This window comes from Bombina bombina, chromosome 6, assembly GCF_027579735.1.
Source record: "Bombina bombina isolate aBomBom1 chromosome 6, aBomBom1.pri, whole genome shotgun sequence".
NCBI lineage: Eukaryota > Metazoa > Chordata > Amphibia > Anura > Bombinatoridae > Bombina > Bombina bombina.
This window is the reverse complement of record NC_069504.1, coordinates 673,961,402-674,105,580: the sequence shown is the minus strand read 5'-3', so window position 1 is coordinate 674,105,580 and position 144,179 is coordinate 673,961,402.

Below are 144,179 nucleotides of genomic sequence, written 5' to 3'. Positions count from 1 at the left end.
TTAAATAAATTATTCCTATTTAAAGCTAAATACTTACCTGTAAAATAAATCCTAATATAGCTACAATATAAATTATAATATAGCTATTTTAGGATTAATATTTATTTTACAGGTAACTTTGTATTTATTTTAACCAGGTACAATAGCTATTAAATAGTTAAGAAATATTTAATAGCTAAAATAGTTAAAATAATTACAAAATTACCTGTAAAATAAATCCTAACCTAAATTACAATTAAACCTAACACTACACTATCAATAAATAAATTAAATAAAATACCTACAATTACCTACAATTAAACCTAACACTACACTATCAATAAATTAATTAAATACAATATCTACAAATAAATACAATTAAATAAACTAACTAAAGTACAGCCAATAGAATGCGAGCTCAATCTGATTGGCTGATCGGATCAGCCAATCGGATTGAACTTGATTCTGATTGGCTGATTCCATCAGCCAATCAGAATTTTCCTACCTTATTTCCGATTGGCTGATAAAATCCTATCAGTCAATCGGAATTCGAGGGACGCCATCTTGGATGACGTCCCTTAAAGGAACCGTCATTCGTCGGGAAGTCGTCGTCGGAAGAAGATGGGTCCGCGGTGGAGGTCTTCAAGATGGAGCCGGTCCTCATCGGATGAAGATAGAAGATGCCGCTTGGAAGATGATGGTTGCCGGTCCGGATCTACTCTTCTTCTCGGATAGTATGAAGACTTTGGAGCCTCTTCTGGACTTCTTCAGCCGTCGGATGATGGATGTCTAGCCCCCGCTTGGGCTTAGATGAAGATTTTTGAGCCAGGACGCATCGGTGATACCCGGTGAGGTGAAGACAAGGTAGGAAGATCTTCAGGGGCTTAGTGTTAGGTTTATTTAAGGGGGGTTTGGGTTAGATTAGGGGTATGTGGGTGGTGGGTTGTAATGTTGGGGGGGGTATTGTATGTTTTTTTTTACAGGCAAAAGAGCTGAATTCTTTGGGGCATGCCCCGCAAAGGGCCCTGTTCAGGGCTGGTAAGGTAAAAGAGCTTTGAACTTTTGTAATTTAGAATAGGGTAGGGCATTTTTTTATTTTTTCGGGGTCTTTGTTATTTTATTAGGGGGCTTAGAGTAGGTGTAATTAGTTTAAAATTGTTGTAATATTTTTCTGATGTTTGTAAATATTTTTTTATTTTTTGTAACTTAGTTCTTTTTTATTTTTTGTACTTTAGTTAGTTTATTTCATTGTAGTTATTTGTAGGTATTGCATGTAATTAATTTATTGATAGTGTAGTGTTAGGTTTAATTGTAGGTAATTGTAGGTATTTTATTTAATTTATTTATTGATCGTGTAGTGTTAGGTTTAATTGTAACTTAGGTTAGGATTTATTTTACAGGTAATTTTGAAATTATTTTAACTATTATAGCTATTAAATAGTTTTTAACTATTTAATAGCTATTGTACCTGGTTAAAATAAATACAAAGTTACCTGTAAAATAAATATAAATCCTAAAATAGCTATAATATAATTATGATTTATATTGTAGCTATATTAGGGTTTATTTTACAGGTAAGTATTTAGTTTTAAATAGGAATAATTTATTTAATAAGAGTTCATTAATTTCGTTAGATTTAAATTATATTTAACTTAGGGGGGTGTTAGTGTTAGGGTTAGACTTAGCTTTAGGGGTTAATACATTTATTAGAATAGCGGCGAGATTCGGTCGGCAGATTAGGGGTTAATAATTGAAGTTAGGTGTCGGCGATGTTAGGGAGGGCAGATTAGGGGTTAATAAATATAATATAGGGGTCGGCTGTGTTAGGGGCAGCAGATTAGGGGTACATAGCTATAATGTAGGTGGCGGCTCTTTGCGGTCGGCAGATTAGGGGTTAATTATTGTAGGTAGGTGGCAGCGACGTTGTGGGGGGCAGGTTAGGGGTTAATAAATATAATATAGAGGTCGGCGATGTTAGGGCAGCAGATTAGGGGTACATAGTTATAATGTAGCTGGCGGCGGCATGCGGATGGCAGATTAGGGGTTAATAAGTGTAGGTAGCTGGCGGCGACATTGTGGGGGGCAGATTAGGGGTTAATAAATATAATATAGGGGTCGGCGGTGTTAGGGGCAGCAGATTAGGGGTACATAAGGATAACGTAGGTGGCGGTCGGCAGATTAGGGGTTATAAAAATGTAATTGAGTGTCGGCGATGTGGGGGGGCCTCGGTTTAGGGGTACATAGGTAGTTTATGGGTGTTAGTGTACTTTAGGGCACAGTAGTTAAGAGCTTTATGAACCGGCGTTAGCCCAGAAAGCTCTTAACTATTGACTTTTTTCTGCGGCTGGAGTTTTGTCGTTAGAATTCTAACGCTCACTTCAGCCACGACTCTAAATACCGGAGTTAGAAAGATCCCATTGAAAAGATAGGATACGCAATTGACATAAGGGGATCTGCGGTATGGAAAAGTCGCAGCTGAAAAGTGAGCATTAGACCCTTTTTTGACTGACTCCAAATACCGGCGGTAGCCTAAAACCAGCGTTAGGAGCCTCTAACGCTGGTTTTCACGGCTACCGCCAAACTCCAAATCTAGGCCAAAGTAAATAATATGCATGTAATGTATGTTGTGTAGAAGTGATATTTTTGTGTAGCCATATAGTATCTGTAATGCCTATATGTCACTTTCTATGAATATATATTGTGCTTGGTATTATGCTTGCATATATATATATATATATATATATATATATATATATATATATATATATCTAGACAAGCATAATATATATACAGGTGTATATGCATAACTACAACGAATAATAACACCACATGTAACATGGCATATTGCTATAAGTTAACATAAACACATAAGTGTTATGCACACCACTTCCTACAACTACAAGCATTGCATCCTGATATACAATTACACATCGTAGTAAATACTTTCACCTACATATGTATTATATACAATCATGTTTACATCAGGAAGAGGCTGTGGTGCTGAGCGGCCGAATCTTGGGTGAGGGTTGAAACCGGGTGGGAGACGAGTACATGGGTAAGTGGACAGCCGCAGGGAGGGAGGGACACAAGTACACAGACAGAACTACACATCCACGACTAGGGACGCAGGCAATGATGACCAGTACTGAGCTGAGAGCGGGTCTTCTCTGGAGTAATGACGTCACGAGTTGGTCCGGCCCACAGGCAGAAGACTCTGCAGCCAGTGCAGTAATAAGTTACGGGGGTTACGGCAGGCAGCGCAGAGAGAGGCCCTGACTCAACTCCAGCTCCGCACGCTGCTGTCAGGATCTGAAAGATGATGATCCGATCAGCTGAGCAGAGCCAGAGTTCAGAGACACACAGGCAGCTATTGCTAAACAGGGGCTGGACTTGTTGTGTTGGGTAACGGCCAGTAAAGCAGCTAGCAGCCAGGCATAAAAAAATTGTAAAGAAAACTGCAAAGGCTATGTCCGTTTTTTTTTAATATAAAATTACCGGGCAGTAGCCTGAAATACCGGACAGTCCGGTCTAATAACGGACACCTGGCAACCCTAGATGAGTATAAGATGACCCAATTAGTAGCACAAGGACATCCTTGAAAAAGCCAAGCGACTATTCGGTGTACACGATCATTGGATTCGAGCATGTGATGTCACTTTGTGGGCGGAGACCAACCATCTGAACTCATAGACATTGTTTACAATATACAGTCTGTGTAATATATGGATGTGCTAGCTGTGGTTGTTCTCTGTAAACCCCTGTGATTTTAACACATGTTTTAATAAACTGTTAAACATTCATCTGAGTTCACTTCTATCTGCTCCTGCTGGAGTCTCCCATAGCTTTTATATCTAGAGCTTGATGTGAAGCTCTGCAATATGTGAGTATACAACTTACATGTGAATTAACCGTGTAGTCTCACAGGACTTCACCATTGGCAGCATTAATCTGTTTTATTTGAGGTTAACCCCTTGAGTTCGACTGCAGCATTCATTTCCACTGAGAATTATCCCTGGGATCACTTATGCACATTTGGAGTTGGGATTTAGTCTCCAATTGACTTTTTTGGACATATCCTTTTTTCACTAACACATTGTTTTTTGTTTGATTTACTATTGTTTGTGTTTTAACTGGTTAATAATTTTCTTTTTGTGTAATTATTTTTGGTCATGGTGAGAGATGGAGGAGAGATGGTAAGCCTCTCTGAATAGGTATGTGTTCAAGGAGAGTCTGAAGCTAGACAAGGTTGGAGACAGTCTTATGGAGCAGGGTAGAGAGTTCCAGAGGACAGGATCAGCATGTGAGAAGTCTTGGAGACGGAGTGGGCTGTAGAGATAACAGGAGAAGATCTCAGGTTAATTTTATAAATAAGCCCTAAAATACATCTAGATTTAAAAAAAAAAAAAAAAAAAAAATAGCAGCATCTTTATTTTTTAATAAAATTACTGCACTAGGCAGTATTTAGGGGCTAAAGTTGGTGGGAGTGGGGTGTTATAATAAAAACGGAACTGAAAAGTGCCTATACATTGCAGTCTATGGGAACTGTGTGTTCCCAGTAAATATATATGTATATGCTTATATACATATACATATTTATGTGTTAATATGTGTATGTACACATATTAACACATACATGTATATGTATATAATATATATTATTTGCATAATTGCTGCCATCACTGCGCTACTTACCCCATTTGCTGCACTTAGGTTCTGATGCTGTCTCTGACGGCATCAGAACGAGGCTCCCACAGGAGCCTATGTAAGCATGCTCTCATGAGCGTAATGCTTCTTAGCAATGAGAACGCAAGGTCACGTTTGAATTGTTGTTAACTTGCAATACCAGCGCATATTAACGTGCACTGGTATTACACAGTGGAGCGCAAATATCGCTTTCATGAAAGCAATATTTAGCACTCCACTTGTAATCTGGCATTTAGTATTTTATTTTTCAAGATTGGGTTCAGGGCCATTCATCTTCCCTTCTGGTAAGGTGAGGATATTTCCAATATAGAGCTAGTTCACAAGTGGAGTCCAACTGATAGCACAGGGTGTGTGTTATCCCTAGTGCAACCCTGCAGTAAGAATAGCGCACAATCTGGTATTGCAAGTGAATGGTACATAAATTGTTTATCAGAGAATCTCAATGCAACTGACATTTTTTAGCACATCCTATACTTTGAAGGAATTGCGTGGGGTGGGCTATTATCACTCATATAAGGGTGAGATTAGTGTTGTGCTTGAGTGCAACACAAAATAGCGCTGGAAAAGATAGCACTTGTGAAAAAAAGCATGGTGCAATATTTGAGGTAAATTTACTCTTTCCTCTATATGTATCTTAAAGGGACACTCAAGTCAAAATAAACTTTTATGATTCAGGTAGAGCATGCTGTTTTAAGACACTTTCCAATTTACTTACATGGTCAAATTTTGCACAGTCTTTTGATATACACACTTTCTAGGGAGCACGATTCTACTGAGCATGTGCACAAGCTCACAGGGTATATGTATACTAGTCTGTGATTGGCTAATGTCTGTCGCATGTTCCCAGTAAGTATATATGTGTATGCTTAAATACATACTTTGGCCTCTATTTATCAAAGTCTGGTGGACCTGATCCGACAGTGCGGATCAGGTCCGCCAGACCTCGCTGAATACGGAGAGCAATGCGCTCTCCGTATTCAGCATTGAACCAGCAGCTCACAAGAGCTGCTGGTGCAACGTCGCCCCCTGCAGAATTGCGGCCAATCAGCCGCCAGCAGGGGGTGTCAATCAACCCGATCGTACTTGATCAGGTTGAATTGTGGCAATGTCTGTATGCCTGCTCAGAACAGGCAAACAGGTTATGGAGCAGCGGACTCTATACGGAGCTTGATAGATATGCCCCAGTATATAGTTATGTGTTAATATGTGTAATATATACAGTATGTATATAATCATATACATAAATATTTAAAATTGCTGCCATCGCGGCATTACTTTCCCCATTCGCTGCACTTAGGTTCTGATGCTGTCTCTGATGGCATCAGAACAAGGCTCCCATAGGAGCTTATGGAAACGTGCTCTGGTGAGCGCAATTCTTCCCAGCTACTTTTGAAGACCAGAAGTAAAGTGTTGATGCTTGAATATATGCATTATAAACACATGTATAATATATTAAACTACAAAAAGATTTTTAGTAAAGCTCTCCTAAATAAAGATAATAAAATCTATAGTGCAACCTAGAAAAACATATTTTGAAAAGGCAGAAAAAGAAAGAAGATTCCACAAATAAGTGCAATCTCAAAGTCTAGGATACAAAGCACATATAGAGACAAGACCAGTAAATTCAATGCAAAAACAATAAATCTTTATATATATATAGTGAACCTTGAAATGTACAATTCAATACATACAATTAACCATCCATACAAACACATTCATACTCATTAAAAGGGGTACCCCAATTTAGCAGCAAGAAATTCTTAACTTATTATCATGGTGCACCACATGAGTCCAGAGACTGAAACTCCCAAATAACACTAGATGTTAGAGCCAAGCTTTGAATACATGCAGTTAGTTGCGTAAGCCAGATGTCATAAAGCAGGAATTACAACATTATTGCAAAAGTTCTTCATGCAACGTTGGTTAGTATGTTAGACTCATGAGACAAAGTCCCATCCAAACATCCAGATGTCCTGTGCAAACAGTAGCGTTAATGTCATGCAATAAAGCAAAGTTCATTAAGATTCCTTTAAATATGGCAGCAATAGTAAAGCACAATCTCTGTCAAAAGCACTGTGTTGCAGTAAATAGATATAAATAATGTACACGTCTCATTGGTGCATTTTCTCTTAATGAACAAAAAGCCACAGCCTGTGTAAAGTCACTTGCAGTCCGCAAATAAATGCTTAATAAGCACATCACAACTCATCATAGACAGGTAATCACATACCAGCCGCATTGAGCGGCATACTTAGTTTTGAAGACAGCGTGATCCTCATCCGTCTGTCTGTATGCAGGCATTAGTGGCAAAGCGTCCAAATATAGTGATTCTTGGTTCTTGCTTTCAAACGGGGTAACTCTCCCCTATAGCGGGTAGCGACCTAACACTTCAAGCCCGCTATAGGGGAGAGTTACCCCGTTTGAAAGCAAGAACCAAGAATCACTATATTTGGACGCTTTGCCACTAATGCCTGCATACACACAGACGGATGAGGATCACGCTGTCTTCAAAACTAAGTATGCCGCTCGATGCGGCTGGTATGTGATTACCTGTCTATGATGAGTTGTGATGTGCTTATTAAGCATTTATTTGCGGACTGCAAGTGACTTTACACAGGCTGTGGCTTTTTGTTCATTAAGAGAAAATGCACCAATGAGACGTGTACATTATTTATATCTATTTACTGCAACACAGTGCTTTTGACAGAGATTGTGCTTTACTATTGCTGCCATATTTAAAGGAATCTTAATGAACTTTGCTTTATTGCATGACATTAACGCTACTGTTTGCACAGGACATCTGGATGTTTGGATGGGACTTTGTCTCATGAGTCTAACATACTAACCAACGTTGCATGAAGAACTTTTGCAATAATGTTGTAATTCCTGCTTTATGACATCTGGCTTACGCAACTAACTGCATGTATTCAAAGCTTGGCTCTAACATCTAGTGTTATTTGGGAGTTTCAGTCTCTGGACTCATGTGGTGCACCATGATAATAAGTTAAGAATTTCTTGCTGCTAAATTGGGGTACCCCTTTTAATGAGTATGAATGTGTTTGTATGGATGGTTAATTGTATGTATTGAATTGTACATTTCAAGGTTCACTATATATATATAAAGATTTATTGTTTTTGCATTGAATTTACTGGTCTTGTCTCTATATGTGCTTTGTATCCTAGACTTTGAGATTGCATCATTATAATATATTAAATTCGGTATTATAATCTTATTTTTGTGTATGCCACCAAGTCTTGCTGTAGGTCTTTTGCAGTCATGCAATTGTTTTTCTCAACCTGCCTTCTCAGAAATCTGGTTGCAGCCATTGATAGCTTCCCTTTTCTGCCCCACCCAGAACTTGCGAACTATGCATCCAAAGTTGTCTCTAGGAATATTCAGTGCCTTTGCTATCTTTTTGTATCTTTTTGATCTCTTCTCTTAACTTTTTGGACAATTTTTTTTACTTAGCCATATTTCTAACATGCAGTCAAACGAGACACTCATCAAATCCCTAACCAGTTCAGGTATTTTCATGTGCTCTAACTCAAGCACACCTGGTGCAACTAATGGAACCCTTGATTAGTTGCATCAGGTGCGCTTTAGACAACACCTGTTTTGCATATTTGTGCTGTTGTGAGGGATTCTATTCAGGGAGTTGAACAATTTTAATAATGCAGAATTAATTAAAAGCTGCATTGTCAGTTGAATTTAGGGAAACCACTTGAAGCATTCGTTGTGTTGAACTATTTCAATTGCTTTTGTTTTATTTGCTTTTTATTGCAAACAGCTGAAAGTTTATAAATTTCGACAATAAACCTGATTGCAATGGGGGTTGAATAATTTTGATTACAACTCTAGCAGAATATGTTCTTTGCATTTTTAAATAGATATTTCTATATTTATCTTTATATATGTATACCTATGTATAATCATATATATATATATATACATATCATGATAAGGAATCCCCCAAAGGAGAAAAACGAGGCCAGTCTGGAGAGCAGGAACCAGGTTGAAAAAGTTGATTTATTAAGCAAAGTTGCAGGTGCACAGGTAGGTAGCAAGATTAACAACTGACGCGTTTCGCACATGCGCTTCATCAGAGTATATATATATATATATATATATATATATAAACATCAGATATATGTAGAAATATGTGTTTATGAATACATATATATATATATATATATATAATATTCTGCTATGAGAAGAACATTGTAAAGTGAAATATTCATATTTTCATGTCGGGTTAGCGCACTTGAGAATATGCAATCAGGTTTATGCGCGATTAGGGTGCTAGCCTCTCTAAAGTGCTAGGTGACTCTCGACTTCAACAATTTGTATATGATTATGCCCCACCAAGAGGGACTTAGGACAGTGAGGGAATATCTCATTGGAAATCAAGAATACCTGTGCCCACCAGTGGAATACTTACTGTCACTTATCAAATTTTACCTTAATAAGAATTACTTTAGGTTTGAGGAAAAGTTTTATGTACAAACTTTGGGAACAGCGATGGGGTCAAATATGGCCCCTACTTATGCAAATGTATTCATTTCCTCCTTTTAGAATGCATATCTGCGGAATAAGAATGACCAGTCTATAGTCTTCTATAGAAGTTATATCGACAATATTTTTCTCATTTCTAGAGGTGGGCGTGATAAACTTGACCAATGGTTCAGTATCTTAAATAATACTAATACCACCGTCAGATTTAAACTTAATGTAGAGGAACACAGTATACAGATCCTATATTTATCCATCTTTATTACAAACAATTCTCTAGGAACATCACTGTACACTAAGCCCTCAGACCGCAATTTCCTACTGAGGGCAGATAGTTGCCATCCGCCCTCTTTAGGGGCATCATAAAATCCCAAATGATAAGAGCCCTTAGAAATAATTCTTAGGTGGACCTAGGGGTCTCTAAGTTACGTGAAGTCAAGCACAAGTTTCTCCAGAGGGGATACAAAATACAACTGGTGGAATCGGTTATGAGAGAAATACAAGGGTTAAAACAAATTGAACTGATCAATAAAATTAATGACAGAACTGTGGATGACAATAAATTAATTATGGTCACAACCTTTGCATCTAATACCACAAACACAGGAACCATATGTTTATTTTGCACAGTATAAAAGTGTGATATTTGTACACAATATTTATTCTGATGAAGGGGATATTGTAGTCTCCAAAACGTCAACAAATTTAGACATTGGTGATATCCTAAATTCCTGTGAGTGCAGTTGATTTGTTTACGTATCTGAACCATAATTGCACCCAGGTGGTTGAAACTGGTGGTTGGAATCATTCTATAACTGATTATATATATGTATATATATATATATATATATATATATATATATATAGAGAGAGAGAGAGAGAGAGAGAGAGAGAGAGAGAGAGAAAATAACTCCTTGTGTAAACTATTTACAAATCTAGACAAGTCAGAAGACTTGCTTTTCCCACAAAAATTCTCTGCTTGGTAAAGTTGATTTCTTTAATCAACTTTACCAAGCAGTGATTCAACCTACTCCCAGCTGATGAGTGGCAATAACCACGAAACAGCTGTCCTGGGATTGGTCTGAATCACTGTACTAACCCTAGCTAAGCTTAAAAGCTGTGTAATGCAGCGATGCTATGGCGTAAAGGGAAGTCTGCCTTAAAAAGCAGGCTAAAAGTAAAAAGATGAGTCATTGTGAACCTCATTTGCATAGCTCACCCATGATCCTTTGCTGCATTGGAAACAATGTAATCAGAGAGTTTCTGTGGGAAAAGCAAGTCTTCTGGCTTATCTAGATTTGTAAATAGTTTACACAATGAGTTATATTCTCTACAATTTGTATGTAGTGGAAGATTTTAAACTCACTTTTTGTCTCCCCATAATTTTGTAAACCAGACATAGCTGCCTGTATCTTTAAAGAGTATGTGTTAATAGTCCCCAAAACACAAACACTCAAATCAAGAAAACATATAAACCAAGTGCAAAGAAGGTGCTTTCAAATGGTATGCAGATGTTTAACAAGACATATGTTCTCCTATGTTAATAGTGAATTTACAGATATTTGCAATAAAAGTCCATGTACAATTCATTCAATATTGGAGTTTTCAAATGATTCCCAGCTTCATATACAAGCCTACTCAAATGAAAATTAAAATGTTGAAGAAGTACCCTTTCAGGGTTTCTACTTACAAACGTCTACCTCAATCCTATGAGGTAAGTGCCACACAGTTCAAGAAGAGGCTTCACTTCCGCCACCCTGTGTTTTTGTTTCTGTCCTTTCCTGGGTTATGGTAGAATTCTCATGATGTCACACCGAGGGAAATAAATAAATTAAACCAAATAGTGCAATACTGTATGTAAAACGGTTTTAATCTTAAAATCTAATATTACACTTTATGTTAAAAGCTGCTCACATTTTCCAACCTCAATTACTTATAAGATATCAATTGCGCTTCATAAAACATATATAGGTGCATGTAGTATTCTTGGAAACAATGTCACACAGATACACGTAATACCCTTCTAAAAATATCACCCAGATAGGGATCCTGAATGCCAGCGTCTCTTTCGGTATCCTTACGCGTTTCGAAGGTTATAACTGTAATATTCCTTCTTCGTCAAAGTATTCATCATGAATTCACTTTTAAAGCGACAGTCAACACCAGAAATGTTTTTGTTTTAAAAGATAGATAATCCCTTTATTACCCATTCCTCAGTTTTGCATAACCAACATGGTTATATTAATAAACTTTTTACCTCTGCGATTACATTATATCTAAGCATCTTCTGACAGCCCCCTGATCACATGACATTTTATGTCTTATATATTGACTTTCATTTTAGCCAATTAATGCAGTGTCTGCCACAACCCACGGGCATGATCATAATGTTATCTATATGGTTTACATGAACTAGCTCTCCCCTGTTGTGAAAAGCAAAAAAAAAAGCATGTGATAAGAGACGGCCTTCAAGGTCTTCGAATTTATTATATGAGCCTTTCTAGGTTTAGCTTTCAACTAAGAATACCAAGAGAACAAAGCACAATTGGTGATAAAAGCAAATTGGAAAGTTGTTTAAAATTGCATGCCCTATTTGAAACATGAAAGTTTTTTTAGACTTGACTGTCCCTTTAACATAGGTGAACATATGTCTTGTTAAACATCTGCATTCCATTTAATAGCACCTTCTTGGCACTTGGTTTATAAATATATATATATATATATATATATATATATATATATATATATATATATATATATATATATATATACCATCAGATATATGTAGAAATATGTGTTTATGAATAAATATAACATATTCTGCTATGTGAAGAACATTAGAAAGTGAAATACTCATATTTTCATGTCGTGTTAGTGCACTTAAGAATATGTGAATCGGGTTTGTGCGCGAGTAGGGTGCTAGACCCTTTTTCCACTTTTTTTGCTCCATTGTAATTTAAGCACTACCCGAAGCGCACAAAAGCTTACTTCTAGAGGAGTTTGAGCTTGAGCGGGAGGGTTAAATGCTGCTCCACTTGTAATCTGGCCCATAGTGTTTAGCACCAGCAACCCTTTCATTTTTATGTTTTTAATCTCCATAAAGGATATAAAGATACAGTTAAAGGAACATAAAACTCATATGCTCAATCACTTGAAAGTGATTCAGTATAACTGTAAAAAGGTGACATGAAAATATCCCATGAATATCTCTATATAAAAAGGGAAGATATTTAACCTCACAATTTCTTCAGCTCACCAGAGTAAGTTATTAGAGTAAGTAAGTTACTTCAGATGCTGTAAAGCAGAAGTTGGGGAAAATTAAACACAATAGCCAAACAGTATCAACAGTGCTGAGGTCATGCATTGCTTTGCTGTTATCTCATGAGATTTCACATAAACCTGGTGAGATTTCACAGTAAACTTCCTTAATCTGAATAGGAAAATAACATGACTGTGCCTGCACATGCCAGATGCACACTCCCTTGCAAGTCATGGGACTATCGTGGATACTTAGAACATTTTGAGGTAAATATCTTCCTTTTTTTACCTAGAGGTGTGCAGATGATATTTTTTAGTCAGCTTTTTACAGCTATGCGGCATCACTTTCAAATGCTTCAACATTTGGGTATCATGCTCCTTTAAAGTACCACTTTAGAGCCACAGAGCACTTCTGGTCCCAAGTGTATAGGGTTGCTGACCCAATCTCCAGTGGTAGTAGTATGACCCAGCTGGGCAACTACTGATGCTTTGCTGCTCCTGAGCAATACGTCAAATATGTTTTTAAAGATATAGGGGTCGGGGTTAAACAAATAGCATTGCAGGGTCGCTAGCGTTTTAACATTAAATGCTCTAACAAATTAGAATATGACATTTTACCACTATAACAGTTGCTTAAGTGATATTGTGTGACATGGCATTGCTATCAATAAATGTATGTTTTTAGAAAATTGTACTTAGAATTCTTAATACATTCTTGTTATATTGCAGCAGTTTTATACACATATTTTTTCTTTAGCTTTCCAATATCTTGTGAACATTCATAGCTGGCATTTGACTAAGACAGCAAAAGGCTACACTGTGAAAATGTTTTTCTTTTGACATTAAGAGTCATATTACCCAAGGGCCAAATATCCAGCCTGACATATATTTGTATGATTCCTTTTTGTGTTCTGTATTTTTTTTCTCTGTGTATCATTTGGCCTTAGCAAAGTTCAGGGAAAAGCTTATCAAACAGTGCCCCCGGTTTACTATCATAGTCACACATTCTGGTAATGCACTGCATTAAACTAGCTGCCTTAATCCTGCTCAATTCCTGAAAGCCGCTCATTCTCCGCTACATACTAAGAAAAATCAAAATCCAGGTGACCCATTCACTGCCAGTTCTCACTTACACTCATTAATAGTTGCCTTATTTCCAGTATATGCTGGTATTTTCAACATGTTGATGCACTCTGTGGGGCCAATTTACTATGCCCTGAATGGGGCCAACTCACCCTGTTTCCTTCAGGCTCGCCAGAAACAGGAGTTAAGAACTGGATGTCCTCTCACTACCTCAAACTAAATCTCTCCAAAACTGATCTCCTTATTCCCCCCCCTTCTTCAAAACTCCCCACCCCCAATCTCTCTATAACTGTCGACAACTCCATCATTACCCCTACCCCGCATGGCCGATGTCTCGGGGTCACATTTAACTCAGATCTTTCTTTCACTCCTCACATTCAGTCCTTGGCTACAGCCTGCCGCTTTCACCTTAAAAACATCTCTAAAATTGAACACTTCCTTACACAAGACACAACTAAGATTTGAATCCACTCTCTCATTCTTTCCTGCCTCGATTACTGCAACTCTGTCCTCTCTGGTCTCCCCACCTGCCGCCTAGCTCCTTTACAATCCATAATGAATGCCTCTGCCAGACTCATTTTCCTTACACGTCACTCTTCATCTGCTGCACCTCTCTGCCAATCCCTTCACTGGCTTCCTCTTGCCTCTAGGATCAAAAAAAAAATTCTCATTCTGACATTCAAAACCCTCAACTGCACTGAGCCCCCCTTATATCTCAGACCTTGTCTCCTGATACTCTTCCCCCGTCCCCTTTGCTCTGCTCATGACCTCCTACTCTCCTCCTCTCTTGTCACCTCATCACACTCCCATTTACGGGACTTCTCCAGACTGGCTCCCATCTTGTGGAACTCTTTGCCTCGCTCCAAAGGACTCTCTTCTAGTTTTAAAAGCTTCAAGTGCTCCCTAAAGACTCTACTGTTCAGGGATGCATACAACCTACACTAACCTTTCCTAATACCAGTTCCTCTCCTCCATTGCTATCCCCTGAACCTCCTTAGCATGTAAGCCTAAGAGTCCAGCTGTTTGTAGATCACCTTCTTAAGAGTTGACTACAACAGTGCAACTCTTGGCAGGGCCCTCTACCCATTTGATCCCTATAATTGTTTTGTTGTACTCCCCCTTTGTTTATTTCGCTGCGGAATCTGTTGGCGCTCTACAAATAACCAATAATAAAATAATAATATGACCGCTGCACCTTATCTGGATCCGCCGCCTCTGAGTGGCGTACAGCAATCAACCCGATCAATTTGCTGCAAATCTGCAGGGGGCGGCATTGCACAAGCAGTTCAAAAGAACTGCTTGTGCAAGGCTAAATGCCAACAGCGTATGCTGTCCGCATTCAGCAATGTCTGTCGGACATGATATGCTGCAGCATATCATGTTGGACAGATTTGTTAAATCGGCCCCCGTGTCTTAAGGTCATAGCTGGCAAATGCATGTAACCATTTAAGGGTGAATCAAGTGAACTTTAAAATGTGATACAGTGGTAGTGGTGCTCTAACGAAATTTTTCACTTGCGTGCAAAGTACAGTTATCACTGTCTAATAAAAATTATTTTAAAAAAAATATTGCACACAAAAGTTATAAGGGTTTAAAGATTACGAGATCTCGAAAACAAAAAACAAAAAAGGAATTTTACATTGACATACATACACATATATAGAGAAACATGGATATATATGTATAGGGATATGTTTAACTATGGAGTTAATGAAAATATTTCACATTACAATCTTATCCACATTAAACAATAGATTAGAAGGATTTTCAAAGAGATTCACATATAAATCTCAAGATATCTAGACATATGTATATATATGCAGTATATATATGTATATATATTCATATACAAAATCTCGCTATACATAGGTATATCAGTCCAAAAATCATCACATATATAGAGAAATATTTATTTATAAACAAATAGAACATATTCTGTTACAAATTTTTTTTTCGCAATATGAAATATTTGCATTTTGATGTACAATTTTCAAGGAGAAAACGTCAAGGGCTCTGCGCAACAGATTAAGGTTTTGGTAGGTTTTTTACTATTTGTCTTCTCCGTTGACTTCTATGGGGAATAAGTGAAAGCGCATGTGATTGGACTGTTTGGATTATGCGGCTTAACGTGCAAGCAAAATAAGTTATTTTGCAACTTGTAATTGCTGCACAACCCCAAATGCGAAAAAGCCATAACGCGTGTGGTGTTTTTGCAACTGGATCAGCAAATAGAATGAGAGCTGCTTAAATCCTTTTGGCTGATGTTCAAAGCCAATATAATTTTAGCAGACCTAATTACTATTGGCTAATTCAAAATTTTCACCCAATAGGAATGCAATGGTACCCAAAGTATAAAAGGGGTAGCTTGCATGTTAATCATCAGTGTGCGGAGGACGATCGCATGAAGAGGAACTCCATGACAGATTGATGGACCTTCCCATGGACCTCCTCCTTGGACCTCCACCTGGACCTCCGCCTTGGACTTTCGCCTGGACCTCCGCCTTGGACCTTTGCCTGGACCTCTGCCTCCGCACATCACTGCTCCGCCACTGCAGGGATAAAGAAGATGCCGGTCCCGTGATGGATGAAGATGGAGCCGCCTGGATGAAGATGCTGCCTGGATGAAGATGCCACCTGGATGAAGATGGATAGTTTAGGGTGGGCACTCTATGCCCTACAAAAGGCCCTTTTAAGGGCTAGTGGTAATTTATTATAGATTAGGGTTTTTTATTTTGGGGTGTTTTTTTTAAAATAGGTATTAGAATAGGAATAATTGTTTTTATTTTTGATAATTAATTTGTTATTTTGGGTGGTTTTTTTCATTTGGTGTGGGTTTTTCTTTTTAGAATTAATTTTTTTTTTATTTGTAATGGGCAGCAAAAGAGCTTAGGGTTTTTTATTTCGGGGTGGATTTTTTAATTTTTTTAAAAGGTTATTTGAATAGGAATTTTTTTTTATTATTTTGGATAGTTTTGTTTGTTATTTTTTGTAATGGTAGTTTTTTTATTTTTTGTAATTTTAGTGTTTGTTATGTCAGGGTACCTGTGAATGGCATTACATAAGCTACATATGTATCAAATAAATATTGATATTTTATGTCAGCTAAGATCTCCTTTGAAATGAATTGAGTGGGTTATGGCCACAACATACCCCTCTCCCACTCAATATGCTGAATTACATTTGCTCAGATCAAAATCTATGTATAATAAAAGTTATCAAGTAATGACCCCATGTGGAGATATACAGACATACTGTCTATAATGACCTCTTTGAAGCTCAGGAAGATAGTAATTAACACTTACTTGGCAATCAAATGTTAGGTCACAAACCTCTGGGAAATTCTAAATACATATTATGAACACATGTCTATACTATAACTTAGAAATTCATTTTAAGTACAACTTATGTATAATTTTCAGTTAAGGTATACCTCAGTATGGTACAAATAATGTAATTGTGGATATGAGAAAAAATGCCTAAAAGTGGCATATTAGATAAGTTTTTGCTGAATGTAATAAGTAACCATATAGTCAATTTAAAATGTCCAATTTATTTCAAAATTAATAACATTCTTTTTATGTATCAGGCATCTAATAAGTGCATATGTAATTGGTGCTGTAAATTATATCATATGTTTTTATACACTCAGCAAGAGTTATACAGATATGCAATATTTCTATTGATATTGGAAAATAATCCAATATAAATATAGATATGAAATTACAACTGGTTTCTAATATCAAGGCATGTATGTTATATTAAGATGATAACTGGGATATTAGTTAGATCCATGCTGAAGGTATTGTGATCCTTTTAAATCCTTTCATGGAAAATGTGATTTTAAATGCATTTTAAAATATTACTAGAGATATGCTCATGTTTAGTCTCTATAGATACATGCTAAATTATATTAGATGGAGCATATATGTTGACCAGATAAGTTTATTAATATCAGGAAATAGTGAGTATATTAAATATCCATTTGAAGATACATAGTAAACTGTAAAAACTGTAACAATATTGATAATGAAAGTACATTTCTAGTTGTCTGCTGCCCCCTAGTGGACTAAAACTGGTATGATCCCTGTAAACCAAGAGATGTTCAGCTCCGAAGGGCCTATCACAGAGACAAGCTTCCGTGGGGCTTATCCAAACATTCACCAATGATTACAAAACAGAAGCGGGGACTATCACTTGAAAAGCTCATGCATAGGAGAAAAAAAGGGTCTTTGCTTGCTAAAATTTTGACTGATAACCTTGCTGCCATTTGGGACACAGTCACTATAAGCGAAATTGGGCTACCTTTTCTTATCCATATTGCAAAATACCTCTCTTATTTTATGAGGTGAATTGGACTTATCTGAGAAAGCTGAAACACTCAATTGGTTTACGTAGTAACGTATGGCTGTTCTATATTTTTAATATTTTAAAAAAAAGGTATTCTAAGGCTATAGTTTAATTGCAGCTGGTAATTTTAAGAACATATTTGGTGTTTTAAGTTATATCCATAGCCCTGTGAAAATTAGAACCAGTCATATTTAGTGCTAAGTAATTTATTTGATAGACAGGGTTTTGCACTCCAGATTTATAAGTCAGTCATTATAGTAAACTCTTTCAGAACTGTACATAAATTGGTTATTGTGATTAAATCCCTGGTAGTTACTAATTAAGCATGGTTAAGCTAATAGTTTATATTCTGATATTTGGAGTGAACTAAGCTGGATAATTATAGACTGTGCTGGGATTCTCATGTGTGGTGTTTATTGTAAGTAAGGTTCATTTTAGAGCTATATTTTTATGATCTGTGGTATAGAATATTATAACGGAATAAACGTGTATAATTGATTCATAAGCTAGTCCCTACGTAAATTTAATCCAGTGTGTATATAAATTTAACTAATATAAGAATTTAGGAATAAATGTTAATTTAAATTGTTTCCTATATACAGTTTTAATTGGAGGTTATTTTAAAGAATAATAATAAATAATAATTTTATAACCTGGTATATACCAACAGTTATTTTTTGTAATGGTAGGTTTTTTTATTTTTGTAATTTTAGGTTTTAGTGTACGGCAGCTTAGGTTTTATTTCACAGGTAAGTTTGTATTTATTTTAACTAGGTAGTTAGTAAATAGTAATAACTATTTACTAATTAGTCTACCTAGTTAAAATAAATACAAACGTACCTGTGAAATAAAAATAAAACCTAAGCTAGCTACAATATAACTATTAGTTATATTGCAGCTAGCTTAGGTTTTATTTCACAGGTAAGTATGTATTTAGTTTTAAATAGGAATTATTTAGTTAATAATTGTAATTTTAATTTAGCTCTATTTTAATTATGTTAAAGTTAAGGGGTGTTAGGTTTAGGGTTAGGGTTACGGTTATATTAGGGTTAGGTTTAGGGGTTAATAGTTTAATTTAGGTTGTTGCGATGTGGGGTGCTTGTGGTTTAGGGGTTAATAGGTTTATTTAATGGTAGTGATGTGGGAGGCCAGAGGTTTAGGTGTTAATAAGTTTTTGTAATAGTGGCGGCGGTGTCGGGGAGCGGAGGAATAGGGGTTAATAGATTTATACTAGTGTGGGTGATGTTGGGGTGCAGGGGAATAGGGGTTAATAACTTTATTATAGTGGCAGCGATGTCGGGGAGCTGCAGAATAGGGGTTAATAAATTGCATTAGTGGCGGCGATGTCGGGAGTTAATGAGCTTAATATAATGTTTTGCGATGCAGGAGGGCCTTGGTTTAGGGGTTAATAGGTAGTGTATGGGTGTTTAGTGTACTTTATGACATTTTAGAGTTTTATGTAACAGTTTTGTAGCGTAAAACTCATAACTACTGTTCTTAGATGGCTAAACAGATCTTGTCGGTATAGGCTGTAATGCAAGTTTTTTTAGCATCACTGCAAAACTTGTAATACCGGAGCTATGGAAGTCCCATGAAAAACGTCACTGACGTTGCAGTACAGGCTAAAAGACTTGTGGTACAGCTATACCGACAAGATTAGTAATGGCTGCGGTGCTGTTTTAACAATGAAATTACCATTTTTTCAACATCAAAACACGAAAGCAAAACTTGTAATCTATGTGATAGTCCCTTATAATTAGAATTTTTTTAAAAAAATACTTCTGTCTCAGTAGCATGAACTAGGGAATGTTTGTTACTTCAAAAATAAATTTCAAATTAAAATTAAATTGAATATCATACTTTTATACATAAAAAAATAATAATCTGATATTAGAACATTATACAAATGTATTGATTGATTTGTTTACTATGATGTGTAGCATTTAAGTCTGGACCATTAAATTTACAGTCACAAGTCGATTATGTCATGGGAAAAGGCCCACAATAAATGCAAGCTGTAATATTGAAATCATAGGTACTAATTCATCACCGCAGGCAATGGGTATCATGGGCAATTTTATTTCATATCATTTTTTATAATTTAAGCATGAATATGCAGTCACAACTGCATATCAGTGAGCTTAATTTTTAAACTCAAAATTTTCCTACCTTGACAAACATATTGAGAAATACATTCACATATTCCAATAAAAATGTTTTAATAGCTATGTTCTTTTCAATTCCTTACTTGGTAAGTATATTCTAAAACAAGTAATATTCAATTAACAAAGAATCTCTGAGTTCTCACATACATTAGATTTATTTTTTCATGCACTAGGTGTACATTACACGAGCAGCAGTTTATACAACGCTGTCCCTGCTCTTCCATAACCAATAGTGTGAGAGTAGGGCCTGTCAATTATTAAGTACGATCAAATGCTGGGTGATTTAAATCTGTCATCATTGAAGACCGTTTTTATGTTTTATGTGTTCATAATTTGTTGATATCTGTTCCCTTCACATGCTCTGAGTGTTGTGCACATTAAAGGAGCACTGTACTGTAAAATTGGCATTTCCCTAATGCATTTCCAATTACTTGTTATGCCAGCGGCAGAGTTTAAAATGTATGAGAAATTGTTCCTTTAGGTATATTTTTGTATGTAAAATAGCTGTTTCTGCTAACTGATACCTCATTATGTTATTTGTCTAATTATTTATACAAAGTCCTCTTTATCTTCTTTATTACTGTTTACTCAAAGGCCAATACGTAGGGCTCAATGATCTAAAGGTCTCGCCAGCACAAAATGTAAGATCATCTCCCAATGGTGTGTGGTCAGAACAGTATAAACACTTTTTTTTGCTGGCAAAAGATGTGATCATCTTAGTGTTTGGCAGTGGATCAAAATATTAGACAGCAAAAAACAGAGCGCCATTGGTGCACCGTGAGTTTGTCTTGTATGTATTACACCTCAAGAAGCATTTATAGTAGTGGTATACTAAGTAAAGTCTTTGATAGCTACAAACAGGACATAGTGTTAGAATCTCACTGTAGAACCTATGAAAATGACTAAACTAACTCATCTATTCTCAAATAGAGATACAGCCAGAGGCGTAACTATAAACCACAGGGCCCAGGTGCAAGAATCTAAGAAGGCCCCCCCCCCCCCCACAAAAAAAGCTGAATTTGCTACACATCTTTTTTTTTTTTTAACATTTAACACAGAAAAAAATGTGAATCAGATTACATGTCTGCAACAGGAGGTACCCTGTGCTCACAGTCTGTGAGATGGTCTGACCCCTATTACTGTATATAGTGACACTGTTTAACCCACCAGTACTGTATATAGTGAGTTAGTGACAAACGCCTAGATTTAGAGTTCTGCGTTAGGGTTAAAATGCAGCGTTAAGGGGTCCTAACGCTGCTTTTTAACGCCCGCTGGTATTTAGAGTCAGGCAGGAAAGGGTCTACCGCTCACTTTTTTTCCGTGACTCGAGGCTACCGCAGATCCCCTTACGTCAATTGCGTATCAATTGCGTATCCTATCTTTTCTATGGGATTTGCCTAACGCTGGTCTTACGAGTCTTGGAAGAAGTGAGCAGTAGAGCCTCTACCGACAAGACTCCAACCGCAAAAAAAAGTCAGTAGTTAAGAGTTTTATAAGATAATGCGGGAACATAAAGCTCTTAACTACTGTGCTATAAAGTACACTAACACCCATAAACTACCTATGAACCCCTAAACCGAGGCCCCCCACATCGCAAACCCTATAATAAAAATTTTTTAACCCCTAATCTGCCGCTCCGGACACCGCCGCAACCTACATTATACCTACGAACCCCTAATCTGATGCCCCTAACATCATCGACACCTATATTATATTTATTACCCCCTAATCTGCCCCCCCAACATCGCCGCCACCTACCTACACTTATTAACCCCTATCTGCTGACCGGACATCGCCGCTACTATAATAAATGTATTAACCCCTAAACCACCACACTCCTGCCTCGCAAACACTATAATAAATTTTATTAACCCCTAATCTGCCCTCCCTAACATCGCCGCCACTTACCTACAATTATTAACCCCTAATCTGCCGCCCCCAACATTGCCGCTATTATAATAAATTTATTAACCTCTAACCTTAACCCTAACACCCCCCACTTAAATATAATTTTAATTAAACAAACTAAATTTACTATCATTAAATAAATTAATCCTATTTAAAACTAAATACCCATAAAATAAACCCTAATATAGCTACAATATAACTAATAGTTACATTGTAGCTATTTTAGGATTTATATTTATTTTACAGGCAACTTTGTATTTATTTTAACTAGGTACAATAGTTATTAAATAGTTAATAACTATTTAATAGCTACCTAATTAAAATAATTACAAAATTACCTGTAAAATAAATCCTAACCTAAGTTACAAATACACCTAACACTACACTATCAATAAATTAATTAAATAAATTACCTACAATTATCTAAACTAAAATACAATTAAATAAACTAAACTATAATACAAAAAACAAACACTAAATTACAAAAAATAAAAAAAAATTACAAGAAGTTTAAACTAATTATACCTAATCTAAGCCCCCTAATAAAAAAAAAATAAAAAAAAAAAAAATAAAATGCCCTACCCTATCCTAAATTAAAAAGTAATCAGCTCTTTTACCAGCCCTTAAAAGGGCTTTTTGTGGGGCATTGCCCCAAAGTAATCAGCTCTTTTACCTGTAAATAAAAATACAATACCCCCAACATTAAAACCCTCCACCCACATACCCCTACTCTAAAACCCACCCCTTAAAAAAACCTAACACTACCCCCCCTGAAGATCACCCTACCTGGAGCCGCGTTCACCCAGCCGGGCACTGATGGGCCAGAAGTGGACATCCAGAGCGGCAGAAGTCTTTATCCGATCGGGGCAGAAGAGGTCCTCCAAGTGGCAGATGTTTTCATCCAAGCGGCATCTTCAATCTTCAATCAACCGGAGCAGAGCCATCTTGAATCCATCTGACGTGGAGCCATCCTCTTCGTACGATGTCCTAAGGCCGAATGAAGGTTCCTTTAAATGACGTCATCCAAGATGGCATCCCTCGAATTCCGATTGGCTGATAGGATTCTATCAGCCAATCTGAATTAAGGTAGGAAAAATCTGATTGGCTGATGCAATCAGCCAATCAGATTGAATTTCAATCCAATTGGCTGATCCAATCAGCCAGTCGGATTGACCTTGCATTCTATTGGCTGTTTGCATTCTATTGGCTAAGGTTAGGGGTGTTTAGACTCGGGGTTCATGTTAGGGTGTTAGGTGTAGACTTAGAGAGTGTTTCCCTATAGGAAACAATAGGGCTGCGTTAGGAGCTGAATGCTGCTTTTTTGCAGGTGTTAGGTTTTTTTCAGCCAGCTCAGCCCCATTGTTTCCTATAGGGATATCGTGCATGTTTTTCCAGCTTACCGCTACCATAAGCAATGCTGGTATTGAGGGTTGAAGTGGAGCTAAATTATGCTCAACGCTCCCTTTTCTGAGGCTAACGCAGCTATTCAGACAACTCGTAATACCAGCGTTGGCTTAAGGGTGCGCTGGAAAAAAAAGCCTTGTTAGCACCGCAGGTCTTTACCGACAAAACTCTAAATCTAGGCGATAGTGACACAGTCTGTAATCTGCTGGTGAGATGGCTGGCCTGACCCTACCCTCCCCAGTACTTTATAAAGTGACCACAGTAGTCTGTGACATGGTCCAGCCCCCCCTGTACTGTTTATAGTGGTACTGTATAGTGACACTGTTTATCCCCCGCCCCCCCCATACACAAATACACACACACACACACACACATAAACACCAATGGGTAAAACAGAAACACTAACCCCTGTAGTCAGAGACAGAGACATTAGTGAAGCATCACGTCACACTCACATGATATCAGTGCAGGCAGTGGCAGGTAAACGTTTTTTATTGAAAACTTTTTTTTTAAGCTGGGCCCCCACCCTCGGGGGGCCCAGTTGCATTTTGAACCTGTGCGCCCCCTGTAGTTCCACCCCTGGATACAGCTAAAATCTGGAGCTCCTGAGGACTGGATACCCTATTTTAGCAAATAATATGAGTCAATATTAATCCATACAATTCCCATGCAGACGTGCTCTCTGGCTTAATGTTTATTTTTTATGTATGTGCACATGGGCATCTGGATGGGAAGGGGACATATGCCTCCCACTGGAATTGGGTTCTGTATATTAAAAAGCACACACTTTAATCACTTTTTTATATCAATGAGACAACTTTAGAAAAAAAACAATGTGTACAAAAGGCAAATTTATCATGCTTCATACTTTGCCATGGAAATGATTTTTAAGGGCATTTTATTGTTTTGTTTCCTCCCATTACATATTTTTTTTCTGAGAACCCATGTATGTGCATATTAATTACCATTTAGTGAATACAGAGCATCTTTAAATCCCTTTTATTAAGGATTATTGTGGTTTTCCAGGTGCAAAGAGACACATTGTAGAAACAGTGTACTGTTTTTCAGTTAATTGGTATTGATAGAATAAGACCTGTCTGAATCCCTCAACACAAACATATGCTCCTCACTAATAGAAATATAAGCCACAGCCCACATATTATTATTTCTGCATTAACAACTGTATCATCAAATGGAAAAAACTATATCATCCAATGGGATTTATAAGACATGACACATTATTAATGACCAACAAGAGAGATTCAGTTTTACCTGAAATAACTTTTCAAATTTTATCTTTGAATGTGGGGATAAATGGTGCAGGTGCACAGGCAGCAGTGTTTTGAGGAATGAGGATGATGCTGTCACTGTCAGTCAGCCTGTCCAGACTGCTGGGACCACAGCTCTAATAAGCTCACTCTGACAGTGACTGTCTGCAGTCGCCATCAACACACCTCACACTGATTGACTGAGTCACTGAGTCTGACAGAGACAGAGTCATCAGTCCTGTACAGGCACAGGAAAAAGGAACGCCTGTGAGTTTCGTAGTGAGGTTCCCGCTTTGAACTTTCTTGCTTGTTACTCGAGAATAAACAAAGATCTGCCTCCCACCCCATCCTCCTCCTCCCTTTTCCTAGCTACAGCAGCCACACATGTGAGAAGGCCCGCTCCCCCCGGCCTGACCTGACCCATCCCCCCCGACCACCAGTAAAAACTTAAAAGCTGGAAAGAAAATATATATTATTAAATTTTAATAAATAAATTTAAAAATCCTGCTGCAGTATAAGGCATGGGACTCCTAACAGATGCCGGGCCCTCACACAAGGGCCGATTTGCCCGACTTTTCAGTCTGCCCCTGGTCTCTGGGCTGGCAAGATTATTGATGAATGGTCACCAGACATTCTATTTCCCTGATGGAATTATATAAACCACTTTTTACCCTAAAACAGGGAGTCTCGCACAGGTGCATATACTGCATTTTGATATTTGAATTTTGCATTGCAGTGAGGGGCGCCTGCCTGTAGTCAGTGTATAAATGAGGGCATACATTTTAGTAAGAATTGTGCTGCCAGCTGCTTACAGAGTCGAGTGTTTCATTGGGAATATGTTACAGCAGTCCAGGGAGCCATGGATGAGAGAGGGGCAAAGATTAAAACTAAACCCCTCCCATTTTCACCAGGCATGTTTACTATTAGTTTCACTTTTATTTTATGTACTTCTGTTGCCTCCCTCACACAGCCAAGTTCCATGCTGATAACTGTGGTGCAGACACTGTTTGTTGAAGGAATGAAAGCTTCAGGACAGGTTAGGACTGTACAAGGCTTCTAATGCTGCCTAGAATGACAACATAACAAGCAGAGCATAATTTAACCCCTTGGCTACCAGAGAGGATTGCAGTGTATTCACTTGTTATGTGTTGTAGTGCATTTTGATAGCCAGGGGGTTAAATTCTGCTTCAGGATATATATTTTTGTTCTATAAAGGCATTAGAGGTGAGGAGGCTATGTGGGACTAGCTGCTCTGCTCTTTATTACAAGTTGCCGATTGTGATTTACAGCCTTTAGGGCACTTTGACAAGATGTTTGTAGACTGTAAGGCTATTGCTATAAATGAAGAGCTTGATTACTAAAGGTTAACTAGCAAAATAAAAATGTGTATGTGTATAAACCACTCACATGGCATATTTGTGAGTTTGTGTGCTGCTTGTACTCATGTGTTGATAGGCGTTTGTGATGTGCGATCATGTGCCTTTGCAAAGCAGTTGTACCTAGGTGGGTGTTGGACTTCCCACGACTCAGTTTCTTTTGGCACAGGTTGCAAATGGCATCGCTGTTGTCAGAGGCAGACACACAAAAAAATGCCACACTGCTGAGCTCTGCAATGACGGCATTCTGGTGGTGGCAACAGCATGCGTTGATTGGCGTGCTGTCTGGCTGACCCCGGGTGCCGATGCATGCGATCTGACTGTGCCACTAGCTCCTTGCGACGACCTCCCCCTGCTTCCACCTTGTCTCCTCCTCCTCTCTGTCTCCTCATCTGAGCTTTCCCCCTGTTCTTCTTCTCTTCTAGCGGGCACCCACGTGACATCCACGGATGCATCGTCATCATCAACCGCTTCACTTGTATCTGACAACTCAGCAAAGGAAGCAGCAGCGGGTACAACATCATCATCATCACACCGTACTTCCATGTGTGTAATGCTGCCTGACTGAGACATATCCCTGTTATCTACATCCTCTGGCAATAATGGTTGCGCATCACTCATTTCTTCCAACTGATGTGTAAATAACTCCTCTGACAGATCAAGTGAAGCGGCTGTGGTGCTAGTGTTGGTGGTGGCAGCAGGCGGGCGAGTGGTAACTTGAGAGGTGCCCGAAGCTAAGCTGGAGGAGAATGGTGCGTCAAGGTTCAGAGCAGAAGCTGTAGAAGATTGGGTGTCTTGTGTTAGCCAGTCAACTATGTCCTCAGAACTTTTCGAGTTCAGGGTATGTGGCCTCTGAACACTGGGCATTATTCTAGGGCCAAAGGGAATCACAGCACCACGACCACGACGGCCCCTGCAGGTGGCCTGCCTCTGCCTGTCATTTTTTTTTTTCAATTAGTGGTACTATGCATGCAAGCTACTGTGACAACAAATATGAGTGGCACTGTACACTGGCAGAAGTTGGCAGAGTAGACGCTGTAGGCCTTACACACAGGCTTGCAGACAACTAACTGCTATTCAATCTATTACAGTAAAAAAAAAAAAAAATTTTTTAAATGTACACTACTGTTACACCAGATATGAGTTGCACTGGTTTGACACTATGCCCTGGCAGGCCCTGAAACGCACATGTGTGAAGGAAACTGACTGCTATTATTTCACAGTAAAATTTCTAGTTTTTTTTTTTAATGTACACTACTGTTACACCAGATATGAGTTGCACTGGTGTGACACTGTGCCCTGGCAGGCCCTGAAACGCACACGTATGAAGGCAACTGACTGCTATTATTTCACAGTCAAATTTCTAGTTTTTTTTTAATGTACACTACTGTTACACCAGATATGAGTTGCACTGGTGTGACACTGTGCCCTGGCAGGCACTGAAATGCACATGTGTGAAGGAAACTGACTGCTATTATTTCACAGTCAAAAAAGTGTTGTTTTTTTTAAATGTACACTACTGTTACACCAGATATGAGTTGCACTGGTGTGACACTGTGCCCTGGCAAGCCCTGAAACGCACACGTGTGAAGGAAACCGACTGCTATTATTTCACAGTCAAATTTCTAGTTTTTTTTTTTAATGTACACTACTGTTACACAAGATATGAGTTGCACTGGTGTGACACTGTGCCCTGGCAGGCCCTGGAACACACACGTGTGAAGGAAACTGACTGCTATTATTTCACAGTCAAATTTCTAGTTTTTTTTTTTAATGTACACTACTGTTACACCAGATATGAGTTGCACTGGTGTGACACTGTGCCCTGGCAGGCCCTGAAACGCACACGTATGAAGGAAACTGACTGCTATTATTTCACAGTCAAATTTCTAGTTTTTTTTATGTACACTACTGTTACACCAGATATGAGTTGCACTGGTGTGACACTGTGCCCTGGCAGGCCCTGAAATGCACACGTGTGAAGGAAACTGACTGCTATTATTTCACAGTCAAATTTCTAGTTTTGTTTTTAATGTACACTACTGTTACACCAGATATGAGTTGCACTGGTGTGACACTGTGCCCTGGCAGGCCCTGAAACGCACACACGTGAAGGAAACTGACTGCTATTATTTCACAGTCAAATTTCTAGTTTTTTTTTTTTTAATGTACACTACTGTTACCCCAGATTTGAGTTGCACTGGTGTGACACTGTGCCCTGGTAGGCCTTGAAACGCACATGCGTGAAGGAAACTCACTGCTATTATTTCACAATGAAATGTCCAGAGAGTATCAGTCAGCACCTGAACCACTTGCACGCCATGTAGGGGTACCACCAAACCCTACTCACAATATAATAACAATCCAAGAAGTATGGCAGCAATCAGTGGTTTAACAAATGGTCTTTATTTGGAGCACATCAAACAAAGCAGCGACATTTCGGGAGCTTCCTCCCTTTGACAAAGGGAGGAAGCTCCCGAAACGTCGCTGCTTTGTTTGCTGTGCTCCAAATAAAGACCATTTGTTAAACCACTGATTGCTGCCATACTTCTTGGATTGCTATTATTTCACAGTCAAATTTCTATTTTTTTTTTTTTTTAATGTACACTACTGTTACACCAGATATGAGTTGCACTGGTGTGACACTGTGCCCTGGCAGGCAGGCCCTGAAACGCACACGTGTGAAGGAAACTGACTGCTATTACCGTATTGTCCCGAGTATAGGCCGCACTTTTTTCCACTAATTTAATGCTTTACATTAGGGGTGCGGCCTATAATCGGCTGCGGCCTATAATCGGGTATTTTATCATTTTTTTTTTGGCTTCCTATTGGGGCAGCTCAGCCGGGAAAGGTCTTCACACATTGGCTCCTAAATCCTGACTGCACATGTGATCAGCACGTGTAGTCAGCGACAGTGAGGTAATCTGCAGCGCGGCAGTCAGTCACAGAGAGCGGCGCCGGCTAGTGCTGTTTCCGACTGTTAAGGGAATGCAGAGCCACCTGGAGCTGCAGAGAGTATAAGGCGGTGATGCTGGTGAAAATACTGTAGTTGCTGGGTGACCCTACTCCCTGAAGTGCAATGTAACGGTAATGTACCAGTATTATGTATCATGTAGCATCTAGCACATAAGTGTGGGCAGAAACCAGCGGAGATCCACTTGCGATTAGACCACCTTATTGGTAAAGCAGTGACTTAGCTATAGCATATTTATTGACTCCACTGCTGTTAACACTAGCACTGTCCCAGCCTCTTTACTAAAAATTGCCTTGTTCACTTAGTATTCTTTGTTGAAAAAAGCTAAACCTAGGTAGGCTCATATGCTAGTTTAATGACGCAAAAAATACATTTTCTTTAAAATAGCACCAAACTTTAAGGGTGCGGCTTATAACCGGGTGCGGCCTATACTCGGCACAATACGGTATTTCACAGTCAAATTTCTAGTTTTTTTTTAACCCCTTAATGACCGAGGACGTACGCCATACATCCTCAGAAAAAATACAGTTAACGCCTGAGGACGTATGGCGTACGTCGTCGGTTTGGAAAGCAGCTGGAAGCAATCCTGATCGCTTCCAGCTGCTTTCCGGTTATTGCAGGATGCCTCGATATCGAGGCATCCTGCAATAACAAATTTTGCCCCTCCGGAGCAGAGAGAGCCACTCTGTGGCCCTCTCTGCACCGGGCATCGATGGCCGCATTCGTTGGTGGGTGGGAGCTGAAGTGGGAGGCGGGTGGGCGGCCATCGATGCAATCCTTGTCAGAGAGGGGGGCGGGATCGCCGGGGGCACGCGTGCACGGGAGGAGGTGGGCAGGCACGTGCACGGGGAGGGAGCGGGTGGGAACCGCTACACTAGGGGTGCAAAATATTTAGTACTTGGAAATCGAAGTGATCTGGGAGCGGGTGGGAGATTGGTCTGGGGGGGGGGGGAAGCTACACTACAGAAAAATGAAATAAAAATAAAAAAAAAACCATTTTATTTGCAAACTGGGTACTGGCAGACAGCTGCCAGTACCCAATATGGCCCCCAATAAGGCAGAGGGGGAGGGTTAGGAAGCTGTTTTGGGGGGGATCAGGGAGGATAAGGGCTAAGGGGGGGATCCTACACAACATCATATGTAAATATTCTAAAATATATATATATAAAAAAAAGATACCTTTTATTTTAGTACTGGCAGACTTTCTGCCAGTACTTAAGATGGCGGGGACAATTGTGGGGTGGGGGAGGGAAGAGAGCTCTTTGGGAGAGATCAGGGGGTCTGATGTTTCTGGTGGGAAGCTGATCTCTACACTAAAGCTAAAATTAACCCTGCAAGCTCCCTACAAGCTACCTAATTAACCCCTTCATGGCTGGGCATAATTCATGTGTTGTGCGCAGCGGCATTTAGTGGCCTTCTAACTACCAAAAAGCAACGCCAAAGCCATATATGTCTGCTATTTCTGAACAAAGGGGATCCCAGAGAAGCATTTACAACCATTTGTGTCATAATTGCACAAGCTGTTTGTAAATAATTTCAGTGAGAATCCTAAAGTTTGTGAAAAAGTTGACTATTTTTTTTAATTTAATCGCATTTGGCGGTGAAATGGTGGCATGACATATACCAAAATGGGCTTAGATCAATACTTGGGGTTATCTACTACACTACACTAAAGCTAAAATTAATCCTACAATCTCCCTACAAGCTCCCTAATTAACCCCTGCACTGCTGAGCATAATACACGTGTGGTGCGCAGCAGCATTTAGCGGCCTTCTAATTACCAAAAAGCAATGCCAAAGCCATATATGTCTGCTATTTCTGAAAAAAGGGGATCTCAGAGAAGCATTTACAACCATTTGTGCCATAATTGCACACAATGTTTGTAAATGATTTCAGTGAGAACCCTAAAATTTGGAAAAATGTAACGTTTTTTTTTTATTTGATCGCATTTGGCGGTGAAATGGTGGCATGAAATATACCAAAATGGGCCTAGATCAATACTTTGGGTTGTCTACTACACTACACTAAAGCTAAAATTACCCCAAAAAGCTTTCTACATTCTCCCTAATTAACCCCTTCACTGCTGGACATAATACACGTGTGGTGCGCAGTGGCATTTAGCGGCCTTCTAATTATCAAAAAGCAACGTCAAAGCCATATATGTCTGCTATTTCTGAACAAAGGGGATCCCAGAGAAAAATGTACAACCATTTATGCCATAATTGCACAAGCTATTTGTAAATAATTTCAGTGAGAAACCTAAAGTTTGTGAAAAAATTTGTGAAAAAGTGAACAATTTTTTTTATTTGATCGCATTTGGTGGTGAAATGGTGGCATGAAATAATCCAAAATGGACCTAGATCAATACTTTGGGATGTCTTCTAAAAAAAATATATACATGTCAATGGCTATTCAGCGATTCCTTACAGATATCAGTGTTCCAATGTAACTAGCGCTAATTTTGAAAAAAAAATGGTTTGGAAATAGCAAAGTGCTACCTGTATTTATGGCCCTATAACTTGCAAAAAAAGCAAAGAACATGTAAACATTGGGTATTTCTAAACTCAGGACAAAAGTTAGAAACTATTTAGCATGGGTGTTTTTTGGTGGTTATAGATGAGTAACAGATTTTGGGGGTCAAAGTTAGAAAAAGTGTGTTTTTTTCCATTTTTTCCTCATATTTTATAAAAAAATTTTATAGTAAATTATAGGATATGATGAAAATAATGGTATCTTTAGAAATTCCATTTAATGGCGAGAAAAACGGTATATAATATGTGTGGGTACAGTAAAAGAGTAAGAGGAAAATTACAGCTAAACACAAACACCACAGAAATGTAAAAATAGCCCTGGTCCCAAACGGACAGAAAATGGAAAAGTGCTGTGGTCATTAAGGGGTTAATGTACACTACTGTTACACCAGATATGAGTTGCACTGGTGTGACACTGTGCTCTGGCAGGCCCTGAAATGCACACGTGTGAAGGAAACTGACTGCTATTATTTCACAGTCAAAAAAGTGTTGTTTTTTTTAAAATGTACACTACTGTTACACCAGATATGAGTGGTGGCACTGGGCAAGTGGTCACAGTATACGCTGTGAGCCTTACACACACACTGGCAGACAGGCAACTGCAATTAGATTACACAGGGAAAAAAAAAAGCAGACTGATGTTCTAGCCCTAAAAAGGGCTTTTTGGGGTGCTGTCCTTACAGCAGAGATCAGATGAGTCCTTCAGAACTGTAGTGGACACTGAATACACTAGCCTAGCTTTCAATTTCCCTATTAAATCAGCAGCAGCTACACTGTCCCTCCTCTCACTAAGAATGCAGCTTCCGAATGAATCTAAAATGGATGCTGTCCAGGAGGTGGGAGGGTCTGGGAGGGAGGGTCTGCTGCTGATTTGCTGGAATGTGTCTGCTGACTGTGAGGTACAGGGTCAAAGTTTACTCAATGATGACGAATAGGGGGCGGACCGAACATTGCATATGTTCACCTGCTGCGACGATCGCAAACAAGCTATGTTCACCGGGAAATATTCGCCAGTGAATTATTCGGGATAACACTATTTACTATAATCTATATACAAATACACACACACTTGAATCAAATTCCTACTCTAACACATATACAAATATATTACAGCCTGAAAAATAGATTAACAGATACAGCTATGAATTTTTCACTTTGCTGCATATTTTCTGTCTTTGAATTGTAATATAGTTCTAAACAAGGAATATCATTGACTCCATGTGACACATACAAGGAATAAAACACAATTAGTTAGGCTGTGTTTGAGGGGTCAGACAAGCTGTTGTGTTTGCATACACTGTGGCTGGAAAATCTCATAGGAGTGAGTAACAGTAATCTTAACTATATGTAAGTCAGTGTGTTTTATTTGCAAATTGATCTATCTGATGCAGAATTATTTGTCCAAGGGGCCATAAAGCAGGGTGACTGAGGGGTACAAAATTTAACCCAAGAGGCTAAAAAAGTCTTGTGGAGCCTCTGTCAATAAATACACAAAATAAATTACCAGAGATATCTGCAATACATTTCATAGGTGTAAGTTCCATCCATTTTTGATATCGGTCGGTTTTAACTGTATGGCCATTTGAGTTAAGTGAATATTGATTTTTAGTGTAGCTTCCATTACAAAAAATATTGCAATTGGTGTATGTATTTGTGTATCTCCATAATAGGGAAAATGTAATTACCTTAAGCTTTAATGTATTACATCTTGGCCGCGATCCAATATAAATCGTCGCCCGCAAAAGCCGGCGACGCCAAATTTTACACTGGTTTGGTATCACATATACGGCATAACATAGAAGTTACGCTTGTATATTTCTGCCTTCGGTCGTATTTTTTTGGCCCATAGACAGGTATACCAAACCAGCGCAGTTTGGTATCCAATATACAGCGTAAGGACTTACGTGGCGAAAATGGAGAAATCTTACTCTATTTTCACCTCGCCACAAATTGCAGGTGTAGTAAGCCTTACGCTGTGTATTGGAGCCCCATAACTCCCTAAACTAGCTGCAAAATAAAACCTAACACCTAACGCATTTGCAATGTCTATCTACCTGTCAACTGCGATCCCCCTACACCGCCGCCACCTATAATAAATGTATTACCCCCTAAACTGTCCCTACCCTAAACTAAATAAAAAATAGCCCTGCAAAGGGCTTTTTGCGTGGCATTGCCCCAAAATAACCAGCTCTATTACCAGCCCTTTAAAGGGCTTTTTGTGGGGCATTGTCACAAAGTAATCAGCTCTTTTGCCTGTAATGTAATCTAAATCCTCCTACACTGCCGCCACCTATAATAAATGTATTACCCCCTAATCTAATCCCCCTTCACCGCCGCCACCTATATTAACCCCTTAATGACCGGACCATTTTTCAATTTTCTTACCCTTAATGACAATGGCTATTTTTACATTTCTGCAGTGTTTGCGTTTAGCTGTAATTTTCCTCTTACTCGTTTACTGTACCCACACATATTATATACCGTTTTTCTCGTCATTAAATGGACTTTCTAAAGATACCATTATTTTCATCATATCTTATAATTTACTAAAAAAAAAAAGATAAAATATGAGGAAAAAATGGAAAAAAACACACTTTTTCTAACTTTGACCCCCAAAATCTGTTACACATCTACAATCACCAAAAAACACCCATGCTAAATAGCTTATATATTTTGTCCTGAGTTTAGAAATACCCAATGTTTACATGATCTTTGCTTTTTTTGTAAGTTATAGTGCAATAAATACAAGTAGCACTTTGCTATTTCCAAACCACTTTTTTTCAAAATTAGCGCTAGTTACTTTGGAACCCTGATATCTGTCAGGAATACCTGAATATCCCTTGACATGTATATATTTTGTTTTAGAAGACATCCCAAAGTATTGATCTAGGCCCATTTTGGTATATTTCATGCCACCATTTCACCGCCAAATGCGATAAAAAAAAAAAAAAGTTAACTTTTTCACAAATTTTGTCACAAACTTTAGGTTTCCCACTGAAATTATTTACAAACAGCTTCTGCAATTATGGCACAAATGGTTGTAAATGCTTCTCTGGGATCCCCTTTTTCAGAAATAACAGACTTATATGGCTTTGTGGTTGCTTTTTGGTAATTATAAGGCCGCTAAATGCCGCTGCGCACCACACATGTTTTATGCCCAGGAGTGAAGGGGTTAATTAGGGAGCTTGTAGGGAGCTTGTAGGGTTAATTTTAGCTTTAGTGTAGTGTAGTAGACAACCCCAAGTATTGATCTAGGCCCATTTTGGTATATTTTATGCCACCATTTCACCGCCAAATGCGAGCAAATAAAAAAAAAAACTTTAAATTTTTCACAATTTTAGGTTTCTCACTGAAATTATTTACAAACAGCTTGTGCTATTATGGCAGAAATTGTTGTAAAAGCTTCTCTGGGATCCCCTTTGTTCAGAAATAGCAGATTTATATGGCTTTGGCGTTGCTTTTTGGTAATTAGAAGGCCGCTAAATGCTGCTGCGCACCACACGTGAATTATGCCCAGCAGTGAAGGGTTAAATTAGGTAGCTTGTAGGGTTAATTTTAGAGATCAGCCTCCCACCTGACACATCCCACCCCCTGATCCCTCCCAAACAGCTCTCTTCCCTCCCCCACCCCACAATTGTTACCGCCATCTTAAGTACTGGCAGAAAGTCTGCCAGTACTAAATAAAAGAGTTTTTTTTTTTTTTTTTTTAAATTATAAAATATTTTAGTTGTGATGGACCCCTGCCTTAGCACCAACCTCCCTGATCCCCCCCTCCAGCTCTCTAACCCTCTCTCCTACCTAATTACCGCCATCTTGTGTACTGGCAGCTGTCTGCCAGTACCCAGTTTGGCCCCACAAACCAAACTATTTTAATTTTATTTTTAACTTTTATTTGTAGGTTTAATTATTTCTGTAGTGTAGCAGCCCCCCCACAATACCCCCACCCCCTCCCCCTCCCAGATCCTTTTAAATGTAAAAAAAAAAATAAAAAAAAAAAATTTCCCCTTCCTTTTTCATTGGTGTCAGTGTGGCTAATGTGCGCATGTGCATGTGCACGTGAACGCGCGCCCACGTGCACGCGCACACATGTGCACGCGCACACCCGTGCACGTGCACGCGCGCATCGTGCACGCGCGCATCGTGCACGCGCGCGCACACGCTCCCTCCTCCCACCTCCCAAAGGCACCATCGGCACCATCACTACCGGTGCAGAGAGGGCCACAGAGTGGCTCTCTCTGCATCGGAGTCTTGTAAAGGGGTATTGCAGGATGCCTCCATATTGAGGCATCACTGCAATACCCTCAGAGCTGCTGGAAGTGATTGTGATCACTTCCAGCACTCTGTTTGACAACTGACGTACCAGGTACGTCCATTGTCATTAACTGCTTGTTAATGCATGACGTACCTGGTACGTCAGTTGTCATTAAGGGGTTAAATTTATTAACCCCTAAAATACTAAAATTTTCCTACCACTAAACCTAAGTCTAACCCTACAAATAGCCCTGAAAAGGGCCTTTTGCGTGGCATTGCCCCAAAGTAACCAGCTCTATTACCAGCCCTTAAAAGGGCCTTTTGCAGGGAATTGCCCCAAAGTAACCAGCTCTTTTACCAGCCCTTAAAAAGGGCTTTTTGCGGGGCATTGTCACAAAGTAATCAGCTCTTTTGCCTGTAATGTAATCTAATTCCCCTACACCGCCGCAACCTATATTAAATATATTAACCCCTAATGTGACCCCCCTACACCGCTGCCACCTATATTAAATATATTAACCCCTAATCTAATCCCCCTACACCGCTGCCACCTATATTAAATATATTAACCCCTAATCTGACCCCCCTACACCGCCGCCACCTATATTAACTATATTAACCCTATCTAACTCTAACACCCCTAACTTAATTATTATTAAAATCAATCTAAATAATATTAACTAAATTATTCCTATTTAAAACTAAATACTTACCTATAAAATAAACCCTAAGATAGCTACAATATAATTAATAATTACATTGTAGCTATTTTAGGGTTTATATTTATTTTACAGGTAACTTGGTATTTATTTTAACTAGGTACAATAGCTATTAAATAGTTAATAACTATTTAATACCTACCTAGTTAAAATAATTACCAATTTACCTGTAAAATAAATCCTAACCTAAGTTACAAATACACCTACACTATCAATAAATTAATTAAATAAACTACAAATATCTAAACTAAAATACAATTAAATACACTAAACTAAATTACAAAAAAAAACCCACTAAATTACAAATAATAAAAAAAATTTACAAGATTTTTAAGCTAATTACACCTATTCTAATCCCGATAATAAAATAACAAAGCCCCCAAAATAAAAAAAATTCCCTACCCTAATCTAAATTACAAAAGTAATCAGCTCTATTACCAGCCCTTAAAAGGGCCTTTTGTGGGGTAATCAGCTCTTTTGCATGTAAAAAAACCAACAATCCCCCCCATTACAACCCACCACCCACATACCCCTACTCTAACCCACCCAATCCCCCCTTAAAAAACCTAAGTCTAACCCCCAAGTGCTCCTTACCTGTCCTGAAGACCGGCGGAGAAGGTCCTATTCCATGCGGAGAAGTCTTCTTCCAGGCGGCGACATCTTCTTCTTCCAGGAACTAGCCGGCACGGAGTGGAGGAGTTGAAGACCGGTGACCGTGGAGCTGAAGACCGTCCATCTGGAACTGAAGACCGGCGATGCTGGAACTGAAGATCGGCGACGCTGGAACTGAAGACCGCTGGAATTTTTATTTTACAGGTAAATTGGTAATTATTTTAACTAGGTAGCTACTAAATAGTTATTAACTATTTAATAGCTATTGTACCTAGTTAAAATAAATACCAAGTTACCTGTAAAATAAATATAAACCCTAAAATAGCTACAATGTAATTATTAATTATATTGTAGCTATGATACGGCTAGATTTAGAGTTCTGCGGCCAAAGGGGTGCGTTAGCTACGCGTGCTTTTTTTCTCCAGCACCTTTTAAATACCGCTGGTATTTAGAGTTCACAGAATGGCTGCGTTAGGCTCCAAAAAGGGAGAATACAGGCATATTTACCGCCACTGCTGGTAACTCTAGATACCAGCGTTGCTTACGGACGCGGCCAGCTTCAAAAACGTGCTCGTGCACGATTCCCCCATAGAAAACAATGGGGCCATTTGAGCTGAAAAAAAACCTAACACCTGCAAAAAAGCAGCGTTCAGCTCCTAACGCAGCCCCATTGTTTGCTATGCGGAAACACTTCCTATGTCTGCACCTAACACCCTAACATGTACCCGGAGTCTAAACACCCCTAGCCTTACACTTTTTAACCCCTAATCTGCCGACCCCGCTATCGCTGACCCCTGCATATTATTATTAACCCCTAATCTGCCGCTCCGTACACCATCGCAAGCTACATTATAGCTATGTACCCCTAATCTGCTGCCCCTAACACCGCCGACCCCTATATTATATTTATTAACCCCTAATCTGCCCCCCTCAATGTCGCCTCCACCTGCCTACACTTATTAACCCCTAATCTGCCGCTCCGTACACCATCGCAAGCTACATTATAGCTATGTACCCCTAATCTGCTGCCCCTAACACCGCCGACCCCTATATTATATTTATTAACCCCTAATCTGCCCCCCTCAATGTCGCCTCCACCTGCCTACACTTATTAACCCCTAATCTGCCGAGCGGACCGCACCGCTACTATAATAAAGTTATTAACCCCTAATCCGCCTCACTCCCGCCTCAATAACCCTATAATAAATAGTATTAACCCCTAATCTGCCCTCCCTAACATCGTCGACACCTAACTTCAAGTATTAACCCCTAATCTGCCGATCGGAGCTCACCGCTACTCTAATAAATTTTTTAACCCCTAAAGCTAATTCTAACCCTAACCCTAACAAAATAAATTAACTCTTATTAACTAAATCATTCCTATTTAAATCTAAATACTTACCTGTAAAATAAACCCTAATATAGCTACAATATAAATTATAATTATATTATAGCTATTTTAGGATTAATATTTATTTTACAGGCAACTTTGTATTTATTTTAACCAGGTACAATAGCTATTAAATAGTTAAGAACTATTTAAAAGCTAAAATAGTTAAAATAATTACAAAATTACCTGTAAAATAAATCCTAACCTAAGTTACAATTAAACCTAACACTGCACTATCAATAAATTAATTATATAAAATACCTACAATTATCTACAATTAAACCAAACACTACACTATCAATAAATTAATTAAATACAATATCTACAAATAAATACAATGAAATAAACTAACTAAAGTACAAAAAATAAAAAAGAACTAAGTTACAAAAAATAAAAAAATATTTACAAACATTAGAAAAATATTACAACAATTTTAAACTAATTACACCTACTCTAAGCCCCCTAATAAAATAACAAAGACCCCCAAAATAAAAAAATGCCCTACCCTATTCTAAATTAAAAAAGTTCAAAGCTCTTTTACCTTACCAGCCCTGAAAAGGGCCCTTTGCGGGGCATGCCCCAAAGAATTCAGCTCTTTTGCCTGGAAAAAAAACACATACAATACTCCCCCCCAACATTACAACCCACCACCCACATACCCCTAATCTAACCCAAACCCCCCTTAAATAAACCTAACACTAAGCCCCTGAAGATCTCCCTACCTTGTCTTCACCTCACCGGGTCCCGATCTGTCCAGAAGAGCCTCCGATGTCTTGATCCAAGCCCAAGCGGGGGGCTGAAGAGTGACGTCCATCCTCGGGCTGAAGTCTGGATCCAAGCGGCGGCTGAAGAAATCCATCATCGGGCTGAAGTCGGAAGTCTATCATCGGGATGAAGTCTTCTATCAAGCCGCATCTTCAATCTTCTTTCTTCCCGAGCGGAGCGGAGCCATCTTCTTCCCAGCCGACGCGGATCCAACCTCTTCAAGCGATGCCTACTCGCCGAATGACGGTTCCTTTAAATGACGTCATCCAAGATGGCGTCCCTCGAATTCCGATTGGCTGATAGGATTCTATCAGCCAATCAGAATTAAGGTAGGAATATTCTGATTGGCTGATGGAATCAGCCAATCAGATTCAAGTTCAATCCGATTGGCTGATCCAATCAGCCAATCAGATTGAGCTCGCATTCTATTGGCTGTTCTATGCGGCTTGATAGAAGACTTCATCCCGATGATAGACTTCCGACTTCAGCCCTATGATGGATTTCTTCAGCCGCCGCTTGGATCCAGACTTCAGCCCGAGGATGGACGTCACTCTTCAGCCCCCCGCTTGGGCTTGGATCAAGACATCGGAGGCTCTTCTGGACAGATCGGGACCCGGTGAGGTGAAGACAAGGTAGGGAGATCTTCAGGGGCTTAGTGTTAGGTTTATTTAAGGGGGGGTTGGGTTAGATTAGGGGTATGTGGGTGGTGGGTTGTAATGTTGGGGGGGGTATTGTATGTGTTTTTTTTCCAGGCAAAAGAGCTGAATTCTTTGGGGCATGCCCCGCAAAGGGCCCTTTTCAGGGCTGGTAAGGTAAAAGAGCTTTGAACTTTTTTAATTTAGAATAGGCTAGGGCATTTTTTTATTTTGGGGGTCTTTGTTATTTTATTAGGGGGCTTAGAGTAGGTGTAATTAGTTTAAAATTGTTGTAATATTTTTCTAATGTTTGTAAATATTTATTTTATTTTTTGTAACTTAGTTCTTTTTTATTTTTTGTACTTTAGTTAGTTTATTTAATTGTATTTATTTGTAGGTATTGTATTTAATTAATTTATTAATAGTGTAGTGTTAGGTTTAATTGTAGATAATTGTAGGTATTTTATTTAATTAATTTATTGATGGTGTAGTGTTAGGTTTAATTGTAGATAATTGTAGGTATTTTATTTAATTTATTTATTGCTAGTGTAGTGTTAGGTTTAATTGTAACTTAGGTTAGGATTTATTTTACAGGTAATTTTGTAATTATTTTAACTAGGTAACTATTAAATAGTTATGAACTATTTAATAGCTATTGTACCTGTTTAAAATAATTACAAAGTTGCCTGTAAAATAAATATTAATCCTAAAATAGCTACAATATAATTATAATTTATATTGTAGCTATATTAGGGTTTATTTTACAGGTAAGTATTTAGTTTTAAATAGGATTAATTTATTTAATAATAGTTAATTTATTTCGTTAGATAAAAATTATATTTAATTTAGGGGGGTGTTAGGGTTAGACTTAGTATTAGGGGTTAAAAAATATATTAGAATAGCGGTGAGCTCCGGTCGGCAGATTAGGGGTTAATGTTTGAAGTTAGGTGTCGGCGATGTTAGGGAGGGCAGATTAGGGGTTAATACTATTTATTATAGGGTTATTGAGGCGGGAGTGAGGTGGATTAGGGGTTAATACATTTATTATAGTAGCGGTGCGGTTCGGTCGGCAGATTAGGGGTTAATAAGTCTAGGTAAGGTAGCGGCGACATTGGGGGGGGGCAGATTAGGGGTTAATAAATATTATGTAGGGGTCGGCGGTATTAGGGGCAGCAGATTAGGGGTACATAGGGATAATGTAGCTGGCGGCGGTGTACAGAGCGGCAGATTAGGGGTTAAAAAAATTTAATAGAGTGGCGGCGGTGTGGGGGGACCTCGGTTTAGGGGTACATAGGTAGTTTATGGGTGTTAGTGTACTTTAGGTACTGCGGTATGGAAAAGTCACGGCTGGAAAGTGAGCGTTATACCCTTTCCTGACTGCCTCCAAATACCAGAGGGCGGTAAAAACCAGCGTTAGGAGCCTCTAACACTGGTTTTCACGGCTACCGCCCAACTCTAAATCTAGCCGTTAGGGTTTATTTTATAGGTAAGTATTTAGTTTTAAATAGGAATAATTTAGTTAATATTATTAATATTATTTAGATTTATTTTAATAATAATTGTTAGGGGTGTTAGAGTTAGATAGGGTTAATATAGTTAATACATATAATATAATAACTATATTAACTATATTAACCCTAATATAATTAGGGTTAATATAGTTAATATTGGTGGCAGCGGTGTAGGGGGATTAGATTAGGGGTTAATATATTTAATATAGGTGGCGGCGGTGTAGGGGGATTAGATTAGGGGGTAATACATTTATTATAGGTGGCGGCGGTGTAGGGGGATTTAGATTACAGGCAAAAGAGCTGATTACTTTGTGACAATGCCCCGCAAAAAGCCCTTTTAAGGGCTGGTAAAAGAGCTGGTTACTTTGGGGCAATGCCCCGCAAAAGGCCCTTTTAAAGGGACATTAAACACTAAATACATGCTAGATAGAATGATGCATTCAAATAAAAAATTAGTCCATGACTAACATGTAGATGTATTTTTTAAAGTTTCATTAGTTGTTTAAAAAGTGACAAAATAAGTGTAAAGTTTTAGTGTCTATAAAAAACTGGGAGCTGCCATGTTGTAACTTGTGTTACCTTCTCTGCTGTGGCCAATTAGGGACAGTTATAAATAGATCACTAGAGTGTGCAGCCAATGGTTGTGCTGGATTTAACAGTGTTCTGCACTTTCATTTTTAACAGGAACTGAAAAGCTCACAATTTGAGAATGGAATTTCAGGCAAAGAGGACAAAATAAATAATGAAAGTATATTGCAGAGTTGTTTTATATATACAATTTATCCTTTTATATTACCATCTCAAAGTGTTTAATGTCCCTTTAAGGGCTGGTAATAGAGCTGGTTACTTTGGGGCAATGCCACGCAAAAGGCCCTTTTCAGGGCTATTTGTAGGGTTAGACTTAGGTTTAGTGGTAGGGAAATTTTAGTATTTTAGGGGTTAATAAATTTAATATAGGTGGGGGCGGTGTAAAGGGGATTAGATTAGGGGTTAATAATTTTAATATAGGTGGCGGTGGTGTAAGGGGGATTAGATTAGGGGTTAATAATTTTAATATAGGTTGCGGCGGTGTAAGGGGGTCAGATTAGGGGGTAGTACATATAATATAGGTGGCGGCGGTGTAGGGGGCTCACATTAGGGTTTAATATAGTTTAAATAGGTGGCGGCGGTGTAGGGGGATCATATTAGGGGGTAACATAGTTAATGTAGGTGGCGGCGGGGTAGGGGGCTCACATTAGGGGGTAAAACATTTAATGTAGCTAGCGGCAGTGTAGGGGGGTCAGATTATCGGGTAATATAGATAATGTAGCTGGGGGCGGGGTCCGGGAGTGGCGGTTTAGGGGTTAATATATTTATTGTTAGGAGTGAGAGGGGGGATTGCGGATAGAGGGGTATACATGTTGGGTTATGCTTGGGAGACGTGTTAGACAGTAACGGGTGATTTTATAACTTAGTCAGGTTTTTTATGCAGCGGCAGTTTCTAAAGTGCCGTAAGTCACTGGTGACTCCAGAAATTTGTACTCATGCAGATTTCTGGACATCGCTGGTTTGTCAGACTTACGGCACTTTAGCAAATGCCGGCGCCATATATGGGATAGCTCGAGTTGCGAGCTGAAACTATGGGCGGCGCAGGTTTCTACGCTTGCGCCGAAACCTGCGCCGTATATAGGATATATACTATATATATATAACTATTTTTAGTTGTCCTAAATAATAATTTTAAAAAAATTCCTCTGTTTTTTGTTCACTTTTTTTTGGGGGGGGGGGGGTTGGGGGCGCTTCAGGTTTTTGTGCCTACAGGCACTTGATATGTAAATCCAGCCCTGTACACTAGGCAAGAACAGCTATTTCAAATGAGAAAACAAAGGTGAAGGCGCTATTTGTAATTTAATATACTCCATTAAAAGGGATAAAATATTAGCGTACACTGTGCCTTTAAAAGGTCTCAGTTTTGAGGAGTGTTAATTTACCAGAAGCAACTATCACTGCCCTAACCTGGAAGCTCTAGATAACTTCTCCTTCCACAGCTTTGAAAGAAAAAAAACAATCTTACAATTGTTCCATTAAACAATTCTAGACTTCCATTTCTATGGATAAGAAAGCCTGAACTGCATTTTTTCCATCATGTTCTTGAGCCTTGTAAAAGCAAAGTTTAGCAGTATATGTTGGAGTGTAGCATTCTGAACCTTCCTTTTTTATCTTTTGATATGACTGCTGTTTTAGTGTAATTCATTTGCTATTCCCCTGCAGTCCTGCTCTCAGGATTCTATTGCTTTCTCTGTCTGTTTCTTTTTACTGACCATTCCTCTCTTACTTCTAACAGTTTGTTTAGCTATACTTCTCTCTCTGAGTCAGACTGATTTTAGCCTGTTTTTCTGAGTCTGTCATGTTTTCTGATTCTCTTTTGTCTATGCCTCTTGGATTTTCAGATTCTAATTTAGGGTTTGATTACAATTGTTTAGAAAAATGTATCAAATGATCTATCTACAAAATTCCCCATAGACTTTAATAATGTTTTTGTGTTGAAAATCATTAGTTAGGTTCCTTCTAAAGATTGTGATTTACCCCTTTAATCTATCTATGTGATAATGTTTCAGATCATTGTCGTTAAAGGGATATCAAATCCAATTTTTTTTTCTTGATTTAGATGGAACATACGATTTTAAACAACTTCCCAATCAACTTGTATTATCAAATTTGCTTGGTATCCTTTGTTGAAGGAGCAGAAAGGCCCCACTGGGAGCTAGCTGAACTAAGCAAGTGAGCCAATAACAAGAAGCAAATATGTGCAACCACCAATTAGCAACTAGCTCCCGGTAGTGCATTCCTGCTCCTGAGCCTATCTAGGTATGCTTTTGAACAGAGAATACCAAGAGAATGAAGAAAACTAGATAACAGAAGTAAATTGGAAGTTGCTTTAAATTGCATGTTCTATCTGAATCATAAAAGAATTTGGGTTTCATGCCCCTTTATTGTTTTCTCTTGCTTCTTATTGACCCTGCATTCATTTAGCACAACTAATATACAGTAGGTATATTTAATTTATGTTTAAATAGTTTTTATTGTTTTATATATTTTTTTTTTGAAGAACAAGAATACATAAATAAAAAAATATAACATTAATTGTCTTTTCTTCTGTTGTCCTCTAAATTGGGATATACATTGTTACATGCTTACAGAGTCACATAAGTTTCAGATAGCTAGTCTGTACAGGTATTAATAACAATGTATTGTCTACTGGTTACCTAAATATCTTCACTTTACAGTTTTGTCCATACATGAGCATTGATATCGTAGATTCAACAGGAGATTGTCAACATTTAAACTGTATATTGCCATTATCTTTAAACTGCATTCTCCACATTGATGGTTCTTCTTACTTCTTGTAACTATATTACTCTACATACATACATCCTGCTGAAACTTTTTTAACTAAGGGTGATCTCATGTACCCAGAGATATCCCATATCTTAAAATACATTATTTAATAAACATAGGGATGGGGAACTTGGAATTGAAAATTAAAAAGTTGAAAGGGGGACATCAGAGGTGAGGGTAGGGGGGGGATGACGACACATCCTTCCTTAGTCTATATTGTATGTATATCAATGAGTTTAGTTTGTCTGTAGTTTGATGGCCACTTAGATCTCTTTTCTCCAGCTATCTCATGGGGTTGAGGAACCTTTGCTTATCCAGTAATACCATACTGATTGGACTGTTTCTTTGTTATCTAGTGTGTGTGACGCTAACTCGTACATGGTATATGTATGATGGATTTTGTTGTATATCTCTGTCCAAGTTGGAACTCCAGTCTTCCAGTATTTGGCAATGCATATCCTTGTGATCGTGCATAGGATCCTACAGAATGTATTTATGTGTTTATTATATTTCCCGATATGTTCGTGTAATAGAGCTTGTTGAATCGTGAGACTGATTTTCTCATCTAGGATCTGGCTCAGGAAGTTAGATAGTCTGTTCCATATCCCTTGCACTTCTCTACAGTCCCACCACATGTGTCTATATGTCCCTATTTCTCCACAGCCTCTATAACATAACCTGCTGCCCTGTGGGTACATATGGGCCGTTCTTGTCGGGGTCAAGTACCACCAATAGATAGTTTTGTTAACATTTTCCTTAAGATCTACACTAATCAACCCCTTCTCAGCATTCTGGAACAGTGATTCCCATTATTTTATGTTTTTACAAATAAGTAGTTCCTGTTCCCATGTCAGCATAATCATAGTCTTGGAGGTATTGTGGTTGGCCTGTATAGACACATATAGTAAAGATATAGTATGTTTGTTACGGTTCTCCGTTTTACAGAAGATTTCTATTGGTGTGGTGGTCTCTTCTCTAGGGTGTTTTAGATATGTTTGTAAAGCTGAGTGTATCTGTAGATACATATACCAGTGTAGTTTCAGTGGGTCTATCTTTGTCTGCAATTGATTGAATGTCATTATGTTTCTTCCTGTTAGGTAGTCTGCTACTCTGTACAAGCCCTTATTTTCCCATTTTTTAAGCTGAGCCCAGAGTTCCTCTGACATTATATGTCTAAGCGGTATTGATAGGGAGTACTGTTGTAAGAGTTTATATTTTATTCTCGCTGTCTTCCAGGTCTTTATAGTGAGGTTGGTGGTGTAAGGTTTGGGTGTCTTCCCATCCCCTTGTGCCTTCCCAGGGTCCCAGATAATTGAATCTGTCTCATCCCAACCCCCTATTTTCGCTTCGAGTGTGGGCCATATAATTTCCTTCGACCTTTTCAAGAGCAGTGAGTCCTGAGCTAGTCTGGCTGCATTGTAGTAGTCCATTAGGTTTGGAGCTCCAATGCCCCCTAACGACTTATGTCTGGTTAAAACGGCCTTTGCTACCCTGTTCGTTTTATCTCCTCTAATAAATATTGAAATTTCTTTTTGCATTGTTTCTAGATCCGTTTTATTTATTTTTATAGGGAGGGTTCTAAATAAGTATAGTATTCGTGGCAAAGCATTAATTTTCACCGCCGCTATTCTCCCCAGCCATGAGAAATTAAAACTCTTCCATTTTATCAAGTCCCGTTTTATTTGTCTGAATAATGGTGTGTAATTTACTTTGTATTGTTGTGTGGAGCAAGTTGGGAGCTGTATTCCCAGGTATTTTAGTGTGTGTCTCATCCATTTAAAATTATATTGTGTTTCTAATGATGTCTGAGTCTGCTGGGATATCGCAATGGGCAAGGCTTCACATTTATCTGGATTGATTTTAAATCCCGAAATAATTGAGAAGTTCTTTATTAATTGATAGAGATTGGGTAAAGATATTGATGGGTTCGTCAAAGTCAATAAAATATCGTCAGCAAAGAGGGATAGTTTGTATTCTGATGTGTTTATCTTGACCCCTGATATATCGGTTTGTGAGCGAATCGTGACTGCTAGTGGTTCTATACAGAGTGCAAAAAGCAATGGGGATAAGGGACATCCCTGTCTAGTGCCATTACAAATAGGGAAGGGTTTTGACTTATATCCTGTTGACGAGACCTGAGCTTCTGGGCAAGAGTATATAACTTTTAAAGCTTTTATAAATGTCCCCTCAAAACCCATGTGATGTAGTACCGAAAACATATAGTTCCAGTCTATTCTGTCAAACGCCTTCTCTGCATCCAAAGATAGGAGCAGAGAAGGCGTCTGTGTCACTCTTAAGAATTGTATCAAGTTAGTAACCTTTCGGATATTGTCTGGGGCTTCCCTGTCCTTGATAAATCCCACCTGGTCTGGATGAACTAAGTGGGGAATGATGTGTTTAAGGCGGTTTGCTATTACTTTTGTAAATATTTTAAGATCCTGATTTATGAGAGATATTGGGCGGTAGTTCTGGCATTTTTTATGGTCTCTTCCTGGTTTGGGGATTACAACTATCTTAGCAGCTAATAGTTCTGGAGGGATCTCTCCTCCTTCCATCATGTAATTACAGAATTTCACCAGATGTGGGACTAGTGAGTTTTTAAATAGTTTGTAGTATTCGGCTGGGAAGCCATCTGGTCCTGCCACCTTTCCAGTTTTAAGATCTTTGATGGCCCCTAGTATTTCTATAGTGGAGATGGGTGCGTTAATTGTTTCCTTTTGTTCAGTGGTTATATTCGGTAATAGGGTTTGGGAAATGAATTTTGAGGTGAGTGTTTCTGTCTCTTTATTATGTATAGCTTTTTTCCCGTTATATAATTCTCCATAATACATTGCAAAAGTATCTACAATTTCTTGCGGGTGTGAGGTCGTAGCGTTATTTAGCGTCTCTATTAGCGGAATCGTGGAGGCCCTACATCTCTCTCTGATTTTATGTGCCATGTATCTGTCCGGTTTGTTCGCGAAAATAAAGTATTGTGCCTGGATTTTGTGAATGGCTCTAGTGGCTTGTGTGTGGAGTAGTGAAGCTAGGGCAGATCTTTTAGTTTGAAGTAGCTTTAGGTTGGCTTTATTTTTATTATGTTTGTGTCGCCTTTCTAATCCCTCAATCTCTACGTGTAGTTGTTGTACTTGTTGTCTATATTTCCGAACCTGTTTTGCTTTTTCTTTAATTAGAATCCCCCTCATGACCGCCTTATGTGCTGCCCAAGTAATCCCTGGGTTAGTTGAGGTGTCTGTGTTTATGTGCCAGTATTCAGTTAATTGTTGTAATACTTTGTCATGTATTTGGGGGTTTTTAATGTAAGATGAGTCAAAAGTCCAAGTTCTGCTTCTACCTGGGTCACTTATGCCGTTAATTTGTAGAGTGATTATGGAGTGGTCAGACCACACACAGGTGTGTATCTGAGAACTATCTAGAAGAGGTTGTAAAATCTGACTCACATATATATAATCAAGTCTGACATAGGTTTTGTGTGCTGCTGAGTAGAACGTTGTATCGTCTGTCTGACCATACAGGGTATGCCATGTCTCTATCAAAGAGTGGGGATGTAGATTGTCTTTAATTGATTTAACAATATGATTGTGTCTAGCTTGTTTATTGGTCAATGATTTGATGTTGGTGGGATTAATATGTGATATAGTGACATTGAAATCTCCAGCTAAGAATATTTTAGTATGTGACCATTGTGTGAGTAAGTATGATATGTGATGAAAAAATTTGTGTTGATTCTCATTTGGTGCGTATACATTACATAATGTAATTTCTGAATCTTGTATTCTACTTTTGACAATCAGGTATCTTCCGTCAGTGTCTGTTATTATGGTTTCTGTAGTAAAATTGAGTGATGAGTGTATCAGGATGGATGTGCCTCTTTTTTTAGATGTTGTCGTGGAGTGATAGTGGGTATTAAAGTGTTTTGCCCAATATTTGGGAATATTATCTTTAAGTAAGTGAGTTTCCTGGAGGAACAGTATGTTAGCTTTAAGGGCTGTGTATTGCGTCATCGCAATTCTTCTTTTAACGTCAGTGTTTAACCCCCTCACGTTGTGGGATAATATTTTTATTTTAGGGTTCATAGTGTTGTGTCTATGTGTGTATGTTGTAAAAGGAATTTTTTTACCTGAGGATCACTGGGCTGGATACTTAGTTGAATTACTTGCCGGAGATCAGGATTACATTTAGTGGTCTCTGATGTGTCGTCACTGGGGGAGGGAGGGGAGTCAAAAAGAGAAAACATTATTTAATACAGAATAAACAACATTTTATAGTCCTCAACAGTAGGACCTTTACTTAGTAATTTATGAAGTATCATGAAAAATAAACACAGAAAAGTCTATCATACTGGGGGAAGATCAATCTTCACCACATTATACGGCCTTTGTAAACAGAACTCTAAAAGAACTTTCAAAAAAATCGAGTCCCGTCGTGAAGTCCCCATCTAGGGATAGAGCAGGTAAAGTCTCTTCTCTATATATTCTTGAGGCGGGTTAGGCTTTCATCACTCTTTAGTTCTCCTAGTCATTCTTCTTTGCAGTTTCCCCTTGTAGGGGGAATCTAACATATATTTTTGTAGTTATGATCTTTGGTTAGGTCTTCTAGGAGGTTTTGCCTCTTGTTTCCTTGGTTTTCTGTTTCTTATGGCTGATCTTTTGCCATTCAGATAGTTCTGGCTGCCTGCCTGGATCTTTGCTTTTTGTTGGGCTTGTTGTGGAAGTTGGGATATTAGGGATTTCTAGGTCTAGAATCTTGCAGATCTCTGGAATGTCCTCTGGATCTTTTAGTGTGATCGTCTTAGAGTCTTTTAGTATGTATAGGGCAAATGGAAATCCCCATCTATATTGTATCTGATGTTTTCTAAGAATAGTGGTAAGCGGCCGCAAGGTCCCTCTCCGCTGCAGTGTTCTCACACTAAGGTCTTGGTAGAATTGAATAACATTTCCTTGATATTTGAAGGTTGGGTGCTTTCTTGCAGCTTGTAGAAGTTTATCTTTATCTGGAAAAAACGTTAATTTGGTAGGCCTGGTTTGGGTTTAGGTTTTAACGCTCTATGTGCTCTCTCAATATGAAAGACATAGTCCGCTGGAGAGTTAGTGATTTGAGTGAAGAGCTGGGTGAGGTATGCAGGGGTTTCCGTGGGAGTGATTTCTTCAGGGACTCCTTTGAGGCGGATGTTATTTCTCCTGCTCCTATTCTCCAAATCTTCCATTTTATCTTGGAAGTCCTCTAGTAGTTGTTGTTATGTAGCCATGGTTTGCTCCATTTCATCCATCTGATCCATCTGATGTCTCAATTCTGTTACCCATCTCAAACAGGTCAGATTTGATTTCAGAGAGGCTGCTAGTCACGGATGAGTGTATGGAATCAATTTTTTCCCATAATTTCTCAAAATTATCAGCAATGTCCTTTTTGGATACTAGGTTTTTGAGGTCAGCTTTTGTTAGTGGACTGTTGTCATGTGTCAACTGGTGAGAGTCAGTGTCAGATTCTTCATCTCCCTCTGTGTCTGGGGGTTGTTTACTTGCTTGGGAGGCTTTAAAAAAAGTTTACATGGCTGATGGTTTTATTGGTTTCTCCCCTTTAGCTGATCTTTTAGAGGACATCTTGCAGATGAAGAGGTATATCTGAGATGGATGTTCAGTTAACTTATAGATAATATATTGTGGAAACACCAATGATTTATGAGGTAACCTAGTGTTTCTACTGATATGGCTATTCAGGCAGGCAGTAGATAAAAAATTACAGCTAACAAGAGGCCAAAATTATGTTTCTATATCATATTGATAATGGCCCTAGTGTGCTTCTGTATATCGCTAAAGCATCTTCTTTCCCAGTATAATTTGAGGGGTTGCTTACATTTTAGATTAGAGATTCATTAGACCCCTTTAGCAGTGATCTTTTACTCTAAGGTTCTTAGATAGACTCCTTTATAGAGGTTTGCAAAAGTGTGTTGAATTTTGCAGCAGTAGTCCTTGCCAAGGTATAGATGATTATAGTGGCTGCTATATCTCGGTTGTTAATGTGGCCTTTATGTGTATTGACTCTGGGGCCCCAAGTCCAATCTATGCCTCTATTCGTTTTGTGTTTTTAATGTGGGCTGAATTACTTTTCCCCCAGAATTACAATTGTCCACGTTGTGTATGCTTTATAGACTTACTCAAAGGTCCTCCGGTATGGATGGCTGCACCTCTCCCCAGTCTCCACTCACCTCCCCACTGGATACTGATTGAGGCGAGTCAGATGTTCCCGGGAGCTCCACAGAGTGTGTTAGGCCTGTCAGGTTGTATCCAAGATGGCGGCTTTTCGAACCACTGCTCTCCGCTCCGAATATCACAGCTTGTCCGTTCAGCTTCAGGCTTCAGGCTCGGACACCTCCGGAACAGTTTGGCTGTCGTCTACGGGTAAGTAGCTTAGCCTCAGATCACCCGTACCAGGCTCTCACCTTGTCCTGTGTTCCGCTCTGCGTGGGCCTGTGTCTTCAGATCTGCACCGCCTCTGGTTAGAATCCGAGCCGCGGCGGCGGCCCCGGAGTGGAGCCCCGCTCCTCCTGGGCACAGAGTGGTCTCCCGGTGTCAGATGTCGCTCCGGCAGCAAAGTTAGAGTGAGCGGGTAGTTGTAGGTAAAGTTGGCTGTGCTGGTCTTACTGGCGTTATGCGTTGTACCGCAGCTGCTCTTCTTGCTTCTCCAATATAATCCTTATATAATTTATATTGGTGGTAGGGTGGTTGTGGCTGGTATCCCCTCTATTTTGTGAGCTAAATGACTGAAATTTATGCCAAATTAGAGTAAATTATCTGGCTTCATTTAATTATTTTTGCAGAGCCTCTGAAAAGTGCTGCCATTCAGCTCGGCAGTTGACTCCGCCCCCCAGGTATATTTAATTTAAAGGGATGTTGTTCTGTAAAATTGTATCCCCTTTAGGGCTAGATTACAAGTGCCAAGCAATATTGTAACTGCATTCTCTAGTGTGCAAATTTGAACGTTAAAGTTAAAGGGACATTAAACACTTTGAGATGGTAATATAAAATGATAAATTGTATATATAAAACAACTCTGCAATATACTTTCATTATTTATTTTGTCCTCTTTGCCTGTAATTCCATTCTGAAATTGTGAGATTTTCCGTTCCTGTTAGAAATGGAAGTGCAGAACACTGTTCTATTCCACACAGCCATTGGCTGCACACTCTAGTGACCTATTTATAACTGTCCCTAATTGGCCACAGCAGATAAGGTAACACAAGTTACAACATGGCAGCTCCCAGTGTTTTATAGACACTAAGGCCTAGATTTCTGATTCCAGAAATCTAGGCCTCAGCCAATCAGATTGAGCTCGCATTCTATTGGCTGATCGGAACAGCCAATAGAATGCGAGCTCAATCTGATTGGCTGATTGGATCAGCCAATCGGATTGAACTTGATTCTGATTGGCTGATTCCATCAGCCAATCAGAATATTCCTACCTTAATTCCGATTGGCTGATAGAATCCTATCAGCCAATCGGAATTCGAGGGACGCCATCTTGGATGACGTCCCTTAAAGGAACCGTCATTCGTCGGGAGACGCCGGAAGAAGAGGATGGATCCGCGTCGGATGCTTCAACATGGACCCGCTCCGCACCGGATGGAAGAAGATCGAAGATGCAGCTTGGATGAAGATGTTTGCCGGTCCGGATGTCCTCTTCTTGCCGGATAGGAGGAAGACTTTGGAGCCTCTTCTGGACCTCTTCAGCACCGGATGCCAGGACGGATCGGTGATACCTGTTGAGGTGAAGACAAGGTAGGAAGATCTTCAGGGGCTTAGTGTTAGGTTTATTTAAGGGGGGTTTGGGTTAGATTAGGGGTATGTGGGTGGTGGGTTGTAATGTTGGGGGGGGGGTATTGTATGTTTTTTTTTACAGGCAAAAGAGCTGATTTTCTTGGGGCATGCCCCACAAAGGGCCCTGTTCAGGGCTGGTAAGGTAAAAGAGCTTTTAAATTTATTAATTTAGAATAGGGTAGGGAATTTTTTTTATTTTGGGGGTCTTTGTTATTTTATTAGGGGGCTTAGAGTAGGTGTAATTAGTTTAAAATTGTTGTAATATTTTTCTTATGTTTGTAAATATTTTTTTATTTTTTGTAACTTAGTTCTTTTTTATTTTTTGTACTTTAGTTAGTTTATGTAATTGTAGTTATTTGTAGGAATTGTATTTAATTTATTTATTGATAGTGTAGTGTTAGGTTTTATTGTAGGTAATTGTAGGTATTTTATTTAATTAATTTATTGATAGGGTAGTGTTAGGTTTAATTATAACTTAGGTTAGGACTTATTTTACAGGTAATTTTGTTATTATTTTAACTAGGTAACTATTAAATAGTTCTTAACTATTTAATAGCTATTGTACCTGGTTAAAATAATTACAAAGTTGCCTGTAAAATAAATATTAATCCTAAAATAGCTACAATGTAATTATAATTTATATTGTAGCTATATTAGGGTTTATTTTACAGGTAAGTATTTAGCTTTAAATAGGAATAATTTATTTAATAAGAGTTAATTAATTTCGTTAGATTTAAATTATATTTAACTTAGGGGGGTGTTAGTGTTAGGGTTAGACTTAGCTTTAGGGGTTAATACATTTATTAGAATAGCGGCGAGATTCGTTCGGCAGATTAGGGGTTAATAATTGAAGTTAGGTGTCGGCGATGTTAGGGAGGGCAGATTAGGGGTTAATACTATTTATGATAGGGTTAGTTAGGCGGATTAGGGGTTAATAACTTTATTATAGTAGCGCTCAGGTCCGCTCAGCAGATTAGGGGTTAATAAGTGTAGTTAGGTGTCGGCGACGTTGAGGGGGGCAGATTAGGGGTTAATAAATATAATATAGGGGTCGGCGGTGTTAGGGGCAGCAGATTAGGGGTACATAAGGATATCGTAGGTGGCGGCGCTTTGCGGTCGGCAGATTAGGGGTTAATTATTGTAAGTAGCTGGCGGCGACGTTGTGGGGGGCAGGTTAGGGGTTAATAAATATAATATAGGGGTCGGCGGTGTTAGGGGCAGCAGATTAGGGGTACATAGGTATAATGTAAATTGCGGCGGTGTACGGAGCGGCAGATTAGGGGTTAATAATAATATGCAGGGGTCAGCGATAGCGGGGGCGGCAGATTAGGGGTTAATAAGTGTAAGGTTAGGGGTGTTTAGACTCGGGGTACATGTTAGGGTGTTAGGTGCAGACGTAGGAAGTGTTTGCCCATAGGAAACAATGGGGCTGCGTTAGGAGCTGAACGCTGCTTTTTTGCAGGTGTTAGGTTTTTTTTCAGCTCAAACAGCCCCATTGTTTCCTATGGGAGAATCGTGCACGAGCACGTTTTTGAGGCTGGCCGCGTCCGTAAGCAACTCTGGTATCGAGAGTTGCATTTGTGGTAAAAATGCTCTACGCTCCTTTTTTGGAGCCTAACGCAGCATTTTTTTGGACTCTCGATACCAGAGTTAATTTTATGGTGCGGCCAGAAAAAAGCCTGCGTAGCGTTAACAGCCCATCTACCGCCAAACTCCAAATCTAGGCCTAAAACTTTACACATATTTTGTCACTTTTTAAACAACTAATGAAACTTTAAAAAATACATATACATGTTAGTCATGGACTAATCTTTTCTTTGAATGCATCATTCTATCTAGCGTGTATTTAGTGTTTAATGTTCCTTTAATGGTTATGCTCGAGCAAGAACAAACTACAGGGAGTGCAGAATTATTAGGCAAGTTGTATTTTTGAGGATTAATTTTATTATTGAACAACAACCATGTTCTCAATGAACCCAAAAAACTCATTAATATCAAAGCTGAATAGTTTTGGAAGTAGTTTTTAATTTGTTTTTAGTTATAGCTATTTTAGGGGGATATCTGTGTGTGCAGGTGACTATTACTGTGCATAATTATTAGGCAACTTAAAAAAAAACAAATATATACACATTTCAATTATTTATTTTTACCAGTGAAACCAATATAACATCTCAACATTCACAAATATACATTTCTGACATTCAAAAACAAAACAAAAACAAATCAGTGACCAATATAGCCACCTTTCTTTGCAAGGACACTCAAAAGCCTGCCATCCATGGATTCTGTCAGTGTTTTGATCTGTTCACCATCAACATTGCGTGCAGCAGCAACCACAGCCTCCCAGACACTGTTCAGAGAGGTGTACTGTTTTCCCTCCTTGTAAATCTCACATTTGATGATGGACCACAGGTTCTCAATGGGGTTCAGATCAGGTGAACAAGGAGGCCATGTCATTAGATTTTCTTCTTTTATACCCTTTCTTGCCAGCCATGCTGTGGAGTACTTGGACGCGTGTGATGGAGCATTGTCCTGCATGAAAATCATGTTTTTCTTGAAGGATGCAGACTTCTTCCTGTACCACTGCATGAAGAAGGTGTCTTCAAGAAACTGGCAGTAGAACTGGGAGTTGAGCTTGACTCCATCCTCAACCCGAAAAGGCCCCACAAGCTCATCTTTGATAATACCAGCCCAAACCAGTACTCCACTTCCACCTTGCTGGCGTCTGAGTCGGACTGGAGCTCTCTGCCCTTTACCAATCCAGCCACGGGCCCATCCATCTGGCCCATCAAGACTCACGCTCATTTCATCAGTCCATAAAACCTTAGAAAAATCAGTCTTGAGATATTTCTTGGCCCAGTCTTGACGTTTCAGCTTGTGTGTCTTGTTCAGTGGTGGTCGTCTTTCAGCCTTTCTTACCTTGGCCATGTCTCTGAGTATTGCACACCTTGTGCTTTTGGGCACTCCAGTGATGTTGCTGCTCTGAAATATGGCCAAACTGGTGGCAAGTGGCATCTTGGCAGCTGCACGCTTGACTTTTCTCAGTTCATGGGCAGTTATTTTGCACCTTGGTTTTTCCACACGCTTCTTGCGACCCTGTTGACTATTTTGAATGAAACGCTTGATTGTTCGATGATCACGCTTCAGAAGCTTTGCAATTTTAAGAGTGCTGCATCCCTCTGCAAGATATCTCACTATTTTTGACTTTTCTGAGCCTGTCAAGTCCTTCTTTCGACCCATTTTGCCAAAGGAAAGGAAGTTGCCTAATAATTATGCACACCTGATATAGGGTGTTGATGTCATTAGACCACACCCCTTCTCATTACAGAGATGCACATCACCTAATATGCTTAATTGGTAGTAGGCTTTCGAGCCTATACAGCTTGGAGTAAGACAACATGCATAAAGAGGATGATGTGGTCAAAATACTCATTTGCCTAATAATTCTGCACTCCCTGTAGTAAACAAACCCCCCCTATAGTGCCGGTTTAAGTACTCACTTTTCTTGGTGACCTGCCTGTAAATCTTCAATGCACAATTCACTACTTATAGTGCAGCTTTTTTAAATACACCTACACACTATGGGGGGAATTTGTTTACTTGTTCATTTGGATGTGAATATCCTACATGTCTGTAGACTGCTTAATTCCCTATAATTATGTGTTAAATCTGAAGTGACTGGTTTGCCTATGTTGTTTTAATAGTTTTTTTAATAAATTGAAGATTTTCTAACCTTTGATCCTGGGGTTGTCCGTGGGTTTATATATTGCTATTTTATCTCAGAGCTGGATTTAAAGGGGCAGACTACACCAGATTTTTTTTTGTTTTAAAATATAGATAATACCTTTATTACCCATTCCCCAGTTTTGCATAACCAACACTGTTATAGAAATATACTTGTTCCCACTGTGATTACCTTGTATCTAAGCCTTTGCAGCCTGACCCCTTATTTCAGTTCTTTTGACAGACTTGCATTTAGCCAATCAGTGCCCTCTCATTTGTAACTCCATGGGCGTGGTCACAATATTATCTGTAAGGCACACATTAAATAACGCCCTCTAGCTGTAAAAAATGACAAATGCATTGAAATAGGGGCAGCTTCAAGGGCTTAGAAATTAGCATATGAGCCTACGTAGATTTAGCTTTCAACCAAAAAATACCAAGAACAAAGCACATTTTTTGATAAAAGTGAATTGGAATAATGAAAGTTTAATTTTTGATTAGACTGTCCCTTTAAGTTCTGTAAGATGTGAGTATTTCCTGCCTCCGCTGGACATCGCTAAATGCAGAAAGAATACACTGTCTTATCATTGCACAAGTATTTTACCAGAAATGCTTGTGCAATGCCGCCCCCTGCTCACTGGCAGCCAATCGGCTGCTAGCAGGGGCTGTCAATAATCCCGATCATATTAGATCGAGATTAATTCAATTCGCCACTTTTTAGAGGTTAAGGACCTTAGTCTTACGACTGCTGCTTCTTAACTTCCGTTTCAGGCAAACCTGAAATGATGGACCTCCAAAGCAGCATGCGCTGCTTAATAAATGGTGCCCAAAGTGTAGCTTGCATTTTTTTTATGATTGCATTTTTATGATGTTCTTCAGTCATAAATTAACAGGCAAACTACATCTTCTACAACTACTAAACAGATTAATCAAAAGCATATATGTTATAGCAGTTAATTCAAATGATCTATCATTTTTTTTTATACAAAACATGTTTTACCTATTTGGTGGTAAACTGTGAGGATAAAGTTATATACTCTGAGGTCCATGTACTACGCTGCGTTAACTGCTTTTGAGCCCCTCGGGGCAAGCTCGAACATATGAGACTGCTTACCTCAATGTAACGAGCAACTGTCGTCAGACCATTGTTTATTACACTCTCCACCATCCCTGAGGTGGCGGATTGAAATCACCCCAAACACGCTAACTCAGGATGATTGACAGGCTCTTCACTTAAGCGATTGGTAGTGGGAAAGAAGGGGGCGGCATTACACATTCACTTGATTATGTAATGGTACGTTCTTTGTAAAACCTTGTCCGCATGGATATTAGTAAATAGGGCCTCAGATCTGAATCATGAAAGAAACATTTTGGGTTGCAAGTTTCTTTTAACAATCCTGCCTTTGGAAATCTTACTGTTAAGTACTGCATATTGAAAATTTATCAGTGCAATGCAGTAGATACTGGCTAAAGCTATGTTTTTTTTTTGTTAACAATATTTGTGTTTTATTCCAATCAAAGTGTTTAAATAAAAAGTTACTTAAAATGGATTTCAAAAGCAAATAAAAAATCAAGCAAGAATTCCCTGCATTTAGGAAACTTAATCATAAAATAAAGTCCATAGGGACAGATCTACATGAACGCATAAATAGCTGTATTCAAGGAGTTCAGTTTTAAATAACAATATTTGTGGTTTATTATAATAAATGTCTGCAAGCTGAATTAATGCAGTTTTTCACTACAATCAAAGAGATATGAAGTGCTACAAACTTTTTAATAACACACCAATTTCATTCCCAGCCACGCGGAGAGAGACTGTAAAAATGGACATTTATTACAGCATGCATAGGGGGCACGTAGAACAATTTGTTGGGCAATTTCTTCAAATGCTATCAGATGTAATATGATGTCTTGTAGACTCCACACTCTAGGACCTAAACTTGTCTCTGCTGTAACTTTGAAATATACCTCAAGCAGCTTTGAAAAGCTCCCAGTTCACATCTTAAAAAAAAATAAGTATAACTCTATAGAACAGACCACAAACTCAGACAGTTATTTCCAGAGCAAATCAAAATCAGCTTCTCGTCTGGGTCAAATTATGATGTTTTTGTTGTTGTTTGTTTTTTTTTTAAAATGTTGTTTTCAATCCAAACCACAGGAATACTTTTTTTTAGAAAAGAAATGAGAAACTCTTTGATTTAAAGAATCAACCAAATAATTGATATATAAGAACCAAGATAAGCTCCATATGTCAGCATTAAACAAGACTAAATTATTTCTCACTGAGAAGAAACCTGTTGATAAATTAACTAGTTCTTCTTGCATGAAAGTATTTATAAATAGCAGGGAAAAAATTGACTAAAGGTTTTTATAAAAGGTCAATCCCAATTTTTTTTATTGCACTTGCCACATGACAAATATCTGACATTTTCATTTCCCAACCTTGCTGATCATGTTAAAAAAGTATTAATAATATTACATGTCCAAAACCTTTTTTCAAAGCTGCTTAAGAATGGATAAGTTTTGAATTTTAGAATAGTCTGGATTTTGGAATATTTGTATAATTGCATTTGTAAAATGGGGCAGCTTAGAGAGAAGATTAAAAAAAGTGTAAACAACATCTTATGTGATTTAGGTAATATTTGCATGTAATAATACAGTTTATACATGTAACCGAAAGGTAATTTTATATAATGTGTAAAGTTTTTGTATGCACAATACCATTAGAAAGATATACAGTACTTAAATCATAAAGGTAATTGTTGTTATTTTAAATTCATATAGACTATCATTTGTACTTTAACTGATATAAACCAAAGACACAGGCCCCGATGATCGAAAATGCTATGAGGCAGCTAAGTTCCAAAAAATAATAAATTACAGTATCCAAAATACCTAACACTAAACTACATGGCCCAAAAAAATAAAAAACCCACCAAAACAATAAAAAAAAACCCTCTAAACCGTAACACTAAAAAATTTACAATAGCCCTTAAATGAGCCTTTTGTTGGGCATTGCTGTAAGTGATCAGATCTTTTTTTTTTTTTAATACAATTACAAACCCCCCCTCTACAATACAAGTAACCCCCACCCCCCCAAATAAAAATAATCTAACTAAAAAAAACTTGGCTAGAAAATAAAAGTTAAAATATAAAAACATATTTTTAAAAATAAAAAACCCACCTCAAAAAAAAGCCCTAACTAACCCCAAAAGTGGTACACATTGTTGAGTAATCCAGCTCCTCTTGATCCAACATCTTTGCCACAGTGGAGGCGGACTTCAATGGCGTCTTCTGCCACCTCAGCTCCGCAATCTTCATCCATGTGGGGGCTCGCTTTATTCAGGTCCCGGGGGTCCATATTCACAGAGGTGGAATTTGGTGGATTCTTACGCAGCCTCTGCTATGCAATATTCATCCACACTGGGCCCCTCTTCATCCAGGCTCCAGGCGTCAGGGTCCCATCTTTGCGGGGCCTCTGCTGCAATCTTCGGTTCTTCGCTGTCTTCAAGGAACCCTGGTCTTCATGCGGTCACTGTTGCACACTTAAATACCGGAAGTGTAGAACACCAATATATAGGGGTACCACTTAATTCAATCAATCAATCCATATAGCAATAATGTTTTTAAATTTAAATTCTAATCATCCTTTTCTATTGGAAAAGCAAATTTTCTGCTGATTCTCGTACTTGCAAATGGGTTTTCAATAAAAACCTTATTTTCTATATTAGCCGAAACACTTCTGTCAATCAGAATACATTTTTGAGTCACTTTTCAACATCTTTTCGAGCCCAGTTTTAGGTATTTGATAAATCTTCGAAGGGGCATTTTGGACATCTTTAATAGTATTTAAAGGCTATTTGCTATTATCTTGCACATACATTTTTTAAGAGATTTATTAAAATACATGGTATTGATTCATTAAAATTCCATTCATCCCTATTAGAGAGGCCATGGCCACCACCAGGGGGTGACATGGGTGACTCCTGTCAGGGGCCCAATGGGCCAGGGGTCCACATGAGGCAAGAACAGCTATTATTTAAAAAAATAAAAAATTAGATTTTGACAGCCACCAGAGGGTACTACAGCAGATTGCTATTGAGCGTGGAAAATGTTATAACAAGGAGTAAAGCATTAGCATTTGAGAGGATTTCTAAGTGTGCACTAAACCACTATGCACGGTGTGAGACAGACTTGGCACTTCAGTTTGTACAGTGTGTGCCTGAGTCACACGGCAGATCACTTTCATTTGCAGAGGAGGAAGGACTTACTTAGTAAATGTTTTTTATTTCTTTGTGCAATTTCGGATTGTAACTTCAGTGAGGTAGTAGTTGTACGGGGGAGGCCAGGGGTCCATAAAAACACATTTTTTAGCAATATGCAGCAGTGTATTTATGATTATTTGACAATGCTGTAGAAATTCTATATTTAAAGCCATGCAGAAATGTTTCCTACTCAATACACAAATGGTAGGTGCCCTTTTGGCAGATATGAGTTTTGTCTGTGCATTTTCTGTGGGTATCTCTGTGAGAGTGTGTGTATGTCTTTGTGTGTTTCCTGTGGATGTCTCAGTGATGGTGTGTGTGTGTGTATGTATGTCTTTGTGTGTTTTCTGAGGCTGTCTCTGTCTGTGTTTCCTTTGGTGTATGTGCAAGTTTGTGTTTGAGTTTGTGTGTGTGTGTGTCCATTGCCTGTTCCTTTTTAGGACATTTGGACCTTACTACTGATTATTCACATTTTTCTACAGACTTTGAGATTAATGAGACCTTCCTGGAAGTCACCAATCCATCATTTAACCTTTAAATTATTGTTTAGGCAGTTCAGGGCCCTTCCTTTCAGCCACTGCATGCTGTTGTCATCATTTAGTTGGCATCTTTCTTGACAAAAAGATAATCAGAACTTGACAAAACTGTAGTCTACCTCATTACTTGTGAGGTCAATGTAAACAAGGGCTAAATGTCTGTGTGGGTGTCTGAGTGTGTTTGTGTGTTTCTTTGTGTGTCTTCTAGAGTGTCTATATGTGAATCCTTATGTGTGAGTGTGTGTTTCAGTGTATGAGTGTTTCTGTGATTTTTGTGCTACTACCTTTATAACATTTCCAAGTTTTACTACACTTAAGAATAAAGTGCATATACATTTTAGTCACTTGGTCAAAAATTGCACATGTCAAAGGGGGGGGGGGGGGTGATCAATGGTTAGGTCAGGGGCCCCAAAATTTCTAGTGACAGCCCTGGGATAGACTATATACAGGGAACAGGGTACATATTTAATAGGTATAGGGACATATCCAAATGTATATGTGATGACTACATGATATCAAGTACAGCTAAGGGGATCTGCAGAAAACTCACTTCAAAACGAGCAGACTGTGCTGTTTTTCTATTGCATTATGTTCACTATGTATGACAATAGGTTATGGTAATAATGTATTATTCTGTAACTATGTTATATAATTATAATATAATAACGAAATAATGACAATAGGTTACTATAAGTGAAACAGAGTTGAAAAAAAATTAAATGGACTGACTCTAGACCCAATACATAATTTTGATTACTTATTGTTACAAACCAGAAAAGTATCCTGCAACTGGTCCCTCATCTATAAGCTTGTAAGAAGTACATAAACATTTTAAAAATTAACGGCTAGATTACGAGTCTTGCATTAGGGTTAAAAAGCAGCGTTGAGAGGTCCCAATGCTGCTTTTTAACGCCCGCTGGTATTACGAGTCTTGCAGGTACAGGTGTACTGCTCACTTTTTTGGCTAGACTCAGAAATACCGCAAATCCACTTTCGTCAATTAAAAATACTATATTTTCAATGGGACTTGCATAGCACCGGTATTACGAGTCTGACAAAAAGTGAGCGGTAGACCCTCTCCTATCAAGACTGGTACCGCATTTAAAAGTCAGTAGTTAAGAGTTTTACACTACAACGCCGTAGCATAAAACTCTTAACTAAAGTGCTAAAAAGTACACTAACACCCATAAACTACCTATTAACCCCTAAACCGAGGCCCTCCCACATCGCAAACAGTAAAATTAAATTTTTAGCCCCTAATCTGCCGAACCGGACATCGCCGCAACTATAATAAACATATTAACTCCTAAACCTTCGCACTCCCGCATCACAAACACTAGTTAAATAGTATTAACCCCTAATTTGACGTCCCTATCATCGTCGACACCTACCTACATTTATTAACCCCTAATCTGCTGCCCCCAATGTCGCCACCACTATATTAAATGTATTAACCCCTAAATCTAAGTATAACCCTAACCCCCCCTAACTTAAATATAATTACAATAAATCTGAATAAAATTTCTACAATTACCTAAATAAGTCCTTTTTAAAACTAAATACTTACCTATAAAATAAACCCTAAGATAGCTACAATATAACTAATAGTTACATTGTAGCTAGCTTATGGTTTATTTTTATGTTACAGACAACTTTGTATTTATTTTAACTAGGTACAATAGTTATTAAATAGTTATTAACTATTTAATAACTACCTAGTTAAAATAAAGACAAATTTACCTGTAAAATAAAACCTAACCTAAGTTACAATTACACCTAACACTACACTATAATTAAATTAATTACCTAAACTAAATACAATTAATTACAATTTAAAAAAATTATCTAAAGTACGAAACCCCCCCCCACTAAATTACAGAAAATAATAAAATAATTACAAGATTTTTAAACTAATTACACCTACTCTAATCCCCCTAACAAAATAAAAAAGCCCCCCAAAATAAAAAATCCCTACCCTACACTAAATTACAAACAGCCCTTAAAAGGGCCTTTTGCAGGGCATTGCCCCAAAGTAATCAGCTCTTTTACCTGTAAAAAAAAGTACAAATACCCCCCGACATTAAAACCCACCACCCACACAACCAACCCTACTCTAAAACCCACACAATCCCCCCTTAAAAAACCTAACACTAACCCCTTGAAGATCACCCTACCGTGAGACGTCTTCTCCCAACTGGGCAGAAGTGGTCCTCCAGACGGGCAGAAGTCTTCATCCAAGCCGGGCAGAAGAGGTCCTCCAGATGGGCAGAAGTCTTCATTCAGACGGCATCTTCTATCTTCATCCATCCGGCGCGGAGCGGGTCCATCTTCAAGACATCCGACGCAGAGCAAAAGAGAGGGGGGGAGTGCAAAAGAGAGGGGGGAGATAGAGAGCAAAAGAAAGGGGAGAAAAAGAAAGAGAGGGAGAGCAAAAGAGGAGGGATAGAGAGAGCAAAAGAGAGGGGGGAGAGCGCAAAAGAGATGGGGAGAGAGAGAGCATAAGAAAGGGGAGAGAGAGAGAGCAAAAGAGAGGGGAGAAAGAGCAAAAGAAAGGAGGGGGACAGCAAAAGAGAGGAAGCAAAAGAGATGGTTGAGAGAGAGCAAAAAGAAAGGGGAGAGAGAGTAAAATACGGGGAATAGAGAGAGCAAAAGATGAGGGATAGAGAAAGCAAAAGGGAGAGAGACAGCAAAAGAGAGGGAGAGAGATAGCACAAGAAAGGGGAGAGAGAGCAAAAGAGGGGAGATTGAGAGAGCAAAATAGAGGGAGAGAGACAGCAAAAGAGAGGGGGAGAGAGAGCAAAAGAGAGGGGGAGATAGCAAAAGAGAGAGGAAGAGAGTGGGCAAAAGAAAGGGGGAGAGAGAGTGCAAAAGAGAAGGGGGAAAGAGAGGGGGGAGAAAGAGAGCAAAAAGAGAAAAAGAGAGAGAGAGCAAAAAGAGAGGGGAGAGAGAGAGCAAAAGAGAGGGAGAGAGACAGCAAAATAGAGGGGTGAGGGAGAGCAAAAAAAAGGGGAGAGGGAGAGAGAGTACAAAAGAGGGGGATTGAGTGAGCAAAAGAAGGGGGATAGAGACAGCAAAAGCGAGGGGGAGAGAGAGAGCACAAGAAAGGGGAGCGAGAGCACAAGAAAGGGGATGGAGCTAGAGAAAAAGAGGGGAGATAGAGAGAGCAAAAGAGAGGGAGAGAGACAACAAAAGAGAAGGAGAGAGACAACAAAAGAGAGGGGAGAGAGAGCAAAAGAGAAGGAGAGAGAGAGAGAGAGCAAAAGAGAGGAGGAAGAGAGAGAGCAAAAGAGAGGGAGAGAGAACAAAAGAAAGGGGAGAGAGCGAGCAAAGAGAGGGAGAGAGACAGCAAAAGAGAGGGGGAGAGAGAACAAAAGAGAGGGGCAGAGAGAAAAAGAGAGTGGGGAGAGAGCAAAAGAGAGGGGGAGAGAGCAAAAGAGAGGGGGGAGAGAGAAAAAGAGAGGGGGAGAGAGCAAAAGAAAGGGAGAGAAAGAGCGCAAAAGAGAGGGGGAGAGAGAGCGCAAAAGAGAGGAGGGAAAGAGAGGGGGGAGAGAGCAAAAGAGAGGGGGGAGAGAGAAAGCAAAAGAGAGGAGGAGAGAGCAAAAGAGAGCAAAAGAGAAGGAGATAGACAGCAAAAGAGAGGTGGGATAGAGAGCAAAAGAAAGGAGGTAGAGAGAGCAAAAGAGGGGCGATAGAGAGAGCAAAAGAGGGACAAAAGAGAGGGGGAGAGAGAGCACAAGAAAGGGGATTGAGAGCACAAGAAAGGGGATGGAGCTAGAGAAAAAGACGGGGGATAGAGAGAGCAAAAGAGAGGTAGAGAGACAACAAAAGAGAAGGAAAGAGACAGCAAAATAGAGGGGAGAGAGCAAAAGAGAGGGGGCTAATGAAAGGGGAAGAGAGAGTGCAAAAGAGAGGGGGGGAAAGACAGGGGGAGAGAGAGAGCAAAAGAAAAGGTGAGAGAGAGCAAACGAGAGGAGGAAGAGAGAGAGCAAAAGAGAGGGAGAGAGACAGCAAAAAAGACGGGGGTGAGATAGCAAAAAATAGGGGAGAGGGAGAGAGACAGCAAAAGAGAGGGAGAGAGACAGCAAAAGAGAGGGGAGAGAGAGCAAAAGAAAGGGGAAAGAGAGAGCAAAGAGAGGGAGAGAGACAGCAAAAGAGAGGAGGAGAGAGAGCAAAAGAGAGGGGGAGAGAGAGCAAAAGAGGGGGGGGGGGGCAAAAGAGAGGAGGGAGAGAGAGCAAAAGAGTGAGGGAGAGAGAGCAAAAGAGTGAGGGAGAGAGAGGGCAAAAGAAAGGGGGAGAGAGAGCGCAAAAGAGAGGGGGAAATAGAGGGGGGAGAGAGAGCAAAAGAGAAGGAGAAAGACAGTGAAAGAGAGGTGGGATAGAGAGCAAAAGAAAGGGGGTAGAGAGAGCAAAGAGGGGGGATAGAGAGAGCAAAAAGGGGGGATAGAAAGAGCAAAACAGGGGGATAGAGACAGCAAAAAAGGGGGAGAGAGAGCACAAGAAAAGGGAGCAAGAGCACAAGAAAGGGGATGGAGCTAGAGAAAAAGAGGGGGGATAGAGACAACTAAAGAGAGGGAGAGAGACAACAAAAGAGAAATAGAGAGACAGCAAAAGAGAGGGGAGAGAGAGCAAAAGAGAGGGGGCTAATGAAAGGAGGAGAGAGAGTGCAAAAGAGAGGGGGGAAAGACAGGGGGAGAGAGAGATCAAAAGAGAAGGTGAGAGAGAGAGCAAAAGAGAGGAGGAAGAGAGAGAGCAAAAGAGAGGGAGAGAGACATCAAAAAAAGAGGGGGGAGGGAAAAAAATAGGGGAGAGGGAGAGAGACAGCAAAAGAAAGGGAGAGAGACAGCAAAAGAGAGGGGAGAGATAGCAAAAGAAAGGGGAAAAAGAGAGCAAAGAGAGGGAGAGAGACAGCAAAAGAGAGGGGGGGAGAGAGCAAAAGAGAGGGGGAGAAAGAGCAAAAAATAGGGGGAGAGAGAGCAAAAGAGAGGGGGGAGAGAGCAAAAGAGAGGGGGGAGAGCGCAAAAGAGTGAGGGAGAGAGAGCAAAAGAGTGAGGGAGAGAGAGGGCAAAAGAAAGGGGGAGAAAGAGCGCAAAAGAGAGGGGAGAAATAGAGGGGGGAGAGATAGAGAAAAAGAGGGGGGAGAGAGAGCAAAAGAGAAGGAGAGAGACAGCAAAAGAGAGGTGGAATAGAGAGCAAAGGAAAGGGGGTAGAGAGAGCAAAAGAGGGGGGATAGAGAGAGCCAAAGAGGGGGGATAGAGACAGTACAAAAGAGGGGGGGAGAAAGAAAGGGGAGAGAGAGCGCAAGAAAGGGGAGCGAGAACACAAGAAAAGGGAAAGAGAGAGCAAATGAGAGGGAGAGAGACAGCAAAAGAGAAGGAGAGAGACAGCAAAAGAGAGGGGAGAGAGAACAAAAGAGAGGGCGCAAATATAAGGGGAAGAGAGAGTGCAAAAGACAGGGGGGAAAGACAGGGAGGAGGGAGAGAGCAAAAGAGAAGGGGAGAGAGAGAGAGAGAGAGAGAGAGAGAGAGTGAGCAAAAGAGAGGAAGAAGAGAGAGAGCAAAAGAGAGGGGAGAGGGAGAGAGACAGCAAAAGAGAGGGGAAAGAGAGAAACAGAGAGGGGGCAAATGAAAGGGAGAGAGTGCAAAAGAGAGGTGGGAAAAGACAGGGGGAGAGATAGAGCAAAAGAGAGGGGAGAAATAGAGGGGGGAGAGAGAGAGAAAAAGAGGGGGGAGAGAGAGCAAAAGAGAAGGAGAGAGACAGCAAAAGAGAGGTGGAATAGAGAGCAAAGGATATGGGGTAGAGAGAGCAAAAGAGGGGGGGATAGAGAGAGCCAAAGAGGGGGGATAGAGACAGTACAAAAGAGGGGGGGAGAAAGAAAGGGGAGAGAGAGCACAAGAAAGGGGAGAGAGAGCACAAGAAAAGGGAAAGAGAGAGCAAATGAGAGGGAGAGAGACAGCAAAAGAGAAGGAGAGAGACAGCAAAAGAGAGGGGAGAGAGAGAGCAAAAGAGAGGGCGCAAATGTAAGGGGAAGAGAGAGTGCAAAAGACAGGGGGGAAAGACAGGGAGGAGGGAGAGAGCAAAAGAGAAGGGGAGAGAGAGAGAGAGCAAAAGAGAGGAAGAAGAGAGAGAGCAAAAGAGAGGGGAGAGGGAGAGAGACAGCAAAAGAGAGGGGAAAGAGAGAAACAGAGAGGGGGCAAATGAAAGGGAGAGAGTGCAAAAGAGAGGTGGGAAAAGACAGGGGGAGAGATAGAGCAAAAGAGAGGGGAGAAATAGAGGGGGGAGAGAGAGAGAAAAAGAGGGGGGAGAGAGAGCAAAAGAGAAGGAGAGAGACAGCAAAAGAGAGGTGGAATAGAGAGCAAAGGAAAGGGGGTAGAGAGAGCAAAAGAGGGGGGGATAGAGAGAGCCAAAGAGGGGGGATAGAGACAGTACAAAAGAGGGGGGGAGAAAGAAAGGGGAGAGAGAGCGCAAGAAAGGGGAGAGAGGGCACAAGAAAAGGGAAAGAGAGAGCAAATGAGAGGGAGAGAGACAGCAAAAGAGAAGGAGAGAGACAGCAAAAGAGAAGGGAGAGAGAGCAAAAGAGAGGGCGCAAATGTAAGGGGAAGAGAGAGTGCAAAAGACAGGGGGGGAAAGACAGGGAGGAGGGAGAGAGCAAAAGAGAAGGGGAGCGAGAGAGAGAGAGAGCAAAAGAGAGGAAGAAGAGAGAGAGAGCAAAAGAGAGGGAGAGAGACAGCAAAATAGAGGGGGGAGGAGAGCAAAAGAAAGGGGAGAGGGAGAGAGACAGCAAAAGAGAGGGGAAAGAGAGAAACAGAGAGGGGGCAAATGAAAGGGAGAGAGTGCAAAAGAGAGGTGGGAAAAGACAGGGGGAGAGATAGAGCAAAAGATAAGGGGAGAGAGAGAGCAAAAGAGAGGAGGAAGAGTGAGAGCAAAAGAGAGGGAGAGTGAGAGCAAAAGAGAGGGGGGATGGAGAGCAATAAATAGGGGGGAGGGAGAGTGACAGCAAAAGAGAGGGAGAGAGACAGCAAAAGAGAGGGGAGAGAGAGCAAAATAAAGGGGAAAGAGAGAACAAAGAGAGGGAGAGAGAGAGCAAAGAGAGGGAGAGCGATAGCACAGAGCGGGTGAGAGACAGCAACAGATAGGGGGGAGAGAGGAAAAGAGAGGGAGAGAGAGAGCAAAAGAGAAGGGAGAGAGAACAAAAGAAAGGGGAAAGAGAGAGCAAAGAGAGGGAGAGAGAGAGAGCAAAGAGAGGGAGAGAGATAGCACAGAGAGGGAGAGAGACAGCAAAAGATAGGGGGGAGAGAGCAAAAGAGAGGGGGGAGAGAGAGCAAAAGAAAGGGAGGGAGAGAGCAAAAGATAGGGGGAGAGAGAGCAAAAGATAGGGGGGAGAGAGCAAAAGAGAGTGGGAGAGAACAAACGATAGGGGAGGAGAGAGCAAAGGAGTGAGGGAGAGAGATGGCAAAAGAAAGGGGGAGAGAGAGCGCAAAAGAGAGGGGAGAAATAGAGGGGGGAGAGAGAGAGAAAAAGAGGGGGGAGAGAGAGCAAAAGAGAAGGAGAGAGACAGCAAAAGAGAGGTGGAATAGAGAGCAAAGGAAAGGGGGTAGAGAGAGCAAAAGAGGGGGGATAGAGAGAGCCAAAGAGGGGGGATAGAGACAGTACAAAAGAGGGGGGGAGAAAGAAAGGGGAGAGAGAGCACAAGAAAGGGGAGAGAGAGCACAAGAAAAGGGAAAGAGAGAGCAAATGAGAGGGAGAGAGACAGCAAAAGAGAAGGAGAGAGACAGCAAAAGAGAGGGGAGAGAGAGCAAAAGAGAGGGCGCAAATATAAGGGGAAGAGAGAAAGCAAAAAAAAGGGGGGAAAGACAGGGAGGAGGGAGAGAGCAAAAGAGAAGGGGAGAGAGAGAGAGAGAGAGAGAGAGAGAGAGAGAGAGAGAGAGAGAGAGAGAGAGAGAGAGAGAGAGAGAGCAAAAGAGAGGAAGAAGAGAGAGAGCAAAAGAGAGGGGAGAGGGAGAGAGACAGCAAAAGAGAGGGGAAAGAGAGAAACAGAGAGGGGGCAAATGAAAGGGAGAGAGTGCAAAAGAGAGGTGGGAAAAGACAGGGGGAGAGATAGAGCAAAAGAGAGGGGAGAAATAGAGGGGGGAGAGAGAGAAAAAGAGGGGGGAGAGAGAGCAAAAGAGAAGGAGAGAGACAGCAAAAGAGAGGTGGAATAGAGAGCAAAGGAAATGGGGTAGAGAGAGCAAAAGAGGGGGGATAGAGAGAGCCAAAGAGGGGGGATAGAGACAGTACAAAAGAGGGGGGGAGAAAGAAAGGGGAGAGAGAGCACAAGAAAGGGGAGAGAGAGCACAAGAAAAGGGAAAGAGAGAGCAAATGAGAGGGAGAGAGACAGCAAAAGAGAAGGAGAGAGACAGCAAAAGAGAGGGGAGAGAGAGAGCAAAAGAGAGGGCGCAAATGTAAGGGGAAGAGAGAGTGCAAAAGACAGGGGGGGAAAGACAGGGAGGAGGGAGAGAGCAAAAGAGAAGGGGAGAGAGAGATAGAGCAAAAGAGAGGAAGAAGAGAGAGAGCAAAAGAGAGGGGAGAGGGAGAGAGACAGCAAAAGAGAGGGGAAAGAGAGAAACAGAGAGGGGGCAAATGAAAGGGAGAGAGTGCAAAAGAGAGGTGGGAAAAGACAGGGGGAGAGATAGAGCAAAAGAGAGGGGATAAATAGAGGGGGGAGAGAGAGAGAAAAAGAGGGGGGAGAGAGAGCAAAAGAGAAGGAGAGAGACAGCAAAAGAGAGGTGGAATAGAGAGCAAAGGAAAGGGGGTAGAGAGAGCAAAAGAGGGGGATAGAGAGAGCCAAAGAGGGGGGATAGAGACAGTACAAAAGAGGGGGGGAGAAAGAAAGGGGAGAGAGAGCGCAAGAAAGGGGAGAGAGGGCACAAGAAAAGGGAAAGAGAGAGCAAATGAGAGGGAGAGAGACAGCAAAAGAGAAGGAGAGAGACAGCAAAAGAGAAGGGAGAGAGAGCAAAAGAGAGGGCGCAAATGTAAGGGGAAGAGAGAGTGCAAAAGACAGGGGGGGAAAGACAGGGAGGAGGGAGAGAGCAAAAGAGAAGGGGAGCGAGAGAGAGAGAGAGCAAAAGAGAGGAAGAAGAGAGAGAGAGCAAAAGAGAGGGAGAGAGACAGCAAAATAGAGGGGAGAGGAGAGCAAAAGAAAGGGGAGAGGGAGAGAGACAGCAAAAGAGAGGGGAAAGAGAGAAACAGAGAGGGGGCAAATGAAAGGGAGAGAGTGCAAAAGAGAGGTGGGAAAAGACAGGGGGAGAGATAGAGCAAAAGAGAAGGGGAGAGAGAGAGCAAAAGAGAGGAGGAAGAGCGAGAGCAAAAGAGAGGGAGAGTGAGAGCAAAAGAGAGGGGGGATGGAGAGCAATAAATAGGGGAGAGGGAGAGAGACAGCAAAAGAGAGGGAGGGAGACAGCAAAAGAGAGGGGAGAGAGAGCAAAAGAAAGGGGAAAGAGAGAACAAAGAGAGGGAGAGAGAGAGCAAAGAGAGGGAGAGCGATAGCACAGAGCGGGAGAGAGACAGCAACAGATAGGGGGAGAGAGGAAAAGAGAGGGAGAGAGAGAGCAAAAGAGAAGGGAGAGAGAACAAAAGAAAGGGGAAAGAGAGAGCAAAGAGAGGGAGAGAGAGAGAGCAAAGAGAGGGAGAGAGATAGCACAGAGAGGGAGAGAGACAGCAAAAGATAGGGGGGAGAGAGCAAAAGAGAGGGGGGAGAGAGAGCAAAAGAAAGGGAGAGAGAGAGCAAAGAGAGGGAGAGAGACAGCAAAAGATAGGGGGAGAGAGAGCAAAAGATAGGGGGGAGAGAGCAAAAGAGAGTGGGAGAGAGCAAACGATAGGGGAGGAGAGAGCAAAGGAGTGAGGGAGAGAGATGGCAAAAGAATGGGGGAGAGAGAGCGCAAAAGAGAAGAGGAGAGAAAGAGCAAAAGAGAGGGGGGAGAGAGACCAAAAGAGAGGGGGGAGAGAAAGAGCAAAAAATAGGGGGAGAGAGAGCAAAAGAGAGGGGGGAGAGAGCAAAAGAGAGGGGGGAGAGAGCAAAAGAGTGAGGGAGAGAGAGGGCAAAAGAAAGGGGGAGAGAGAGTGCAAAAGAGAGGGGAGAAATAGAGGGGGGAGAGAGAGAGAAAAAGAGGGGGGAGAGAGAGCAAAAGAGAAGGAGAGAGACAGCAAAAGAGAGGTGGAATAGAGAGCAAAGGAAAGGGGGTAGAGAGAGCAAAAGAGGGGGGGATAGAGAGAGCCAAAGAGGGGGGATAGAGACAGTACAAAAGAGGGGGGGAGAAAGAAAGGGGAGAGAGAGCGCAAGAAAGGGGAGAGAGAGCACAAGAAAAGGGAAAGAGAGAGCAAATGAGAGGGAGAGAGACAGCAAAAGAGGAGAGAGACAGCAAAAGAGAGGGGAGAGAGAGCAAAAGAGAGGGCGCAAATGTAAGGGGAAGAGAGAGTGCAAAAGACAAGGGGGAAAGACAGGGAGGAGGGAGAGAGCAAAAGAGAAGGGGAGAGAGAGAGAGAGAGAGAGAGAGAGAGAGAGAGAGAGAGAGAGAGAGAGAGCAAAAGAGAGGAAGAAGAGAGAGAGCAAAAGAGAGGGAGAGAGACAGCAGAATAGAGGGGGAGGAGAGCAAAAGAAAGGGGAGAGGGAGAGAGACAGCAAAAGAGAGGGGAAAGAGAGAAACAGAGAGGGGGCAAATGAAAGGGAGAGAGTGCAAAAGACAGGTGGGAAAAGACAGGGGGAGAGATAGAGCAAAAGAGAAGGGGAGAGAGAGAGAGAGCAAAAGAGAGGAGGAAGAGCGAGAGCAAAAGAGAGGGAGAGTGAGAGCAAAAGAGAGGGGGGATGGAGAGCAATAAATAGGGGAGAGGGAGAGAGACAGCAAAAGAAAGAGGAGAGAGAGCAAAAGAAAGGGGAAAGAGAGAGCAAAGAGAGGGAGAGAGAGAGCAAAGAGAGGGAGAGCGATAGCACAGAGCGGGAGAGAGACAGCAAAAGATAGGGGGGAGAGAGCAAAAGAGAGGGAGAGAGACAGCAAAAGAGAAGGGAGAGAGAGCAAAAGAAAGGGGAAAGAGAGAGCAAAGAGAGGGAGAGCGATAGCACAGAGAGGGAGAGAGACAGCAAAAAATATGGGGGAGAGAGCAAAAGAGAGGGGGGGGGAGAGAGCAAAAGAAAGGGAGAGAGAGAGCAAAGAGAGGGAGAGAGACAGCAAAAGATAGGGGGAGAGAGAGCAAAAGATAGGGGGGAGAGAGCAAAAGAGAGTGGGAGAGAGCAAACGATAGGGGGGAGAGAGCAAAGGAGTGAGGGAGAGAGAGGGCAAAAGAAAGGGGGAGAGAGAGAGCAAAAGAGAGGGGGGAGAGAGAGACCAAAAGAGAGGGGGGAGAGAGAGAGCAAAAGAGAGGAGGAGAGAGAGAGCAAAAGGAAGGAGAGAGACAGCAAAAGAGAGATGGGATAGAGAGAAAAATAAATGGGGTAGAGAGAGCAAAAGAGGGGAGATAGTGAGAGCAAAAGATGGGGGATAGAGAGAACAAAAGAGAGGGGAAAGAGAGTACAAAAGAGGGGGATATAGTGAGCGAAAGAGGGGAGATAGAGACAGCAAAATAGAGGGGGGGGGAGAGCACAAGAAAGGGGAGAGAGAACGCAAGAAAGGGGAGAGAGAGCACAAGAAAGGGAGAGAGAGAGCAAAAGAGGGGGGATAGAGAGAGCAAAAGAGAGGGAGAGAGACAGCAAAAGAGAAGGAGAGAGACAGAAAAAAAGAGAGGGGAGAGAGAGCAAAAGAGAGGGGGCAAATGAAAGGGGGAGAGGGAGTGCAAAAGAGTGGGGGGAGACAGGGGGAGAGAGAGAGCAAAAGAGAAGGGGAGAGAGTTGAGGGCAAAAGAGAGGAGGAAGAGAGAGAGCAAAAGAGAGGGAGAGAGAAAGCAAAGAGAAAGAGAGAGACAGCAAAAGAGAGGGAGAGAGACAGCAAAAGAGAGGGGGAGAGAGGGCAAAATAATGGGGGAGAGAGAGCGTAAAATAGAGGGGGGAAAGAGAGGTGGGATAGAGAGAGCAAAAGAGAAGAGGGAGAGAAAGAGCAAAATAGAAGGGGAGAGACAGCAAATGAGAGGGGGAAGAAGAGCAAAGGAAAGGAGAAAGAGAGAGAGAGAGAGAGAGAGAGATAGAGAGAGAGAGAGAGAGAGCAAAAGAGGGGGGACAGAGAGAGCAAAAGAGAGGGAGAGAGACAGCAAAAGACAGGGAGAGAGAGCAAATGAGAGGGAGAGAGACAGCAAAAGTGAGGGGGGAGAGAGAGCAAAATAAAGGGGGTAGAGAGAGAAAGAGCAAAAGAGGGGGATAGAGAGAGCAAAAGAGAAGAGGGAGAGAAAGAGCAAAATAGAAGGGGAGAGACAGCAAATGAGAGGGGGAAGAAGAGCAAAGGAAAGGAGAAAGAGAGAAAGAGAGAGAGAGAGAGAGAGAGAGAGAGAGAGAGAGAGAGAGAGAGAGAGAGAGAGAGAGAGAGAGAGAGAGAGAGAGAGAGAGGGAGGGAGAGGGAGAGGGAAAGAGAGAGAGAGAGAGAGAGAGAGAGAGAGAGAGAGAGAGAGAGAGAGAGAGCAAAAGAGGGGGGACAGAGAGAGCAAAAGAGAGGGAGAGAGACAGCAAAAGACAGGGAGAGAGAGTAAATGAGAGGGAGAGAGACAGCAAAAGTGAGGGGGGAGAGAGAGCAAAATAAAGGGGGTAGAGAGAGAAAGAGCAAAAGAGGGGGATAGAGAGAGCAAAAGAGTTGGATAGAGAGAACAAAAGAGAGGGATAGAGACAGCAAAAGAGAGTGGAGAGAGAGCAAAAGAAAGGGGAGAGAGAGAGAGCAAAAGAGGGGGGCAGAGAGTGCAAAAGAGAGGGAGAGAGACAGCAAAAGAGAGGGAGAGAGAAAGCAAAAGAGAGGGAGAGAGACAGCAAAAGAGAGGGAGAGAGAGAGCAAAAGAGAGGGGAGAAAGAGCAAAAGAGAGGGGAGAGAGAGCAAAATAGAGGGGGGAGATAGCAAAAGAGAGAGAGAGAGCAAAAGAGAAGGTGAGTGCAAAAGAGAGGAGGGAGAGAGAGCGCAAAAGAAAGGGGAAGAGAGAGAGCCAAAGGGAGGGGGAGAGAGAGTGCAAAAGATAGGGGGGGAGACAGGGGGGTGAGAGAGAGCAAAAGAGAAGGGGAGAGAGAGAGCAAAAGAGAGGGGGAGGGAGAGCAAAAGAAAGGGGAGAGGGAGAGAGACAGCAAAAGAGAGGGAGAGAGATAGCAAAAGAGGGGAGAAAGAGCAAAAGAAAGGGGAGAGAGACAGCAAAGAGAGGGAGAGAGACAGCAAAAGAGAGGGAGAGAATTAGCAAAAGAGAGGGAGAGAGAGCGCAAAAGAGAGGGGGGATAGAGAGAGCAAAAGAGAAGGGGGAGAGAGAGAGCAAACGAGAGGGGGAGAAATAGCAAAAGAGAGGGGGGAGGGATAACAAAGGAAAGGAGAAAGAGAGAGAGAGAGAGAGAGAGAGAGAGAGAGAGAGAGAGAGAGAGAGAGAGAGAGAGAGCAAAAGAGGGGGAAATAGAGAGCAAAAGAGAGGGAGAGAGAGCAAAGAGATGGAGAGAGATAGCAAAAGATAGGGAGAGAGACAGCAAAAGAGAGGGAAAGAGAGAGAGAGAGAGCAAAAAAGAGCAAAATAATGGGGGAGAGAGAGCGCAAAAGAGAGGGGGAAAGAGAGGGGGGATAGAGAGAGCAAATGAGAAGTGGGCGAGAGAGAGCGCAAAAGAGAGGGGGAGAGAGAGAGGAAAAGAGAGAGGGAGAGAAAGAGCAAATGAGAGAGAGAGAGACAGCATAAATGAGGGGGGAGAGAGCAAAATAAAGGGGGTAGAGAGAGAGAGAAAAAGTGCAAAAGAGGGGGATAGAGAGAGCAAAAGAGAGGGATATAGACAGCAAAAGAGAGTGGAGAGAGAGCAAAAGAAAGGGGAGAGAGAGAGAGCAAAAGAAAGGGGAGAGAGAGAGAGCAAAAGAGTGGGGGATAGAGACAGCAAAAGAGAGGGAGAGAGACAGCAAAAGAGAAGGAGAGAGAGCAGAAGAGAGAGGAGATATATCAAAAGAGAGGGGGAGAGAGAGCAAAATAGAGGGGGGGGAGAGAGCAAAAAGAGAGGGGAGGGAGAGAGTAAAAGAGAGGGGGAAAGAGAGAGAGCAAAAGAGAGGAGGAGAGCAAAAAAGAGGGGAAGAGAAAGAGCAAAAGAGAGGGGAGAGAGAGTGAGCAAAAGAGAGGGGGAGAGAGAGAGAGAGCAAAAGAGAGGGGGAGAGAGAGAGCAAAAGAGAGGGGGAAGAGAGCGAGCAAAAGAGAGGGGAGAGAGAGAGAGCAAAAGAGAGGGGGAGAGAGAGAGAACAAAAGAGAGGGGGAGAGAGAGCAAAAGAGAGGGGAGAGAGAGCAAAAGAGAGGGGAGGGGAGAGAGAGCAAAAGAGAGGGGGGAGAGAGAGCAAAAGAGAGGGGGGAGAGAGAGAGAGAGCAAGGGGTGTTATCGCTGTACTGCAAAAAATGGCCAGTGTACACAGGCTTTAGGACTAGTTATTAATATTTCTATAGTGAGGTGGGGAGATAAGAGATTCTTTATGCCTGTCATCCAGAGGATGGGTGACTGAGATTTCTATAGCAACCACCTGCTGCTTGGAAGCCCATGAGTCTCCTTATTTGAAATAGCATAATCCATTCTTTCAAGTGAGAGGTATTTTGTAAATATGGTGTATGCTGAGGGATGAGATCTCCTTTGGTTCAACTATCCTCACACAGTAAATGGATTATATAGAGGATTACCAATATTATAAAGTAACTTCAATTTTCGTACAGATAGGGCATTATGCAAAAAAGAAGGGGGAGGGAGAGCAAAAGAAAGGGGGGAGATAGCAAAAGAGAGGGGGGAGGGAGAGCAAAGGAAAGGAGAGAGAGAGAGAGCAAAGAGAAGGAGAGAGACAGCAAAAGAGAGGGGGAGAGAAAGCAAAAGAAAGGTGGAAGATAGCAAAAGAGAGGGGGGAGGGAGAGAAAAGGAAAGGAGAGACAGAGAGAGAGAGAGAGAGAGAGAGAGAGAGAGAGAGAGAGAGAGAGAGAGAGAGAGAGAGAGAAAGAAAGAGAGAGAGAAAGAGCAAAAGAGTGGGATAGAGAGAGAGCAAAAGAGAGGGAGAGAGAGCAAAGAGAGGGAGAGAGACAGCAAAAGAGAAGGAGAGAGACAGCAGAAGAGAGGGGTAGAGAGAGCAAAAGAGAGGGGGAGAGAGAGCACAAAAGAGAGGAGGGAAAGAGAGGGGTGAAAGAAAGAGCAAAAAAAAGAGGAGATAGAGCAAAAGAGAGGGGGAGAGAGAGAGTAAAAGAGAGGGGGTGAGAGAGCAAAAGAGAGGAGGAGAGAGCAAAAGAGAAGGAGAGAGACAGCAAAAGAGAGGTGGGATAGAGAGCAAACAAAAGGAGGTAGAGAGAGCAAAATAGCGGGGATAGAGAGAGAAAAAGAGGGGGGATAGAGAGAGCTAAAGAGAGGGGGAGAGAGAGGGTAAAAGAGAAGGGGAGAGAGAGAGAGCAAAAGAGAGGAGGAGAGAGCAAAATAGAAGGAGAGAGACAGCAAAAGAAAGGGGTAGAGAGAGCAAAAGAGAGGGAGAGAGAGAGCACAAAAGAGAGGGGGAAAGAGAGGGGTGAAAGAGAGAGCAAAAAAAAGAGGAGAGAGAGCAAAAGAGAGGGGGAGAGAGAGAGTAAAAGAGAGGGGGAGAGAGAGCAAAAGAGAGGAGGAGAGAGCAAAAGAGAAGGAGAGAGACAGCAAAAGAGAGGTGGGATAGAGAGCAAACAAAAGGAGGTAGAGAGAGCAAAATAGCAGGGATAGAGAGAGAAAAAGAGGGGGGATAGATAGAGCAAAAGAGAGGGAGAGAGACAGCAAAAGAGAGGGGGAAGGGAGAGCAAAAGAAAGGGGAGAGGGAGAGAGACAGCAAAAGAGAGGGAGAGAGACAGCAAAAGAGATGGGAGAGAGAGCAAAAGAAAAGGGAGAGAGAGAGCAAAGAAAGGGAGAGAGACAGCAAAAGAAAGGGACAGCAAAAGAGAAAGGGAGAGAGAGATCAAAAGAGAGGGAAGAGAGAGCAAAAGAGAGGGGAGAGAGAGAGCAGGGATAGAGAGAGTAAAAGAGAAGGGGGAGAGACAGAGCAAAGGAAAGGAGAGAGAGCAAAAGAGGGCGGAGAGAGAGAGCAAAAGAGAGGGAGAGAGCAAGGGGTGGGTTTGCTGTACTGCAATAAATGGCCAGTGTACACAGGCTTTATGACTTTTTTGCTCTCACTCTCTCCCTCACTTTTACTCTTTCTCTCTCTCCCCCTCTCTTTTTCTCCCCCTCTTTGTTGCTCTTCCTCTCCCCTCTCTTTTGCACTATCTCTCCCTCCTTTCTTTTGTGCTCTCCTCCTCTCTTTTGCTCTCTCTCTTCCCCCTCTCTTTTGCTCTCTTTCTACCCCTCTCTTTTACTCTCAGTCTCCCCTCTCTTTTACTCTCACTCTTTCCCCCTCTCTTTTGCTCTCTCTCTCTCCCCACTCCCTTTTTCTCTCTCTCTCCCCCTCTCTTCTGCTCTCTCTCACTATTAAAACAGATTTTTCAGCGCTGTACCCCCCCCCCCCCGTCTGCTGAGTTAAGCAGACATATTCCACTATTAATACTAGGGGGTACAGCTACTCTTCAATATGGAGGAGACATCATATAGCGAAATACAGGCCTTCTTGACTGCACTGGACCGGAAAATTTACAGCAATTTTGCGCATCTACTATCAGTCCTGAAAGCCCACCCTCAGAGAGAGAGAGAGAGAGAGAGAGAGAGAGAGAGAGAGAGAGAGAGAGAGAGAGAGAGAGAGAGAGAGAGAGAGAGAGAGAGAGAGAGAGAGAGAGAGAGAGAGAGGGAGAGGGAGAGGGAGAGAGAGAGAGAGAGAGAGAGAGAGAGAGAGAGAGAGAGAGAGAGAGAGCAAAAGAGGGGGGACAGAGAGAGCAAAAGAGAGGGAGAGAGACAGCAAAAGACAGGGAGAGAGAGTAAATGAGAGGGAGAGAGACAGCAAAAGTGAGGGGGGAGAGAGAGCAAAATAAAGGGGGGTAGAGAGAGAAAGAGCAAAAGAGGGGGATAGAGAGAGCAAAAGAGTTGGATAGAGAGAACAAAAGAGAGGGATAGAGACAGCAAAAGAGAGTGGAGAGAGAGCAAAAGAAAGGGGAGAGAGAGAGAGCAAAAGAGGGGGGCAGAGAGTGCAAAAGAGAGGGAGAGAGACAGCAAAAGAGAGGGAGAGAGAAAGCAAAAGAGAGGGAGAGAGACAGCAAAAGAGAGGGAGAGAGAGAGCAAAAGAGAGGGGAGAAAGAGCAAAAGAGAGGGGAGAGAGAGCAAAATAGAGGGGGGAGATAGCAAAAGAGAGAGAGAGAGCAAAAGAGAAGGTGAGTGCAAAAGAGAGGAGGGAGAGAGAGCGCAAAAGAAAGGGGAAGAGAGAGAGCCAAAGGGAGGGGGAGAGAGAGTGCAAAAGACAGGGGGGGAGACAGGGGGGTGAGAGAGAGCAAAAGAGAAGGGGAGAGAGAGAGCAAAAGAGAGGGGGAGGGAGAGCAAAAGAAAGGGGAGAGGGAGAGAGACAGCAAAAGAGAGGGAGAGAGATAGCAAAAGAGGGGAGAAAGAGCAAAAGAAAGGGGAGAGAGACAGCAAAGAGAGGGAGAGAGACAGCAAAAGAGAGGGAGAGAATTAGCAAAAGAGAGGGAGAGAGAGCGCAAAAGAGAGGGGGGATAGAGAGAGCAAAAGAGAAGGGGGAGAGAGAGAGCAAACGAGAGGGGGAGAAATAGCAAAAGAGAGGGGGGAGGGATAACAAAGGAAAGGAGAAAGAGAGAGAGAGAGAGAGAGAGAGAGAGAGAGAGAGAGAGAGCAAAAGAGGGGGAAATAGAGAGCAAAAGAGAGGGAGAGAGAGCAAAGAGATGGAGAGAGATAGCAAAAGATAGGGAGAGAGACAGCAAAAGAGAGGGAAAGAGAGAGAGAGAGAGCAAAAAAGAGCAAAATAATGGGGGAGAGAGAGCGCAAAAGAGAGGGGGAAAGAGAGGGGGGATAGAGAGAGCAAATGAGAAGTGGGCGAGAGAGAGCGCAAAAGAGAGGGGGAGAGAGAGAGGAAAAGAGAGAGGGAGAGAAAGAGCAAATGAGAGAGAGAGAGAGAGAGACAGCATAAATGAGGGGGGAGAGAGCAAAATAAAGGGGGTAGAGAGAGAGAGAAAAAGTGCAAAAGAGGGGGATAGAGAGAGCAAAAGAGAGGGATATAGACAGCAAAAGAGAGTGGAGAGAGAGCAAAAGAAAGGGGAGAGAGAGAGAGCAAAAGAAAGGGGAGAGAGAGAGAGCAAAAGAGTGGGGGATAGAGACAGCAAAAGAGAGGGAGAGAGACAGCAAAAGAGAAGGAGAGAGAGCAGAAGAGAGAGGAGATATATCAAAAGAGAGGGGGAGAGAGAGCAAAATAGAGGGGGGGGAGAGAGCAAAAAGAGAGGGGAGGGAGAGAGTAAAAGAGAGGGGGAAAGAGAGAGAGCAAAAGAGAGGAGGAGAGCAAAAAAGAGGGGAAGAGAAAGAGCAAAAGAGAGGGGAGAGAGAGTGAGCAAAAGAGAGGGGGAGAGAGAGAGAGAGCAAAAGAGAGGGGGAGAGAGAGAGCAAAAGAGAGGGGGAAGAGAGCGAGCAAAAGAGAGGGGAGAGAGAGTGAGCAAAAGAGAGGGGGAGAGAGAGAGAACAAAAGAGAGGGGGAGAGAGAGCAAAAGAGAGGGGAGAGAGAGCAAAAGAGAGGGGAGGGGAGAGAGAGCAAAAGAGAGGGGGGAGAGAGAGCAAAAGAGAGGGGGGAGAGAGAGAGAGAGCAAGGGGTGTTATCGCTGTACTGCAAAAAATGGCCAGTGTACACAGGCTTTAGGACTAGTTATTAATATTTCTATAGTGAGGTGGGGAGATAAGAGATTCTTTATGCCTGTCATCCAGAGGATGGGTGACTGAGATTTCTATAGCAACCACCTGCTGCTTGGAAGCCCATGAGTCTCCTTATTTGAAATAGCATAATCCATTCTTTCAAGTGAGAGGTATTTTGTAAATATGGTGTATGCTGAGGGATGAGATCTCCTTTGGTTCAACTATCCTCACACAGTAAATGGATTATATAGAGGATTACCAATATTATAAAGTAACTTCAATTTTCGTACAGATAGGGCATTATGCAAAAAAGAAGGGGGAGGGAGAGCAAAAGAAAGGGGGGAGATAGCAAAAGAGAGGGGGGAGGGAGAGCAAAGGAAAGGAGAGAGAGAGAGAGCAAAGAGAAGGAGAGAGACAGCAAAAGAGAGGGGGAGAGAAAGCAAAAGAAAGGTGGAAGATAGCAAAAGAGAGGGGGGAGGGAGAGAAAAGGAAAGGAGAGACAGAGAGAGAGAGAGAGAGAGAGAGAGAGAGAGAGAGAGAGAGAGAGAGAGAGAGAGAGAGAGAGAAAGAAAGAGAGAGAGAAAGAGCAAAAGAGTGGGATAGAGAGAGAGCAAAAGAGAGGGAGAGAGAGCAAAGAGAGGGAGAGAGACAGCAAAAGAGAAGGAGAGAGACAGCAGAAGAGAGGGGTAGAGAGAGCAAAAGAGAGGGGGAGAGAGAGCACAAAAGAGAGGAGGGAAAGAGAGGGGTGAAAGAAAGAGCAAAAAAAAGAGGAGATAGAGCAAAAGAGAGGGGGAGAGAGAGAGTAAAAGAGAGGGGGTGAGAGAGCAAAAGAGAGGAGGAGAGAGCAAAAGAGAAGGAGAGAGACAGCAAAAGAGAGGTGGGATAGAGAGCAAACAAAAGGAGGTAGAGAGAGCAAAATAGCGGGGATAGAGAGAGAAAAAGAGGGGGGATAGAGAGAGCTAAAGAGAGGGGGAGAGAGAGGGTAAAAGAGAAGGGGAGAGAGAGAGAGCAAAAGAGAGGAGGAGAGAGCAAAATAGAAGGAGAGAGACAGCAAAAGAAAGGGGTAGAGAGAGCAAAAGAGAGGGAGAGAGAGAGCACAAAAGAGAGGGGGAAAGAGAGGGGTGAAAGAGAGAGCAAAAAAAAGAGGAGAGAGAGCAAAAGAGAGGGGGAGAGAGAGAGTAAAAGAGAGGGGGAGAGAGAGCAAAAGAGAGGAGGAGAGAGCAAAAGAGAAGGAGAGAGACAGCAAAAGAGAGGTGGGATAGAGAGCAAACAAAAGGAGGTAGAGAGAGCAAAATAGCAGGGATAGAGAGAGAAAAAGAGGGGGGATAGATAGAGCAAAAGAGAGGGAGAGAGACAGCAAAAGAGAGGGGGAAGGGAGAGCAAAAGAAAGGGGAGAGGGAGAGAGACAGCAAAAGAGAGGGAGAGAGACAGCAAAAGAGATGGGAGAGAGAGCAAAAGAAAAGGGAGAGAGAGAGCAAAGAAAGGGAGAGAGACAGCAAAAGAAAGGGACAGCAAAAGAGAAAGGGAGAGAGAGATCAAAAGAGAGGGAAGAGAGAGCAAAAGAGAGGGGAGAGAGAGAGCAGGGATAGAGAGAGTAAAAGAGAAGGGGGAGAGACAGAGCAAAGGAAAGGAGAGAGAGCAAAAGAGGGCGGAGAGAGAGAGCAAAAGAGAGGGAGAGAGCAAGGGGTGGGTTTGCTGTACTGCAATAAATGGCCAGTGTACACAGGCTTTATGACTTTTTTGCTCTCACTCTCTCCCTCACTTTTACTCTTTCTCTCTCTCCCCCTCTCTTTTTCTCCCCCTCTTTGTTGCTCTTCCTCTCCCCTCTCTTTTGCACTATCTCTCCCTCCTTTCTTTTGTGCTCTCCTCCTCTCTTTTGCTCTCTCTCTTCCCCCTCTCTTTTGCTCTCTTTCTACCCCTCTCTTTTACTCTCAGTCTCCCCTCTCTTTTACTCTCACTCTTTCCCCCTCTCTTTTGCTCTCTCTCTCTCCCCACTCCCTTTTTCTCTCTCTCTCCCCCTCTCTTCTGCTCTCTCTCACTATTAAAACAGATTTTTCAGCGCTGTACCCCCCCCCCCCCCCCGTCTGCTGAGTTAAGCAGACATATTCCACTATTAATACTAGGGGGTACAGCTACTCTTCAATATGGAGGAGACATCATATAGCGAAATACAGGCCTTCTTGACTGCACTGGACCGGAAAATTTACAGCAATTTTGCGCATCTACTATCAGTCCTGAAAGCCCACCCTCAAAGACAACTGTGTACGGAGGTGCAAATGCCGACTGTAGTGGTTTGTGACTTGCAATCTAGCTGCTCTGGACATCCGCTCAGTGTGGCTGAGATTAGTACACTCGCTTCTGCTCCACGAGAGCTATTGTGCAGACAACCGCAGGAAGCACAACTACGACATAGCAAGGGTGGAGGCCTGGACGACACACTCATATTTACCGCTCTTGGGATTGGTAGCATAACTAATAGGAAACGCACTCCGGTGTGGGTAGATACGGCTGATCACCCGTTACACCACATTGAGACACCCAATGCTCTAGTGTCGACTGGAGTCATAAAATTTCCTATTACGCCCTCATTAGCAGGGCCAGACATGACCCTGGACACTTTTGTCTACCTACAGTCTCCATTCCTGATGGCTCTGATCCGGATTTAGCAACGCTTTCGACAGCACCCAAACACAATACCCTTCATTCTGAGCCCTTACCGTAATAGCGGCAAGATTGGTAGCACCCGAATGGGGATTGGATAATCTCACCCTGGTATGGATGGTCTTAGTCTTTTGCAGCACCATGTAGGGGATTGTTTGCTCTCTAATCATACAGGGAGTGCAGAATTATTAGGCAAATGAGTATTTTGACCACATCATCCTCTTTATGCATGTTGTCTTACTCCAAGCTGTATAGGCTCGAAAGCCTACTACCAATTAAGCATATTAGGTGATGTGCATCTCTGTAATGAGAAGGGGTGTGGTCTAATGACATCAACACCCTATATCAGGTGTGCATAATTATTAGGCAACTTCCTTTCCTTTGGCAAAATGGGTCAAAAGAAGGACTTGACAGGCTCAGAAAAGTCAAAAATAGTGAGATATCTTGCAGAGGGATGCAGCACTCTTAAAATTGCAAAGCTTCTGAAGCGTGATCATCGAACAATCAAGCGTTTCATTCAAAATAGTCAACAGGGTTGCAAGAAGCGTGTGGAAAAACCAAGGCGCAAAATAACTGCCCATGAACTGAGAAAAGTCAAGCGTGCAGCTGCCAAGATGCCACTTGCCACCAGTTTGGCCATATTTCAGAGCTGCAACATCACTGGAGTGCCCAAAAGCACAAGGTGTGCAATACTCAGAGACATGGCCAAGGTAAGAAAGGCTGAAAGACGACCCCCACTGAACAAGACACACAAGCTGAAACGTCAAGACTGGGCCAAGAAATATCTCAAGACTGATTTTTCTAAGGTTTTATGGACTGATGAAATGAGAGTGAGTCTTGATGGGCCAGATGGATGGGCCCGTGGCTGGATTGGTAAAGGGCAGAGAGCTCCAGTCCGACTCAGACGCCAGCAAGGTGGAGGTGGAGTACTGGTTTGGGCTGGTATCATCAAAGATGAGCTTGTGGGGTCTTTTCGGGTTGAGGATGAAGTCAAGCTCAACTCCCAGTCCTACTGCCAGTTTCTGGAAGACACCTTCTTCAAGCAGTGGTACAGGAAGAAGTCTGCATCCTTCAAGAAAAACATGCAGGACAATACTCCATCACACGCGTCCAAGTACTCCACAGCGTGGCTGGCAAGAAAGGGTATAAAAGAAGAAAATCTAATGACATGGCATCCTTGTTCACCTGATCTGAACCCCATTGAGAACCTGTGGTCCATCATCAAATGTGAGATTTACAAGGAGGGAAAACAGTACACCTCTCTGAACAGTGTCTGGGAGGCTGTGGTTGCTGCTGCACGTAATGTTGATGGTGAACAGATCAAAACACTGACAGAATCCGTGGATGGCAGGCTTTTGAGTGTCCTTGCAAAGAAAGGTGGCTATATTGGTCACTGATTTGTTTTTGTTTTGTTTTTGAATGTCAGAAATGTATATTTGTGAATGTTGAGATGTTATATTGGTTTCACTGGTAAAAATAAATAATTGAAATGGGTATATATTTGTTTTTTGTTAAGTTGCCTAATAATTATGCACAGTAATAGTCACCTGCACACACAGATATCCCCCTAAAATAGCTATAACTAAAAAGAAACTAAAAACTACTTCCAAAACTATTCAGCTTTGATATTAATGAGTTTTTTGGGTTCATTGAGAACATGGTTGTTGTTCAATAATAAAATTAATCCTCAAAAATACAACTTGCCTAATAATTCTGCACTCCCTGTATACCTAACTATGAAAATGAGTTGATAGACTCTCACACCCTACCTAAATAAGGGTCCTCTAGCTTAAGACTTATCTTACATAGTTGCATTGTTTTGGACATTTTACCTTATTCCAGCGCAAATTTGTGGTTTTTAACGTTTTTCTTTATAGCCCTCCATTTACCAATGATAACCGTTTAGTTTGATGCTTAATTGAGGGTCTGACTACTATCTTAGCTTTTCCTGCTTAATCCAGGGTTTTTTCTTTGTTTCTCTTCCGTTTTTATAAAGTGTCAGATGATATATGATATTATTACATGAACACTGTGTACCTTTAGAGTTAATAATGCTCTGAACCCCTCTACTTGGGAGTTACATATATAGACTGTCTGTATATGTATAAGAAGTGTAAGCACACTTCAATCAAGTATAAGAATATACCCTTTAGTTAAATGTACATGCATCTCCTTAAGCACAAGTAGTGCAATGAGGTCTGCCGTACTATAGCTCACTTCATGCTGTTTTTAATCTTGCACACAGGGTATTAATACTAAATCTTAAAGCATTGCTGTATTTGGGAGAGTTGGAGCTCCTGGATGGAGACACTTACATGTACCTCTTGCATAAACTCCCCTACCTTATATACATTTGGAGATGACAGCAAAGATATATTCAGAGTAGTATCTCCAGTATAACCTACCACAGCAAACGCACTACTCTATCTTTAAGGTACAAGCTATTCCATGTACTCCTAGAACCTGCACCTCCCCAACTGCTAATGCTTGAATGACAAATCTATACTTTGACCTACTCAGGTAGTTTTTGTTTTCCATCTAACTAAGTATTGGAGATTATATATATTGGCCCATTACTCACCTCCCATTCTCTACACATACAGGTATATGCTTTTAACAAGTATGTGCAACACAATATTATTCCCTTTTTAAATACCAGGGAAGCTGGTGTTAATAATATAAGGTTCTTAGTCATATGGGAAGTATGGAAATATAATTAGCCAACCACGTTTGTGGAATTGTAGATTTCAGTTATGAGATTAGGCGATAACAGTATCAGTCATATCCTAATATAAAAAGGTCCATGTAAATAAACTGTCCTTAATGTAGAGGCCCAAAAGAGGTCATTATAATTTGAAACTTTTGACTATGTACTTATAACCCTGTATATATGGCCATAACTTTACAGTATACTATATTACCTAAGTCAGTATACACAAGCGGCTCAGTCAAGGCTTATCACAGGATACTTTCCTCTATTTTACACACAATTGTTTTCTGCTCGCAATCAGTTATGTCATTTAGAGGTTTAATTAGAAGAGACAAACTATTAGCCATATAAAGGTAACAGAAGGCCTCCAGCATCATTACATCAATTTGTACATGCATATAGTAAAAGAGCTATATTCTCCGGGTATAAAGCATTGTTTGCTCTACCTATGCTATACGGGTATAAACCTTGCAGGTCCACCTTACTCTATAATTTTTGTCTAACCCTGCCTTATTTAATAGCCCTGGTTGTCCTGGATATCCAGACATGTTTACAGTCCATGTAACTATAAGCCTTTCCACGTGAAGTCCCTCCTTCCAACTATATTATACCCTTAACTTTACTAGTGTGGAAGGGTTCCTTAGAGACCACAACTTCCATTTGTTGGAAGAAATTCTCTAGCCAATTACTAATACCCCTCTCCCCTCCCTATATGAACATGCATATAACATACCCTAAGCTGTGCTTACCCGCTGATCGTTATATGCTATTCTTAGGCCCCAAAGAGGCCGCAGATCTGACTACCTTATGTTCTTTCATTTTCCCGTAAAGTGCCCTTGAGTGGCCTTCTAACTAGTCAGCCAGTTATGCTAGTATATCCAGAAAATAGAGGTTTAAGGAGCCTATTTGATGTCATGCAATGTTGTATTTCATTTTTGCTTTTGACTTTCCTTATTTCTTTATATTGTATGTTTACTGACGCATAATTTATGTGTCTATACTGTTGCAAGGCTAACACAGTTTGTTGTATTTTATCACTCAACCTCAATAAAAAAAATATTTAAAAAAAAAAAAATATATTTTTTTTGCAGAACCACATACAACAAACCTATTTTCCAGTGATCTTATGCTTGTTGAATGCTCAAATATTTTAGAATATGAAGCTTAATTACGTGCAGTAAATAAGGTAGTATTTGTGTTTTATTTTATTAATATCAGTGTGGGACTTTTTGCTTACTGAAGCATGCTTTGAGGGTTTCATAGCGTATGACTTTCAGATTTTGTTTCTGGGAGCATGTGTGATTTTGAGTTTGAGAGGTTATTTGTTATTATGTATTGTACTCACAGTATAATCAGTTTGATAAGGACCTGACGGCAGGGGTGTCTATCTCTTTCCTCACAGGGGCGCACTCTCGTTGCCCTCTTTCTCAGTTCTCACTCAGCCTATGCTGCAGCCAATGTTGCCTGCTGCTGATTCTACTCCTCCCGTAAGAGCCTTATCGCCACTCCAAACAGCAGGAGGGAGGGTGGCAGATAGGGTTGCCACCTGTCCCTTAAAATACAGAACACTTATAAGTTACACATGCTGCAGGGTGTGCAGGGAGGAATATGAATAGTGCTGTCCAGAAACACAATACATGTTCCTCCCTGCACACCCTGCAGCATGTGTAACTCATAAGTGTCCAGGAAAACATGGCTGAGGTGGCAACCCTAGTGGCAGAATCGCAATACACTGAAAGTAAAGACAAACTTGCTGTGACAATGCCTTCCTGTTCAATGATGTCACTGCAACGAGAGGCATTCCTTAAATAAATACTCTTTCTAGATTTGGGCCAGGGAGATTGCATTTCATTTGCGGGCGTCAGGGAGCCGCTACTACAATGAGGGAGACTCCCTGAACATCAGGGAGAGTTGGGATGTCTGCCATTTTATAAGGTCTATTTGGCTAGATTTGTCAAAATCAAACTATAAGAAGTGCATATTACCTTAGTACATGTAATAAAAGGGCAGCAGATGCTATTATTGTCTTTTTCCTCTATTGGTATATAGAAAAGGCGTTTTTCAAATGTATCTTGATTTTATATAAAAAAGTTAAGGCGTGCAGGGTCATGTGATTTTCAGAGGTGGTGAAGGGTTAGGGTATCTGATCTGATGCATAATGCAGGTATGCGATAGTTGGTCTGCAGGGCTATAGGATCTAATCTGACTTCTCTTGTGTGCGTATGAGGTTTATTAGAAAGTGCAGAAATCTTACAGTTAGATAATATCACCACTGAAAAGTATAAAAATGGTAAATAAGATAAATTTTGGCAGTTATCTGGTTACTTATGGAAATGATGTGTGTGACTAGGTTGTGCAAAGTTAAATTAGGTGACTCACTTGATTGCCACAGAGCAATAGTACACAGAGGAGTGAAGAGGTAAGGCTATAATCAGTTTGAGCAGAGTCACAGAATGGAGCAGTACTAGTTACTAACTAAAGTAAACTGTTTTAGAAATGCAGAGGGAGGGTGGAGTTTGGTGCACAGCATAACAGGAAGCAGCTGAGAGACTGCAAAGTTATGTGCTAGAGGAGTGAGGTGTGTGTAAAGGATAAATGTTGATGTCAGAAGACAAGAGATATCAGTGGTGAGGTAATGCAGGTGGTTATAAATGCTGCTGTGGCAAAAGACACTTGTTTTATGATGAAGTTATGCAAAATGAAAAATAAATATGGCGCTGAAACAATTTTATGTTAATACTGAATGTGAAATAAATAGAACAGCACCACCTACTGGACAACCTGAATAACACATGTGTCTCAATACTAAGCATTAAGGTAGTGTCAGGCAATTTTCTGCCTGACTGGGGACACTATGCAGTCAAAATGACATCAGTCAATTTCATTAACTCATGTGTTTAAATAAAAAATACAAAGAGGGGCTTTTTAAAAACAAACAGTGCCCCCCTAATAAAATCCCACTTAAATATTTTATCAATAGGAAAAATATGTATTTGCAATAAGAGGTTTCCTTTAATGTGATCTCACCCATTTAAAGCAGTCTGAATGTCTGCAGTCAGTAGATATGTGAATGTGAATGTTCGGTTCTCCTTGTAAGGTTCAGTTTTTATCTTCTCTAAATTGTCTTAAAGCCATGTTGCATTTTATGAACACACAGATACTGCACTTATGTCTTGGCAATCCTAAAATTAGTGTCTATCTACAGTAGTTTTCTAGCATCATTTGACCTTTATCGCCTATCTATGTGATGTTACATAGAATATCTCTTCCCTACACTGTCAAGGTTCTTAAGAGATTTTAAAGAATTAATCCCAAGGAGTCCCATAGAGTGAAGAGCACATAGAATTACATAATATTTTCTGTAATACAAAACTCTCTCAGGATTGAAAGTGCTCACAGCCAGAGCCTGCTATCTTAAAGCTGAATGCTGATTCCATGATAGCTGTTAAAGAGTGAACCCCCAGTATTATTGTGGAAGAGACTAATGTCTCCTATTGTGGTAAAAGGGGTCAGAAGTGATATAACTTTGCAACCTATTACAGACAAAATACTCACATCTGCTTGTTGCCATTCTCTATGGCAATGAGGAAGTAGATCACTCCCAAGGAAATTATAATATATATTTTTAAACAGCTGGAATCACACCTACCACTAAAATAAGATTTCAAATTATTAAATGCATCCAATGAGTCACTAATATGCTTCTGTATGGCCACTGTTACTTAGCATAATGTTCCAACACTGCAAAAATTATAACCTTACTCTGTCTTACTAGCACACAAAAATGTATCAAATCAGTACAGGTAGCCCTCAGTTTACGCCGGGGTTAGGTTCCAGAAGGAATGGTTGTAAATTGAAACCCAGTATATAATGTAAGTCAATGGGAAGTGAGGGAGATAGGTTCCAGGCCCCTCTCAAAATTGTCATAAGTAACACCTAATACATTATTTTTAAAGCTTTGAAATGAAGATTTTAAATGCTAAACAGCATTATAAACTTAATAAAATAATCACACAACACAGAATATATAATTAAACTAAGTTAAATGAACAAAAAAATTAGCTAAATAGCATTATTAACCTAATACAATAATCACACAACACAAACTTCACTTGCATTTTTCTGCAAACAGTTCTTTCTATGCATTCCAATCTGGACTGATTTATAGACAGGGATATCTTGTTCCTTTGAAATCTGTTCGATAGCTCAGGTCTGGTTAAACTGATTAATTTCAGCTTGCTTGGCTTTGCTGCAACACAAACGGACAGCTCCACCTACTAGCTATTTTAATAAATGCACTGCTTCTCAATGCTTTTCAATAGCAGTCACATGACTGGAAAAAAAGGTTGTTATTCTGAAACGGTGTAAATTGAACCGTTGTAAAACGAGGGCCACCTGTACTGAGTTTTAAACATAAAAAAAAATACATTAAAAAAAAGAATATATATAGTGGATATGGCAGGGTTATGGTTTTGAAAATGGGCCACTAGACAGCTGTAGAGGATAGAAAATGCCATCTTAAAAGGGATGTTTTACTGTACACAATTATACACTTACTATACACTTACTTTGTGTTACTGCCAAACAAATGGTATGACATCAGTACTAATATATATATATATATATATATATATATATATATATATATATATATATATATATATATATATATATATATATATATATATATATATATATATATATATATATATGGGAAAGCCTGCTCAGAGGGCAGTCTATTGTGCTGATGGAACCATCGAACCACCCTGCCATTTTCGGAAGGGCAGTCTATTGTGGTGATGGAACCACCCTGCAATTTTTGGAAACCACCTGAATGCAGCTTACGCTGCATCCAGGGTGGATTCTTTCACAACCCTGCCATCCAGGTGAATTCTGAAAAAAGCAGGGTGGTAAAAGAATCCATCCAGGGGGATTATTTCACCACCCCTTTTGATCTCTCTCCCCTCCCTCTCTTTTGCTCTCTCTCCCTCCTCTCTTTTGCTCTCTCTCTCCCCCTCTCTTTTGCTCTCTCTCCCCCTCTCTTTTGCTCTCTCTCCTCTCTCTTTTGCTCTCTCTCTCTACCCTCTCTTTTGCTCTCTCTCTCTACCCTCTCTTTTGCTCACTCTCTCTCTCCCTTCTCTTTTGCTCTCTCTCCCCTCTCTTTTACTCTCTCTTCTCTCTTTTGCTCTCTCCCTCCTCCCTCTCTTTTGCTCTCTCCCCCCTCTCTTTTGCTCTCTCTCTCTCCCCTCTCTTTTGCTCTATCTCCCCTCTCTTTTGCTCTCTCTCTCTCCCCTCTCTTTTGCTCTTTTGCTCTCTCTCCCCTCTCGTTTACTCTCTCCCTCTCCCCTCTCTTTTGCTCTCTCCCTCTCTATTGCTCTCTCCCTACCCCCTCTCTTTTTGCTCTATCCCCCCTCTCTTTTGCTCTATCCCCCTCTATTTTGCTCTCTCCTCCCTCTCTTTTGCTCTCTCTCTCTGCCCTCTCTTTTGCTTTTTCTCTCTCTCCCCTCTCTTTTGATGTTTTGCTCCCCCCCTCTCTTTTGCTCTCTCTCCCCTCTCTTTTGCTCTCTCTCTCTCTACCCTCTCTTTTGCTCTCCCTCTCCTCCCTCTCTTTTGCTCTCCCCCATCTCTTTTGCTCTCCCCCCTCTCTTTTGCTCTCTCCCCCCCTCTATTTTGCTCTCTCTCTCACCCCTGTCTTTTGCTCTCTTTCTCACCCCTCTCTTTTGCTCTCTCTCCCCTCTCTCTTTTTCTCTTTCTCCAATCTCTAACAGTAAAAACCCCCACCCACCAAACCCCCCCAAAAAAAACCTAACACTAAAAAACCTAAACTACCCATTGCCCTGAAAAGGGCATTTGTTGGGCATTGCCCTTAAAAGGGCATTTAGTTCTTAAAATTCCCATCCCTAATCTAAATAAAACAAGCCCCCCAAAAACCCCTTAAAAAACCTAAGTCTAACCCCCAGGTTGGTACTCACTGTTCCCGTAGAGAACTATTCAAAAGGAGCGCCTCTATGGAGGCAAGGACTAGTGAGCAGGAGTCTAAGTGTAGTTATGCCAATGAAATTGTAGAGTGTATGCACACAGAAAGCTGCTGAAACACTACAACAATGTGGAAAAGGCTGCTAAAAAACTTAAAACTTCAACAGTAGGATACTAAAATACTTGCTAAATAAATATTTAATATTATATAAATAATAGACACATGCATGGATCCATGACTTAAAACATATAACGGAAAATCAGAACATAAACCAAAAATTCCAAACAAGTTGTAAACAATAAAATAACAATGGATACAGACAATATTAAAAATATAAGCAATGTCTAGGTATTGTATCAATGTATCCTCCAGATACAATTGGGTGCGGATAAATTGAAATAGATCAGTGAAATCTAGATCTTCAAATAGAGCTACTATAGTTCATCAGATTGGTGATTAATCCAAAGTGCTGGTGCAGAAAAAATCCTCAAATCGTGTATATAAAAAAGAAGGAAAAAATTCAAATGAAAAAAACAAAAGTCAAAAAAGTAAAAAAATTAAAAAAATGGCCATTGTGAAGAGGTGGTAAAACAAATTAATACTAATGAACAGTTATGTGATAAAGTATACAAAAATACAAAAATACAAAAATATAATGTGTGATATAAATATAAAATAGTAATAAAAATCCTTAGTGTAGATCTTTATCCCAAAGAATCCTAATAGGTATCTTTAAATCCTGTGGAGAAAAACAATAACAACATGGCAAAGTATTGTATAGAACAAATTGTAATAATTGAAACAGAGCTCACCATATGTTGTCAACGCGTTTCGGCCCAATGTAGGGCCTTTATCAAGACTAGAATACGGTCTGGTGAGATTGCTCTTAAATATCCTACGATGGCCAATTACAATATTTTCGTCTTGGCGCCAAAAAGTGGTATACCGGATGTTGTGAATTCTAAGTACCAGAAGTTGTTTACCGTATGTTTATATTACTTGTTTAACTTTTCTATTTCTCCAAAAAAGGGTTAGCTTGCAGTAGTGTATGTCCTAATCTTGGCCCCCTAGAAATTTCTTATACTCAGGATCGTTCCCTGATATGGTTATACTATTATTTATGTGTAGTGTGATAGGAGCGCCTAAAGGTGGATTCCTGCTGCTAAAAAAGTTCTTCCCTCAAAGAGAACTAAATGGTGGATAAGAAGAAAAAATGGGGTTTATTTAGCAGGATAAGCATTCTTGATAAAGCCCAGAAGGGTGAAACGCGTTGAATGGGACCTGCTACACTCTACTAAACTTCATTTACTACTGTCACAAAGCTGTGTGACCCTGCAACTTTAAACTTTTCTCCTGACCCTGCAAGTTAAAATCTACCTTTGGTACCTTTGGCACCTAAATCTGGCATTTTAAAGGTATGAATGTGTTTTGATTGGTTCCTTCATTTCCTTTTGATTTCTATCAACACCTGTGTGGCTTCCAATGTAAAGGTGGACTTTATTTAAGTTGGTAATGATTGTTTCTGTGTTGTTATTTAGTTACATGATACACAAGGAAGAGAACTTATCCTTTCTGCTTTATTAGCATTCACACAATTCAACTTATATATTTCAATTCTAAAGTGCCTTTATTAGATAATATACATTTATTGGGCTATAAGAAGAAAGGAAAACAAAAAAAAGGATAACTACATCACCAGAACGGATCATCACCCCTGACCTCTGAATCAAAGAGAAGGTCAGGTGACTTATCAGAAGCACCAGGAACAAACAGTCTGTGAATCCCTCACAGTGAAGAATATCAGCGGTTGCAACCAGGACAGATTAAGGTACCTCTACACTAATTTGCACTACGTTTTTTAAAACACGCAAACTGAACTTTAAAGACATTAAGGTATTCATCTGTTAAATTAACCATTTCCATTAACCACGATTGCTTTGGCACCTAAATCAGAATATTGGCTGTTTTTTGCCTTTTTAACTATCCAGCACACCTGAGCCAATTATATGTCCAAGGAAAGTAACTGTGTAACTTTATAACTGTATTTGTTACTGAAGAACTGTAAAGCTGTTAGGACTGATACATTTGTGCCTTTTAAATATTCAATTCACCATTTATCTTAGAAATTTGTTGCTTGCCATATGTTATCTATAGAATTAATTCCTTTATACCTGGAATTCTAGGATTATATGGTTCTAGTCTGTTTTTATAAGTGTTGTATAAGGGAGACGTCCCTTTATTAATTAGGAAAAGCATTTGCTGTTGTTTTTATGTGTTATAAGAATTTTTAAATAAACTAGATTGTATAAAACATAAATTAGATTGGTATCATCATTTCCTAGCTTTTTTTAGCGCTGCTAAATAAACCCCATTTTTTCTTCATGGTTATCCTATTATCTCATGTGTGCGCCAAACCGGAAGTTAAGATGGCGTGTACTTCCATTATCGCACCGGAAACGGACATGACGTTATTACTTGCGTGATGTCTGTGTTTGGATTAGTATGGACAAGAATGAGGGCAACATTAAGCTGCAGTATGTATTCGATTAGGAAATTGTGTGTACACACAACAAATATCAATTTGGTCAAAATGTGTGTAGATATCGGCGATTACGTAAAACATGTGAGGGGCCATCTGAATTAAAATACATTAAAGGATATAATGCGATATCAAGGGTATAAGACACTTAAAAAATGTATAAGAGCAAAAAACTGGTGTTATATTCCATTGTTAACCTTAAACCTCATATGTGCTATTTGATCATTAATCAATGGAACATTGTGGATGGGTGGATTGTATGAAAACCTAAGCATATATGTTGGGCAAAAAAAAGAGAGAACTAGAATATAATAGACTCTATTTAGGTCCAGATGTCAGAGGGGCCATCTGAGTTAAAATGCATTAAAGGATATAATGTGATATCAAGGGTATAAGACACTTAGACTGGAATAAAAACAATTGGAATAAAGACAATTTAAAATAAAAACTAACGGCTAGATTTAGAGTTGGGCGGTAGCCGTCAAAACCAGCGTTAGAGGCTCCTAACGCTGGTTTTTACCGCCCTCTGGTATTTGGAGTCAGTCAGGAAAGGGTCTAACGCTCACTTTGCAGCCGCGACTTTTCCATACTGCAGAACCCCTACGCCATTTGCGTATCCTATCTTTTCAATGGAATCTTCCTAACGCCGGTATTTAGAGTGTTGGCTGAAGTGAGCGTTAGAAATCTAACGACAAAACTCCAGCCGCAAAAAAAAGTCAGTAGTTAAGAGCTTTCTGGGCTAACGCCGGTTTATAAAGCTCTTAACTACTGTGCTCTAAAGTACACTAACACCCATAAACTACCTATGTACCCCTAAACCGAGGTCCCCCCACATCGCCGCCACTCTATTAAATTTTTTAACCCTTAATCTGCCGCTCCGTACACCGCCGCCAGCTAAGTTATCCCTATGTACCCCTAATCTGCTGCCCCTAATACCGCCGACACCTATATTATATTTATTAACCCCTAATCTGCCCCCCCCCCAACGTCGCCGCCACCTACCTACACTTATTAAGCCCTAATCTGCCGAGCGGACCGCACCGCTACTATAATAAAATTATTAACCCCTAATCCGCCTCACTCCTGCCTCAATAACCCTGTAATAAATAGTATTAACCCCTAATCTGCCCTCCCTAACATTGCCAACACCTAACTTCAAACATTAACCCCTAATCTGCCGACCGGAGCTCACCGCTATTCTTATACATTTTTTAACCCCTAAAGCTAAGTCTAACCCTAACACCCCCCTAAGTTAAATATAATTTTTATCTAACGAAATAAATTAACTCTTATTAAATAAATTAATCCTATTTAAAAATAAATACTTACCTGTAAAATAAACCCTAATATAGCTACAATATAAATTATAATCATATTGTAGCTATTTTAGGATTAATATTTATTTTACAGGCAACTTTGTATTTATTTTAACCAGGTACAATAGCTATTAAATAGTTAATAACTATTTAATAGTTACCTAGTTAAAATAATTACAAAATTACCTGTAAAATAAATCCTAACCTAAGTTACAATTAAACCTAACACTACATTATCTTCCTACCTTATCTTCACCATGCCAGGTTCACCGATCGCTCCAGGCTCCGAAATCTTCATCCAAGCCCAAGCGGGGGCTGGCGATCCATAATCCAGCTGAAATCTTCTATCAAGCGGCGGCTGAAGAGGTCCAGAAGAGGCTCCAAAGTCTTCATCCTATCCGTGAAGAAGAGGAGATCCGGACCGGCAACCATCTTGATCCAAGCGGCATCTTCTTTCTTCATCCGATGAGGAATGGCTCCATCTTGAAGACCTTCAGCACGGATCCATCTTCTTCTTCCGACGTCCAACTGAAGAATGAAGGTTCCTTTAAGGGACGTCATCCAAGATGGCGTCCCTCGAATTCTGATTGGCTGATAGGATTCTATCAGCCAATCGGAATTAAGGCAGGAAAATTCTGATTGGCTGATGGAGTCAGCCAATCAGAATCAAGTTCAATCCGATTGGCTGATCCAATCAGCCAATCAGATTGAGCTCGCATTCTATTGGCTGTTCCGATCAGCCAATAGAATGCGAGCTCAATCTGATTGGCTGATTGGATCATCCAATCGGATTGAACTTGATTCTGATTGTATGACTCCATCAGCCAATCAGAATTTTCCTACCTTAATTCCGATTGGCTGATAGAATCCTATCAGCCAATCGGAATTCAAGGGACGCCATCTTGGATGACGTCCCTTAAAGGAACCTTCATTCTTCAGTTGGACGTCGGAAGAAGAAGATGGATCCGCGTTGAAGGTCTTCAAGATGGAGCCGTTCCAAGATAGAAGATGCCGCTTGGATCAAGATGGTTGCCAGTCCGGATCTCCTCTTCTTCACGGATAGGATGAAGACTTTGGAGCCTCTTTTGGACCTCTTCAGCCGCCGCTTGATAGAAGATTTCAGCCGGATTATGGATCGCCAGCCCCCGCTTGGGCTTGGATGAAGATTTCGGAGCCTGGAGCGATCGGTGAACCTGGCATGGTGAAGATAAGGTAGGAAGATCTTCAGGGGCTTAGTGTTAGGTTTATTTAAGGGGGGTTTGGGTTAGATTAGGGGTATGTGGGTGGTGGGTTGTAATGTTGGGGGGGGGTATTGTATGTTTTTATTTACAGGCAAAAGAGCTGAATTATTTGGGGCATGCCCCGCAAATGGCCCTTTTCAGGGCTGGTAAGGTAAAAGAGCTTTGAACTTTTTTAATTTAGAATAGGGTAGGGCATTTTTTTATTTTGGGGGTCTTTGTTATTTTATTAGGGGGCTTAGAGTAGGTGTAATTAGTTTAAAATTGTTGTAATATTTTTCTAATGTTTGTAAATATTTTTTTATTTTTTGTAACTTAGTTCTTTTTTATTTTTTGTACTTTAGTTAGTTTATTTAATTGTAGTTATTTGTAGGTATTATATTTAATTAATTTATTGATAGTGTAGTGTTAGGTTTAATTGTAACTTAGGTTAGGATTTATTTTACAGGTAATTTTGTAATTATTTTAACTAGGTAACTATTAAATAGTTATTAACTATTTAATAGCTATTGTACCTGGTTAAAATAAATAGAAAGTTGCCTGTAAAATAAATATTAATCCTAAAATAGCTACAATATGATTATAATTTATATTGTAGCTATATTAGGGTTTATTTTACAGGTAAGTATTTATTTTTAAATAGGATTAATTTATTTAATAAGAGTTAATTTATTTCGTTAGATAAAAATTATATTTAACTTAGGGGGGTGTTAGGGTTAGGGTTAGACTTAGCTTTAGGGGTTAAAAAATTTATTAGAATAGCGGTGAGCTCCGGTCTGCAGATTAGGGGTTAATGTTTGAAGTTAGGTGTCGGCGATGTTAGGGAGGGCAGATTAGGGGTTAATACTATTTATTATAGGGTTATTGAGGCGGGAGTGAGGCGGATTAGGGGTTAATACATTTATTATAGTAGCGGTGCGGTTCGGTCGGCAGATTAGGAGTTAATTATTGTAGGAAGGTGGAGGCAACATTGTGGGGGGCAGATTAGGGGTTAATAAATATAATATAGGGGTCGGCGGTGTTAGGGGCAGCAGATTAGGGGTACATAGGTATAATGTAGGTAGCGGCGGTGTACGGAGCGGCAGATTAGGGGTTAAAACAAATATGCAGGTGTCAGCGATAGCGGGGTCAGCAGATTAGGGGTTAATAAGTGTAACGTTAGGGGTGTTTAGACTCGGGGTACATGTTAGAGTGTTAGGTGCAGACTTAGGAAGTGTTTCCCCATAGAAAACAATGTAGCTGCGTTAGGAGCTGAACGCTGCTTTTTTTGTAGGTGTTAGGTTTTTTTTCAGCTCAAACAGCCCCATTGTTTTCTATGGGGGAATCGTGCACGAGCACGTTTTTGAAGCTGGCCGCGTCCGTAAGCACCGCTGGTATCGAGAGTTGCAGTGCCGTTAAATATGCTCTACGCTCCCTTTTTTGGAGCCTAACGCAGCCATTCTGTGAACTCTAAATACCAGCGGTATTTAAAAGGTGCAGGGGAAAAAAAGCACGCGTAGCTAACGCACCCCTTTGGCCGCAGAACTCTAAATCTAGCCGTAAGAGATGAATGTAATACTCCTAAGTATAAGAGCAAAAAACTTGTGTTCCATTGTTAGCCTTAAAAATCATATGTGCTATTCGATAATTAATCAATGGAACATTGTGGATGAGTGGATTGTATGAAAACCTAAGCGTATATGTGGCGGAAAAAAAAGAGAGATCTAGAATATAATAGACTCTATTTAGGTCTGGATGTCAGAGAGAGGGTTAGCTACTGCATCAGGATGATAAAGCGTCTAGGTTGTAATGGACTCTTTATAGATGAGATTATTAGTCCTTCCTAATTCAACCTTATATGCTCCTTTACATGTTATAAGACAGGCTTAGATTGTTCACATATTATTTGTTAGACATATAGAAAGTTGCTAGTATGACAAGTCTAAAATACCATAATATATGTGAACCGGAGCTACTAATGTCGAACTAGATGGAAACATTCTATTTGATAGTTCAAATAATTTGTAATAATCTATGGGGAAGTTGCCCATATCTCATGGAGAGTTTTGGAAAGGGTATTAGAAAAATAAAAGATAGAGGAAAACATGATGTCTCGTATATTAAATTATTCTAGCTGTGTACCTCTTGGACACTTGGAAGTATGGTAAAATTCCCTTATCATATGTCAGATACCTTCCTGAGTTGTTCCACTCCTCGTTATGTCTAACTCATCGAATACCACTTTATGATAACTGGACCAACTATGTGGTAGTATGAGTTGGAATGGGTAATTAATTGGTATATGATATTCATAAGTCCAAATACATGGACATATGTGTATGGGCATGTGTATATGTTGTGTAGCATCTTGTCGATCTATTTATCTGAGTACTCAAAAGTACAATGTATAATGTCCGTTCGCTAAAAGTCATAATATAATTGAGAGACCCCAAAAGGGTCCAAGAGTGCATATCAGTTAGATACCACCACTATATGTGTTTCTTCTTAACAGACCAGCTAGTGATTGAACTTTGGCCAGTTGTTTTCTAGGTACTGTCAATCGATGATGTATGTGCTTTTGGTTCAATCTCAATCTAGGATGCTCCTAATGTTTTTTTGGTATATTGTGTGGCTTAAGGAGGGTCCCATCATTAGAGATTCAATAGGTGGGAAAGGTCCTCCTTGTTATTGAGGCCTTTCGGATAGAGACAATCTAGTTCAAATATCCACCTGGATTCTGATATGAGTAGTTTCTGCTCGTAATTTCCACGACTCCAGTTTGGTTTGACCAGTTGTATCCTGTAATAACTGAACTCTTTCTGATTACCCTTGTGATGTATAGCAAAATGTCTGTATGATGCAGTATCAGTATTTCCATGTTCAACCTGTAATAGGTGTTCTCGGATTCTATCTCTCAGGCACTTCGATGTCTGACCTATATATTGTAGTCTACAGTTGCATTGGACTACATAGATGACACCTTTACTGCTGCATTTTATCAGATCTTTAATTTCGTGTTTGGTATTAGAGTTATGAGATGAATAACTCTAAATTTATCCGAACCCCATTGTATCTGGAGGATACATTGATACAATACCTAGACATCGCTTATATTTTTAATATTGTCCGCATCCATTGTTATTTTATTGTTTACAACTTGTTCGGAATTTTTGGTTTATGTTCTGAATTTCCGTTATATGTTTTAAGTCATGGATCCATGCATGTATCTATTTTTTATATGATATTAAATATTTTTTTAGCAAATATTTTAGTATCCTATTGTTGAAGTTTTAAGTTTTTTAGCAGCCTTTTCCACATTGTTGTAGTGTTTCAGCAGCTTTCTGTGCGCATACACTCTACAATTTAATTGGCATAACTACACTTAGATTCCTGCTCACTAGTCCATAGGGGCGCTCCTTTTGAATAATTCTCTACATTTAATCTTTTTGTGGGTAGCTAGGGACCCACTCTCTCTAAGAGCCATAGGACTATTCTAACAGCGCTGTTAGATATATTTCTCTTTTCTGGTGTTCCTGAAGTCCAGCGGAGAAGGTCCTGTCCAATGCGGTGAAGTCTTCTTCAAAGCAGCAACCACTTCTTTCTTCTTCCAGGAACATCCGGCGCAGAATGGAGGGCGGAGTAGAAGACTGATGACCGCGGAGCTGAAGACCGGTGACCCTGGAACTGAAGACCAGTGACCGCAGAGCCATGGATCGTGGAGGATCCTCTTCGTACGATCGCTGCCATGCACTGTATAGTGAATTCAAGGTGCGTGATTAAAAATGGCATCCCTTGAATTCCTATTGGCTGATTTGATTCTTCAAATTCAAATTTTCTCCTTGCGCTGCCAACATTCCATTGAGGATGTGTGCGCAACTGCTGATGGCGACAGATTATATTATAGTATAGGTATGTATATATATATATATATATATATATATATATATATATATATATATATATATATATATATATATATATATGTTTGTGTGTGTATCTATATATATATATATATATATATATATATATATATATGCTCAAAAAACAAAGTATTGCAGTATGCAGTGATACCTTTTTTATTGGACTAACATAATATTTAAAAAGACAAGCTTTCGAGAGTTTTCCTCTCTTCCTCAGGTCTAAAGCAATACTGATCATTCTGATATAGATACACATCACATACAACAAATGAAAGGGAGGAAGGGGGGTGAGAGGGGGGTCATAAAAGCAGAGAATGTGTCTGAAGGAGAAAATAGCTGAGAATAGCCAGAAAGAATAAATAAACAGAGGAGAGTAAATAGGCCAGATGAGAGGAAAAACAAAAAGGAAAAAGAAATCAATATAAGACAATAAGATGAGAGATTATAGAAAGTTATGGTAGTGTGTGAGAAAGCCAGAGTCTACATTAAGTCCTTCATTTCTGGTATTGAAATGTGTGATCATTTTCATCTCAAACGTCTTTCGTTCATGAGAGTCTTTGAAATTCCCTTTAAGAATTTTAATCCTGAGGTTAAGGATGGAGTGACCAGTCTGGGTGAAGTGATCACCAACAGGGGTACAATATTCATTTTCCTTGTGGTTTTTGATCGAGTGTCTGTGTAGATTCATTCTGAGATGCAGCTTTAGGCCAGTTTCTCCAATGTAGCAACCTCTGTCACACACTGTACACTATATAATGTACACCACATTAGCAGATGAGCACGAATAGGATCCCTTAATATTGTATGACGCGTTGTTGTGTCTGGCTGTGTTGTTGTCACATATATGTTGACACAGTTTGCAGAGTGATTTGTTGCATTGTGTTCTTTGTTTTTTGAGCATCTATCTACTGGACTAACATGGCTACTCCAATCTTCACTATATATATATATATATATATATATATATATATATATATATATATATATATATATATATATATATATATATATATACAAACAAAGAGGTATCAGCGCACATCCATTTTAAAAAAGCACAACATATTTTTTACTGCTGCAAAAAATTGCCTGCAAATACATCAAGAGACAACTATTCTTTTTTAAATAATATTGGGAACTTAGTCACACAATATGGCCATATTCTGCTTAGCCAGTCACCACTTTCAAGGTGCCCCAATTCGACTGGTCCTACTCTACAGTCCTTATTGCCACAGAGGGCTGAAACATTCCTGCTTTTACTCTTCATAATAGAATGAGACTCCCTGGCTTTTTATTCACAACTCTATAACACTGTTATGAGAACACCTGAACTTGGGTGGGGTGCTTAAACCAATGGGAGATGGTCAGTCTCCCTGGTAATTTTAAATACAAATACAAATTTTGTTTTTTTAGCACACCTTACAAAAAGTTTAAATCAACATCTGGGAGTGCTGCCGATATGACCCAGTAATTACACAAACAAAGAGGTATCAGCACACATCCATTTTACAAAGCACAACATATTTTTTACTGCTGCAAAAAATTGCCTGCAAATACATCAAGAGACAACTATTCTTTTTTTAAATAATATTGGGAACTTAGTCACACAATATGGCCATATTCTGCTTAGCCAGTCACCACTTTCAAGGTGCCCCAATTCGACTGGTCCTACTCTACAGTCCTTATTGCCACAGAGGGCTGAAATAATAAATAAACAGAGGAGAGTAAATAGGCCAGATGAGAGGAAAAACAAAAAGGAAAAAGAAACCAATATAGGACAATAAGATGAGAGATTATAGAAAGTTATGGTAGTGTGTGAGAAAGCCAGAGTCTACATTAAGTCCTTCATTTTTGGTATAGAAATGTGTGATCATTTTCATCTCAAACGTCTTTCGTTCATGAGAGTCTTTGAAATTCCCTTTAAGAATTTTAATCCTGAGGTTAAGGATAGAGTGACCAGTCTGGGTGAAGTCATGACCAACAGGGGTACAATATTAATTTTCCTTGTGTTTTTTTTTTTTTTTTTAAATAATTTTTTATTGAGGTTTTTGCATAGAATATACATAGAATACAGAACACCTTTTTGTCAAAAGAACAGTATACGAACACAGTTAACCGAAACATTTCGGCCTCTAATAAATACATTGGTGTAAGGTTAGTGAGACCTCATTTTTTCAATAACATATCATGAATGTCTGGCCAGTTAAGAGCTTAGTATTAGGCCCCATGGACCAAGAATATAGTAAATAAAAGGTATTTAATGACCAGAAATCTAGCTCTTTAAGAGCTTCATTAAGAGCGTGAATACATGTGCAGTTGGGGGGGAGGGGGAGATTCAGCGGGTAAGCACCGCTATGTATAGTAGGGAAGGGGTGGAGGGCGGAGCCATATACATATGAGAATACTTTAGGAAGCTTGGTAGGGACACTTAGACTTGTCCAAGTAGCAAAGTAAATGGGCTATGATGTCATGTTATCCATCTATGTATTATTAGCCATGGGTAAGCATAATGGGGGCATATCAAATGGAAATTCAAATAATCTATTGGTGAACAGATAAAGTATGGTGTATTAACTCCATCATGTAGCTGACAAAGAGGGCTATGGGAAACCGGGAATTTTATAATTAAAGGGGGATAAAGCGGAGAGTAGGCCACAAGATTATAACAGCGCACGTTAAGATTGAACATAACTAATAATCAATAACTAACAACATATCTAAACCCCACATGAGCATCTTCTAATCAAGAAGTAAGTAAAAGGTTACATCACCACGTATAGAGTTATAATATAAATCTCCCATATGTGTAATGCACAGAACTTGGAATACAATCTGTACAATCTGTAGGGCGTCACTGATGAATATCAACAATAATATAAACAATCCAACCTATGATTGGGAGTCCCCTTATACACAAAACAGTAAGTATGAATAATAGAATTATAAATTTGTTTATAAACTAGCTAAATTGTCAAGCACGCGGACATTTGGAATCTGAGATATGCAAATGAACCTATTACATATATAATCTGCATTAGTGCGACCAAAAGAGTAGCATTTTTCAAAGCTCAGGCCACATGTTAACTGTAATATTGGGTGGTAAACTAGGACATAAATATTTATTGAACACTTGGGTATATAGTATAATAGGTGAGAATAAGCTTACAGCTGTAAGACTTGAATTGCCACCCCACTAATATGGCCTTATTCAAATATGCAACTAGCATAGCCAAACACCATGCATCACCAATATGAAACTATGGCTAGTGTGGGCTAAGGAACATACCTGGGTATGACATATTGATTATTCTATGTAAGCTAAGCCCGCATTTTAGCTGACCCAATCAAAAGGAGCTGTCAATACATTATTGTGCCATAGCTGGTTAATATAATACAGCGAAGTTTATAGCAAACATACCAAGTAAGGATGTAGAATATTAGAAGGCACCATTAACATGTTTAACTCTAAAACAGCATGTTAGGAATACATTATCAATCATACCATAGTATTTCTGCTTAATGTGACCTACTGCTATGTATAGAATCTTTTATACAACTAGTCAATATATTAATATAAGTAGTTTGTTACTAGCACCAATTCTACTTGACATTTATGAATAAAAGTACAACCCTGAGCAAAAGCATGAACACAGATAATACACAAACTTGGAGTGCAATGGGAAGTTCCACTGTAGCAACATATATTTAAGGCTAGCATATGAGTGGTTCTAGCAGGTACAGACAAATTAGACCCTAACGCTTAAAAATTAATCAATGTAGAGATCTGATAGGGAATGAAACCAATAATGAACTTTTAAGCTAATAGTAGGACACATAAGAACTGTAATAAGAGTCTGTTGGTGCGCAAATATTGAAATTGAGTGCACATGTTGTCTTAAGGCAGCTGGCGTTAATGTCTACAACCACTACTGACTGTTCTATTTGGGCGGGGGGGGGCTATATGTGCTGACAAAACTTAACATAAAGAAGCAGAATATCAGTGTAAATGTTCTACAATAAGCAGCAATAGAGGTAGATACTAGGGCTTTACATTAGCATAAGGAAAACATCCAAAGACATTGCCTAAGATGTGATAGAGTTACAGCCTAAAATAGCCCATGTATACAAAATACTCCCATGTATTGGTGATGTCTCTTCAGTTAACAGAGCAGGATCATATAAACATGAGCATTCATAAAGCTCTCAAATATAGTAATGAAACGTTCTATTAAAGTGTGGGACAAAATAGGGGTATTAGCAATAGCTGCACAAGCTTACACAGAGTCTCATTCCAAGTAGAAACATTACCTGTAAAAAGAGTTATGCTAAACACATAATGCGATCCTGAAATTTTAGATTGCAGAATATAAATAATATAAAAAAAAAAAAGCCCAAACATTATTCCAAAGGTATACAGTCAAGGCAAAACAAGCTACATTTGTTAAAATTTAGATTAGCAGAGATCCCAGGAGACATTGTCTTTCATTCTAAGCGAACCTAAGCTGTAACGAAGGAGAGGTCACTGAAAATGATGTCAATGTGCCCTCTAACAGATCTAGTTGCCAGACAGAGTCATCCTATACCAGCCTTCCTCAGATAAGTGACCAAAAGATTACTGAGTAAGTCTCTTAGTGTCCAGAGGGCAATATATTTCAAGCTCAGACAGGCATGAATGAAGTAACCGATACCTTGTCTATGTAGAGAAGTGTTTGTGGGTTGTGGGTGCGAGGTCTCACCATCCCCGGGAGCATGGACAAAAGCTTGCACTATATCTGCGCAGTGAGGCCCCAGCCACAAAAACAAATCGAGTTTCTTGATGCTATCTTGAGCAAGTAAAAGAGCAAGCTGTGAGCCTCTATCCCAACGACCAGGCATCTCTTCACATGTAAACGCTGTCAGGAGATGAGTCATCTCCGCTGCTGTAGGGAACGGCATGGGGTTTAATGGCTGCCTCAGCGCCTCTTTCTGAGATAACCATCCCGATGTTTTTGCAGATCTCGCCGCGGGCGCTGTATAATCGGCGGGCATCATGCTGCATTGTTCCTGTGAAGGGCAATCTGGATCTTTCTGACCGGTATATCCTAGTGGCAGCTGGAAATGTGTTGTCAAACGGTTTGCCGAGATGAGACCTTTCAGCGCGTCTCCGCGCACGCTTCTTGGCATTTCTCGCATCGCTGATCTCAGAGTGACTGTGAGATCAATAAAGCAGCTTTCCATCTGCCGATCCAGCCCTTGCAATATAGAGTAAAGTTGCTCCTGAGTTTCCTCCATTTTGAGAGCGGTTTCAGGCTCAAACCTGTATTGCATCAATAGCGGAGTTAGGCCCAAGTATCTAGCCTCCCACAGTATAGCAGCTTCTCATAATATGGGTGCCAAATACGGGAATAGTGGCACAAATTAGCCCAGGCAGGGTGTCTCTCCTTTATAGCTCGGTTGGTAGGTAATTTCACATGAATTTAGCTTATTCTATTGCTGTATTTAGGTACTTTAGTTAGTCATGGCCTAAGAGCTCAGAAGACACACGTCTGATCTCCTCGGCTGTTGGCTCCGCCCCCCTTCCTTGTGGTTTTTGATCGAGTGTCTGTGTAGATTCATTCTGAGATGCAGCTTTAGGCCAGTTTCTCCAATGTAGCAACCTCTGTCACACGCTGTACACTATATCATGTACACCACATTAGCAGATGAGCACGAATAGGATCCCTTAATATTGTATGACGCGTTGTTGTGTCTGGCTGTGTTGTTGTCACATATATGTTGACACAGTTTGCAGAGTGATTTGTTGCATTGTGTTCTTTGTTTTTTGAACATCTATCTACTGGACTAACACGGCTACTCCAATCTTCACTATATATATATATATATATATATATATATATACAAACAAAGAGGTATCAGCGCACATCCATTTTACAAAGCACAACATATTTTTTACTGCTGCAAAAAATTGCCTGCAAATACATCAAGAGACAACTATTCTTTTTTTAAATACTATTGGGAACTTAGTCACACAATATGGCCATATTCTGCTTAGCCAGTCACCACTTTCAAGGTGCCTCAATTCGACTGGTCCTACTCTACAGTCCTTATTGCCACAGAGGGCTGAAACATTCCTGCTTTTACTCTTCATAATAGAATGAGACTCCCTGGCTTTTTATTCACAACTCTATAACACTGTTATGAGAACACCTGAACTTGGGTGGGGTGCTTAAACCAATGGGAGATGGTCAGTCTCCCTGGTAATTTTAAATACAAATTTTGTTTTTTTAGCACACCTTACAAAAAGTTTAAATCCACATCTAGGAGTGCTGCCGATATGACCCAGTAATTACACAAACAAAGAGGTATCAGCACACATCCATTTTACAAAGCACAACATATTTTTTACTGCTGCAAAAAATTGCCTGCAAATACATCAAGAGACAACTATTCTTTTTTTAAATAATATTGGGAACTTAGTCACACAATATGGCCATATTCTGCTTAGCCAGTCACCACTTTCAAGGTGCCCCAATTCGACTGGTCCTACTCTACAGTCCTTATTGCCACAGAGGGCTGAAATAATAAATAAACAGAGGAGAGTAAATAGGCCAGATGAGAGGAAAAACAAAAAGGAAAAAGAAACCAATATAGGACAATAAGACGAGAGATTATAGAAAGTTATGGTAGTGTGTGAGAAAGCCAGAGTCTACATTAAGTCCTTCATTTCTGGTATTGAAATGTGTGATCATTTTCATCTCAAACGTCTTTCGTTCATGAGAGTCTTTGAAATTCCCTTTAAGAATTTTAATCCTGAGGTTAAGGATGGAGTGACCAGTCTGGGTGAAGTCATGACCAACAGGGGTACAATATTCATTTTCCTTGTGGTTTTTGATCGAGTGTCTGTGTAGATTCATTCTGAGATGCAGCTTTAGGCCAGTTTCTCCAATGTAGCAACCTCTGTCACACGCTGTACACTATATCATGTACACCACATTAGCAGATGAGCACGAATAGGATCCCTTAATATTGTATGACGCGTTGTTGTGTCTGGCTGTGTTGTTGTCACATATATGTTGACACAGTTTGCAGAGTGATTTGTTGCATCGTGTTCTTTGTTTTTTGAGCATCTATCTACTGGACTAACACGGCTACTCCAATCTTCACTCTATATATATATATATATATATATATATATATATCTAAAAGCAAAAAAGAAAAAGAAAGCGCACAAAGGCACCTACATAGTGCAAATCAATTTAATAATACAATGAAACAATTATATGTTAAAACAGTTCCCCCGTAGGGTGTCTACTCACAAGAGTCAACCTCAAACTTGTGAGGTATGTATAAACATGTAGATTGAAGTATCACTCAGGACAGCTTGCTCAATGTGTTTGGTCCAAGGAGTAAGGACAGTGAATCTCACTACCGGGTGTCACTATTGTTCCAAGAAATCTTGACAGCTCTTTCCCCGGTTTTGTTAAGTTACTCACGTCCACTCTGGCAAAAAAAATTTTCTTTGCTCAGTGCAATTCTCGCAAACAAATTGTCCGTAGAGTTCACCAACAGCTGATCGCTGTTTAGCTGTTCCGCAACGACAGACGCAAGGTGGGCGTGGCCTTACGCGTTTCGCGGTTATGTCACCGCTTCGTCAGAGGAATATCCACGCCCACTGGAAAGTTCCCTTAAATGCGTTCACGTTCAGTATAGACCGCCCACCTTAGCGTGTCATTGAAACCCGGTAATGAATGTTAATAATCCTGTTGATAATGCGTGTTCATGATCATATTACGTTATATGCTGATCATATCTTCTTTTCCTTCAGAGCAATGTTTTACCTCTTCCAATATATATATGTCCAAAAGTAAGAAAAATAAAAAGATGAGTAAATCCAGCACAACTAATATACAAGCCAAATGTATTACTTGGATTACTTGGATTTTGGTTGTTTGCTATATACATGTGAAATAGATTGTATTCAATTATAGAGAAGGTTATGAATTAATAAATTGCTTTCTCTGACTTGACTCAGCAGTTGTTTGTGATCATTTACAGTCTTACCTCAATTTATTCATTTGGCTTGTATATTAGTTGTGCTGGATTAACTCATCTTTTTATTTTTCTTACTTTTGGACATATTAATTTTCATGAGTTCCGTGCACTGGTTCACTTGCAAATATCTTGTAAGTCAGGTGTTCCATTACTAAACTGCCTATATATACTTTGGAGTGGGTTCTATTTGTCCATATATATATATATATATATATATATATATATATATATATATATATATATATATATATATATATATATATATATATATATATATATATATATATATACAGTGGGGCAAAAAAGTATTTAGTCAGCCACCAATTGTGCTAGTTCTCCCACTTAAGAAGATGAGAGAGGCCTGTAATTTTCATCATAGGTATACCTCAACTATGAGAGACAAAATGTGGAAACAAATCCAGACAATCACATTGTCTGATTTGGAAAGAATTTATTTGCATATTATGGTGGAAAATAAGTATTTGGTCACCTACAAACAAGTAAGATTTCTGGCTCTCACAGACCTGTATCTTCTTCTTTAAGAGGCTCCTCTGTCCTCCACTCATTATGTGTACTAATGGCACCTGTTTTAACTTGTTATCAGTATAAAAGACACCTGTCCACAACCTCAAACAGTCACACTCCAAACTAAACTATGGTGAAGACCAAAGAGCTGTAGAAGGACACCAGAAGGCTGGGAAGACTGAATCTGCAATAGGCAAGCAGCTTAGTGTGAAGAAATCAACTGTGGGAACAATAATTAGAAAATGGAAGACATACAAGACCACTGATAATCTCCGATTTGGGGCTCCCCGCAAGATCTCACCCCGTGGGGTCAAAATGATCACAAGAACAAGAGCAAACATCCCAGAACCACACGGGGGGACCTAGTGAATGACCTGCAGAGAGCTGGGACCATCGTAACAAAGGCTACCATCAGTAACACACTACGCCGCCAGGGACTCAGATCCTGCAGTGCCAGACGTGTCCCCCTGCTTAAACCAGTACATGTCCGGGCCCGTCTGAAGTATGCTAGAGAGCATTTGGATGATCCAGAAGCAGATTGGGAGAATGTCATATGGTCAGATGAAACCAAAGTAGAACTGTTTGGTAGAAACACAACTCATCGTGTTTGGAGGAGAGAGAATGCTGAGTTGCAACCAAAGAACACCATACCTGGATGATGATACAATGTTGGTGAAATGTTGATCAGAGAAGGATTGTTTATATATAGATATATATATAGATATATTTTATACCAAACATCAGATATATGTAGAAATATTTATGATTAAATAGAACATTTTCTGCTATGTGCAGAACATTGGAATGTGAAATATTCATATTTTCATGTCTGGTTAGTGCAAATGAGAATATGCAATTGTTTGCATGAGAGTGCAGTGTTTCTCCTTTGACTTCTATGGCGGACTACAGTACTTGAACGTTTGGATTTTTGCACTCTTCAGGTTAGTGTGAGAGAGAAAACAGTTTACTTTAAGTCATAATATGAGCGCAACCTGACGAGCACAAAAATCTTACTTCTAGCGCAATTAACGCTCAAGCAGGAACATTCATTTTAGCTCCACTCATAATCTGGCCTATTCATCTTTTATATACATTTTAATGTATAAATTATGTAAATAATCTTTAGTTTCAGAACTTAATATTTTATAAAATTCTGATGATAGGCCATCTGGATCTGCAGCCCTAGCTAAATGTTGTTGTTTATATAACTCTGATAAAGTAGAAAAAGTAATGGAGAAGGAACTATTGGAAATAATGAATCCCCCTAAGCTATCTAGAACAGAACTAGGTGTTAAATGCTGCCCTAAAAAAAGAAGAAATACAAAAAGTTATAAAGACCGATTATGTTATTTAAATACTTTAATTGTTGCCTTTGTATCCTTATAGATCTTATCATTAATTTTATAGACAGAATTGTATTACTTCCTTTTTGAGATTTAACCCCTTAATGAACAGAGACAAACAGGGGGGTGATATTTTCAATAGCTCCTGGCAAGACCGTGCTAGTTTAGAAAGCTTTCAGGAGGGAGGGAGGGTCTAATAGTTCGGTTTTGCCACTTCCGGCAAGACCCACGTTATTATAGCCATACATTCCCTTAAAGACCAACGACGTACAGGGTATGTCATGGTCGTAATGGGGTTAATTTTAGCTGTTAAAAGTTTGCCTGATCATTTTCCCCATCTATTGTACTTGCTTGTTACTCTCTTTTTGTTTTAGGCTTACCAAATATTAAATATTATACTGGTGCAATATTAATAAGATATATTATACATTATAAACTATTACAATATATTCTAATACAGGGAAATCCAAATTTTATTCCTGGGAATCAATACCCAATGTCATAACAATGGGGCACAAGAGGTATTAGTAAAATACAAGATTTTCTATATTTAAAAAAGACAAATACTTTTTTTGACAGAATTTCAAAATACATTTTTAATTTTTCAATTTCACATTATGTCACACATAAGAATTAGACATTACATTTTGTCAATTTATTGGTGATATTTAACACAAGTAACACATTTATCAACAGAGATGTGAGAATCACATATGATGTTTATATATATATATATATATGTGGACTATCTCCTTTGTATATAAGTCATTGGGGCATATATATCAAGCTCCAAATGGAGCTTGATGCCCCGTGTTACTGGTGAGCCTGCAGGCTCGCCATAAACAGCAGTTATGAAGCAGCGGTCACAAAGACCACTGCTCCATAATCTGTCCGCCTGCTCTGAGCAGGTGCACAGACATTGCCGGAAATCAACCCGATCGAGTACGATCGGGTTGATTGACACCCCCCTGCTGGTGGCCCACTGGCCGCGAGTCTGCAGGGGGCGGCGTTTCACCAGCAGCTCTTGTGAGCTGCTGGTGCAATGCTGAATACAGAGAGCGTATTGCTCGCCATATTCAGCGAGGTCTGGCGGACCTGATCCGCACTGTTGGATCAGGTCCGACAGACCTTGATAAATAGAGGCCATTGTGTCACTTCATATACTGTAAGTGACATTTTACTATACCTTTTCTTCCCTAAAGTATTTGCCTAATATTAAAGACACAACAGAATATCATATCATTACTTTAAACAGCATGCTGGCTTTGAAGTTATCTGTAATTGCCTTTTCAGATAATGAAAAATGTGTTCAGTAGAAATGGACATGAAAAACTTTAAAGGTGAGTTATAATAATGAAGTTTAAAAATACCAAGAAGAACACACCCATTCAAATAACTTGGTAAATGAGCCTAAGATTATGAAGTTTTACAACTTTTTCTATGATTTACCGATTTATTCAGAATGAAAGTTGCGATGATCCAGGAAAGTATTGTTATTTTAATTTCATTAGAACATTTAAAAGTAAGAGTACTCTGAGGCAGCAAACTCAATGTAAGTTTCAAATCAAATGTGCTTTATTAAGAATTATGAACATTTCACGACCCCATCCCCAATTATGGGCTAGATTACAAGTGGTGCTCTAACTGTTGCGTGCAAGCGATATTGGCTTTTTATGCACGTCGGAAATAGCGCATTTCTTTACAAGTTGAAAATAAAGATGATTGTGAGAGAGCAATCACATTTTATGCTCATCTGGTTAGTGCAACTAAATAACCTTGTGTAGAGGTTAGGGCTCTAAAAAAAATTGCACTAAACACAACAAATATACATTACAAATTACAGTTACCCTCATATAGACACTATCTAATAAAAAATTATCATATAAATATTATTAAAAAAAATGTTATAAGGGTAAAAAGGCATATGTATACTACAAGGTGTTTGACTACAAAGGGCTATACTGTATATTTACATACATATACATGTCTAAATATGTGTAAGTATGCATATATATGTGTGTGTGTGTACACATATGTATTTATGTGTTTTACTGTATATATTCTGTACACATTTCACATTCCAATGTTCTTCACACATAGTAATATGTTTTTTAAATTGAAAATATATATTACTATATATTTCTGTATATACCTATATATCTATGCCTAGTTATATATAGGTATAGATATATATTTAACAATAACATTATCAGATATAGAAATATATTTAATAATAAAAATTACATTTTGTTCGATGTGAAGAACATTGGAATATAAAATATGTGTATTGCACTTCACATTTTGAGATTTAAGTCAATGTGGTCAGGTTAGAGCACATGAAGAAAGTCTAACCTTAATGCGCATAATTAAAATATTAAATACAAAATATTAAAAAATTATTATTATTATTACAAATTATTATGCATACTGTAATATATATTTAATTAATTAGAATATTTTACAGTTTGAATAATAATTTTTAGTAATTATTATTAATATTTCTTAATATTTTATATGTAATATTTCAATAATGCACATTGAGGTTAGCAATTCTTCATGTGTACTAAACCGACACCACGTTAAGCCTAAATTGCAAAACGTGAATCATGATACACATATTTCACATTCAGATATTTAAAAATATACATACTGTAAAATATTCTAATTAATCCATAGAATATATATACATGTTTTATATATACATGCACACACAAACACACAAAACAACAACAACGAATAGCAAACACAAGTATGCATAGACCTCCACATGCTTACATAATGGCACTTTCAGGCACCCACATGCATGTGCAAGCACCTATACAGGCACCCATAGACAACCGCATGCACACAAATTAACATAAAGTATAGTGATCTCTGCTCTGTCCCTACTTAGCATATGCAGAAATACTATAATGGCTTTCACAAAGCTACAGGCAAAATGGCTTCGAAAAATAAAAATAACGACCGAAGAGCACAACACCAAGCGGATATCCACCAGCTGCCAGAAACACAACTACAACTCAAGATCCGCACCTGATAGTGGCTCAAATCTCTGCCTTATTCCTCCCTAAAATAGAGAAACTGCAGATGGGAGTTGAGTCTCTGTCATCTGAATTTAAGCAATTTTCCAGACGACTCACTCATGTTGACGACTTTTCCAGACGACTCACTCACCCATGTGTTGCAGAAAGAGCACACAGGGTGGGACAACCAAGGTCAGGACAGATCGTCAATGAGACCCCTAGACATGTCTTAATTAAATATTTAAACTTTAAAGATAAAGTTGAACTACCCAGGACTTATCGCAAGTCTGGGCACCCCATATTTGAGGGGAAGAAGGTTCTGATATTTCAAGATTATTCCTCAGAAGTTACCAGAAAAAGGCGTGAGTTCTCGCCATATTGTAAACAACTGATAGACAAAGGTAGAACAGTAGCACTATTATTCCCGGCCAAGCTACCTATTACAGACATCTACTGGACCAAAACTCTTTGACACACCAAAGGAACTGCAACTTTTTTTACAGGCAGAAGAAGGTGAATCTGGGGTGAATGACCATCAGGAAAACCGAATGGCTGCAGCAGATGACCCTTGAAGCAGTTCTAAACTGACTAAATACCTTAATTGACTGTGAACTGTTCTACTTTCCTCTACTTTTGATGATGGTGAAAGCTGATACCATATCTTTTCACCATCCTTTCACCGGGGGGGGGGGGGGGGGGGGAGATGCTTTGAAAAGCATAATATGCCAAATAGGAAAGTTTAAAGTTCTATTGTTTTTAGCCAATTTTGGTTATTGTTGGTTGTTGTTTTATTATGTATTTCTAACTGTGTATTATATGTTCATTTGTAGTTGTGACTCCAGGATGTTTCTACCACTCCACAATCTTTGTGTACTGCATTTTTCACAGCAAAAGAGACAACTAGGTGCAAAGAATAACAAGGAAATCCAGTTACCCCATATCCAGGTTAAACCACAAGTATTCTATACAACATACTGTATTACTGATATTTGTATTTCCAGAATGACACTTACATACGCCACACACTCCTATATCCACAATGGCTAACACTAAAGTAAATATGATTACTTGGAATGTCAGAGGAATTACATCCCCTGTTAAAAGAAAATGTATATTGAGATCTCTAAAGAATAAGGGAACAGATATAGCTATATTAACAGAAACCCATCTTACTACAGAGGAACACCTTAAGCTAAAGCAAGGATGGGTTCAGGAAGTCATTAGCGCTTCTTACCTAGAAGTTAGAGCTAGAGGGGTAGCTTTATTGTTCCAAAAAGGCTTATCCTACAAGATCCTGCACACTGAACTGGACCCAGAGGGCAGAATTGTATTACTACACATAGAACTTGAACACATTAGACTAGCATTGTCAGGAGTTTATGGTCCACTTAATAATAAAGACACCTGGTCCAATATGCATAACCATCTACTTAAGTCAGCTCACCTTCCACTGATTGTTGGGGGAGACTACAATATTGCACCACACGTACCACTTGACAGATATAGAAACCCGGCACTTATACCACTTGTACTATGGAAAAAAGGAAATCCCTAATAACCTTTAGGGAAGGTGGGAATGAGGGTGTTACAACCTAAACCCCCTAGCACAATCCTATGTGTAACAAGGAGGTAGTGCCTAATGCCAGAGTTAAATAATTATTATAAAGGGTAAAGAAAAAGAAGCATTATTTGGGCACACTTGCAGGTCGTACTACCATATGAAGTCAGGTGGTGGAGCAAGGTATGTGTAAACAAAACTCAATAATTCAATAATAAAACATAATGTTTAATAGTCATTATTAAAATGAAATTGTGGACCATGCCACCATTAAAAACTAATTTAGGAAAAAGTGTGTGTGTGTGTGTGTGTTTAAAAACAAGATTCCATAAAGAGAGCACTGCTATCTCTCCAAATCTGGCAAAAGCCTAGAGGTCAATAATTATATGATATTTTAGATTGTAGATGGTCAGGTGCTTAAACACTATTGGGTAGGTTATATATTATACATACATACACGTTATCAGTTTATCAATTATATCTAAGTGGCAATACTATCAAAGAAAAGAAGCAGAATAAAGTCTGCTCACAATAACCATTCATTAATTATAAGTAGTTGAGCCATGTACAAATCCCTAGTCAGGGAGTATAAAGTGTAAAATTAATAATATATGTATACCCAGTAATAGGATGTATCAATATTATCCAAAGATAGTACCTGTCTAAATTAGTATACGGTAACCGTGGCAAATATAATGTAAAGGAGAGGGGAATAGAATGTTACCGCTCCGTTACATCCTCATTGTCAAATAATTAATGCCACAGAATCCCTATAGGGGATAGAGCTCAATGCTCGTAGTTGGTGTAGATAGATTTTAGATACTAGGTTTTTAAGCAGTATGCCAATAAAGGCCAACATTAGCCAAAAAGATCTATTCAGTACTATTTCAATTTCTACAATTAATGCCACAGAACCCCATTAGGGGATAGAGCTTAATGCTCGTAGCTAATGTGGAACGATTTTAGGTTAAAGTTTTAAATTAAGGTTTTAAGCTATATGCCAATAAAGGCCAACATTAGTCACTACGATCTATTCAGTAATTTTTTACAGTTTCTACAATTAGGAGAGAAGCAGTGTGAATGCCTGACGCGCGTTTCGCATCTGCTTTGTCAAAGGCGACCCGCAACTCCACCTGGGCTTTCTTAAAAAGGCCCGCCAGCCAATCAATTCAATCCGATTAGTGACATCAGTCACATTTGGTCCAATCGCACCATTCATCCTGCGATTGGCTTAGAGCAGTGGGTGTGTGATTTTTGTGCCAAAAAAGGCGTGTGTACCGTACTACGTGTACTAACACGCCTACCTGTCAGACTTTTCTTTATTTACGGAAGAATATTACGTGTCAGTGATGATCAGAAACTTTGTTTGTAGTTTCAGAGGATACGATTGAGTCTCATTGTTAGGAATCTATTTAAACTATAATTTATTAAATCAAACATGTCTGTTAGGGTATTTGTCAAATATGAAACATATATAAAATGTTTACCAATATGTTATTATAATCATAACTGAATTTCCTTGCATTTGAATAAGAAAGAATGCCTATACATTTGAGAATATAAACTGGATAATAGATTTTAATTTTACATAGTTCATATGTTATCTAAAAAAGGAAAAGGCGACCCGCAACTCCACCTGGGCTTTCTTAAAAAGGCCCGCCGGCCAATCAATTCAATCCGATTGGTGACGTCAGTCACATTTGGTCCAATAGCACCTGAGACGGAAGAAACCCCAGACGTAGGCGAAATTTCTTATCATCCAACACTAATAAAGGTGATGTTTCTACCTCTGAATTTGAGTCCTCTGCAGGAGAGGAAGGGGCAGAGGGGTTATCCAATAGAACTCTCCTAGTATCTAATGCCGATGATAGGCAAGCCCTTCTTTCAAAAAACGAGAAGGAAGGAAAACAAAAAGTAAAAGAAAAAGAAGGGGAGGGAAGAACAGAACGAAACTTGAGAAACAGAACCTGTTGGGGATACAGGAAAAATGAGAGATCCCGGGAAGATTGGTTGAGACGTCCAAGGTGGTAGATACCAACAGTTTAGAAATAATAAATCTTTCTAACAAAGTTCTGTCCAAACAACATATCAGTGTACTAAGTAGAGGACTATCATTCTCACCCTCAAACAAGATAGACTTTTTTGATGTTATCAAGGATGTAAACCTGTTTGCTAGAAACTATACACCAGACATAATGATAGTGATGCAGAGACACAGGCGATTATGGACCTAATAACGTTATTAGAAGAAAATGAAGCAACTGCCTCAGATGATACTGAATGGCAGAAAAAAACTGACTAAAAAATCTACCTTTATGCCACAGATATCTCAGTATCCAGTGATTGAGATATATCTTAAAATAGTTTGCAAAGATATACTCGCTATTAGAGAAAAGAACCAGAGTAACATAACTAAACAATAATTTTTGGCACTTAAAGACATCCAAAAGTGGGAGGATGTGGTGATTAAGCCATCGGGTAAAGGGGGGAATATAGTAATCTGGCCCACAGAAATGTATATCATTGAAGCTATGAGACAATTGGGAGATACTAACTGTTATAAATTTTTATGGAGTAACCCAGCAGAAGACTATCTGACTAGGTACAATACCTTGATTGAGGATGCAAAACAAGAAGGTATAATTAATAATAAGGAATACAAATTCCTGATGGTTGAGAATCCAAAGACTGCAACCTTCTACCTTCTGCCAAAGATACATAAGAACAAGTTAGTACCACCAGGCAGACCAATCGTTTCTGGTATTGGTAGCCTCTGCGAACAGGCATCGAGGTATCTCGATCTATACTTGAGGGATATTGTCCGTACACTCCCATCTTATACTAGGGACACAATGGATATCTTGAGCAAAAATTGAAGGTATGACCTTAGAAGAAGATATGTTACTCGCAACTTGCGATGTGGAATCCCTCTACACATCCATAGACCATAAATGGGGGTGCTATGCAGTCAATTATTTCCAACAGATGGAATCATCAGAGAATACACTGATGAATGGATTCATTGTGAAGCTCCTCAAATTTATACTGAGCCACAGTTTTTTTGTTTTTAATGACAAGTTTTTCCTTCAAACTCACGGAACCGCCATGGGCACGGCATGTGCCCCAACATATGCCAACATATATCTGGGGTGGTGAGAACGCGAGTTTGTTTTTGGGGAGAACATGGATAAATTTGCAGAGAACGTGGTCCTTTGGTTCAGATATATAGACGATGTGTTTATAATCTGGAAAGGGGAAGCCTCACTTTTCAAAGAGTTCATTGAGAACCTTAACAGTAATAGTCTGAATCTATGACTGACATATGAGATAGAACATGACAGTGTGACATTTCTCGATCTGAGAATATCTAGAGATATGTTTGGACAGGTTCAATCAGACCTATACAGAAAAGAAACTGCCACAAACGCTATACTTAATTACGAAAGCGCTCACCACCCATTGACCAAAAAAGTGATTTCCTTTGGAGAATTCCTTAGGTTGAGACGTAATTGCTCTGATTTGCTCATTTTCAAATAACAAGCAAAAGATATGAAACATAGATTAAAAGTCAGAGGATACCCTAATAGTGTCCTAAAAAAAGTGTATCATAGGGCTCCATATACGGACAGACTGGACTTGTTGAAACCTAAGTCTAGAACTAACCAGGACAACAGAGTTCGCTTCATTGGTACTTTTAATGAAGCACATAAAGAGATAAGAGAAATTTTAAACAAACATGCCTACATTCTCAAAACGGATGAAGATCTCTCGAAATGTTTGGGCGATACAGTTGCCATAAGTTGGAAAAGAGCCCCCACAATAAGAGACAAAATAACAAAAAGTCACTTTGTGAAACACATTTACCGCAGGAAAGATGGTTTCAAAGGACTTTTTTAACTGTAAGAGCACAAACATTATATGCTGTATTGAATGTAAATGCAAAAAAAGATATGTTGGAATGTCTACGCGAGAGTTTAGAAAACGACTGAGGGAACATATTTGCAACATTAAAAATGCTAGAAAGGACTTGGAAAAAGATAAGAAATTAACAACAGTGGCCAGGCATTTCCTGGAAAAACATGATTGTAAACCAGAACTCCAAAGCTGGATACTCCAGAAAGTTTCTCTTGGGATAAGGGGTGGCAACATTGAAAACGCCCTTCTTAGAGCTGAAACAAAGTGGATTTTCAGGCTGCAATGTATGAACCCTCTTGGTATGAATGAACTAATTACTTATAGCACTTTCTTGGGCTAATAATAAAAGGCGATGTATAGATATGAACTATCGAGACTTTATATTCATAATACACTTGAGATCATGAATTCTAGCAACAATTTTGTGAACATTGGATATGTGTTCCTCGTCTGTAATTATGTCAATAGGTATATCTGTGCATCTGAGTCTGAAAAACATTACTAATATAAGCACTTTCGAGTTCAATCTACTACTTTTCTTCTCCAGCTTTTTTAGATAACATATGAACTATGTAAAATTAAAATCTATTACCCAGTTTATATTCTCAAATGAATAGGCATACTTTCTTATTCAAGTGCAAGGAAATTCAGTTATGATTATAATAACATATTGGTAAACATTTTATATATGTTTCATATTTGACAAATACCCTAACGGACATATTTGATTTAATAAATTATAGTTTAAATAGATTCCTAACAATGAGACCCAATCGTATCCTCTGAAACTACAAACAAAGTTTCTGATCATCACTGAAACGTAATATTCTTCCGTAAATAAAGAAAAGTCTGACAGGTAGGCGTGTTAGTACACGTAGTACGGTACACATGCCTTTTTTGGCACAAAAATCACACACCCACTGCACTCAGCCAATCACAGGATGAATGGTGCGATTGGAACAAATGTGACTGATGTCACTAATCGGATTGAATTGATTGGCCGGCGGGCCTTTTTAAGAAAGCCCAGGTGGAGTTGCGGGTCACCTTTCACAAAGCAGATGCGAAACGCGCGTCAGACATTCGCACTGCTTCTCTCCTAATTGTAGAAACTACAAAAATTACTGAATAGATTGTAGTGACTAATGTTGGCCTTTATTGGCATATAGCTTAAAACTTTAATTTAAAACTTTAACCTAAAATAGTTCCACATTAGCTACGAGCATTAAGCTCTATCCCCTAATGGGGTTCTGTGGCATTAATTGTAGAAATTGAAATAGTACTGAATAGATCTTTTTGGCTAATGTTGGCCTTTATTGGCATACTACTTAACACCCTAGTATCTAAAATCTATCTACACCAACTACGAGCATTGAGCTCTATCCCCTATAGGGATTCTGTGGCATTAATTATTTGACAATGAGGATGTAACGGAGCGGTAATGTTCTATTCCCCTCTCCTTTATATTTGCCACAGTAATCGTGTACTAATTTAGACTGGTACTATATTTGGATAATATTGATACATCCTATTACTGGGTATACATATATTATTAATTTTATACTTTATACTCCCTGACGAGGGATTTGTACGTGGCTCAACTACTTATAATAAATGAATGGTTATTGTGAGCAGACTTTATTCTGCTTCTTTTCTTTGATAGTATTGCCACTTAGATATAATTGATAAACTGATAACTTGTATGTATAATATAACCTACCCAATAGTGTTTAAGCACCTGACCATCTACAATCTAAAATACCATATAATTATTGACCTCTAGGCTTTTGCCAGATTTGAAGAGATAGCAGTGTTCTCTTTATGGAATCTTGTTTTTAAACACACACACACTTTTTCCTATATAAGTTTTTAATGGTGGCATGGTCCACAATTTCATTTTAATAATGACTATTAAACGTTATGTTTTATTATTGAATTATTGAGTTTTGTTTACACATACCTTGCTCCACCACCTGACTTCATATGGTAGTACGACCTGCAAGTGTGCCCAAATAATTCTTCTTTTTCTTTACCCTTTATAATAATTATTTAACTCTGGCATTAGGCACTACCTCCTTGTTACACATAGGATTGTGCTAGAGGGTTTAGGTTGTAACACCCTCATTCCCACCTTCCCTAAAGGTTATTAGGGATTTCCTTTTTTCCATAGTACAAGTGGTATAAGTGCCGGGTTTCTATATCTGTCAAGCAGTATGTGTGGTTTTATTATTGAATTATTGATTTTTGTTTACACATACCGTACTCCACCACCTGACTTCATATGGTAGTACGACCTGCAAGTGTGCCCAAATAATGCTTCTTTTTCTTTACCCTTTATAATAACCACTTGTACTATGACCAGCGACATATACTATAAATAAAGACTCCAGAACCTTAACTAAATTTCAGAAAGGACTCAGATTAATAAATATATGGAGATTGCATTATCCTGAAGTCAAAGATTACACATGTATTGCTTCTTCTAAACAAACTCTATCATGTATTGACTATTTCTTATTATCAAAAACATTAAGTATGTCCATCACAAACATTAAGAATGATGTGGTTACCTTATCGACCACGCTCCAGTAAAGCTAACTCTAACCACTAAAAATGAACCTTCTAAAGAAAATAGATGGATCTTCCCAACTTTTCTATATAAAGATCCAAACCTACTCTATTATATGATAGGGGAATGGCAGGCATACTATACACTAAACTAACAACATTTTCATGACCCCTTACTCTTCTTGGAGACTGCGAAAGCGATTCTGAGGGGAATCATCACAAATTATGCTGCCGGAATTAGGAAGAAATCAGTAGCACAGGAAGAACTCAAGTTTAAACAGCTAATAAATGCTCAAAATAGATACCTTAAAAACTTAACAAAAAAAAAATAGGGATGATTATAAATAGGTCTTAATCTGCTAGAGACAATAACCAATTACAAAAAACATTAAAAGCTACAACCAAAATGCAAGCAAGATTCTATAGATTTGGCAACAAAACGGGTCGATCCCTTGCAACCGTAACTAGGTTAGTCAGACTGCCGAATAGAATATCCACAATTAACAATAATGGAAGCATAACCTATAAACCTGAAGACATTCAGAAGGTATTCACTGACTACTATGCAAACCTATGCAGCCCCCATGACACGAATACCAATCAGAGGACCAGGTGACTATGCTCAATGCTCCCATAGAGATAACTGAGGTATTTAAGGCCATACAAAATACCCCCCTTAGTCAAAACTCTGGGTCCATATGGTATACCTGCAGAGTTTTATAAGTTATTGAAGGCTGAAATCACAGAGACCCATACCAGGCTGTACAATAGTATTACTACAGGACGAGTTCATCCTAGTAAATGATTTACAGAAGCACATATTAGCATAATCTTAAAACCAGGGAGAGATCCATTGCAGCCAGCATCGTACCACCCAATCTCATTACTCAACACAGACTACAAGCTATTGACTACGATCTTGGCAACTAGGATAGGACTAGTTTTACCATCCATTATCCATGAAGATCAAACGGGTTTTGTGCAGGATAGGTCCTCCGTTAAAAACATAAGAAAAGTCCAACTGATCCTAGCTTATTTCTTTAAACATAGAAATGACCCTCAGTTATCAAAGCAGACTAAGACCTGTATGTTGGCTCTGGATGCGGAAAAAGCCTTCGATAAAGTTTTATGGGGCTACCTGTTTTCTGCATTAGTGCATTTTGGCTTCGCCAGTAACATCCTTCAGGCTATTAGAAATATTTACAGAGACCCAGTAGCAGCAGTCATTGTAAACAGTAGAGTTGCCCCCAACATTCTCCCTACACAGAGGCACTAGACAGGGGTGCCCGCTCTCACCCTTGTTATTTGACATAGCAATAGAACCTCTGGCCCAAGATATAAATGGGGAAACTGAGGGTTTAAAGATTGAAGCCTCAACTATGCACTTGTCATTATATGAAGATGACATCATCTTATTTATCTCTGACACACACTCTCAACTACCTCAGATAATGACACTGATAAAAGATATGGCAGTATCTCAGGATACCACATTAACCAGGACAAACCAGAATTGCTCTGGTTAACTAAGGAAGCTTCAGGAAACACCTGTGGTTATGATTTTAAGATAGTCTTGAAGGAATTTAAATACCTAGGAATTAAGTTATCACTTGATCCTAATGCCTGGTATGACCTCAATTACACCTCCCTGATGAAGAAAATAACAGACCAGCTGCATAGCTGGAAAGGTTTACCCCTTTCCCTATTGGGGCGAATAAACCTCATTAAAATGATAACTTTCCCAAAGCTATTATATTTCTTCCAAATGTTACCAATTCTATAAAGGAAAAAAAGACCTCAAAATACTTAACTCCACAATCTTAGATTGTGTTAGGGCAGGGAGAAAGCACTGTATAGGCTATCAAAAGCTTGTCCCATGGAGACTTTGGCCTGACAAATCTTTTGTTATATAACTGGGCTGCCCTCTCCAAGTTTATACTGGACTGGTTAAGTCAACGATATCATTTCACTTTCAAATCTTTGGAGGAGGATCTGATTAAACCCCTAGTCACTAGCAGTGCTACCTCACTTGACTACTCAGCAAATTCAGAGACACATAGGTGAAGTACTTGCTCTTACAGGGCCTTTGCAGGCCTGGAAATCACTTTGTAAGTGACTTACAATTCCACAAACATACCCTAAATATCTACCACTTCAGGGGAACCCTAAGTTTGTCGCTGGCATCACTACAAACCCTTTCCAAATATGGTAACATAAGGGGCTCCAAAACATTCAACATATTCTTGATGAATCAGACAACACCATACCAAATGCGCATAATTTTGTATACCTCCAAGAGAGACATTATGTGATGGATATACTAAAAGGCGGAAACCTACTCCAACAAACAAGACCAATAACACAACTAGTATCATTATCATCTCAGGGGATATACACAATTTCCCCTATATATAGATTACTACTAAAAGCCATATATTACTGCTGCTCAGGTGGCAAACAAATGGGACAAACTAGTGGAGGAGGAAGTGTATACAGTGTTAATACAGACTAGCATAAAAACCCTACATAAAGTAAATCTGTCTCAAGACCTGCGAGATTCACATATTAAACTTTTACACCAAGCTTACATAACTCCTAGGTTGTATCAGAAGTGGGTGCCTCTAACAGCTAACAACTGCCCAAAATGTCACAAAGAAAACCCTGACATAGTACACTTGCTGTGGAGATGCCCTAGATTGGTAAATTTTGGAAAACAACAGCATACTGGCTTAAAAATAAATGTAACATTGACTTCACAGTAGACACTGAGACCTTGATCTTCCTAAGACTGCTGAAGGGAGAAAGAGAAGGGACAAACTGTTGGGAACAGTTCTATTAATTGCCAGAAGATTGGTATTTAAGACATGGAATACTTCAACTATGCCTACTCTAGCACAGCTTAAAAACTCTCTCCTTTATCAGATGACAATTGAAATATATGATTCAGTGGGGGACATAGCACTTAGGACGACTAGCTTTATGTATAAATGGGAAAGTCATCTACATAGTCTACTGCAGCAGTTACAAACCCAACTATTATACTCCCTATGAAATACAGAATTTATTCTTAATGCTAGAGTTCGAGGAGAATGGTTGCTCAATTTTGAATAAAGGGGATTGTCAGTGCTGTCTCTAGAGATGGATAATTGTTTTAATGATTGTTGAGAATGAACAATGTTTCTGAAAAGACCATTGGATGTCACAACTACATGGTTAGAATCTTTAAAGTTTAAAATTGTTATTTGTTTGATTTGTTGAAAATAATGAAAAAAATCTCCAGATGCATTGATCCTTATATATTACTCTATGACAAGGAATGTAATATGTTTCTTTGCACACATGGACACTACAAGCTTGGAAAATAGCTATTGTTATATTTCACTTTGAATACTGGTTTGCACTTATGTGAATGTACTTTGCAATTTTGTCAATGTAACTGAGATGATAAATAAATATATTTTTTTTAAAAATAACAGCCTTCCTTATCTTATTTCATATTTCTGCAAAGATGCAGGATATCCCATATCCTTCATATATGTGAATGTGTCAATGTGATTCACTTTATTAAAACACAAACTTTAATTTGAACAATTAAAAATGGGTGAAACCAAATTAAAATAGCTTGCAGTGGGGGTGGAGTTAACCGCCATTCTGAATGGCAGCACACTGAAGGAGCTCTGCTCTAAAAGAGTATTTTCCTCGTAGATTTAGGGGCTAAAAAGCTAAAAAGAATAATCTGCTACACTACACCTGAGCCTCCAGATCTAACATCTACTATTCAGCACCCTATGGCCAGGGTCTGGCACCCTGGAGCACCGGACCGAGTTAACCGGGGCACACACCTAACCTCTGCGTTCCAAAGAACTGACTGACATAAAAAACAAAAACAAAAAAAAACCTTGGTGGTCACCTGTGGCTCCGGAGGGTCGGGGCTCTGCTCTGGGGTAGTGGCTAATACTTCAGGGACCAGAAAGAGTAGTGTAATGCCCCTTAACAATTGGGATTACAAAATTGTGGCCTAGAGACACAGGCGACCAAGTTGCGCCCTGAGACTCACACCGTGCCCTTAACACAGTAACCTGCTAATTTGGAGGACTCCGGTACATCACAGAAAACAGCCAGTGGTGGGGCCAGAAAGTTTCCAGCGTCAAGTGAAGTGGCGTGAACGGCCACCATCTTGTCCGCGGCTTCTGCAGGGAGCTCCGTCGCAGCAGGCTGGGAAGGAGAACCGGTTACTAAGACGCAGCCACTGGAGACCAGATCCCCTGGTAAGGACCACATTGTAGCTGACTGGCAGAGGAGATTAACGTAGAGGGGAACAGGGGGGTGAAAAGAGAAAGGGAAGGAAGTAAAGAAAGGTCCCATGTGCAGGGAGGTCGCATCTTTGCCAAACACGTGTGGCGCAGCCACTTAAGGTGACACGGACTAACATCTTACCATCCCAGCCACTATACCTCGAGCTTGGGTAACTATAGAGGCTCCCCTCACACAATTGACAGCAGACTCACATGACAGAGGCCCAATATTTCATCATTTCAGTGCTGCATATAGCGGTAATATAGAGACTCCCTTAATACTCACTGGACAGACCTGCATTTATTAAGTATTCAGTTTGCTGCAGCTTACCCTCCCCCTGCACCGGAGAGATATTAGGGCCCCACATTGGGCCTGTACATTAGAACTGGCCATTGAGGTATGGCCACCCTCCTGCTGGAATCACAAGTGGTGCTCTTGTACTTCAAAACACCTTCACCAAGCCCTGTTAAGGGTCCCCTACCCTCTTGTTTAATAGATTTTGGCAACAACTCTCAGACGGGCAGTGGGCCACCTATAAAATCTTCCCAAATGCACTGTGGTTTTAAAATAAAGGGACATACAACCACTGGTGATCAGCATCCCACTGAGACAAATCCACATAGAATCTCTCCTCCATCCTGCAGACCAACTCACCATCTCAAGCACCAAGTCTTAAATTCACCACTCTACAGCACTCGATCACACGCTCTCCCCCTCCTTTTTTCCGCTGCCCACAGTGACAGCGGGTCATATCATGCATCCCCTGTTCCTTGATCGCCCTGTGAGGGCACAGTCCCTGGGGAGTAGTGTGTGGAGGAGGCTTTATTGTTTAGGACACCACAGCTGTAGAAAGGGAGTTAGAATCAGCAAATATTTAAATCGGGTGTACCATTGAACACAGGGGTTATACCCCGCCTCATTCTATCTGAACTGTTTGCCCAGATCCATAACCTGTTCATACCATCCTCTCATTGCAAGCACCAAGCCTGGGACCTGAGTAAAGCTGGCTACACCAATTGGTGTTTGCCTGCACAGGAATAAGATGATGGTAAGCTAGCATAAAAATGTTCTAAGGCTGGGGCTCACGGGGTGCTCCTGAGCAATTCTACAGCAATACAAGTGCATCAACCTCTTCGTATCTCCCCTTACACCAAACACCTGATACTCTCAACACTGACCATGCTGTCATATTACAAGCATAACCTTGGAGGGAGAATGGCGCAGGCCCTGAGAAGAAAACCCAAGGGCCTCTCAGGCCCAAAGAGAACAATGAAGTAACACTTCCAGCAGGGTTCAGAAGATGATCTCTCTGACTCAACTTGCCTTTCTGATCCAAGTAACGAGCGAGACCTTAACACTGCTTCCTTGCCGGCCAGCCTGGCGGATGTAGCAGGAGCTAACAAAAATATGATGGAACAGATAAAAACCATGGTGGCGTCTCATCACGAATCCATCTGCAAAAGGTTTGACAAGTCATACTCAGAATGCCTAGCAGGACAAATCACATCACTAGAATCCAAGTAAGTAGATCTGGAGGACCGCTCCAGGTGCAACAATGTTCGCCTAACAGGCATCCCTGAGAGTGTTTTCCCCAAGTACTTACAACCTTATCTTCAGGAAGTGTTCACAGCTGCCATTGGTCCCTTACAGGACCCTGAATCTCTCATTGACAGGGCCCACAGGGCACTTAGACCGAAAGCCCTCTCAGATGATAAACCAAGGGATGTAGTGGTGAGACTGCATTATTTTACTTTTCGGAAGAAATTCCTAAGAGCTGTTAATTCTGGGTCCCTAAAAGCCACAAAGTACGACAGCCTACAGATATTTCCAGACCTTTTCCCACAAACCTTATATCAAAGAAAGGCCTACCGGGACTTCACCAAGATTCTTAGAAACAAAGAAATAAAGTACAGGTGGGGCGTTCTGGTCCGACTATTCATCACTAAATATGACATCCAACATATTATAGCATCCCCGGAACAGCCCAGAAACCTTCTCTCCAAATGGGATCTGCTCCCCGGTGAACCATCCCCTGCAAATTCCAAGACACCCGCAGGGAAGTTGAGGGCAGAAGCCCCAGCTTGGAAACAACTTCCCCCTAGAGAAAAGAATAGAGACTCTTCGCAGGTTTCCGTCTCAAACACCCTACCATCTGCGCGGGAGGTTGAATGAGGCCTGAAGACGGATCCTTATGGACTTTCTTTGCTGCTCCCTCATAGGGACTGTACACTTTACCTTATGGGACTGTGAAATGAACTCTTGGCCTCTCTGTTCTGAGAGGTCTTGAACAAACATCTCTGTATCCTTTTTGAATGGCTGCCTGGTTATGTTAAAGTTAACAATGCCAGAACTGATATTAATGTTTTGGGGATCTGGGTTTCTATGGTTTTGCACCTGTTTTCTTTCCCCAGACACACAGTTCTGAAGCAGAGTTGGATCTTTCTGCAAGTGGTCAGATTCTGGCTCCGGTCTCAAGGAAGCCAGACGAGAGGATTGTGGAACTCAATGCCCCTCTCGAGCATTATTTCAGAAAATGTTTAAGTTGTATGGTTTAAAATGTTGACATTGTTATGGGGGGGCGGGAGGGGGGCATCTTGGTTCTTCCCCCACTCTCCTTCCCATAGTTTATAAGGACGCAGCTGACACACAGACACTGGCTGATAGGTAAACACTGCGTCAGAAAATGCCTCAGCTATATGGTTTAAAATGTTGACACTGACGCAAGGCTCCTGGGGGGGGGGGGGGGGGGGCTCCCGGCTTCAAAGATAGATATTGAAAGCTGTAGTTATTGTCAATTATCAAGGTCCATTATAATGCTTAGACTCACCCCTTTGGGCCCTTATGGCCTAATATTTGTAGAAATTTACTCTACCTGACTCTTTCCTTGTGCCCTCGGCACTCCCCCCCACTATTGGATCTGCTCTGTACCTCACTTTAGGAGAGGTGGAGTGCAGATATTGGCTTTGTTTTTTCTTTCACAGACCTTACTTGCTAATTTAAATTCAAAACAAATCACTCACGCACAGAGACTCAGAAACACTTATTACAATAGTCAGTAATGCCGTACCTTGTGAGAATTAGCTATCTCTCCCCTTCCCTGCTCTTCTTCCTCACTTTTCTTACCCCCCTATTCTCTCTCTCCCCTTCCTCCCCTTCTTTCTATACCTCCTCTTTGACCCAACTCAGCATGGCTCTTAAATTTGCCACCCTGAACACTCAGTGACTAAATGCCCCAACAAAGAGGAGTTTACTTCTCAGATACCTACTAAAAACTAATGTGAGGGTTGCCTTTCTCCAGGAGACCCAATGGCCCCATGGCTCCTCATTCATGCAGAACTCTAAACTGTTCCCAATATGCTTATCGGCCTCTCATCCAGCTAAAAAGATAGGTGTTGCCATCATGGTCCACAGCTCAGTGGCGTGCGATGTCCAGCATGTGGAGAGGGACCCGGAGGGCAGGTACCTGATACTGGTTTGCACCCTGGACAGTGTCCAATACACTCTGGTCTCATTATATGCCCTGAACGTGGGCCAACTTCCCTTTCCGAAATCAGTTCTTCCCCTAATAGACCAATTACATAGAGGTGCCCTGCTGGTCGGGGGGGACCTGAACATAGCATGGGATCCGATCCTGGATAGGAGACCCTCTAAACACAAACTCCCAGATGCATTGTCCAACCAGGTCTCTAATCACTTTAGATCTCTAATGTACCAGAATAACTTGTATTACTCGTGGAGATGCCTGTCCCCCTTGGAGAGGGACTTCACTTTCTATTCTAACCCCCATCAATGTTATTCCAGGATTGACTATCTACTGTGTCATTCCCCCCTCCTGGACAGACTCTCTAACCCTTCAATTCAGATATGCCCATGGTCGGACCATGATATGGTCTCCATAGATCTCGCCAACTCCCTTTGGAGACCCCCCGCCAGCTAGAAAATACACCCCTCTTTAATTTCTGGACCCGCTGGATTGGATACTTCCAGGGTTCTTTCTGACTTTCTCAGCACTAATAATAATGCGATGACCGATGACCCCATTTTATGGGCGACCTTAAAGGCCTACCTGCGGGGCCACTTTATACAGCAAGCATCAAAGAACCGTAAACTTATGGGCAAGCCTCTTGCCCAATTATATTCTGAGCTACGCTCTCTAGAGAGACACAATAGAGGCAACCCCTCGAGATTGATGGCCGAACAGATTATAGCCATCAAATAAAAAATTAATTCAATTGAAGATAAGAGGGTGCAGTCAAACCTCTGGGCCCTTTAAACAATTGTACTACTACAAAAGCAACAGGGCAGACCGACTTCTTGCCCATAAGCTCCGGATCCGTACACAGCAAAGACGAATCCCATCAATTAAAACACAGAGAGGAGTGGTTCACTCCTCACAAAATATAGCAAACGCATTAGCTTACTACTATACAACATTATACAATCTTGGACTCCTCCTTGCGGAACGTTAAAGCCCCCACCTGGCAGATTTAATAGTTCCTCTCCTCTCTTGGTCTCCCAGCCCTGTCTGCGGAGGATGCCCAAAGTCTGTCTAGCCCACTGTCAGCTGAAGAATTGAAACAGGCGATATACTCGCTTTAGATAAACAAGGTCCCAGGTCCGGATGGGTTTACTGCTTTATTCTACAAAACTTTTTCCTCACAGCTGATCCCTATTCTCACCAGATTCTTTAACTCTGCCTTCAGTGAAGGCATGCTATGTCTAGAATTTCTGGAGGCGTCGATCAACACCCTACCTAAAGAAGGGAAGGACCACTCCTTGTGCAAAAATTATAGACCGTTTTCCCTAATGAACGTGGATATAAAGCTTTATGCAAAAATAATGGCCACAAGACTGAACAGACTTCTCCCAATCCTGATCAATCCTGACCAGGTGGGCTTTATTCCAGGCAGTCAGGGCCCGGACAACACCAGGCCCCTCCTGAACATCTTCGCTGAGGCCGCAGATATGGGAATTCCACCTTGTCGCCCTGTCGATGGATGCGGAGAAAGCATTTGACAGGGTGAGATGGGACTTACAGCACTTACAGCATTCCGTCTCCCAGAGGCCTTCCTTACTGCAGTGAGATCCCTATACTCTTGCCCCACGGCGAGGGTGAGAGGTCTCGACTTCTGCTCAGGAGTAGTGCATATCAGAAATGGACACCCATCAGAAATTAGCTCTTTACGCTGATGATCTGACGCTTTTCATCACAGACCCAAAAGATTCTCTTCCCGCATTGTTTGACCTCCTGGACAGGTTTGGAAACATTTCCTACTACAAGCTAAATCTTAGCAAAACAGAAGCCTACCCCCTAAACTTTTCCGAATCATTTCTACACTTCCTCAGGAGAAAATATAAATTCCAATGGTCTATATGTGACGTAAAGCACCTTGGAGTGTTCCTTTCCCATGATATTGGAACAGTTTTATCTAAAAACTTTAATGCCCTTCTCTCCCAACTCCAGGGGGATCTTTGCTCCAGGCGATATGATGAAATCTCCTGGTTTGGGAGAATATCAACGGTTAAGATGATGCAGATTCCCAAATTAACGTATCTTTTCAGATGTTTGCCAATAAAGGTTCCACTTCTGCTGCTTAATAAATTCCAAGCAGTGATCAATTGGTACATATGGAATGGGAAGAGGCCCCGCATTGCAGCTTCCTTGCTGCAACACCCAATTCTCGCTGGAGGACTAGGCCTCCCGAACATAAGGCTTTACTATGAAGCCGCTCTTTTGTCCCACATCTCAGAGTGGAATGTAAAAGGAGAAGGCCCTCGCTGGTTAGAACTTGAGCAGGCATCTTTGCTGGCTCATATGGCCTTGTTGGACCTAATCTGGATTCCACCCCATTATGCCTTGGATATTCTGATCAACAACAAGATCATCTTGCAATGCAGGAACTCCTGGCTGTGTCTCTGCCACAATGTCATGGTCTCACCGCACCCCTCAACAACATGCCACTTTATATCACGCCTTTTATATGGCCTCCCATTAGTGGGTACTGAAGTACGAAGACTTCTCCCGGCTTCGTTGAGGATGGATGTCCGGTCTTCAAAAACTGTAAGTGGATCTTCGGGGGTTAGTGTTAGGTTTTTTTAAGGGATTATTGGGTGGGGTTTTTTTTTAGCTTAGGGTTTGGGCAGAAAAAGAGCTAAATGTCCTTTTAAGGGCAATGCCCATACAAATGCCCTTTTCAGGGCAATGGGGAGCTTAGGTTTTTTAGATAGGATTTTATTTGGGGGGTTTGGTTGTGTGGGTGGTGGGTTTTACTGTTGGGGGGTTGTTTGTATTATTTTTTTACAGTTAAAAGAGCTGATTTCTTTGGGGCAATGACCTGCAAAATGCCCTTTTAAGGGCCATTGGTAGTTTATTGTAGGCTAGAGTTTTTTTTATTTTGGGGGAGCTTTTTTATTTTGATAGGGCTATTAGATTAGGTGTAATTAGTTTAAATATTTGATCATTTCCTTTTTATTTTGTGTAATTTAGTGGGGTTTTTTGTAATTTAGTTAATTGTATTTAATTAATGTAATTTATTTAATTGTAGTGTAAGGATAGGTTTTATTTTACAGGTAAATTTGTATTTATTTTAACTAGATAGCTAGTAAATAGTTAATAACTATTTACTAACTAGTCTACCTAGTTAAATAAATACAAACTTGCCTGTGAAATAAAAATAAAACCTAAGCTAGCTACAATGTAACTTTTAGTTATATTGTAGCTAGCTTAGGGTTTATTTTATAGGTAAGTATTTAGTTTTAAATAGGAATTGTTTAGTTAATGATAGTAATTTTTATTTAGATTTATTTTAATTATATTAAAGTTAGTGGGAATTAAGGTTAGGGTTAAGGTTAGACTTAGGGTTAGGTTTAGGGGTTAATAACTTTAGTATAGTGACGGCGGCGTTGGGGGCGGCATATTAGAGGTTAATAAGTGTAATGTAGGTGGCGGCAATGTTAGGGGCAGCAGATTAGGGGTTAATAAGCGTAGGTAGGTGGCAGCGGTGTCAGGGGTGTCAGATTAGGGGTTAATAAGTGTAATGTAGGTTGCGACGACATTGGGAGCGGCAGATTAGGAGTTAATTAGTCTAGGTAGGTGGCGGTGGTGTCGGGGCGGCAGATTAGGGGTTAATAAGTATAATGTAGGTGGTGGCGAAGTCGGGGGCGGCAGATTAGGGGTGTTTAGACTCAGGGTTTATGTTAGGGTGTAAGCATAACTTTTGTTTCCCATTGGAATCAATGGGGCAGCGTTATGGGGCGTGATCCGATATACAGCATAGTTTGCGGTGCAAGCGAGGGAACCCGCGTCGCCCCCAGTTTCAGTTCGCATCTCGAGCTATCCAATATACGGCGCCATCAGATGTTAACGTGCCGTAAGTCTGATAAACCAGCGATGTCCAGAAATCTGCGCAAGTACAAATTTCTGGCTTTGCCAGTGACTTGCGCCACGTTAGAAACTGCCGGCGCCTACAAAACCTGACTAAAGTATAAAATCACCCACACTGTCTAACACGCCTCCTAAACATAGCCCGACTCGTCTAACCCTCTATCCGCTATCCCCCCTACTAGCCTAACAATAAAAAAAAGTTATTAACCCCTAAACCGCCACTCCCAAACCCCGCCGCAACCTAATAAAGTTATTAACCCCTAAACCACCGGTCCTGGACCCCCGCCAGCTATATTAAATCTATAACCCCCTAAAGTGAGCCCCTAACACCGCCGCCATCTACCTTACCTACCCCCTAAAGAGAGCCCCTACCCCGCCGCCATCTATTTTAAAATGATTAACCCCTAATCTAATCCCCCTACCCCGCCGCCATCTATATTAAATTATTTAACCCCTAAAATACTAAACTATCCCGATAATGGAGTTCTTCAGCCGCCGCTTGGATCAAGACTTCGGACCCTCTTCTGGACCGATCGCTGAACCCGGTGAGGTGATGACAAGGTAGGGAGATCTTCAGGGGCTTAGTGTTAGGTTTATTTAAGTGGGGTTTGGGTTAGATTAGGGGTATGTGGGTGGTGGGTTGTAATGTTGGGGGGGGTATTGTATGGTTTTTTTTTGCAGGCAAAAGAGCTGAATTCTTTGGGACATGCCCCGCAAAGGGCCCTTTTCAGGGCTGGTAAGGTAAAAGAGCTTTGAACTTTTTTTAATTTAGAATAAGGTAGGGTAATTTTTTTTATTTTGGGGGGCTTTGTTATTTTATTAGGGGGCTTAGAGTAGGTGTAATTAGTTTAAAATTGTTGTAACATTTTTCTAATGTTTGTAAATATTTTTTTATTTTTTGTAACTTAGTTCTTTTTTATTTTCTGTACTTTATTTAGTTTATTTCATTGTAGTTATTTGTAGGTATTTTATTTAATTAATTTATTGATAGTGTAGTGTTAGGTTTAATTGTAGGTAATTGTAGGTAGTTTATTTAATGAATTTATTGATAGTGTAGTGTTAGGTTTAATTGTAACTTAGGTTAGGATTTATTTTACAGGTAATTTTGTAATTATTTTAACTATTTTAGCTATTAAATAGTTATTAACTATTTAATAGCTATTGTAACTGTTTAAAATAATTACAAAGTTGCCTGTAAAATAAATAGTAATCCTAAAATAGCTACAATATAATTATAATTTATATTGTAGCTATATTAGGGTTTATTTTACAGGTAAGTATTTAGCTTTAAATAGGAATAATTTATATAATAAGAGTTAATTTATTTCGTTAGATTTAAATTATATTTAACTTAGGGGGGTGTTAGTGTTAGGGTTAGACTTAGCTTTAGGGGTTAATCCATTTATTAGACTAGCGGCGAGATCCGATCGGCAGATTAGGGGTTAATTATTGTAGGTAGCTGGCGGCGACGTTGTGGGGGGCAGATTAGGGGTTAAAAAATATAATATAGGGGTCGGCGGTGTTAGGGGCAGCAGATTAGGGGTAAATAGGTATAATTGAGGTTGCGGCTGTATACGGAGCGGCAGATTAGGGGTTAAAAAAATATGCAGGTGTCAGCGATAGCGGGGACGGCAGATTAGGGGTTAATAAGTGTAAGGTTAGGGGTGTTTAGACTTGGGGTACATGTTAGGGTGTTAGGTGCAGACTTAGGAAGTGTTTCCCTATAGTAAATAATGGGGCTGCGTTAGGAGCTGAACGCTGCTTTTTTGCAGGTGTTAGGTTTTTTTTCAGCTCAAACTGCCCCATTGTTTTCTATGGGGGAATCGTGCACGAACACGTTTTTGAAGCTGGCCGCGTCCGTAAGCAACGCTGGTATTTAGAGTTGCAGTGGCGGTAAATATGCTCTACGCTCCCTTTTTTGGAGCCTAACGCAGCCATTCTGTGAACTCTAAATACCAGCGGTATTTAAAAGGTGCGGGGGAAAAAAAGCACGCGTAGCTAACGCACCCCTTTGGCCGCAGAACTATTAAAATTAATAATTACATTGTAGCTATGTTAGGGTTTATATTTATTTTACAGGGAAATTGTTAATTATTTTAACTAGGTATAATAGCTATTAAATAGTTATTAACTATTTAATAGCTACCTAGTTAAAATAATTACCCAATTACCTGTAAAATAAATCCTAACCTAAGTTACAAATACACCTACACTATCAATAAATTAAATAAAATACAAATATCTATCTAAAAATACAATTAAATAAACTAAACTAAATTACAAAAAAAAAAAAACACTAAATTACAAAAAATAAAAAAAAGATTTCAAGATTTTTAAGCTAATTACACCTATTCTAAGCCCCCTATTAAAATAATAAAGCCCCCCAATCGGATTGAACTTGAATCTGATTGGCTGATTCAATCAACCAATCAGATTTTTCTACCTTAATTCCGATTGGCTGATAGAATCCTATCAGCCAATCGGAATTCGACGAACGCCATCTTGGATGACGTCATTTAAAGGTACCTCATTCGTCGTTCAGTCTTTGGCCGGGATAGATGCTCCGCGTCGGAGGAGCGAAGAATGAAGATTGAAGATGCCGTTTGATGGAAGATGCTGCCGGATGGAAGAAGACATCGCCCGGATCGGATGAGGAGTTTGGCCCGGTGTGGTGAAGACAAGGTAGGGAGATCTTCAGGGGGGTAGTGTTAGGTTTATTTAAGGGAGGTTTGGGTTAGATTAGGGGTATGTGGGTGGTGGGTTGTAATGTTGGGGGGTGGTATTGTGTTTTTTTTTTTCAGGCAAAAGAGCAGTTTTCTTTGGGGCATGCCCCCACAAAAGGCCCTTTTAAGGGCTGGTAAGGTAAAAGAGCTTTGAACTTTTTTTAATTTAGAATAGGGTAGGGATTTTTTTTTATTTTGGGGGGCTTTATTATTTTATTAGGGGGCTTAGAATAGGTGTAATTAGCTTAAAAATCTTGTAATCTTTTTTTTATTTTTTGTAATTTAGTGTTTGTTTTTTTTGGTAATTTTGTTTAGTTTATTTAATTGTATTTTTAGATAGATATTTGTAGTTTATTTAATTTATTGATAGTGTAGGTGTATTTGTAACTTAGGTTAGGATTTATTTTACAGGTAATTGGGTAATTATTTTAACTAGGTAGCTATTAAATAGTTAATAACTATTTAATAGCTATTATACCTAGTTAAAATAATTTGGGCCTCGCTTCCATTGAGTCGTTAAAAATGGAGCCGTAAGCTACCGAAGCGGACGACAGCTAAAGGTAATTTACGGCTCCATTTTAGTACCAGGTTTCCATTGAAAAGATTAGCGTGTTGCGCGCAGTCGCTCTTTTCGGCCGTACGTAAGTTTGCGTTGCCAACCGATGTCGGATTTGTCGAAAAGCGCGCCATAACAAGTGCATTGCCATGGTAACCCGACCTCTGTCTATAAGAATAACGGTTTGCGCCTGCGCTCTTTACCTGTGATCGCCTCTAGAGAGAAAGACACGGGAGCTAGTTGCGTTGGTAGGAGTTTTGGGTTTTTGAGAGTTGTTTGAGAGTTAGTGGAGAGTTTGATATTTGATTTCCATATATTCTTATTGTAGGCCTCATATAATATTAGGAACACACACACACACACACATCCATACATTAGTTAATTAACACACATTAGTTTATACACACAAATACACACACACACACATACACACTTTTATTTCATACAAACACATTCACATTTTTTTTTTCATTAACCCCCATATCCCCATCTTCCTTTATTACTCCTTTCATTAATCCCCTTATTCCACTTCCCATCCCCCCTTTGACTACCCTTCCCTTCCTCACTATATAACTTGTTTTTTTATATATACATTTTGCCCATCCTATTTTTTTTTTTTTAACATCCCATATTTTTGGTTTCATTTGACTATATAGCTCACCCCTTTCTTAATTTGCATCCCTTATTATTTTTCTATAATTTTGTTCTAATCCTCCTTAGTTTTTCCTTTTTCATTTACATCCCTTTGTTTATTTTCACCCCCACATTTTATTTTTATTTTGAGGGATATAGAATAGAGATAGTTAGGGTCTAGATAGGTTAGGTAGTTAGTTTTGGGGCTATTTAATATAGGGTTTAGTTAGGTGACTTAGTGTAGTTAGGTAAGCTAGGGACTTTAGTGTTAGGTTAGAGTTAGGGAGGAAGGAGAAAGGGATGGATAGGCCTAGTGGAGTTGGGAAGGGGGTGGCTAGGGGGAGGGCAGTGGTGAGGGTGGATAGAGGGAGGGGGAGGGGGGAAGTAGGGAGTAGTATGGGCAGGAATAGGGGCCGAGGTTTGGGTGGAGGATTTGTCCTTCCTCAAACCCTGGCAGAGGAGGGAAGGAGAGAGGGTGGAAGAGGAATGGAGGTGGGAGGAGTGAGGAGGAGTCAGCCTCAGCTAGGCACAAAAAGAAAAGGGAAAGTGGGGCAGACTGTGGCAACTGGGGGTGGGGCTGGTGGTAGCCTGTCACAGCCTGCAGGGACAGAGGAGGTAGAGAGGGCTGGTCCCCAGTCACAGGAGGGAGAGTCTGTGTCTGCTGGCCCTTCAGGTGTGAAGGGCAGGCTTAGAGAGGAGAGGTACTCTGAGGAGGAGAAGGAGGCTCTTGTTGAGGCATACTTGGAGAGGGCAGCTCAGCTGGAGAACCCTAACCTGAGGCCGGCTGTCCGGAATAAGCTGTGGGAGGAGATTCGAGTGGCAGTCAGCTGCTTAGGACGTAATCGTTCTATTGCCAGCATTAAACACCGCTATCATGACTGCAGGAGGGAAACCAAAGCTAAGCTGGCACAGCAGGCCAAATATGCACGTGGGACAGGTGGTGGTCCTAGCAAGAGGATACACCTAAGGTCATGGGAGGAGATGATGGCCAATGTCATCTCAGATGAATCTGTTTACGGATGTAAGGGGACAATGGACACATCAGTGCCAGCTGAAGAGGTCCATGAAGGTGAATATTAAATATCATATGTAATAAATGTTTTATTTCTAACAAATATATGTTAACATCAGAAATATATATCGGCTTTGTTTTTTAAAATATAAATGTAATCATACACATGTGTAATACAGAATATAGAATGTTCATATATTATATATGTTTAGTAATCAATTGTGTTCAAGCATCAGTGGAAAACATACCTAGGTAGGATTAGTACAAGTAATGTTTTACATGGTTCAAAGTCTAATTTGCACAGTAACTTAAAGTGATAGTAAACCCAATTTTTTTATTTCATGATTCAGATAGAGCAGCAATTTTAAGCAACTCTCTAATGTACTACTATTATAGATATTTCTTTGTTCTCTTGGTATCTTTTTCTGAAAAAGTAGGAATGTAAGCTATGGAGACTTTGCATTTTTTGTTCAGAACCCTGGCTAGCGCTCGTGATTGGTGGCTACATTTAGCCACCCAATAAGCAACAGCAACCCAGGTTCTGAAACAAATATTGTCTGGCTCTTAAGCTTTACATTCTTGCTTCTCAAATAAAGATACCAAGAGAAGGAAGAAAATATGATAATAGGAGTAAAATATTAAATGTTGACTAAATTTGCATGCTCTGTCTGAATCATGAAAGTTTAATTTGTACTTCATTGCCCCTTTAATGGCATCTTAACATAGTTGTAGTGGATATATTCATCCTGATTTCTGGAGTGGCTATCTGCTCAAACAAGCAAGGGTATAGATTTAAATTCTTTCTATCTATATCATATATATGGACTATGTGTAATACAAAGAGTCGCTTAGAGGCACAATCTTTAAATATACACCTCTGGTTAAATATGTTTAAGTTCATACAGAAATTATATATATATATATATATATATATATATATATATATATATATATATATATATAAAACTATATCTATAAAATTGATTTTCAAATGTTAGATGTTTCATCAGATTAATTTATAATTACAATTTATTTTTCAGAATTGGAACATGAGTATGAGTCCTCAACAAGACCGGAGGCCAGTGATGTTCCGGAATTCAGTGAGGAGGAGGAGGGGGATGTTATTGAAGCTGGATACTCCTACCTCAGCATACTTGAAGGAGATGAGCAACAGCCACTGGCCTATGAGGTTGAAAATGTTCCTGGCCCATCCCCATATTCATCTGGGAGGACATATCATCAGATGCAGCCTCCACCACCACAGCATTATCAGATGCATCCTCCACCACAGCATTATCAGATGCATCCTCCAACGCAGCATTATCAGATGCATCCTCCAACGCAGCATTATCAGATGCATCCTCCAACGCAGCATTATCAGATGCATCCTCCACCACCACAGCATCGGCAGATGCCTCCTTCATCACCACAGCATCAGCAGATGCATCCTCCACCACCACAGCATCAGCAGATGCATCCTCCATCACCACAGCATCAGCAGATGCATCCTCCATCACCACAGCATCAGCAGATGCATCCTCCACCGCAGCATATGTACTATATGCCACCTCAACAACACATTCAGCACCCTCCCATGGCACAACAAATGCCGCCACCACTACCACCACCACAACAATCACCACCACCCCCCACCAATGTCTGTCCTCAATTGGATATTGAGCCACCCACACAGTCCCCAAGACTGAGTGACGACAACCTCACACAGAGCCAGGAATATGTGCCGGAGACACCTATACAGCCACAAGTGCCCCCCATGGAATCCAATATCCCCGCGCAGTCCCAGCAGGATGCTCTACTGAGGCTCATTCACAGGGAGCTTAGACTTACTAGGCTCCAGCAGCAGCAGGATTTCAGGAGGCTACAGAGCCAGATGGACATACATAATGCTGCACTCGTCCGCCTGGCAGAGGCAGTGGAGAGGGTTGCAGATAGGCCGCAAACTCCCTCCTCACTCGCATCCTCCGTTATCTCCCTGCAGGACCCTGAATCACATCTTTTAGCCTCCCAGCCAGCTGGTGTGCGTCGCCCAAGACGCCACACTTCCATCCCAAGTACCTCTCCTCCAAAGGCCAAATCCCGCCGCAAGCATTAAGAAGTATTTTTCTTTTTAAATTCTTTCAAGATATATAATATCTAATTTTTTTATGAAGCACTTTCTTAAGTGTGATTTCCATCTCATAAATATGCATATATTTTTCTAATCAAAATTAGAAAATATATTTCAAAATTGTTTTAATAGCTGTTTATTTTCAAAAACATTAACAGCTTTATTCATTTTTATTTCACATGATGTCAATTAATATGCAGGTGTAAATTGTTGATAAATGTATGTGTCCTTTTATTGAGGATATTATGCCGTTTAAGAATACTTGGGGATACGTGTCTGAAATTTATACAGTATATGCTATCTAACATTGGTCAACGTGACATGTGTAAATGTTATGATTTATATTCCACAAGCATATGTTGTTTGCTCCTTCAGATGAAGCTAATAAGGCTTATACAGTTATAGAAGAGTTGAAAAGTAAATATTCCTTCCTGTTGATATGGCCAAATACCTTGCATTCATTATAGTCCTATGTGGAATGTAATATCTGAAATATATACCTATCATGACTAACGCACTCCTTTTTGTCAAGATTATTATTCAATATTTAGAATAATTAGATAAATGTATCTTTATGATATTTAAGCACTGGTGTATACACAACATATATGTGATTGCCATGATATAGAGGTGATTAATACATTTTAATTGACATCATATGAACAGACACAGACTCTCCCTGGGACCAATGCACAATGCACTTTTAAATTGTTTCAATAACTCCATGTTAAAGACAATACTTCATATCTCTTGAAGTATGTCATATTAAGCACTTATGTATTTTGGTTAATAGTCTAAATATTGCAAATGTATTATCTGCTTTAGCAGACATGACATTACATATATTTTATAAATATTAGTACTATGACACATTATAACTTTAATGTGTCATCGTTTTGTATTGAATAAATATGATTTTCACATTGAAAATTACATTTGAATGAGGGTAAATCTGTAATAATAAAACTCATCTTCATGATAAACAACTTATTTCGTTTGAATTATTTTTCTATATGTATTGAGATTATATATAGCATCCCTGGGCAAAGGTTTCATTTTGAATAGGTAGATATTTTATTTATTTTTATAATATTTTACCAGGAAAGATACATTGAGATTTCTATGGTTTTCAAGTATGTCCTGGGTCCACAAAACATTGCATTGATACAATGGGTACAATAAAATAAAAAAAAAATTATAATACACCATATATGCACAAAAATTTAACATAGAACCGGTAGGAAATATATAATCAACAATGACAGGTGCATTCTGTTTTGAGATATGTAGAGAGGGATCTCTTAAAGGATATTAGGCATGGGGAAGGTTTGAAAGTGTGCGGGAGGTCGTTCCATAATTGTGGTGCTTGCATATATTTTTATATGCACATACATATTGAAATTTCTATGACAACATGGGTGCAAATATTCCTATACATAGGACCAATAAATGTAGCATATATAATGTTATTTGTACATTGAAACACTCATAATATTTTTGTGATTTGCTATTTCAATGAGAAACAGGCCTCAAAAAGCTCTTTTTTCCTCCTTTACACCTAGTTGAGCTGGGGGTAATATTTCTCAATGTATCGACAGCCTCCGACAGTGTATTAACGGTTAGCGCTTTCAATGGAAACCTGGTATAATTTATCGATTAACGGCTTCTATTACTTTCTATGGGACGCGAAAATCTTTTCGGCAGCCGAAGTCCGGCAGCCGATATTGAGGTATAACGCGCCATTGGAAACAGTCGTTAAACGCTATTGCTTTCGACAGCATATTTAACGGTTTGCGAGTGCACGCAAACTGAATTACGACTCAATGGAAGCGAGGCCTAAGTCGGAAGTCCATCATCGGGATGAAGTCTTCTATCAAGCCGCATCTTCAATCTTCTTTCTTCCGGAGCCATCTTCTTCCCAGCCGACGCGGATCCAACCTCTTCAAGCGACGCCTACTCGCCGAATGACGGTTCCTTTAAATGACGTCATCCAAGATGGTGTCCCTCGAATTCCGATTGGCTGATAGGATTCTATCAGCCAATCGGAATTAAGGTAGGAATATTCTGATTGGCTGATGGAATCAGCCAATAAGATTCAAGTTCAATCCGATTGGCTGATCCAATCAGCCAATCAGATTGAGCTCGCATTCTATTGGCTGATCGGAACAGCCAATAGAATGCAAGCTCAATCTGATTGGCTGATTGGATCAGCCAATCGGATTGAACTTGAATCTGATTGGCTGATTCCATCAGCCAATCAGAATATTCCTACCTTAATTCCGATTGGCTGATAGAATCCTATCAGCCAATCGGAATTAAAGGGACGCCATCTTGGATGACGTCATTTAAAGGAACCGTCATTCAGCGATTAGGCGTCGCTTGAAGAGGTTGGATCCGCGTTGGCTGGGAAGAAGATGGCTCCGCTCCGCTTCGGAAGAAAGAAGATTGAAGATGCAGCTTGATAGAAGACTTCATCCCGATGATGGACTTCCGACTTCAGCCTGATGATGGAGTTCTTCAGCCGCCGCTTGGATCAAGACTTCGGACCCTCTTCTGGACCGATCGCTGAACCCGGTGAGGTGAAGACAAGGTAGGGAGATCTTCAGGGGCTTAGTGTTAGGTTTATTTAAGGGGGGTTTGGGTTAGATTAGGGGTATGTGGGTGGTGGGTTGTAATGTTGGGGGGGGTATTGTATGGTTTTTTTTACAGGCAAAAGAGCTGAATTCTTTGGGGCATGCCCCGCAAAGGGCCCTTTTCAGGGCTGGTAAGGTAAAAGAGCTTTGAACTTTTTTAATTTAGAATAGGGTAGGGCATTTTTTTATTTCGGGGGGCTTTGTTATTTTATTAGGGGGCTTAGAGTAGGTGTAATTAGTTTAAAATTGTTGTAATATTTTTCTAATGTTTGTAAATATTTTTTTATTTTTTGTAACTTAGTTCTTTTTTATTTTTTGTACTTTAGTTAGTTTATTTAATTGTATTTATTTGTAGGTATTGTATTTATTTAATTTATTGATAGTGTAGTGTTAGGTTTAATTGTAGATAATTGTAGGTATTTTATTTAATTTATTTATTGCTAGTGTAGTGTTAGGTTTAATTGTAACTTAGGTTAGGATTTTTTTTACAGGTAATTTTATAATTATTTTAACTATTTTAGCTATTAAATAGTTATTAACTATTTAATAGCTATTGTAACTGTTTAAAATAATTACAAAGTTGCATGTAAAATAAATATTAATCCTAAAATAGCTACAATATAATTATAATTTATATTGTAGCTATATTAGGGTTTATTTTACAGGTAAGTATTTAGCTTTAAATAGGAATAATTTATATAATAAGAGTTAATTTATTTTGTTAGATTTAAATTATATTTAATTTAGGGGGGTGTTAGGGTTAAGGTTAGACTTAGCTTTAGGGGTTAATAAATGCATTATAGTAGCGGTGAGCTCCAGTCAGCAGATTAGGGGTTAATACTTGAAGTTAGGTGTTGGCGATGTTAGGGAGGGCAGATTAGGGGTTAATACTATTTATTATAGGGTTATTGAGGCGGGAGTGAGGCGGATTAGGGGTTAATAACTTTATTATAGTAGCGGTGAGCTACGGTCGGCAGATTTGGGGTTAATACTTGAAGTTAGGTGTTGGCGATGTTAGGGAGGGCAGATTAGGGGTTAATAATATTTATTATAGGGTTATTGAGGCGGGAGTGAGGCGGATTAGGGGTTAATAACTTTATTATAGTAGCGGTGAGCTACGGTCGGCAGATTAGGGGTTAATAATTGTAGGTAGGTGGCGGCGACGTTGGGGGCAGCAGATTAGGGGTTAATAAATATAATATAGGGGTTGGCGTTGTTAGGGGCAGCAGATTAGGGGTTCATAGGGATAACGTAGGTGGCAGCGGTGGGCGGCGGAGATGTGGGGGGACCTTGGTTTAGGGGTACATAGGTAGTTTATGGGTGTTAGTGTACTTTAGAGCACAGTAGTTAAGAGCTTTATAAACCGGCGTTAGCCCAAAAAGCTCTTAACTACTGCCTTTTTTCTGCGGCTGGAGTTTTGTCGTTAGATTTCTAACGCTCACTTCAGCCAAGACTCTAAATACCGGCGTTAGGAAGATCCCATTGAAAAGATAGGCTACGCAAATGGCGTAGGGGGATCTGCGGTATGGAAAAGTCGCGGCTGCAAAGT